The sequence below is a fragment of the Eucalyptus grandis genome, chromosome 10 (genome assembly GCF_016545825.1).
Source record: "Eucalyptus grandis isolate ANBG69807.140 chromosome 10, ASM1654582v1, whole genome shotgun sequence".
NCBI lineage: Eukaryota > Viridiplantae > Streptophyta > Magnoliopsida > Myrtales > Myrtaceae > Eucalyptus > Eucalyptus grandis.
Genome location: NC_052621.1, coordinates 26,557,028 through 26,691,391, shown reverse-complemented (window position 1 = coordinate 26,691,391; position 134,364 = coordinate 26,557,028). Strand labels below are relative to the sequence as shown.

Sequence of the window (134,364 nt, the reverse complement as noted above, 5' to 3'; positions counted from 1 at the left end):
ATGAATAAGGGTGTATTTGGCAACCGGTCAAATAGTAAAAATTTATTTTCTTTTATTCTCGAAAATAGATTTGGAACATAATCGAGAAGTAAAAAAAAAATTAATTATTTGTTTTCATGAACAATTCTATAATAAAACAAATCCATATTTTTTATTTTATTTTTTCTTCTTTTTTTATTGCCGCCACCAGTCGCTGGCAACCGATTAGGCGAGCTTGCCGGAGGTTTGCCCAACCATTAGCGAGGTCGAGCCTTGTTGGGGGCCCCCAGCTACTGATGAGGCTTGCCTAGCCACTAATGAGCCTCGCTTGGTCGGGCGAGACTCGACCTTGCTAGATTTGGGTGAGATTAAGCCTCGCCTAGCTGCCGATGAGGCTCAGTCAACGAGACACGACCTTGCCAAGGGTTGACGACCCTCTAGCGAGATCGCTAACCCTCGTCTGGCTGGTCATCGGTCATCCCAAGGCTAATAACCGGCAAAGGAAGAAGAGAAAGAAAAAAAAAATGGCTTTGAGTATAAATTTGGAGGAGGGTGCCAAACACAATTCTATTATGAGAATAAAAATTTTACATAAATACCAAACACTTTAAAATGCTTATAAATTATTTCCAGAAACAAAAAAAAAATCATTTATAATTAGAAATTGTGCTATAAGAGGACCACGCTTCAATGGAAGTTGGGGAAAACACTCTATCTCTGGAACTGAATCGGCAAAGCTTTGTTTTCTTGATAAAGATATAGAGCCCTTTGTCTTAGCCTCTCGTTCGCCTTCATGATGCTTCAGTACTCGTTCGACGCGGCTCAAGACGACAAAACCCAAAGAACAAGTGAATATGGAACTAGCCTTCGGGCTTGGAGAAGGAAGAGGAGGCCTTGCAATGAAGACGAGGCCATGAGTGGAGGATTGAAGGCAAGACTTCGCGTTAAAATCGCATCAAGAACAAGGTTTGAACAATTCCCAATTGTGAATCTCTCCTCTCTCTATGATTGATTTGAATATCTCCACCAACCCCCGAGTAAGTCGATTGTCTTGCCTGCGAGGAGTCATTGAACTATTTGAACTCTTTCTTGACTCACGATAGCAAATTATTGAACTTCGTCATGGCTCTCTTGACACGATCATAAGCTGTTTCTCTCATTCCCATTCTTCATTGCAAATTTGATAAGGTGATCTTGCTCCAATTTGAGGAATTGAGTTAATGTTTTTCCAGAACACCTTGAATTTGTCCCCAATTCCTTCAATTAGGGCAAACAGATCCCTAGGTCATTTAAAGGCTTACTTGCTGACTATATTTTATTGTGAGTCACGTTGCATATTATGTAATAAATTGACGAGACACCGGAATTTTCGGCGAGATAAATTGTTAATGGCACTTAAACGGTTGATTTTTAACAACCATGATGCTCGAGTTATCGTTCAAAAAGTTCTGATACTAAAGTGAGTACTGTACGAAAATTATGATACAATTGTCCTTATCTCAACTTATGTATGTTGCTTTGCTCTGAACATGACGAAGCGCATTAGGAAAATCAAACATAAAATTAATTTCGGATGTCGAGACATTTTCAATTGCTTTTCTATGGTTGGTAGCCAAGTTTGTGAATATTTTTGTAATTTATCAATTTATAGGATCGATTTATTTAGATGGAAATACAAATAGTCCTCAAGATTATGGAAGGTAGTATTATATCTGTCGAGATTTATTAATTTCATAAACAACATGCAGGCCATTTAGTGGACAGAATCTGAAAATTGCTATTTTCATTATTTGGGTCATCACCGCAAAAATCAAGAGAAGGTCAGGCAGGCCCATCCCAGCCAGGGGCATACGTGAGCCATGTCCGATATTCCTAGCTGCGTTTTTGGCCTTCTCCCGCTGCACGGATCGTCACACACAAGTATCATTAAATTTTTTCTTGAAGTATGTTCATCATTATTTTAGTTTACCGGTACACAAAAACTAAATTATCAAAACACAAAACAACTAGTCAGTATAAAATAGAGTTTCACAGACATAATATAAAACACTGCATGTCGTAGATATTACACTCTCTCTAAAATGCATGTAAACAATAGAAATTTTTCTCTATCGGCTAACGTGGCGAAAACTCTAAATTTAGGTCACTATGCTAAAATTGAAAATATATAAGTTTCTTCATTATCAATGAGTTACAATTAGTGCATATGTGATTTGCTACTTTTTTTTTGGGGGGGGAGGGGGAAGACACCAAAACTTTTTCTTGTGACAAGGATCTTATCGTAATATATGCATGTATATTTAATATGTCCATTGCTACTGTAAGGAATAAATTACACTTGAACTATTGGATAATTGACGTGTGAATGGAGTCGGCTTCATAACTATCGCTATGTACATCACTTGCTTATCCAATGATGAAAGTGTTTTTTTTTTTTTTTTATGTCGACAAACCGAGTACTAAATCCATCTTATGTGTAGAGTAGAAGGACATGCCTCACGAGACTCTTTTGCTGCGGATAAAAATATTATCAACAAATTAAAATGAGCTTTAAAGCTAGTGAAAAGGAACTTACAAATCCCTAAGTTTTTCAATTTTATTAAATCTGTCTTTTCATTTCTCACCAAACCATTGGATTAGTTAGGCCCTATTTAATAACACTCTTGGGAATAACTGATTCTGTTCTTTTATTCTTGAGAGAAAAAAAAGAATTTGGTAAAATTTTGGTTCTCAAAAACAAAAATTATTTTTGTTGTTATCGGGAATAGATTAGAACATAATCAAGAAGTAGAAGAAAGTTATTTCATATTCTCGATAACTTCTTGTTCACAGAAATAATTTATAGAATCAATTCCAATTTTTTCTCGTCTTCTATTTTCTCTTCTTCTCTTCCCTTTTATTCTTTTTTCCTTTTGGCTAGTTTTCGGCCTCGGCCATGGCCAGCGACAAGCCAGATGAGGGCCGGCGACCTCGTTGGAGCATCGCTGGCCCCCGGCAATGCTGAGCAATGGCGAGGCTCATCAACTCGAGCCTTGAGGCTCGGCCTTGCCGGGCCACCTCCAGGTTGTCGTTGCCTGGCGGTGGCATGGCGAGATTGAGCCTCGTCAATGGCTTGGCGAGCTCAGTCTCACTAGATTTGGGTGAGGTCGGCCTCACTAACTAAGGCGAGGCTCGACCTTGCTAGGCCAAAGTGAGGCTGACCTTGTGCCGCTTGGGTGAGGTCGAGCCTCGCCAATGGGCTAGCAAGGCCGAGGCTTACTAGACCTCGCCCACCAATCGCCAATCATGGTGGTGGCCGCGGCGGCTACAAAGAAAGGGGAAGAAAAAGAGAAAAAGAGAAAATATAATAAAAGTATTAAAAAATTAAGAATTCTACAAAACACATTTTTATATCGGGAATACAAATTTTGAACAGTTTCCATACGCGTTATTTTGCTCAAAAATTGTTTCGGAAATAGAATTAAAAAAAATAATTTCTAATAAAAAATTATTCTTGGGACATAATTCTTACCAAACATGCTCTTATATGCACGAGAATTCGGTTATGATAAACTCTAAACCAATTGTTCTTATTAAAAATATTAATTCTCGAGGACACTTAGTTTTTTTATAAATTATCATACGTACGAAAGGGAGAAAAGGGTTTGCTTGTTTTGAAGTCGAAACATAGCAAGCCCCAATTATCGATGCCGCGTTTAGCGCGATAGAATTAAATGGAACGAGGATGAAACCGAAAGAGATGGAATCAAATGGAATAAAGATCCCAATCTCATCGTTTTAACTAAACTAATGTAATATCTGATATATTAAACCAAAACAGACTTTTGGACATTTGATGTTTTTACTTTAATTAGATAACATATATTTTTTCCAAATAAAAAAAAATTCGTTGCAGTAAAAGAGACTTAGAACGTTTAAGGGAATTTGACCTTATTTTTTTCAAGAGATAAAAGTTCACAGTTTGGGCAAATGAAAGGAAAATCATTTTTTAAAATCTCAATCTAATTACAAACATTGCATTATACCATAAATTTTCACACAGTACAAAGTGATAATGACATAAATGGCCATTAAATATCAATCCAATATACAATATGATATTTAAACTTTTAATTTATTTGATGTGATCCATAAATTTCTAATTCGTTCAATGTATTCTCTGGACTTTTAGTATATGTGCAATTTAATCAGTAAATTATGTGAAAATATTTAATGTTGTCATTCTATTAATTCGACTTTAGAAGCAACATTGAATGTTTTCGTATAGTGGAGGGATTAAATTAGTTAATAGTAAATAAAGTAAAATTGTAAGGATCACATTACATATTGGATCACAACTGTTTTTTTTTTTTAATTTTTATTTGATGACCTAAGGAACTCATGCACCATACTGAAGATGGGATGCCTGACAGGCTCGAGGTAATGGGGGTAAACCCCGCAGGCGATCTTGCGAGGACCCACCACCCTGATGTCACATTTAAGATTCCATGCGATCAGCGGGATTTGAACTCTTCTCCTCTCATAAAGGATCATGGGAGCACTTATCTAACTGGGCCACTGCAAGCGATGGTAACACAACTGCCATTTTAATGGTTAATGAGAAGAGAAAATTACAAATTATAAATTTCAATCCTTGAGAAAATATTAAGTGTATCTTGTGTGGGAGCGTGGCAAACAAGAATGGGTGTGATAACGCGACGCGTGTCCAAGTGGGGCCTAAGTGGTTAACCATTCTAAACTCTCTCTCTCTTTCTCCGAGCTCTCGACCAATCAACGAACTATCGTGCCTGACTGATGAACTTCGCAACGGTGGAGGCAACCTTTCAAGGCAGAGGCGTCGGCTATGTAGTGGTTCAATGGACAAGGGCTCGGTCGTGACTCAAAGGGGGAGAGAGAGGGTATAGTCGGGACCTCTCCGAAGAACTCATTGTGCGATAGGTTTAGCATCCCATAGAGGCTCCCAAGCTCCGCGAGCGTTCCAAGGAGTAATTTATTCAGCAAGTTAGAGGATAAGTTCAAGTGGGTGAGGTTGCAGAGGTTCTTGATCAGGGTTGGGATCGGACTGAAGCGAGTTTCAGGAGAGGTTGAGAGAGATGAGTGAGGTCGCATTGAAGCGGCGAGAGAGAATGGGCTTTGAGAAGTCGTTGCCGGCAAGGTTAAGCCGTCTCTGAGTGAGAGCTGAGGAGGCCGAGCTCAAAGGGGATGTAGCCGGAGAGGTTCTTGCCAGCAAGGAATAGGGAGGCGACCCGGCCAAGAGCACAAGGGACACCTGAACCGGAGGAGTGACGTGGTGGTTCATCAGGGGTCTGTTTGTTTTCACTTCTTTTTTCTGTTTAAAAATAGTTTTTTTTTGTTTTTTTATTCCTGGGAACAAAAAAGGAACAGAAACGCGTTTGTTTGCGTTTTTGTTCCAAATCTATTTTTTTGTTCCCAAAAACATATATGAAACAGAAACAAAAAAAAATTATTTATTGTTTTTGGAACAAAATTTAGGAACATTTTTTTCTCTCTCTTCCATTTTCTTATCTCTTTCTTCTTATTCTTTTCTTTCTTTTTCTTTGGCCGGTGACCTCGCCGGCCCCTGGCAAGGTCGAGTTTGTGCCGGGCTGGGTGAGCTTGATCTTGACCCGATTCGGCGAGGCCGCCGCCCTCGTCGACCGCCGTCGACCATGGCTGAGGCCTGGCGACCGGCCAAAAGAAGAAAACAAAAAAAAAAAAAAGTAAAAATAAATAAGAAAATAAGAAAAATAAGAAAGAAAATAGAAAAAATAAAATTAAAAATTAAAAAATTAAAAGAAATAAAAAAAATTATACAAATTTACAAAATATGTTTCTATTCTTTTTATATTTCGAAACAGATTTACTAAACGCGTTTTTGTTCAAAAATTATTTTTTCAAGTAGAAATACTTTTTTTTTTTTTTTTATTTTCAAAATAATTTTTAAATAGAAATGTTACCAAATTCAATTTAGTTGGACAATGGCTGGATGGATGAGAATGAGGGTGTTTTTGGGTGAGAGAGGCGGTGTTTTTGGGGGGAGGGGGACAGAGAGCATCTCGGAGAGGGGAGAGAGAAGAAAGAGGACAGTTTAAAGTGACTTAACAATTTGAGCCCCACACGCAATACGTGTCGCATCGTCACATCCCTTTTTGTTTGTCATGATAGCACACAAGATATGCACAATATTTTCTCCCCACTCCCGTCTCCCAAAATGAAAAAGTAAAGCATCTCGGTATAACGTATTCCATTACTCTATTTCGGGGGCCATGCTCGCAGATTCGATTTTGATCCGCGATACCATGCACGTACCCCAAAAAATTGAGAAGACAAGTCACGTTCAGGATACGCACGTTGGAGTTAGAAAGGGAAAACGTAGGTGAACACCCTACGTGCACAATCAGCATTGCACGTGACAGTGCGTGCCAAATTGGAAATCTCGAGAGCAAGCAAGAAAGAAGACCAGCCTGCTGTCCCTGTCAGACAGCTTTCCTCAGACACAGATGACAGAGATTCTGCGCCCCCTAGTCGCGACAAACATTGCCTTGCCCACCGTACCACAACTCCTGGCATGCATAAAAAAGAGAGAAAGCGATCTTTATCTTCTTTTTACTTTCAAGCTTTTCTTCACTTTAAGATGGCGTGCAGCCCGTCATGGGTAATTCTGAAAGATGCACCTTTTTCATTACAGAAAACGAGTTCATGCCCATTTCAAACATGAAGAAAGGTTACATAGGGAATGCACATCGAAATCTTCACACATCATCTTCAAGCTCGACACACTCACAACGAAGCCAACACATTTCGAGCCTGTCTTTCCTGGCAAGTACAATGTCTGTTTATTTCGAGAAACCTAGGAACTAAAGCTACACTCCACTTCGCTGGACTGGACGTGGTGGTGGGGCTCTAGCGCGCGGCGCGGTCAGTGGCAGAAGATGACCTTGAGCTCGCGCGGGGAGGAGCACTCGTGCATCAGCGAGGGGCTGTCGTGGGCGTATGTGAACGTGGCGGGGCACGCGTGCTTGAAGAACTCCGAGTAGCTCGACGGCCGGCACGTGTCCTTGCTGTTGAAGTGGTTCCTGCAGCACAGCTCGTCGGTGCGGAAGGCCTCGCACCCGCTCTTGCACGCCACCACGGGGCCGTGCCCCGCAGGGGAACGCATCTGCAGGTGCGGCGGGCACGTGGCGAGCAGGTTCGCGCGGCAGCCCACGACGGGGCACACGCCCTTCCCCTCGTGCGGGGTCACCGTCATGGGGACGTTGAAGCCGTCCACGAGGCTGACGGCGTAGGAGGAGAAGTCGGCGTGGCCGTGGTGGAGGGAGAACTGGGCGAGGGTGGCGGGGGTGGCGCCGCCGAGGCCCTCGCACTCGAGGCGGCCGCCGCAGTCGCCGGTGGCGCAGGAGAAGTGGCCGCCGTGGCCGTGGGAGCAGGCGGTGCGGGCCCAGACGCGGCCGGACCAGGGGGCGTCGGGTGCGGGGAAGGAGCGGTGGGTGAGGGTGAGGAGGGGGAAGCCGCCGCGCTCGAGGACGGGGTGGCCGGCGTTGGGCTGGATGGCGGGCCACACCGTGAAGGGGCAGTTGTTGACCAGGGTCAGGGTGAGCGCCTGGGACGGCGACGGGGCGCGGAGGAGGAGGAGGAGGACGGCGGTGGGGAAGAGGAGCGAGGCGGCGGAGCGAGCCATTTTGACAGAGAGAGAGAGAGAGAGGCAACTGGCCCAGTGTGAGAGGGAATGGGTGGAGGGGAAGTGAGATTTTATAGGCGGGGAAGGAGTTCTTCGGTCCTGATGGAGTGTGGCGGAATGACTCGTTTGGCCCTCACCTCCGCTGCTCTCCTTTTGGAGAGGTGGAGCCTTTTTTTATGTCTAGTCGACGGACGCCACCTTGTCGTTATTGGCTCCATCCGGACAACGTTTATCTCGAGCTGTTCGAATAAAAGAAATAATTGATTAGCAGTTTTCAATAAATTATGAAAATAATAGTTTATTTCGAATCATAAAAAAGTAAATGATAAATAATTATAAATTATTGTGAAATTCATTTATTCAATAATTTATGATTCATAATAAATTGTTGCTATTATGCTAACAAAGCATTTCAAATAACACCAATAATGCCAAATATTTCGGATAGGATCAAAGTTTACATTCAGACTTGACTTGACTCCAACATAATTGCTGTATGTTTATTGCAAGCCGAACCACATAGAACTCATATCGAAAAAGAGATGACTCTAGTCAATACTATTTGGATTAGGTCAATGTTTTTCTTTTGTCTTTGCGTAGCTCGCTCTATGTAATATATCATTTTCTTACTCATTCCTTCTTCTTTATCCTCTACCGGCCATTGTCCCCCAATCCCAATGTCAGAAGCAACCCTATGGCCCACCTCTAAGCTCGACCGCAAAAACTAAGCCACCTAGATCCACCTGATTTTAGGGGTGAGCATTGGTCCAGGGTCAACCGTGGACTGATCTTGGACCGGCCCAACCCTACCAATCTTGGTTCGATTTCTAAGGAGATTGGGTCGGTACTTGGTCATAGAATTTATGGACCAACATTGTATGGGTCGATTATCCTGGTCTTTGAGATTCGATCGGTCCAACTCGGACCAATCTTGATTATATATATTATTTACAAATTTTTTATATAGAGATAACCTTAAAATAAATAGCGTCAACAACATTAAATAACTATTTAGTGAGGAATTCAAGTAATTTTACATTGTTATTTAATAACTTAGATTTTTTTATGTCTTTCACGGTGTCAGGTTATAATATAAGAAGAAGGAAAATGTTTTTGTGAGAAGTCCTTACAGCATCCAAAAAGGCATAAACAACTCCTTATGGCATCCTTATCTAGTATCTGTTCTCTTTTGTCTTATTTCTTTTCTTACTCTTCAATTTGCCAAAATCGAAAGAAATAACTTATTCACTCGCCATTCAACACTTGTCTCGCTCGCTTTGGGTTACTCATGCCACTCACCGCTCGATGCTCGGTTGGCTTGGTGCTCATCGCTTAACATTCGATACTTATTCTGTTCGACGCTCACCCCACTTAACCTTCATTGCTTGCCTTTTTTAGTTGACCTTGCTCATCATCGAACCTATTGGGTCGGTATAGTCCTTGGTTGTCATTTCAAGGAGTACAAAAAATGAAATAAAAAATTATTGGTTGGTCCTAGGTTGCCCTTGAAATCGGATTGAACTCATTAGGGTCAATTCGATCGTTAGTTGCTTTTTTAAGGAGTACAAAAAATAAAATAAACAATTATCAATTGGTATTGGATTGACCTTGAAACCGAACCGAACCCATTGGATCAGTCCAGTTCTCGATCTCAAGCTCAATAGGGTTGGTCTTCGGTCCAAAAAATTAAGGACTAACACTGTGCGAATTGGTCCTAGGATTGGGGGTGGACCAACCCAACTCGAACCATACTCACTCGTACCTGATATCGCCTCGCTCTCTATCTTCTTTGATGTAGGTGTGAGGTGGTGATTACGTTTTGAATGATAGGGAGATAAATTACAATCATCATCGAGGCATAAATGATGCACCACCAATTAAGGATAAAGATTGGGATTAACAAATTTAACTATCAAGATTTAGAAGATGAGCCACCTTCCAAGAATAAACGATTTTGTAATAGGAGAAGCTCATTACCAAGGCCTATAAAAATGCTATCGACCAAGGATAAAAGGCTCCTTCGTTCATCACCAAGAAAGAATTCACTTTTCGAGGATGAAGAACTGGTCTAATTATTAACTTACACGAGGGAAAATATCAAGTATTAAATATTCAAGCTTTCTTTACAAATGAGATTATACCTCTATTTATCGGGGACTAAGGCGTGGAAACTAGCCAAATATTAAAGACAAAAAAACTACCCAAATATCAAAGACATGGGAATTAGAGAACATATTAAAGTCCTAGGAACTAGAAAATGCATCGAAAACACATAGAAACTTGAACTTAAACTCTTGAAACCTACAACACACTTCATATTCATAAAATTATAGGGCTAAATACATTCGACAAGATGCAAAGTAACTAAAATTATACTCTATATTCGTTCACCAGCCCGAATAGACTAATAGATTAGACACCTTTGAAGATCGACTAATAAAGATGTAAATCGATCAAAATAGCCTCCAATTGCTGCGCGCATGATAACCATTTTACCCTAGACATCAATTTTTGGCTAGAAATTGATTTTTCTTTTTTTATTCCTTGGACAAGTTTTTGAGCAAAAATACAAATTTGATAGCCTTATAAAATTTATGTTCCTCAAATAGATGAAATTTCTCCATCTCAAGTGGTGGTGGAAGGCATTCGATGTCTAGTCACCGACGGGCGACTAGCGGTGGCTAATGGCTAGTGATTGGTAGCCAATGGCTGGTGTCTAAGGGCTAGTGGCTGGCATTTGATATCCGACGATTGCTAGCCGATGGCTGGCGTTCAGCATCTAGCATCCGGCGACTGATGACAGGCATCTGATGTCCCATAGGCAAGGGGTGGGCGACGGACAGTGACGAGATTGAACGATGAAAAAAGTTTTCATTTCTCATTTTTGTTCTAGAAATAAAAAAGCTAAAAAATTTAACTTTTGATTTCTAGTCTAAATTTATTTGTGGAGTAAAAATCTATTCTAGAAATAGAAAAATGAAATTGTGTTGTCAAACGGATTTTTATTCCAAACTTATTCCGAGGAATAGAAAACGAAGAAATTGATAAACAAAATAGTTATTATGTGTGTCCTAATGGCCAAAATTTGATTTTTGGAAGAGTAATAGATTTTTCTATTTTTATTATCGGATGAGTTTCTAAGTAAAAATACACATTTTATAATAATACAAAATTTCTATTTTTGGAATATAATTTTTTTTTATAACGACATAAAATTTCTTTCTTCTAGACCACAACGGGTGGACAACGGATGGTGGCGGAGGACTATGGGTGGTAGGTGATGGGCAACAGTCAACGGATTGGGATCCGATAGACGGTAGATGGTGGTTGGCGGTGGCGGCGAAATTGATAGCCGACCACTAGTAAGGACGAATAATAAAGAGAGTTTTTATTTTTTATTACTATTATAAATATAAACAAGTAAAAGAAATTACTTTTGATTTCTATTCAAAACCTATTTCTAGAGTAAAATCTATTTCATAAATAAAAAAAATGAAATAGTTTTACTAAATTGATTTCTGTTCAAAAATAAGTTTGGAATAGAAAAATTGTTTTGGAATAAAAATAAAATGATTATCATGCATGTTCTTAGTGGCCTTGGTGTCGATGGTAAACTTATAACTAAACATATAGAGAGTTGATCGACAATCATGAAATCGACAACTACTATTGCAAGTCCACAATTGGTATGTAGAATTGACATCTTCAAACTTGGATCCATCAAATGAGATTGTATTCAAAATTTTGCTTTGCTTTGAATAGTAAGAATTGAATTCTATTAATCAACGAGGTGTGAGTTGAGCTTGCTAGTTGATCGATAGAGCCCGATGCTTCTACGTCACTCTTTCCCTTTCGACCTAAGACCAGTGCTGATTCGAGCCCTTGACATAGGATGGACCCTAATTCGAAGCCTAGTCAAGCTTCATCAGAGGCATGCCCTATATCTTGGCATGTTGTTGTCGCCTTTTAACCTTGTTAACGAGGGAAGGCTTTGGTCACGTAGCATCTTGTGGGTGCAAGTAGACAAAGAGACGCATCCAAGGTCACTGCAGGTGGGGACGGGCGATGGAAGGCACAGAGGGCTGAGGACATTGTGCGAGGACTAGAGTAGCGGCAGCCAAACGAAGAGGGAGACCAAATTTTTGATCGAGTTGCAGACGAGGAAAGGAGTCGAGAGTCGTGTTCCTGTTGATCGAGGTGCAGATGATGACGGAGAATGAAACATTCTTGGAGGGATTCACGTGCTCTAGCAATAGAGTGTATTCTTTAATGTGTTTTGGTTCAAGTCAAGTACCTTACCCGATTCGATTCAAAACTATTACGCTTTTTTTTTTTTTGTTCTATTATTTGAACCGGAGAAAGACTCGATCCATAAAGATCCAGAATTTTGAAGTCAGTAATTTTTGGCACCCCCAGATAACGTCACCATGAAACAAGTTCAAATATGAAATACGCGCAAAACATGCCATAACATGACAAAGTTACCCCTTTGTCTTTTCCTACTATGTCTACAGGGACAATCTCTGCTACATTCAAGAATCCATGCAATCTCTTTTGGACAAGCATTGATGTTTGACGCCATTTTTCCTTCCAAATTGTGAATCTCGCTACTAAGTACCATCGATCGAGGTTAGCGATGCCCAGAGAAGAAAACAGATACAAAAACCAAAAACCAACACGTCGAGAGGCTCTTCCGCAATGCAATTAGCATTACCGAACTTCTGTCTCTAGAGGTCGAACCTTCGCCATTAATTGTCATGCAAATTTGTCATGTCATGAAACATATTATGCACCTAGGTATAACTGCTTGAATTTCCAGAACAAGGCGACCGCATACCCAATCTCTCTAGCAATTCAAATCTATAGAATAAACGATTATGTGTTCAATTCAAAGGTGTTCCAAACAAGGCGAATGTCGAACTTTGTTATCAACCTTTTCGATTTCACGAAACTAAAGTGGAGGCGGCGGTGGCTGACCTGATCTGCAAGTTCAGAAACGATTGGCATGGCGAAATGGAGGCCAGGCCAGCACATAGATAGATCCTCCGAATTCCAGCACTACGCACACTGGTCGCGATTCCCGCTGGAGAAGTGGCTTGAGAACGACGACGTCTTGAGATGCATGGAGAGCTGCTGCATGCATCGGTCCCGAGGTCGACAAACTCGTTGGCGCAAGCAGATAAAGACTCCAACCCCGCCACGAGGTCGTGTCGGCTTCCCCGCTTTTAGAAATGTTGGATTTTTGTCGAAAGCCGTGTACCGACAATTTGTCTAAAATCATACGAGAAGAGCTCGCGAGTTCAAATACCCTAATTTGTCTTATTTGGTGACAGGATAATATTTACTTCTATAGTTAATTGGTGTCTTATTAAATATGTTTAGTCACGATCAAAAGTGATTTGGAGGCACGATGTCTTATTCAAGGTATTAATCAAATAACCAAATAAAGAAAATACCACTTAGAATTGAAAGCTCTCACTTAGGGGGATTATCAAATTTCCCCTTAGTGAGGTTCCTTAAAAATGAAGAACGAAAAACAACGTGAGGAAATAGATAATTATTGAAAAAAGAAAAATTAGGGGAATTGCTGAATTGTTCGAAGGAAAATGAGAAGAGGATAGTCTCGTTAATCTAAAAAAGTGATGAACCCATTTTAATTGCAAAATTAATACTTGGAAACTAGATGACTTGCCTATCCGATTGCAAAGAAGATTGGGGGTTGTGAGGCTATGACCTTACATGAAACGAATATTAGTACTATAAAAAGAGATGAAAGATCAAAAATAAAAAAAACTAAATAATCATAAACGAAAAGCAATCAATTACATGTCAATGTAGTTTTAATAATCCTTTTTCTCCCTAAAAGGGGCTTGGGCAGGATTGAGACTTATCCCACCCACTGAAATCTTAATAATCTGTCAAACTAAAATACTGCTTCAATAGGTTTTTCTGGGTATTCATTTTTTTTTTGGTCATGAGGACTACATTACATATTTATCAACCTTAAGCTTTCGCAATCTTAATCGACAATATTTACTACTCAAATCGAACATACTCCTACTTTTTGAGAAACATGTTATTTCTCTAATGCTGTAAGTATGTCCATGAGGTTGAAAGAAATAGCCCACTTTTTGTTCTTCAAATAAATTCACCTTCGAAATTTCTAGCAAAGTACTTGAATTTATGTGAAGTACACGGAAGGGAAATTACTTAGAAATTTCATTGCAGCTGCTCTTTACGGAGAGTTTGAACTTTTCACATGTTTTTGTCTCATACTAGAAAGACCTCCAATAACTTTTGGACTTTGGTGACTGACATTTATATTCATAGTACGATGGTTATTTCTCGACCATTGTTCAAAAATTAGTCCTGGCTGTCAAATCTCAAATTTTGAATGGTCGCATGTGGAGTTTCCGTTATTCCTTGAAGACGACAGAGACGTTGGCTACCATCTCTCTACAGTGATATATCGACGGAGAAACTGAAAACGTTTACTTTTGACTTTTGATAATCTAGAAGAACAACCCTAATTTAAATCAACATTGAGTTAATCAATATAATATAAATTGAATATAAATTGCATCACCAAATTAAGGGAGACCCATAGCAAGCACTTCATAAGCCGTCAGTATATGTTTCCCATTCAAAACAAGCGGCGCAAATCCTGTGGACAGATCCTGTGTCCTGTGCATTGGTTCTATCTAGCTTCCGTCGTTGAATTAACATAAACAAGCTTCATAGAATATGAGTTTCGACTCCTCCATAAGTCCAACCGGTCGAAAGAAATATGCGGTCGAGGGGTGGTGTCCCATCGTCCAAAAAGATAACCGGAGACCGTTACTATAGCAATACACTCCTTCGTAAGCATGCGCACTACAAAAGATGTGATGCTGAGATCTGTATTGGAAAAACTTATTTGAACATGCTCCTAGCTTTATAGTGGTCGATTGTCGTTTCACTTCAGCTCGACCGTCTTTCCATCCGGCACCGTTGAATCAGCGGGCGTTTCAAAGAAGGTATGCTGATTGCCGTCGACATTTACCTTCAAAGATGATGAGTGCCTACTAGATACGCCGATCCCCGTCTTTTCACCGATCACCATTGCTTGAAGGTTTTGCTCAGTCCACTCCAATTGTCAACCCTTCAAAATTGTCCTATTGTAAACAGACATCGAGACCATGACACTCAATCTCAAACAAATTTTGAATGCTCGAGTCGGAGTTTCAAGCACTGAGCAAACACGAGCTCAATCAGACTCGAGAACGGTAATCGTATTGGATCGAGTCAACTTGAGCAGACTCCAACATGGTGCAACCGAGTGCCTCCGATTCCAGTTCAACCTGTTTATGAAATGGCTGTCTCGTCCATGGTCCTAGGCTCCTAGCCTAGCTCAACTTCGGACGCCGGCCCGACGGGTAATCTGGATCCGGGTCAAGGTTTCCGGCGACAATTGAAATCACGGGCTGGGAGTCTCGTGATGATCATGGATGCGTCGATTCTAGTGGGCCCGTTGTCCAGCTTTTCCGGAACCGAAGTGGGCCCCTCCTAATTGATCTCATCAACGGCCCTCAGTTTCCGGCCGAATGCCATAACTGATGATCTGGCCCACTGGGCCTCCATTAATAATGCAGTCGGGATATCCTTTTTTATTTTAATAATTGCACTGGACAGCAGAATTGATTGCTTCGGATCTAGGTAGGATTTTGAAATCCCTTTCGCATAAGTAATGTCGAAAACCGATTTGTCTTGCATTTATTATCGGATACAAGAGAAAGGAATTGCTAGATAAGTCAACCATGCACGATAAAGGCGCTAAAAATCTACAGGCTCGGCTAGAATGTTGCTAGCTGCTCCACGGAGAGAGCCGGCCGGAAGAAATTACACCTAATCAGATATTATACATAAAAGATTCCCCCCCTTGTTTATTCATGATCTCTCACGGTACTCTCATCAAGAAAAATCACAGGGAACTAACACATGGAACAGAGATTCTATGCATACAATAGGAGCGAACCCTGGTTGCAAATCTGCATCGACGTAGCGCATCCCTATTTATATGAAAAAAATCTTCATACGTGAGTTTAAAAATCGAGATAGAGTGTGTGATTAAATCTTGACATGTTTAGGATTGAGAAATACTTGGGCGATTCAGCTATTATGACTTTGTAACTCTTCAAATTAGTAATTAATTTATTTCTAATTGGCTCTCCTTATGAAGCAAGTACTGATTCTTTGATTGAATCACATAAATTTATGGATTCCTTGTCATTTTATGTTGATGTCTTTGGTAATTGCATTCTCTCCCATTTGTAATTGCGAGATTTGTGGATTTCCACGTTATTCCGCGACAATTGGTATTAGAACCAATGCTTGATTAACGACTCGCTCCCAAGATGCATTGGTGTTTGGTGAATATCTCAGACGTGACTCCCCAATCACGGTGCCAAATGGTGTCCTCCAACTTTCTACCAAGCTTAGTTGGGCCAAGGCAAAAGAGTTGAAGTCTAAAAGATAGATGTTTTCCCGACCAATATCTGCCAAACTTGACCGAGCCAAGGCAGAGATTTTCGAGTTAAGATTACGCTGGTGCAGATTGAGCCCAAAGCAATTGACTCACATATGAGAGAGCGATAACAACGCGGAATGGTTCAATGCACCCTAATTCGATCATAACTCGTTGGTTTGAATCTTCGAATGACGACAATGTCCAATCAGGAATATGCCGTAGGGGTCGGGAATCAGTCTCTCTCTTGGTGATGTATCGGGATAGAGATATCGGGCCTCCGTCTCCGTCCCTCGTCCCCACGCGGACGGAGCATAACTATTGCACGTTTGACTAGGGAAACACGAGCGACTTGCTTTTAAACTGTCGTGCACGACGACGTCGTCCGCAAAAGCGACAGTCGAACATGCAGGGGAAGGGGGGAAGAGTCGAAGCGGTTCGGTGCCGGTCGTGTCGCGTTCAAATGTGCGCGGATGACATACAGCTGGATCTCCGCATGCCGACCGTTGTTGCGACGTTCCTCCTCCTGCTGGCCCTTTTGGGTCGTGTTCCCAACGAGAAAGATCGAAGCTTTTTTGCCATCGCCCGCCGCCCGCCGCCCGATTCCCTGTTTCTTTTTAGGCGAAATCCCATTTCCATTCCATTCCATTCCGAGATTTTACTCAAGAAAAACTGTCTCTCTCTCTCTCTCTCTCTAGGGCTTTAATGGTGCACGAACTTTAGCGAAGGCATGTGAGTGCGAGGCCGATTTTTTTCCAACTGTATTTCCACGCTCTGCCCCACATCTTTTTACAGCCCACCTTCCACAAACGTTTCCCCCACACCCACCCCACCTTTATAAACAAAGCGATTCTCTCCTTCGCCCTGTTTCATTTTTATATTTTCCTAAGCGAATTTCCGGGTTCCGTGCATTCTCTCTTCCTTCGTCGTCTCCGTCTCGATCCGTCTCTTGCTTGAAGTGGTTGAGAATTTGGGCCGGTGGGCGAGTGTTTTTTTTTTTTGGGTGTTTTTTCTCTTCTCTGCAACGGCTCCGTTTTTGTTTTTCCACGGGAAGGGAGGTTCGCGGCTTGCGAGGTAACCCCGAAGTTTGGATCTTGCGAGTCGTGGGCGAGAAGTTCCGAAGATTTGGCAATTCCGGAGGTTGCTTCGTGGTTTGTGGCTTTCCAGGTTTAGATAGCGAGTGGGGTCTTTCCTGCTTTTTCCTGTGAGAAAGTCTCTGCTCCGTGGTTGAATTCTGCGGGCGAGTTTTGGAGGTTTGATTGTTGCTTCTGCTCTGTGATTTTGTTGAGAGTGAAGTTTCACGGTCTGGGTATTTTTCAGTACTCACTAGGAAGTCATAATCAGAGTAGACGGGTTTGAATTATATGAGCAAACTTTTCGGTTGCTTGGGAATGTGAAATTGGAGTGAGAAAGATGGCAGCTTCCTGTAGTCTGGGTCTTGTTCTGAGCATAGTCTTCGGTTGCCTCTTCTTGGCTTTCTTAGCGGAAGTGTCCTATGTGTTCTGGTGGAAGAGGAGAAGAGTAGCCTCGAGTAGTGTCGCAGACGTCCCGGAAGAAGAAGACTACACCAAATACGCAAAAGAATTTCTCCAACTCATCTGCTGGAAAAGGCCCTCTTCATTCCAACACCCCACCAACGCCAAAAACAGCGGCGCAAATTCAGCCAATGCGAAGGATTTAGGTGCCAACGGGCATGAAATGTCGGACCTTGAAGCTGGAAACGGCAAGGACTTGCAGTCGAAGAGCCTGGGAGATCAAGAGAGCGTGGAATCGGAGCTCATGAGGCTCCACAACCTCCATGGCCCACCGAGGTTCCTCTTCACGATCAAGGAAGAGACTAGGGAGGATCTGGAGTCTGAGGATGGGAGGTCGAGGGGCGATAGGAGCAGGAAAGGCTCAAGGACCAGGAGCTTGAGTGACATAATCTTGGCCCTCGACCAGACCCCGTTCCTCACGCCTCTGGCATCACCAACGGTCAAGTCATCATCATCCCTCAACCCCCTCGAGGGTTACGGCAAGAACGGGTTCAACAACCCCCTGTACGAGTCCTCGGCGGAGCACGAGTGGGCTCGGCCGTGGACGTCGCCGCCGCCGAAGTTCAAGTTCCTTAGAGATGCAGAGGAGAAACTGTGCAGGAGACTCAAGGAGGAGGCTGCCAAAAGAGCAGGTGGTCAAGAATGTGGCTTTGCAAAGCCCTGCGGCGGTGATGCGGACAACAAAGAAGGCCCTCTAGTGAGGACCATCATGGGCAAGAATGGGGAGAAAAGGGAGGTTATTCAGAACGTGATTCCGCATTTTCCTTCAAGCACTTCCCAGGTACTCCCGCTGGCATCATCCCCAACAGCTTTCACACCCCTGGACAAGAACTCCATCGTTCATTGATCTCCGTGAACTCTGCCTTAAATGGGTCCCTTGTTCATCCCTTGTTCATTCTTTCTTTTTAAATTTTTTTGGTTTGTTGGGATGTGATTGCTTACCATGTCAAATTGAATTTGAATCCAAAAGGGCACTCGATCCCTTCCGAGTCATAGCCGTTTCCGTTATGTGGGGGATTTGGGTAAAAGGCCTGTTAAGTAGTAGTGTTCAGTACAGTCTTGGTCGTCAGAGTCATGAAGGCACCAGAAGACGCATGAGAGTTTGCCTCGCGCAATTAATGCGAGCTCACCGAAATGCAAAATCGTGGCGAGGTCATGTCAAAGCTCAGGTGGGGACTCCCGAGCTGAATTCACCAGTATCTCAAATCATTCAAACGTCCAGGAAGGCTTCGGACAAGACAGGCGAAAATTGAACAGGGGAAAAAAAAAAAGAAAAAAGAAAAAACAGAGCAAGGAAGACAGGTGTATGCGGGCTGCCGCTGGAGCCTTCTCAGCACTTCCGAGATCGTATAGTTTTTCTTTAGTTTTTCCAAGCGAGGGTGTGTGAAAATGTTACAGTCGGAAAAAGAAAAAGATTCTCCTGTGGCTGGCTTCGAGCCGATACCAGAAGAACAAAACACTGTAAAATCCTTTCACTTTAAAGCGGTTCCGAATCACTTTTCTTCTAGTTGCCGATTCTCTCTCTCTTTCTCAAAATCTGATTCCTGGGCACATATGCTTAAAGAAAAAGGAACAAAAATGGTGTGGCAAACCACTTTACTCATCGTGCAGACAAGTCTTTATCTTCTTGTTTTTTCGTCCTATTTTTTTTTTTTTTTTTTTTCATGGACACAAGACAAGTCATTATCTTCGTGGAGGTGGGGCTGCACCAGGCAGACCCCAGAGAAAGGAAAAAACCAGAAAAGGGTCGGATCATCATCCTTATCCTCTGCAAATTTTTATGTTTTCGGTCAGTTCATATGCTTGTCGTAGGGAGCATATGAATAAGGTTAAAGATGTGATGCTTCCATAATACCTACTTTGTCTCAAATAAACCAAAAGGATGAGAAAAGAGATCTTCTCGAGTCACGCGTCGAAACGCATCATGGCGTCCAGCTAATTGATTGTCCTCCTACCAAAAGCTCGATCACCACCGTTTGGAAAAAAGGTGAAAAAGTTAGAATTTCCCAACTCCACGCCACCCCAAAGTCATCCTTGTGTTTTAAAGTCAATGAAAGGTTCGGACTTTTCTTGGCCAGTGGTGGTCTTTGCCCAATTCCATTAACCGAGCTCTTGCAATTGGGTATTCTCGAGTTAACGCGGCGATGCAACGACTCGAATTCACAGCCTCGGGCGAGGAAGGGATTAGTCCCCTCCCGGTCATCTCGTTCGAGCGACCCTTTTAATGACTCGAGTGATCGACTCGTTCAACACAAAATTACGGAGAAAAGTCGGGAAGAAATAAAGGGATCGTGAAAAAGAAGGCTAAAAGGAAAAAAATGTCCAGCACATGTTCATGAAATTTGAAAGCAGAGTTTGGGGGAGAGGTCGATTTCGAACGGGGGTTACCTGGAGAGCAAGTCTCGTTGGGAGAAAAAATAGGAAGATACTAGAGAAAACGGAGACCATTAGCTTTTACCAAAACAACAAGAAAACGTCACTGTCGTTCACGCGATCCGGCCGAAAGCTTTTGCCAATTGCCACCACACGCACCCTTCCCTCTCTCTCCCTCTCTCTCTCAAGCATCAAATTCCCTTTGCAATCCCCACCTTTTTTCGAAATAAAAAAGAGATTTTAAGATAGTGAACGAGAACCCACCAGGCACTGGCAGTGCCCATCAAGAAAGATGGCGCCTTTCCAAAGTACCAAAAAAGCCTCGAGATTGATTAATGAAAAATGCGAGCTGGGGGCCAAAAAAACACCTTTTTCCATTGATGAAAATGCTATAAGCTACGTGTGCTCTGTGAACCCCACCCCGAACGCCAAGCCCAGAATAGTTTTGTGCCCAGCCGTCGAATCTTCCATTCATATCCTTGCATTATCTATTGGTTTCGCCTGTCCATTAAAAGGAAAAAATAAGGGCAAAAACGAACCTAGTCGACTATATAAAAAGGACGCACGGCATGGCACGATAACATGATATCGATTATATTTTAAGAAAGGTTAAAAAAGCGATATTTCGGAATCAAACTCTTTGTTTTTTTTTGTGGGCATCATTTTAGTACGTGTTTAAGGTGGTGATAGTGGTGGGTTTGCATTGATAAATCCGTCGCGGAAACGTTGTTAAGTGTTAATAGTCAGAGACACGACAGCAGCTTGGGTGCAAAAGATGTTTCCATGTGAGAGCGGCCCCCATGGCATTTAAAACTCTGGAAAACGACCGGCCCTATCTTCCATTTATTTTCAGATCTGCCACCCCACCCTTCTCAATTCCGGGTCTCTCTCCCCCTTTGGAATTTCAAGAGCGACGCAAACATGTTTGCATAGACTCTGTCCTGTAAATGGCGTGGCAAAGTGCTTTTGAAATTTCAAACGATCGCCGGCCGGCGTGCAAAACTCCGTCCTCGCCGGGGAGGTCGTGCGCCTTCAGCCGCCACTCCTTTGGCCACGGATGGTGGCGGTTATGTTACGCCAAGAATCTTCTTCGAGAAGGCAAAAACCGGAAGCGTCACCCGCACTCCGATGGTAGCTTACAAGGAAGCTCGCCAAATTTGTGGTCTGTCGTTTCCTAATTGATCACTAGAGATGCTTTGCTAATCTTTGCAAAAGACAATGTCTTTGCCCACGTTAGAGAGAGAGAGAGAGAGAGAGAGAGATAGGAGGGGAGAGAGGGAGGGTTGAGCTGTATTGGGCGATTGCATGTGATGTTGGTGATAAGAACATACGGACCATTCCGCCGCTCGTGCGGTCCAGAAAGCCTTTCTCCCCCCTCTTCCCTTTTCTATTTTGTAACAATTAATGCAGCCAGTTCTAATTTTCAGATTATTAATTATCGTACAGTGAATTCACCCTCGCGAAGCTAGTGGTGGAGAGCGATTGGGATTCTGAGTTCAAATCTACTCAAAAGTGAGAGGTCACATTTAGGGGATAGAATAATATTTCTATTTGCATCTCACTAGAAAGAACTATAAAAGTATAGTAAAAATTGACATTGTATATTCGATCGACGATTTTGTCATCTCAAATTTTTTGTTAGCCACTCTTGCAATTCCAATTCACAACCATAATTGAACTGTTTTTTTTCTGTTAGAAGTTCACTATGACAGCCAATATCATGCATAGCACAAAAATAAATGCACTTTAGTAATCTGACTAGTTGAGTTCGGATGTTGGAACATTCACTAAATTCTCGTCCAATGAGTTTTTGAGTTTCGTAGACTTTTCTAAATACAACTTAATTTCATCCCACTGCTAAGAGGCGTGAAATCCACTCATGCGCTGACAAGATTCATTTAAAAAAGACTAATGAATTGGAGTCAAATTTTAAGATTTATTGACTAGTTAATTCCAGTCAAATTTTAAGATTTATTGATTGGTTATACCGGTTCGCACTTTGTAAAATATTAATATTTTCAGTTCATTCTTGTATTTCAACATAAGAAACTTGTCTAGCCAAATTGAAATTCTAAAATATAAGTTTTGCGATTAAGTTACTTTGCCCAAATGTCACCGAATTAGTTTAATAAACTAAAGAACCCAAAATGTAAAGGACAAATGAACCCAGATTATAAGCCCTTAAGTCAATAAAGTATCCTATACATTGGGTACGTGATTCAACGCACTCGTTTATCACATGAACTTGAGGTATATTCCCATTATATGCTAATCCCAACTGATTGAATGAGTTTCTCAATTCAAAATCAATAACAGATTTCTATTTGAAAAAGAAATAGAGAGAAATTGCTAAAATTCAGGCTTCATACTAGAGTTGTGCAACTAAATTGGCGCTACACAGGAGCTGGATCGAACCAAATTTGGAACTGGTTTTATAAAGTCTAAAAAGCCTACGTTTTCTAGTCTAAGAAAAGGAAAAAAAAAAAAAGGTTCTTGGGTAAATTCTACAATCGGGCTTCAAAATATAAGGTTTTAAAAACTAGGAAATGGTCGTAAGGATAGGTTCCAAAAATTATAGATATGATACTTATCCACTTTAAAACGGATTATCCCTACTTGATGCGACCTAAATTAATCTGGTACGGGCTTGTCATTCCGACCCAGAAGCCTCAGGCTCGGTCTGCTTTATTTGGGCCTAAATCCTGAAAAGCCCGGCCCGTGCGGTGCCTTCCGGTGGGTTCATTTCTCCTTTGTCTGTTCTCCCGCTAGGATCCGGTGGGCCAGGAGCCCCGAGTGGACTCGGGCTGGGCCTGAATGTTCGAGCGGCGGTCGGACCGGAAACGCTGCAGCTCGCCCGGTCCGTTCCGGTCGAGCCCGATCTCCCCATTCGCCGATTTTTCTCAGACAGACCTCTCGAAGCCTCGACCTCCTCGAAGCAGCAAGACCTCGAGACGGCGACTCTGCTACCTCGGCGCGAAGTCGGTTCTGGCGCAGGTGCGTTCCGTCGATTCGAGCTGCTAAAGTTCGTTCCTTTTCGTCGTGATTGAGCAGAGGTTCGAGCGCAAGGACGAACTCTGTGTCGAATCGAGTTCTGCTGCGAAGCGCGCTTCTTGTTTTTGCTTTCGAATCTGGAAGTTCCTCGGGGGGATATCGCGAAATTAGATGTCGCCGAAACGTTGTCTGCTATAGGATCACGCCTGCTCGATCTTTTACGGCGTTCTTGTTGAGTGGGAAAGTAAAGATTTTGCTGAATTTTTCCTGGGTTCCTTTCGAAAGATGTCCTGTTGGAATCAGGGTGGGGATGTTTGTTCGTTCTAGTGTTTTTAACCGAGTGAAATGCGGATTGGTTCAATAGCCTGATCTTTCTCAAGAATCGAATTTGCTTTGCTTTCTCTGTTGGATGATGCACCCTTGAATTTTATATGTTAGGATAGCTCACACAGTGCCACTGCTGAGCAATTTTCACTGGAGAACCCGATGAACCACTTGTCCAGCTGGGCTACTCTTTGTTTGAACAAAGGAAGTGTTGCGTGTTATATTTAATGTGGGATGTTTCTTGGGAGAAAAAACCTTTTAGGAGATTAGCATCTGGAAATTAAAGTGGAATGCATAAATATGCAAAGTCAAGTGCTTCAAGTACTATTGTGTTTGTACAGGTTAAGGTTCTTTCAATGCAGACCTCGATGATACCAGAAATTGTTAGGCGAGTCATAGATTGTGTGGATTTGTTTGATACTATGCTGCATGAGCAAACTGAATCGTGTAATACTTTTTTTGAACTGTTAATTCATCTGAACGAATTTTGCTGTTTGCCGCTTGTTAGGGTCTTGTACACAATACTAGTGTAGATCTGAGTGAGACCTTTAGCTTCTCTGAGCAGTTCCATTGGTGCTGACTTTAGTTAAGGTTTAAGGAGATTGATATTTAGGAAACGTTTGCATATGTTCTGCTTCACTTTGTACATCCCTGTGACTAGAAATTGATTTATCCTGATGTTTAAGTTTTTCTCTAGTTAAGTTATTTCATGTCAATGGCTCAGTTTGGAGTTGAAATATTGCTGAGTGTGGAAGTGAAGCGGAGATCATGTATAATGAAAGTCATTGCTCAGTGATGCGTTATGTTTTTTTTCTGGATTATCTGTCAACATGTTGTTTATGAAAGTATGAGCATCACATCAAACTGGCAGAGAATAGAATGTGGTACTGTTGGTAATAAAATGTTGGTGCAGATGTTCTCAGTGCTTTGATTTGGTTTTCCAATTGAATGGAGAGCTGGATGTTAGGGTCTTAGCTAGCTTTTTCTCATTTGCAGGATATTCGGATAGAACTTTCTTCCCCTTCAAAAGGAGTGAGATGGATTCTGTGAACATGTTCTTTTTGGGTTTGGGTTTGCTGTTTTGGTGGTTGGACTTTTCTAGATGACACCAATGTCCACTCAAATTGCTCTGTTCAATTTGGGGTATCTATATTCTCTTGGCAAAATTGTGGTCATTAGGTGTCATAATCATGTACTAGCTTCAGATTGTGGTCACCAGGTGTCATAATCATGTACTAGGCTTCAGAATACAATTTAGTTATAGAGCTGTGGCCAAGGCCCTTTTTGGTTGGTTCCTAAATCAATGCCATATGCCGGTTTTCCTCTCTCTCTCTCTCTTCGGTCTGCAGTGCTGTGATACTTGCTTCATACAAATAGTGTGGGTTGTTTGAATATATTAGGAAGGCTTAGGCAGTTGCAGTTGCTCATAGTGTATCTGCCTGAAAGTGTTCATTTAACTGTTGCAATGGAAGTTGCTACAGGAGATCTGGTTCACTGTTTCCTGCTGGTTAATCTTACTATATTCAAAGGTCTTTCATCTTTGATTTGTCTGATAATGACTGTTTGCATACATGCAGTGAGATATAAAGTACAATGGGCCGAAAAGCAGGCGCACTGTACATCAGCCCCAAAAAATTTGGTTCGCTTCAAAAGCCATGCATGAAGGAAATGATATCATTTCTCAACTGCTTGGCACTAGGCCAGAACAATGATGATAAATGCGTCCGGCAAAAGGAACTTTTGAGTGCTTGCATGGATGCTCAGGTTGGTTTTGCGTTTTCTTTGCCTATCCGTCAGTACCATCTTTCTCTTTCTCTCTCTCTCGTGTGTGCACGAGTGTGAGCCCAATATTCTTATGAACACATGTTTAAACAAAACCCCCTTCTGTTTTTGGTTCTTGTTTGATTCAGAGTGGGAAAAACAGAACGACTTGGGGAAGCATTAATTATCATCTGCAGAGGCTTAACAGGGGAAGGAAGTAGTTCAGCTGTGTAGAGCGGCTGGTTCAAATTGATAAGAGTTTCCAATTGAAGAGGCCTAGTAGAAGATGATTCCGTGCCGAGTCTGAACATTTCAGCGAGTCCTTGTCTGTTCCCTCATTTACAAATTTTTGGAACTTGGTTCTTTTCGCTTGGTTTAAGTTCCTTTTTTAGGAAACTCAATAGTTTAACAGGAGTAATTCATTATCAGCGTTGAAGTTCTATTCGAGTGGTTCGGGTTCTTTTGCTGTTTAGATTGCAAGTTATACTCACGTAGCAGTTCATCAGCCTGTGGCACAATTCTTTTTTAAATAATGACTGTAGGACGTTTCATCACAGCTGGAGTGTATATTCTTGAACTTGCTATTCATTTTTGTGGGGGATGTGATATCTACCACAACTCTAGTCCGACCATGTCATATAGAGACGGTTTTAAGTAGGGATGGCAAAATGGGTCAATTACCTATATTTTAACCCACATTTAATGAGTTGATTAGAAAATGGGTTAACTAAAGCTTTAATATGGATTTGAAATGGGTTCATTATAATAAAGCCCAATTGAAAAATGGGTCATAAATGGATCCATTTATGACTACTCAACTTAGACGCACTACTTTTCAATTTTCTTTTCTTTTTCTTCTTCATTTGCCGGCTATGGTGGCAGCCAGCAACTGGCCACAGGTGAGGCTCAAGCTCGCTTGATGTTGGTGAGCTATAGTCCTGCCCAAGCTTGCCAAATTGTTGTTGCGGGCAAGCTTGGCCTCACCAAATTCAACGAGCTAGGAAAAACTTGAGACTTGCCGGAGGTCATTAGATGTTGGCGAAGCTTTGGTGACCTCAAGTGAGGCTTGAGCGTCACCCAGGTCGTTGAATTGGGAGCCTTACTAGAGGTTGGTGAGGCTTGAATTTAGTGAGCTTGAGCTTTGTTGGCCTATGGCGGCAGCTGATGATCAGCCAATGAAGAAGAAAAGAAAAAGGAATAAAAAGAAAAATAATTTAAAAATATATAATTATAAAAGTTGTAAAAAATAAAATAATTAAAAATCAATTTTCAAAAATATAATAATGAAAAATTTATTGAAAATGGTGCATGAGTAAAAAAATTTCCTTACCATCAATGGAAAATATCTTCTAGTTTATTTTTATATTTTAGCTATATATTGACAAATATTGTTATTTTCTTAGAAAATGATTTTCCTAAAATATTAATATATTTTGATAATACGAGTTGAGTATGGGTTATTAAATTTAAATGGCATGAAAACAGGTTAAATGGGTTAGATTATTTTTAACTTGACTCAAATTCAATTCAATCCATCCATTTAACGGTCTTAGTTTTAAGTAGGTTGAGAAGTTAACCGAATTGCGATACATGGACGTTGGAAAACTGGTTGTAGCTTATATTAGGAAGTATGACATTTGGAACAGGACTATTGCTATTGACACGACATGGGATAGAACAAATATGATTCAAGTCATCCATTTAATGGTCTTAGTTTTAAGTAAGTTGAGAAGTTAACCAAATTGTGTTGGATGGACGTTGAAAAACTGGTTGTAGCTTATATTTAGGAAGTATGACATTTGGAACAGTACTTTTGCTGTCGACACGACATGGGACAGGACAAATTTGATTCAATCCATCCATTTAATGGTCTTAGTTTTAAGTAAGTTGAGAAGTTAACCGAATTGCGATGGATGGACATTGGAAAACTGGTTGTAGCTTATATGTAGGAAGTATGACATTTGGAATAGAACTTTTGCCGTCGATACGACATGGGACAGGACAAATTTGCGAGTCGAATGGATTGTTCTGTAAACAGACATCTCTTCCATTAAAAAACTTTGAAGACGACGATGGTACATTTTGCTCGTATACATTGTAAACTGATGTCAGAAATAACTTAGCCCTTCATTGATCTCCCTCCGCCCCACCTCCTTTCGCAGCGTTTCTTCCGACGAACCGTTAGAATGACGCAGTCCCTCCTTGCCACGGGCCAGCAAAAGAATTTAACTTACATGGCCAGGTGATTTTCCACCTGCGACAAACAATGAAAAACAGCTTCCCGAAACATTTCCCCAAGAAGAGAGAAGAACGAAAATTTGTATAAACAGTTAGCTATCTCTTTCGGAGAGCGGCAGCTCATGGTGGCGAATCTGATTATCGGCTTCAGTTTGCGCCTGAGCCTGCTTCTTCTGCTCGACATACCGGCTTATTCGCTCGAGTAATTGTGCCGCCTTTCTCTTCCCTCTATCTGTCCCGTTTTGCGCCAAATCCATGAGCGGACCCATCACTCCGAGTTCTTGTGCCTTTACTAGGTGCCTCTGATCCGCAGAGCAGAGATGCGCCAGAATCGCAGCTGCATTCTCTCTGTTTCGCGGAGAACCACGGCCGATGAACTCTACGAGAACAGGCACTGCCTCGGCAGCTCCGATGGCTGCCTTTCCTTCGGAGTGACTGGCGAGTATCGCTAATATGGCCAAGGCCTCGTCCACCATGGTAGCCTCAGGTTCGGTGAGCAGTCGCATTAGCGTGGGCACGATACTGGCCCTCACGGCCTTTCCTTTGTTGCCCTGGTATATACACAAATTGAAAAGTGCTGTTGCAGCATCTTTCTTCCCCCTTTGGGTACCTTCACTTAGAAGCGCTACTAGTGCTGGGATCGCGCCTGAAGCGCCAATGGTGACTTTGTATTCATCCACGACTGAAAGGCTGAAAAGGGTGGCTGCTGCATTTTCCCGCGCTTCCATACTTCCCTTCTTCAGAACATGAACTATTCCGGGAACTGCTCCCGAAGAGACGATGGTTCCCTTGTTGTTTTCGCATATGGATAAGTTTAAAAGAGCTGTTACGGCATGCTCCTGCGTGCGAGAGTCGGGTGTTAAGAGGAGACTTACTAGGAGAGGAATCGCGCCAGCTTCAGCAATGGCGACGCGATTATCTGCGTTGCGCTTCGCAAGAAGGCGGACCTCACCTGCAGCAGAGTGCTGCTCTTCGGGGATGCCAGAGATTAGTTTACGGAGAAGAACTTCAATCTTCGTACGATCTGCAGGTGAGAAGGCGGAAGTAACTTTATTAGGGTGAGAGCTCGCAGGACGTTTAGGCGGCTCGATGCCATTTGCTTCACACCACTGAGCTATGAGGCTGCGCAAGACATAGTTCGGGGTCAGGGTGGTGTTGGCGAGGGTTTGTTGTGTCTTTGGGCAAGTTCCATGCCCTTCTTCCAGCCATTTCTCAATGCAAGAGCGTTCATAGGTCTGCATTGGCAAAAAGAGGATCATTCTATGTATCTTACATATTTTGAATTAGAGAAAGAAAAGATGATGAATTCTGTTCTGGTATATCTCGAAATATATCAGGTTACTCTAAGCAACTGCAATGAAATGACATGAGCAAGCAAGAATTTCTGATATGCTCATCTAATGGCAGGACCTCAGGAAGAACGCAAAATGCGAATGTTATGAGCCAACTCGAATGCTTGTTATTTATGGTCTCACTTGAACAGGATGAAAGAGGGTTAGACCAGCAATTGAGATTCTAAATCATAAGTTTGTGCTCCACAATCATGCAAGTAAATTTTAGGGCATTATAGAGAGAAAGATCATGCATCCTTTTACCTGTCCTGTCGAAACAATGACTGGATCCTTCATCAACTCTAATGATATTGGACAGCGGAAATCATCTGGTATAACGGGGGCTTTGTGGTTTCCATCAGCGGATGCTTCTCCAGCTGAATGCGCCGGTGAACCTTCTACTTTTGCAGGAGGATCCATATCAGGGTTCTCTGTCTGAACAAAATCTTTAATTTTCTTCAACAGCATCGACATGTTCTCAATGCTCTTCCCTGGATCTTCACCGCTAGCAGAAACCATCTCATATAGAGCAAGAGATTCCTGTGTAAGGTCAGTTATTTCCATCAATTGCAACTTCTCAGTCAATCTCCTTAGGACAGTTGGATCTGCAGCTGCGTCATTGCTCTCATAAAGAGACAATAGATCTTGATATAGTTCCATGTCCGGTGGATCAGTCCGTCCTTTGGCTCTTCTGAACTGTGCAAGAACAAGCTCAACCTGGACAAAGATATCAAAATGAAAATTATCAAATTAAGAGACAACCTGAGCTCCACTGAAGCATTTCCTAGCTGAATATCAGCAGAAGATGATCGTTGGTTTGAATGGTTGGCCATATCTGATGAGCTCTATAAGGCGCATATTTGTGACATCGAGCGTCATAATAAGGCAAGACAGCGTAAAAAGAGAACTCAGGGAAAACTACCTGCTCCTGAACTTCATCCGATATATCAAGTTCTTCATAGGGAATCGCACTTAGAGCTCGTTCTATCTGCTCCGTCACCTCATCGAACTTGCTCATTAGTTGCTCCCTCTCTAGGACCTGTAAAATACGAAAGATCAAAGCTGAATAACAGCAACAACCCAATGAGCAGAGCTCAGTAGGGCCGTAATGAAAGACCGAGAGCTCACGATAATCATAGAACACTGTAAATAGGAATGATTATGCTATAACCGGACCGACAGATTCAAGAACAAGGTCGCAGCAATGAAATCATGATGTAGACTTTGTCAACAAAACAATATTAAATGGATCGAGGGTCAGGAGTACAAAATTCCAGCTCAAGCTTGGAGACCGAAGTTTATAGAGGCGGAGTGTGTTGATCAAAGCAGTTGGTTCAATTTCCAGTACGTAAATTTCCCCTTTCCTCTCTCAGAAACCTTTCCAACGTAAAATACTTGATGATAGATGATGATTCGAAGAAAGCAATCCAGTCTCCCTCAGTTTGAAAACGGTCAGCAAACCTTTAGTCCCCGATTTATATTACTTGAAATGAATGCTCAGAAATCGGAAATCAGAAAATCCATTCTGTACAGCTCCACAGCTCGCAAAAGAAGGAGGAGAGCCAGAAATTTGGATCAACTGCAACTATTTCCATCGGTTGCCTGCAGTCACGAGATTGCTTCGAAATCGGGAACACGAGCGACGCGATTCAGTTGCTCGCAGGCTCTCGACAAGTAAATCAGCAGATGCCTGAATCTAGCTGCAAGCACTAGCGCCAGCTACAGCATCGCCAGATTCAGCGCTCGCTTTGATTCCAAATCGAGTAAAAATCAACAGAAACGACTCCGAGAACTTACTAAGGAAAGCACGCGCAACGACAAAAGCACTCCCGCATTGATTGCCGCGCAGCATCGGAGCGGAAACAAGAAGAAGAAGAAGAAGAAGAAAAAAAAAAAGCCACGTACAAACCATGTAAATCTTGCTCCCCTCGCTCCCGAACCGGAGCAGATCCCTGGCAGCCTCCAGCGCCTCCTTAAGCGACGCCAGGGCCGCCGCCGCCCCCTCGCCGACCGGCCGCCTCGACTCCCGGACCTCCTCGAACATCGGGACCAGGAGCTTCAGCCGCCGGGCGAGGTTGCAGTACTGCCTCTTCACCGCGCACCGGTAGTCGCAGATGGAGGCGATCTCGCCGACCCTCGCGATGAGGCCCTCCGCGAGCGCCGCCGCCGCCGCCGCCCCGCCGTCCGCCTCCATGGCCGAGGCTTCTCCGTCGATCAGCAGCTGGCGGTCCGCGCGCTGATCCGCAGGGAGGAGGTCGCAATGGCGAGAGTGCACTCCATGTGAGAGAGAGAGAAAGAGAGAGAGAGAGACGAGTAAAGAGAGGGAGAGAGTGTATTTTATATCTGCTTTGCGCGAAACTGTGACGTGATGATTTCGCGTTATTTACGAAAAAGTGCAATCGGTTTGAAATATGAGGAGTTCCCTTAATTATATCTTACCGTTACGCGACGTATCGAGATTCACCGCGTAAGTCCAGTGACCGCGCAGGGAGAGCTTGAGCCACTTTACATAAATTTTCGAAGAAGTTGATTTTATAATTTATTAAAAACTCTCATTCAATTAATTTTTTATATTCGAGGATTTTTATATGTTCATAATATTAAATATACGCGTTTAGCCATGCTGTGAATTACAGTCGATATTTATAAAAAAAAAAAGAAGAGGAAGTGGATTATATATAATGATTTTGCTATATTTCTTCCCTTCTGCTGTCCTTTGTTTTCTTAGGAGAAGTGGTGAGGAGATGAGGCTGGGCATGGCTGCGGCGGCTTGGCTTGACTCGGCTTCGGCTTCGGCTTCGGCTTCGTTCTTTTTTTTTTTTTTTTGGACAATCTTCGGCTTCGTTCTTGCGCGCTCTGGCATGATGGACTTCTTTGTTAGTGGTTGAAGTCAAACGCACGCACGATTGAGACTCAGCTCAGCGTGGAACAAGTAGTAATTCGACATGAGATTTATGTCGACCGTAGTTGAGGTTCACCATTTTTAATTATTTAGGATGCCACTATTTCATTAAAAAATGAGTGATTTATAAAATATATCTATGAAAATAATCATTTATATAGTTTGAAATAATTAATTAATAGAAAATATTTTCGTTATCTATAATAATTTATGTTTACATTATTTTAAAGACGGCAAAAATACTTTATAAGTAATTATGTAATCATTTTAAAAAATATTTTTAAATTATTTATTTTATTCAAAATAAATAGAATTTAGATTCAAGTTTTTTTTACGTATATGACATTCTAGGCAATAATTTATCTTGATGTTAGTGGGGACTTGCATAGCATAAAGAGGCTATTGGATGATGCTTCCGTAAAAGCTACTCAATTAGACAATTAAGGAAACCTTTTTTTTTTTTGGATAATCCTTCTTTTCCTTTTCTTCCCATTTTTGGCCTTTTTTTTTCTTGCGTTTTCCTTCTTTTTATAACTTTTGGCATTACTTTTTCCATACCTTATGCCACATTAGCGCCATGAGTGCTCAAGACATATTTTAAAATGCCACTTGAAGCATTTTTCGTCACTCAAATTACATGAAACAATGATAATACTTGATTGAATCATTGCATAAATTTTTAGATTCAATTACACTCTCGTGAATTTTGAACTTTTATTATAATTTTGTTGCAAATTTTAAAACTTTTTGTATACTCATCTCATATAAAAATATATAATAAATTTATGGGTCCAGAACGCCTGACTCGGGCCCCAAATGAAATGGCCTACTATAAGCATTTGCCCATGCCAGCCCAAAGAGGGCTTTGAAACCTTCGTGACTCGAGTAAGGGCAAGGGTTGTCAAATCCATAATCAGATGTAGTGGCAATAGTACGAGATAGATTTCACTCAAGAATTGCTTCACCGAGTCATCTTCCATCCGCAAAAGATTTTAAGGTTTCGCGGTTTCCATCTTTTATACTCTGTCGATCATGCGCATCATCGTTCAAATCATCGGTTCGGCACTAGATGCAGCCATTCTCCGAACATTTCCCACCAAAACATCAGTCCTATTCGACCAGTCGGTCCACTCCCTAACAGTCCAATGCGAGAGGTGGCCAATTCCGACACGTCGTGATCAGCCCCATCCATGATTGTTTTGTCACTGGCTCTTGCAAAACCACTACTTACTCCAACGCTTTTTAAGACACGTGCAAATCAATCCTCAAATCCTTTCTTGGTTTAAACCCTTTACTTTAAACTCTGCGAGGCAATAATTAAATTTATTCCGCCGTAGACCCTAGGCACGCGCTAAATTAGTGGCTTAGCTCGATCCGTCTAGACGTGCATTATGCATAGGCCACGACCAGGTTGGCAGGATACAAGTTGGGACCAGATTAGTCTTTTGAGTACTCGATGCCGACGTTTGGACAGGAAGAGGGAATGAAACATCAACTTGGAAACGACGTTGATCCAACTGCCTCGACCAGTTGCAGCATTCATGCATGATGGATTCTCGTGGGCCACGCAAGAGATGAAGAGAATGGGGCAAAATCTATCTTGCCATGCTTTCAATCATCGGTAACGACAACCTAGTCAATTTCAATAGGTTGTGGATACAGTAGCGGCACGATTCTAGGTGGCCCTTGCTTTCTAGTTGTTTTCCGAAGGTGCCGTCCAGGGCATCAAACTTGGAAATTCAAAGTTCATCGAGCTCAAGTCAACTATTGAACTTTATTCTATCTAAAAACTGGCCTTATTCATGTATTTGAGCTTTTATGATATGTAGAGTCAAGATAACTTTGAATTTTTCACATTTGAATCATCCAGGCTTTTGTATAACAAATGATTTGTAAGTATATCGTTATAAAGTATAAATAAATAATTACGGAAGATTACATTATCTTGCGAGTATTATAAAAAAAAATTTATCATCAAAAGATCAGATTTTTTTAAAATCACTAATCACGTGAGTCTCACGTGAGATCGATTTTACAAATCAACATAATCAATGACTAAAATGAATCCGATTCGGTGGATCTGAATCCTAATCCTAAGAAGAGGATTTTACCCGTTCTTTGGACAAGATGTCCGGAGAGTTTGTCGATGAGGGCTACTGTGCTGGCGAAGCGGCACACAGGAAATGCCGACCTGTCCTAAGGTGCACGGGGACCAATAATCCGCATCTTCCAGGAATTGCAACTCCGGTCCAGATAAGGAGCTTGGCTTGACTTTGGACACGTCTTCATTTAATCCATGCCCTACGCGTGTCATCGGAGTTGACGATAGCCGTCCATCCCTGCTGGACCACAGGGAATAGGCCACGCCGGATCATACCCGGAGATACACGTGGCCCACCAGGCACGTGGGGCTGGTCTCGGCTGGCGTGCTCGCTGAAAGATAGACGACCGTCAATTTGTGCCGAGCCGATAGCGACTTCCATCTCCATCGGCTCAAGCCGACACCGACGTTGGCTCCAATCCGGGATCTGTCCCGGTTGCCTGGCTCCCAGCCGTCCGATTCCAGTAGCCAAGTGTCGAGGACTGTAAAGGGAGATAGAGGAGCGCGTGGGTCCACGGTTTTTTCTTATTGGTCCCCACCTCAATTCTCGATCAAAAAAGAAATAATATAACAAAAAAACTCCAGTACGACACATTTATAATAAATTTATCAAATCAAATTTTTTAATCATAAAAGGACAATTTTAGCCTTCAATAGGCTCTATTAATTTCGATGGTTAAATTGTTTAGTTAGGTGACTTATTATAGTTTGTGATTTTACCTTCTATTTATCATATGCATATAACTTTATGATTTTTCGTGGTATTAGTTCAATTTAAATTAATTTTATTTTTACTTTCTATTTATCGCTACGTATTAATTTGTAATTTTTCATGATATTAATTCAATTTAACAAAAAATAATAAATGATAAATTTGTTATAAATATATTAATTTGAGGTTTTTAATGATAGTTTGAAATAAATTTATCACGTGCGTTTTAATTTAAAATTTTTGATAATCGAAAAATGTGTTTGGAATAATTACCATTTTCGAATTTTTTATAATATTAATCTTTAATAAAAAGGGTTTTTGAGAAAATTTTCCATCCGTCCAAATTGCAGCAGATTCTATATATATTTTCATTATCTAACGTGTGTCCAAAGTACTCACCGACGGGGAAATGAAATATTTTGTATATCTTGAAATCGAAATGAAAAAAAATTGAACATGCTTATGTTTGGAGCGGAGGTCGAAGCCGACCTCCCGTGTCGATCGGAGCGCTGTTGCATTTCTTACTGGAAATGTGGAACATGCATTGCTTCACGCAATTTAAAAGAAAGAAGGAAAGAAAGAAAGGAGGTGGGTCCCCACGCCGTGGTTGTTTCACGCGATTTCCCGGACAAGCGAGAGATTCGACCAAAAAGCAGGAATTTATAATAATAAAAAAAAGGGGGACAGGCGAGTGAACCGCGGCGCGCGCACATGGCCGGACGTGCGAGGGCGATGATAGTTGTCGTATCCAGCGTGGCACGATCCGGTCTCGGAGTTGGCGGAGGAATCGCCACCGTCCATTCGGGGAGCCCAAGATGTTTTCGCCCAGGTTCCCGTCCCAAGCCGGAAATGGGAAGTTTAGAAGAAAAGACAAAAACCCCACCGTCGATGCAAACTCTCGTCCGGACTCTTTTCCTCGTTCCCACCGAAACCCTTCTCTAAACTCGAAGGTTACGTATAATCTCGAAAACATTTCCAGAAAACGTTTTTGCTAAAAAAAAGCACCTCCAATTAATTGAGAAATAAATACTTTACTATTGTTTCTTTTCTCGCATGGAAGGGATAGTTACTAAGGAATTAAATGGATGCCACAAAAAGTCACCACGTCGGCACGGACGCAATCGATGGTGGAGATCGGCTCAGATCCGTGACCGGTACGATTCCGGGCAGAGAGGCCGCCGCCGGGGGGGGCCCACGGGGGGATTTAGCTAGCGACGGTATTAGCATGTGATGCGCCCGCAAGAAGACAGCTCAGATGCTCGGTGCTCTAAAACTTAAAAGGAAAACGACTGGAAAGTTCGGCGCTCGGCTAGCTCGACGGCGATTACTTTAATCTGGCGGGGGGCAGGTAGTGCTAGCCAGGGAGATTATCGTCACCCGCCGGTGACCCGACCCGATCCCTTTTTTTTCCCGGCGAAGGGCCTCTCTCGTCTCAGAACTTGACGCTATCAATGGCGTCCAACCTGTCGTCTTGCATGGATCCCCCACCGCCACCGGCCATCGAGTCCATTTGCGCTCTAATCATGGAGTTTATCATCGTTGTCGGGGGGTGAAACCGAAAGAGAGAGATTCCAAAGGTTGGCCGCCCGCGGTTGCTGGTGAGGACGGACGACGCGGCGCTTGCGGGCCCGTTCGTCCCACGAGATTGGATTGCGTCGGATTGGGAGACAAAAATGAAATGCCATGTTGAAGTGAAGCCCCCCACTTGCGAAAACATTTTGACAAGATCAAGAGGCGTGGATCATTATATGTGTTATCGGAAGCAAGATTAGGTTTGTCATGGCAATAGGATTTCGAGTGTTAGCGACCGCTCAGTAATTGATGATGCGAGAGCATCCGATTCTATGGAATGATCCATAAGTTTCAACGCGATTCGATTGACGAGCTTCGCACAATCAATGATCATTCGAGCTAACTTACTTTGATAGGTTTAGAATGAAGTTGTCGATATAAAAACTATTGATCAAATTATAAATACGAAAGGATGATTGTTGGTTGACTACCAAGCCATCGAATAAGGAGTAGTTGATTTTTAACTTTGCCGATTATGTTCCGTTTCACTAAATTAGTCATCAAATTCAAAGCTAATTAACAACGTATTCATGAAAAGTTATTTTGAGCAATTTCCTTTGACATTTGTTAAACTTCTAAGATGGTTAATTGCCGGTCAAGATTGGTGGACGAATTTTGGAAATATATTGCAAGGCTGAAGAGTCAAAGTTATTCCCATGTCTCTTTAATATATGTCTCCATATCTTATGTTGTATTCCCTCTATAAATAAATGAGAGTCCTCAATTGTAAGGCAAACCATTTTCACGAATATATGAGAATTCCTTGTGTGAATGAATATTTAATCAATCGTTTATCCAAGGATGTTGGTGGTGAATCAGACAATTCCTTATCCTTGGCTGGTGGAGCAAATCCTTTATGCCTTGGTGGGGGTGAGCTGTCATCTATACCAGTTTTTTTATTTGAGGCTAATAGCTTGTGCCTTTATATTCTGGCGGTGAATCATCCACATCCTTTGTTTTCTTGCACATCATTCCCAGAAAATCCCTATCCCTTAATCGAAAAATCCCCGTTCCTGAAATCACTCACCTGCGCACGCATCAACTGGCCAAGGGGACGACGACGACGCGGGAGGGTGGAACGGCACCGATCGGATGATCAGAACTCCAAAGGAAAAAAGCACTTTGAATGTACAACTTTAAGCCAACACAAGAAGAAACTTGTTTGCTCAATAAAGCAGGCCCGTCGTCAGGTACTTTTGGGCCAAGCGAGTTTGGATCGGAAGTAAATTCCATGGAGGAAAGGAGTTCGGTTCGGCCTGGTAATGCTCCACAAATCCTGTCAAGATCAAGAAGTTCCCCTGCGATAAAATGGGGGGAAAAAGGAAGGCAAAAGAATTGTCGAGATCGATAATCCTGCTGCTTTTCACTCGCCGGGATCGTCTAGCAAAACAGGGATTTCTCCTTCATTTTTGGGATAGTAGCACAAACAATCCCTACACCGTGATCCAATAAGTAATATCGTACATATACTTTTAATTTATGTAATATGATCCGTGAATTTTGACTTTGCATAATGTTGTCTCTAAATTTTTAATTTATTTAATGTGGTCCATAAACTACTGATAAATATTCAATATAACATATAAACTATATGAAAATATTTAAAAATTCGAGAATCGCATTGAACATTGAACCAAATGAGACCACATATATGGACCATTTGTATCATTTTACTTCTATTTTTTTCTTGCAAACGAAGAGCTCAAAATGTCAATCATAGTCCAATGCTAAAACCATTCCAATTGACTCAGTTGTTTCACATGAAAAGTTCTAAAACTAAAGCGAGGAGAAGAGCATAGATGACAGTGAATCTAAAGTTAAGTACGAATCTCAAAATTATCATTAAGCAATGGACTGAGCATGACAACATAAGCATATTATGAAAGGTTGATAACATTAAAAATCTCAAATTGAAAACAACCCCCATGACCTGTTTACACCAAATTAACTTTTGTCTCAAATAAATCCCAAACCAGTACCCTTGACTCGTATCTAGCCTATCAAGTATTTGTTCAATATGCTGTTAAAATGCATACATGTTAACGCACGTGACAAATAATTTCAAGAAAATTCAGACATGGAGAGTAATAAATTCGAGGACAAAAATCCATGTGTATCAATGCGATATTGGAGATGGAGAGATTTGAATCAGGGATATTGGTTTATAAATTTTTGTTAGGAGAAAATTAATTTAAGGTAAAGGTCCATTTGTTTGAAGAAAATCTGCTTCAAGAAATTGTTTTCCTATTTTTCGATATTTAGATTATAGAAAATTAATCAATTACAAAAATGTTTTCATAAATTCAAAATAAGTTTATATCGGGAGAAAACGACTTTCCCTTTTAGTAAGAAGGAAATCACTTTCTTTAAATCATCAAATAGATGAAAACTAACTATTTTTTATGGAAATGATTTTAATGAGTAATATATTTCTTTATCATCAGATTTTCACCGGAAAAAATGCTTCCTAAATGTATCATGAATTGTATCGATCTCCCATTTCTAATGGTTTTAACCTTTTGTCTATAAGAGTATGATAGCTACCGCAAAGTCGAAGGCGAAGTCGTCGAAAGTTAGCGAAGAGCCAAATTCGTCGTATGCGCTCCAAAGTCATTGAAATTGACTTATCAATGTCGAACATAACTGTTCACATCTTCGACATGAACCACATTTTTTTGCCGAATGTCTCAATGAATAGCATAAGAAGAGGCCCCATCCCAATCAAATCAAAAGCAAAAGTTGCGTAACTTTCTCGCTATCGTCTAATCGACCGTTTTCACAATAAATAATTGGTACTTTGAAAAGCGAATTTCCCTTTTACTGAAAAATAAGAGAAATAGGAGACAGAGACGTTAAGGAGGCTCGATGATAATTTTCTTTCTTTGTTTCTTTTATTATTTTTCTACTCTCGGAAATAGGTTTGGAACATGAATTTTGTTCATTTCCCACGAAAGATGCATAAGAAAGCATTCTAAATATAAAGAGAGGTTCGACCAAAAAAAAGATATACAAAAAAGGAGAAAAAATGGAAAAGAATTTAAACTCCATTTATTTTGAGAAAAATAAATAATTTCAAAAAATGTTTTTAAATGATCATTATTTCGCTAGTAAAAACTAATGAACGAAAATAATTTATTATATATGAAAACATTTAGGTATAAATTATTGTCAATAATGCTACTATTTTTTTATTGATTGATTAGTTCAGGCGATACGAATAATCATTTTTATTTTTTTTTCAATTTATTTATGTTTCGCGAAACAAATTAAGCCTGTAAATTAATTGGAGATTCCGATGGGGTTGACTTCCGGCTTCTTTACCTCCTCCTTGAGGACTGAGCACATTGTTCTCCATGCTCGTCCTCACCTGATCCAACCTCACATTCTCCCGCAGTTGGAACTGACGGACAAACCTCTTGTTGCTATGCTCCGCCCGATGCGCCATTGCTCGCCCTTCTCCTCTTCCTCCTTGCTCCTCTCCCCATCGATTTGGATCACCAGCCCTTCATCTAGCTCCACCTTCACCTCCTCCGTCCTCAGCCCCGGCACGTTGGCCTTGAACATGTGCACTTCCGGTGTCTCCTTTTGGTCCACGCATGACGGCACTCGCAAATGGCTTAACTTGTGAGAGAGCTGTTTGGTTCGGTTTGAGATTTTGACAAAGGTGTATGAAAGAATGTATATATATATAGTGGGAGAGCGTTCAATTTGTGAACGAAAAGTATATGGAAATAGAAAGCAATGTCCACATTTGATAATTGTTGACCTTCTTGCTGTCTTTGTATCTTCCTCTTAACCTTTTATCAAATCTGGAGCATCCACATGTCTTGCGATGTTAATATATTCGGATGGTCATATGAATAGACACTTCAATTTACCCCCTACAATTAAGTCTTTTTACATAGATAACTCTTATTATTCTCTATCCTAGAAAAAAATTCGTGATGGAATCATTATAAACATGACAAGAAGTGGGGACTACCTATTTAAGAAATTGTGACTCATGATAAGAAGTTATTATTTTCATAACGATCCAAAAATGATTATATGCACTCAAATCGTACGAGTCCACATAATTTAATAATCGAGATGAATTGACTCTCGTTGCCATGCAAGATTTGCGGACTACCAATAATATTTCACCACTTGTCATATTGATACATGACCAATAATATTTCGCCACTTGTCATATTGATACACCACCTGCTCTCGCAACAAATTGAAGGACGCCCTTGAAAGCCCTTTCCCGACATAATCCCACCCAAAATAGGCCGGTTCGGACTTCCTGCAAAGCCGGCGGGGCCATTTACCTTCGAACGCATCATAAAATTTCCCCATTTTTTTTCTCACTCTACAAGGATCGAAACAAAGTGAATCTTCATAAGCTCTCACGAGCAATTCTGGTCTGTTTCTACTTTCGGTGCGTTGGTGGGGGAAAAAGAACAGTAAAAGTGAAAAGCAAGAGAAGTTAAAAAAAAACTATCAACAAGGCCTAGCGGCATAGAAAAAGATCCCCCCGGACAAATTCCATTCACCAAGGTCAAGAGACCCTTCAGCGAGAGCCGTTCCCGCACGCACAGCAAAGAATCAGGGACACTCCATACCCATCGCCCTCCTCCGCTCCCGGGCTTGCCGGTCTAGGCGGGGCGACGCGGCCGTCGACGAACAGCGAGTTCGACGCCCCGCTCTCGCGCTGCGCTATGACGATCTCGTCGGGCCCGTACATGATCGGGCTCTGGCCGCCGGTCCTCCTGCATTCGTCGGCGGCTTTCCTCTCCACCGCGAGGAAATGGCCGAGCGACTGAGCGGCGGCGGTGGCGGCATTGTCCATGTTCTCCACGTCGGTACTCACCCCCGAGCAGAGGGAGAAGAACCAGATTCTGGGCCTGGAGCTTTTCTTGTTCTTGACGGCCTCTGGTTTTCGGATCCTCGTCGATCTCCGAGAGAGCTCCAACATGGTCGAAGCGCCTATCAGGCTCCCGAGGGTGATGCTCCTATCGTGGAAGAACGATCCCGTGGACTGAATGACGAGACACGGTTCGGTTAGTGAAATCGACAGGGGTTCACTAGTCCAGTTTTGCATGAAATCGCGAAATTGCAAATCCTTCATTCACATGAATTTGACTAGAATTAGCCGATTTATCGAAGCCCGGATGAATTGATCGGCATTATGGATGTTTTCGAAGTCTTCTAATTTTGTCCCCACAAAATGCTTTTACAGAAACTAAATACTCTGTTCATTGCTGTTGGGATCTTTCAGTCCAACTAAGTCTGCATGACAGCCAATTTATAATCTCATCATTGCCTTTACCTTTCTACTTTACGTTACTTTTCAAAATGGCATCTTTGCTTCTACAAGGATTGCGCTCATAGCCATTTTCTGGCAATTTGCCCTGCAAATATTTCACTGACCTCGGTGTCTAAATCTGATGAAGAGTCTGTGGAAGAAGTGGGAGAGCCGGTGAGCAGAGTGTTGAAAGATATGGAACCGGTCGAGTTCTCCCTGCCGTTCCTCCCCAACCCGACCCTCACGTTCACCGGCTGCAACCCCAGGGGCCATCCCTCTCTCTGCAAAACAGGATAGATCAGGATCAGACCGTTCGCCAGAAACAGAACACGCTGTTTCGAAAGGACATTGCACGAACAGCGTAATGTACCATCTTTGGCGTGTCGAATTGGTAAAGCACATTCGTTGTCCCAAGAATCTAGACCCAGAACGAAAAGAAACGAAACAAAAAGAAAGGGAGAGAACGGGTACCTGCTGAGCCATGTCCTTAGGGCACTCTGTCTCGACTTCCTTCTTCTCACACCTTCAAGCCCTCGCCCGTGGCGAGACGCGAGACATTTCCTCCAACGTCGTTGCCTCTAGAAAAGAACAGGGCAAGGCTGATTGATCATTCAAGATGGTGGGCTATATACAGAGAGAGGAGGGAACAACTGGATCCGCCCCCACAGAGAGAGAGAGAGAGAGACAGACAGAGACGGGGGTCAAAAAGGAGGGAGAGAAGTCGAGTCGGAGGACTGATGATTTAGGTGCGCTCTTTTTCCTGTGCTCTTTACGATGGCCTTGTTGACCAGGAAAAAGAAAGGAGGAACAGAATCATTGTCCGCCTTTCGGAGTAGAAAAATCGCTGGAGAGAACAGGGAATTTAGGTTTCAGTCTTCGGAAGCAGGTGTCCTCCGCAATACGACAAACGTGTTCCGCCAACACCGAGCAGTGCTGTAACGGTCGGGGCTCGTGTTCTTAGATCAGTGCGGGAGAGGGATTCTGCATTTTCTTTTGCTCGCGCCTCGAAGACTGCAGAAAATAAGTTTATCCATACCCTGCAACTCCCCTCGTTTGTCCTGAAGCTGATTCTCCATAAACATTTGCCTCCGATGTCGCGACTCACGACACCATTTGGGTTTTATCCTCTCGTGAAACGATTAGGATATTATAATTTTAAAAAGCGTGGGATCCTCACTTTATTTCTTACTTAATGCTATCACTTCTGCTCAGATATTGAGAAGTAATTTCTCTACAAATCTTTCAACCTTAATTTGGTTCGGCTATATGTGACTGGACTGGTTGTGAACTGATTTGATACAGGAGATTTGATTCAAAATACCATTTGACTGTCACACCAAAAAGAATTTGCATGCTCAAACTCGAGACCCAGATCAAGGAGATAAGCTAGTTGGGGAAAAAAATTGAAAATGAGACATTCCAATAAAAGTAAGTGATGGAATAAGTATGTTATTTTCTAAGGAGCTTTCGTGTCTTTCTATAGTTATCTTAGAGTTGATTAACGTTGTGTGAGCCTTATAAAATTTCAAGAGACTAACTTTGCGGATAGCCAATCAACTTACCTAACAGTATTGAAATCTTGTGATGGTTTTCTTTTGCATGTACTGCATCTAAGTGATTTAGAATGTGACCCAAAACCAACCCGGCCCGACCCAACACTTGCTCCGGCGAGACTCTTCGGCCCTTTTTGAAGTCATGGGCCGGCTTGCAAATGGCCGGTTGGGCTTACTGGGCCCGTCCTGGCCCAATCGTCTGTGCTATTATTTCGTCAGCCCGAACTACGAACGGGCCTGATTACAAGTAAGCTCGTCCATGAAAACCACAATCGCACTTCCTCTTTTGGCAGTCCAATTCGCACTTTGACATGCATTTCTTCAGGACGATCACTTAGCAAAATCCAAACATTTATCATCAATTGAGCCATAAAACTTACAATTGCAAGTACCCTCTAGGCTTTTCATTAAGTTTGTCGGTTTTTAAGCAAACAAAAATTGTCACGCAGCTTTTCAAAATTATCTTTCAATCCTACCTCGCTGTTCATGGAAAAAGAAAGTCACGTAAATTTTCCGTTGACTAAATTCCTATGGAGCTAACAGAAGGATTAAAATGAACTACCGTGACAAGTTTAAAGACTTTAATGCATGAAATGAAAGTTTCATGGCTCAATAGTCCATATTTTTTCGACTAACCATTCTGTTTTTCATTTTTCTTTTTGACTTTTATGAAAAATCTCGCCTTAAATAATCTGTTCAATTGTCATCGAAACAATTGGATATGCTCTTGCAAAGATAACATAGATCAAGACACTGGCTTTTTTATTCGGCTAGCGAATATATTAATTGGCGCTAGTAGAAAAGTCAAAAAGTGCTACGAACTTTTAAATGCGTTGTTGGTTCTTGCATGGTCCGTAGCTAACCGGCCAAGCGCCAATGAATCTTTTTTACTTTAATTCCTCCGGGATATACCTACTGCACATGACTTTATATTCCCCAATTCATACTTTACAACATTATCATTTGACTTTCTGCAGGAAAAATATAAAGAGATAACGCCACACGAAATATGTGCATCGCCATCTCAATTTATCCGTCAGCAGGTCCCGTCGTTTGTTTGCGGTAACCCTTATACATTCCCGGTAAATCTTTTTCACATATTTACAGAGTATGAGTGATATTCATTAGGGGTGATCGGTTCCCACTCCGGTCTAGTCCTATCCCAGAATAGGGAATAAGATAAGAGTTCCCTGGCAGTCAAGTGGAACTGATTGTGAGGTGAAAGCGAAAGACCAAAAGAGGAGATGAGGCGGACATGAGACATTTAAAAAATAAAAATAAAATATCTGTCTAGGCCGTCTGGTTTAGTCCAATTGCCCCTTGGGATTGGGAAATGGATTGCCTGAACACCGGTTCCATTTCTAGAAACTGGTAGTCGGACTGAACCGACTAATTAGATTTAGTTTGAGTGATTCCCAGTTCAATCAGTTCGTCTTGTTCATCCCTAATTTTTTTCACGAACTAACGACTTGTAATGATGAAGAACGATCTCATTCTTTCATGGTGAAAATGTTGAATGAGGTTTGCCAATTTGGGTTTTACCACGTAAAAACAATACAGTTTACCATTGCTTATCACAGCCATAAATTTTTCCGGGTAAATGCAGGTTATTCTTGATGCATGTAATATGTACTTGGTAAATAGAAGTTGTTCGTGATACCTGCATGCTGTTTGTGGTAAAATAACTAATTTACCATGAGTGAATAAGGTTTACTAGTGGCAGTTCCTAATAAATACAATTTGTTTATCGTATATACAGACAAATATAAACATCTTATTTGATAGATACAAGTTATTCTTGATAAGTATAATCTACTCATGATGAATATGATTTGTTTACGGTAAAATTTATTCTGAACCGATAATTTTCATCGTCAAATAGACTCTATTTATATATGAGGTTACTAATAATAAGTTATAACTACACTTTACTACAGAATAAATACAAATTTTCTAATGGAGATTCGTGGATAACGAGGTCTTCTTTTACTTACAATGAAAACGGTATGCTAAGTTTGATATGCTAAACGAAGTAAATGATCTCGTCTCAAGTTGAGGTCATCTGACCAAAGAAGGCCCCTACCATAGAACTAAAGGCCAACTCATCGTTTCACATTATTTATACACAGAAAAGCAGTTGAGATATGATAGATCGGCCATCCCATTGGAGCAACCAAAAGCTTTCTTGCATAAACAAAAGAAAAAAAAATCAATCTGACGATGATATAAACAATGTATTCGGCAAAAAGGAAGGTCGAGTCGAGAGAAAGAAAGGAAAATAATATCGATGATATCGGATTCTAATACATGTATCGTCCCCATGATCGTTTCCATAAATAAATCCTTCTCCTTCCTCTTTACTTCTTTTCCAGATGTAGCAATAAAGAATGGCCAGTGCCGGCTAACTAGGGTTAAAACATTAAAGATTATCGAGACGAGATGAGACGAGAATCAGGGCTCGCAGCAAAAAAAGGAAACCTGGGAGGTGGCAACTGGTGCAGCATTTAAAGACCCCTCTGGCAATGGGCGGCGTGCCATCTTGAGGGAACACAGAGATCCCTTTCGTATCCATTAGGGTTCAAGAACAGAGAAAGATACAATGGAAAAAACAAATGGAGCATGTCTGCAATCTGCATCTCTCTCTCTCTCTCTCTCTCTTGCCAAAGTCAATGCTGAACAAGAAGAGAGAGAGAGAGAGAGAGAGAGAGAGAGAGAGAAAGAGAGAGAGAGAGAGAGGTTGCATGTGGTGCCGGGAATGAGGGGAATCCGATGCAGACATTGTGGATGACATGTTCTTGGGTCCGTGATATCCACTCACGTCATCCCAGGGTTCCCAGTATCCCATCTGAATCCGAGGTATTAATTGCCATTGCCATTTAATATGCCGTGCCTCCACGACCTTTCGTTCCTCTAACCACATCTTTGATGAGCGAGTTATGAGTTAAGGACATTGTCCATTTGTAAGGTTAACTCAAATTAAAAGTAAATGATGTCCATATTTGTAACCCATCAATCAGATGTTCGGTGAGAGGAAATTGAATATTGGGGAGAACATTACCTAAACGAAATTATGGACTTCCATAGCATGAGGAGTTGAGGATGTTATTGTACGCCTAAACCACACGCACATCAAACTTGTTAAGTTAGCGCATCAATGGAATTCGACCCGTTAGCCATTTAAGACCGTCTGAGATATTCTCGTTCAATAAAAGCCAAGCGCTTTTCTGCTGTTGTCTCGAGTCGAATCGGGAGATCATCCCCGTTTACTTGTAAGCAGTAGCAGATGATCAACTTACCAGTGAGCATGTGAAATAGACCTCAGTGTTGATTACACTTTCATACTTCAATTCGACATCTGTAATTCAGTTCGAGTTCGACTCAACTTCAATTTTCCTTTTTAGCTGCACAGGCGATTTTGATAACCTAACTTGAGCGTGAAAATTCAAGCTTGATCATGTCGGAGTCGAGCATCGGGGTTTCGACTTCAAAAAGGAAAGCGGTTCGTTCATGATGAACGCGAGGGAAATGCAGCGTTCAACCAAATAACGAGATTACTAAAGAGGGAAAAGAAAGGAAATGAAGTCCGAGGAGAAAGTTTCCATTCTCGTTGAGACAGAACAGCGCAACGACAACAGCTTACGAAGGATCTCTCGTTAAAAACATCAGCAGAATAATCAGTTCCACATCGAAAGACTAATTTTACAAAGTCAAATTTTCAACACAATGCCGTCGCGTTGCTTTCCAACTTCACTTTCTTGATCTTACTGTATAAGTGTCTCCGGATCGCCGGCGGGAACAGGGAATCGATCTCGTCCGTCAGGTCAAGCAAGGCAACTCCTGCACTGCGGTCTTTCCTCTTCGCTGACCGGACCGCTCGGGGCTTCCTCGGCGCCGGCGGGCACTGAGCTGCCGCCGGGACTTCTGCTTCCCGGCCTGACGAAGTTGTTGTCGGGGTCGGGGTCTTGAAACCATCATCGTCTTCTTCGACGCTGCTGAGTTCTCCTGGAGATGGAAATTCTACAACCCGCTCACTCCGTTCTTGGGCACCAACTTCTGAAATTCCGGCGAGGTCTTCCTGGACGAGAAGCTGTCGAGGTCTTCCATGGCGTCGAGATCTCTCTTCGGTATGAAGATAACTTCAGAACTTGCCGTGCCCATCGAAGATTAAGAGCTAAAACTAAGTCGGAACCAAGAACCGAGGGTTTGCAGGAACGGGAGTGCGTGGGGCAAATGCAGTTGAGCTTTGCTTGAAGCTAAGTGACAAGAAGGAGAAGGAGGGGAGGAAGTGGTTTGGTTCAGGCTAGAGACGGAGAAGTCTAGGACACAATGAAGGGAGGTGGTTATTAATATAATAGGCGGACTTCTCAATTTATACGTGCATGTTCGGTAAGAATCCCACGTTTAAACCTTAAAAGAGACCGGATGAATCTGAAATTAAACACTCGACTTGGGATGCCGTGGATTTCACCGTTAAATCACGGCATCTCGCACCTAGCCAATCACTATCATTCCGTGAGTAAAGTCTAATTTAACATATAATGCAACAACATCCGTGAAATTAGTCGAGTTGAAAAGTTTTAATGGTTGTATAGTCAAAATCGTACGCCGTATACACGGTAAAGTTGTAATATAGGAGTAGGCTGCATCTTAACCAAAAGAAACCATTTAATTTTTTTTTTCTGGGTCTTTAATTAGCGAATTCTTTTTGCAAGATTCTTTGGATTTTAGCTGTGAGGAAGCTTTGGATCATGAGAGAGAGAGAGAGAGAGGGAGAGAGAGAGAAGGTGGGGGTGGGGGAGGGATAGAATTTCTAATGTCTCAACCCACTTCGGCGAAGGATCCGATGCAACAAATATGTGGCGACATCCACGTTAAACAAGAACTGAGAAAAAGAAGAGAGAGTCGAATCAGGTCGGACACAAGAAGCTTAAAGAAAAAACTATAAAAGATCTCCTTAAAGAGGGAGGAGGGAGGGACTGCTTTTTCTATGTTTTACATGGCTTTCTGAGTAACTTTTTGATGCATGCTGCACGTGCTTCGCTACAGGAAAACCACCTGTTCTCATCGAGCTAATCCGCAGTTGTTAACATAATATAATGCGAAAAGACAAGTACGTTAATCAGCAATCTTAATGCCCCTTTTCCCGAGTATATTCGGTGTCGCTATAAATATCTTAAAAGTTTTATATTAACGCATGAGTATCGTGAATTCTAAATTTTATTCCATAAATAATTCTACTCGTCAAATTTAGGATTTCCATTTTATTACGTATAATGCATTTTCACGGTAGTTCTTTCATTCATACGTGTAGGATTTACACGGTTATGACAGGAGCGTTTAAGAATAAATGAGATTGCCGGCAAGTAATTTTTAAGTAAAATGTTATAGAAAGTTTGACCTCCAAAGTTTGCATGCATATTACTTTTGTCTCTTTCTCTCTCTTAGAAAACATATGGCGACACTTTCTAATTAAGGTCTTGGACGGCAATAGGGGATGGTCCATTATCCCAGAAATTTAAAAAAGAACCAAAATAAACTATGAGTCTATCATATCTAATCTACCGTACCATACTGTAGCCGGCCTAAAATGCCTGCGAAAAGGGCGATCGTTTAGCATATAGAGAGTGGCTCTTCGTATTATTTAAGCTAATAATTCGTCCATTTTAGCATTCATCGTCTTTCCTATTCTCGTCGCTATGTATGCCCACGTCAAGCTCTTTAGCTATCTATAATTCACCAAGGGAGGTGGGCACAAGAGATCGATCGACGTCAGTTTTTTCTTTTTCTTTTTAATATCTTGTTGGTTTAGACACAATAGCCATGGCCCCGATCGATGGCTCCGCCAGAACGTGTTGATTTTGTTACTAATGTGAATCGGATTTAATTTGGAAGTGTACTCACGATTCTCGTTGCATGCGAATGGGCGAGGCTTTGTGTACACGTGTAGCTCTAGAAAAAATACGCGTGTCCAAAAAAATCCCATAGTGGACGAAATCGAGAAAATCACCCGAAAATTCTTAAACTTATTTTATGGATACTAAGAGTGCGTTTGGTAACGATTCTATTTCCGGAAACAAATTTTGATAAAAAATGATTCTTTTTAATTCTATTATCGGGAACAATTTCTAAGCATTTTAAGCTGTTTGGTATCTGTAAAAAATTTCTGATTATGGAATAGAATTGCATTTGGTACCATGCTCATTGATTACGTTCCAAATCAAATTCTTTTAAGTTTTAAATAATTTTTTTTTTTCCTTTTTCCTTTTTTTTTCTTTCTCTCTCTTGTTCTTCTTCTTCGGTGACCAGAGCCGGACGAGGGGCGGCGACCTCACTAGAGCGTCGCCGGCAACCGGGTAGGGCTTGCCCCATTTAGCGAGGCCGAGCCTCGTCGATGGCCGTGCCGACCTCGCCGGGGTTGGGCGAGGCTCGCCTACTATCGGCGAGGCTCGCCTAGCCTCGGCAAGGCTTGGCCTCGTCGGACCTCACCACGGCCTAGCGAGTCTCCGGCGAGCTCGCCGGACCGGTTATTGGCAAACGGCGGTGGGTGGCGGCGGACGGCAACCGCAGGATGGCGGTAGATGAAGAAGAAGAAAAGAGAAAAGGGAAAAGAAGAGAAATTAAATTGAGGAAAAAGGAAAAAGAAAAGAACAAAAAAAAATAAATAGTTCACAAAGATTTAAAAAATTGTCCATATTAATGCCAGTCATGCCACGTAAGATAGCTGGCGCTCATATTAGTGATTGCCCGCAATAATTGCCGGAAAGACTACATTAATAATCGTCAAAAGATTTAGGACGAAATTGACAAAATCAAAAGTTTAGTATTGAAATAATTTCACACGATAGGTTTATGGTCATTTTCGTAATTTTTCCTGTAGAATGAGCATGTCGTACTTCTCTTTCTCTTTTTAATATTTTTGGCTCTAGAGGGCAAATTAGTGAGAAAAAGATAAAAATATTCAAAGATCCATAAGTGCTTAGTGGAAGAAATTGCTCCTGTGCGTAAGCAAGTGTTGGATTGATGGCAAACATGTATATTTTCAAACCCAAGATGATTAGTCAACACACACGTCAAAACCCATTTTGAGCACAACATAACAATTCCCCATCACTAGGTGTGTTGAACATAATCATATGCAGGCAAGGGTTTTCGGTTCATAAGGAGAATAGTCGTTCAGACAACGAATCATGAGTCTCCCCAATGCAAGAAGCTATTATTGAAGGCTGCTCGCGGTCAATCTTTGCATGATTGTGGTGCGAATAATGTCAAACATTTTCTTGATTGCTTTCCCGGGTTTTGCTTTGTTTTCTGCACTTTGCATGACGAGGCTTTGGTGGCGCCATTTGCCCTAGGATTCCCCGCTGAAAATGGATTGAGTCGAGGTTTGGTGAGGTTCTACTCGAGTTTGAATAATTATACTGGCTTTTGAATGATTATAGCTTCATCAATCGAAATGATGAAAAAGGGAATGTGGGATTGATCTATTATGCAGGAACTGAGGTCCACTGGGGAGGACCAAAGAGGGAGATGGCGAGGAGCATGGCATGCCATGGCTGACAAGCCGTGAGGTCCATCCATCCATGCTAGTCAACTTCGTCACAAAACTATATACACTTTCTTAATTTTTTTTTTATAGAACTAGGGTTAGCCTGCTATTAGTTGGGAGAGCCGACTCTCGCGTACATATGCCGTCGCGAATTTCTCTAATCTTGACATCGAACGTGGCCTCTCTCTCTCTCTCCACACGGATCTGAGCTAGATCAACTCTCTCGAGATGGAGCTCGTCGACTTCGGATCGACTCGATCAAAGGTCGAAAACCTCTAATCATCCTCTTACAGAGAGAGAGAGAGAGAGAGAGAGAGAGAGAGAGAGACAGAGGATTGCTTGGATTTCACCGCATCGTAGACATGATGAGGGGGTGTGTGTGTGTGTGTGGAGAGGACCACTTCGGCGGCTTTACACTTTTACATGCTAACGATTCCTGTTGATCAGTCCATACTCTACAAATCTACGCCACTCATCAGCCAGCAATTAGCAATTAGATCCGGATGGGGGTATAAGCTGCTTTTCCAATCATGTAGATCACTGCCACACTAGCATGAACACTCCACGTGCTGGCTCTTTTGCGTTGACAGGGAACGTACTTTTCTTTTTTGCTTTAAATAAGCGTTGGAGGCTGCTTCGTATCTAATCGCAGTGCTGCGAGAGGAATTCTTTTCTAGGGTCGGTACAAATCAGGGCGCACATTTCAAGTACTCTAGTAAATTTTTTATTCACGAAATACCTCCATAACTTCATGGACAACCTTATTAATCCGCCGAAACAAAAGCTTGGTTGATTTATATTAGATCCGTCAAAATGGATTATAAATTTATTTTTTTAACCCGTATTTGATGAGCTGGTGATTAAATGAGTTAATAATATTCAGTAAATAAGTTAATATTGATATTAAATTGGTTAATAGTTTATTTAGATGTAGTCCATCTTTATAACTCTCTCTCTCGACCTTACTCAATCTTGTAGTCATTTGCTCCATGTTTTCACATCAGTTTGGGTATAAGTCTTCTTATATTTGATTAAAAACATAAGTATTTTAGTAATATAAGTTGGGTTGGGTATGAAAATGAGTATTTTGAGTCAAACCATTTTTCACCCGACCCACCCGTTTGACGAGCCTAGTTCGGAGAAAACCATTTTGAGAAGCGAGGTATCACATAATTTTCTTCAAAATCTGAGCGAAAGATAATTTCTCCAATGCTAAAGGGATCAATCGAAGAGGAATTTAAAAACATTTAAGCTAATGGCCGAAACAGGATCTGCCTAACCCAGCATTCTCTGGGATCGCGCTTCGTACTGCATGTGTTCCGTTTTGTACATGCGCAAATTAATTGTTAAAGGGAAAGCCCTTTTTGCTTAATTAAAGTTGCAAAGCTGGGGCAGAGATCTGATATAATGTGGGTATGATGCTGAGAAATAAGGAGGGGAGGAGGGAAAAAGAAAGGCGAACACGCACTCTCATGGCGCATCATTGCATCTCATGCTCATGCTTCATGATGCTGCTCCCCCCGTTGCCGATCATGATGTCCCATCACCGGCAATCATGCCCCTGGTTTTTGCACCTGCTAATCCTTCCGTTAAACAAACTTATTTTGTTGCAGAGATGCTGCTCTTTTTGATCTCAGCCTTTGGTACCTCTCAATCATGGGAACGAGATGGAATCCGATAGGATTCGCGTGATGGGGATGTACGCGGCAAGAGTTGGCACGATTCCTCCCATCCTGGTCTTGAGCTGATTAGGGTTTGAAACAAGTTCTGCAGATGTCCTAAGAGAAAATATTACGTGCCAAAACGTAATTGATACCATAGGCACAATGTCGAGAATGGTCCTCGTGTTGTTGGCTGATATCTAATTCGATCTTTGAACTTTTAATGATATTTACTTCGGTCCTTATGGATAATTCGACTATATTGGTGTTCAATCTACTAGAATTTTTTGAAAGAGCTTAATGCTAGGTCTTGTAAAGCAAAATAACTTGTAGATAACGATGGTATGGATAAAAAGGGCTTTCAAAATCCGACTTTTAGATATAATTTCATCTTGTTCATTTGAGTTTTTTTTTAAAGGATGCGTAAATTTTTAGTTTTGCTAGCTCAATCATGATGATTGGGAATCGCTCTCGATGCCAGCAGCACGGAAAGTCAATATGGATAAAAGGGTCCTAACCGATCTGCTGGTTTGACTCGTCAATAACAGTCTACTACTTCAATGGCCCACTCGACGACGGGCTCGCTTTGCTGAGCTCAGGTTTTCCGGTGAGGCGTGTACTGGCGCTCGAACATGAAACTCATCGGGAGACATTCGCGACCCTCTTCGGTCGAGGCTCAAACAGGGCCCATCAAAGCACCCTAAATCGGTTTACCTGCAGACCCATCTAGAGAAGAAGCCAGAAAAGCCCATTGAAATCAGACACACGAAGGCCACATGGCTTCCCTTCAGTCAGTTCAAAGAAGTAAAGTCAAGCAAGCAGTCCAACGCCAACATGAGCCCAACGCCGAGTCTTATTATTCCTCTGCTGTCGTTTTCAAGTGTCGTGTCTTATGGCCGTGGAGTCGTATCAATGTTGCGAAAACGTGCGCAACCCTTTTGACTAGTCTCCTCCTTCTTCATTTGATCGCGTTTTCGTGGATTATGGATTTGTACGATCCGTCTGAACAACGTTTGACAAAGTCGTACCCGCGACGTCGTCCCCAGAAACCGAAGTCCTTTCCTCTCTTCTCGAAGGCCCCCTTCAATCCCCACCGATCACAAGTCCCACGTTGAAAACATCCGAGGTGAATTCCGGTCCAACACAGGCTTTGAAACTTTGAAACGTTCAATGTGAAAGCTTGTGTTTTACCCCTGACCTCCATCTTCCAAAGTCTGCGAAAGAGACCCCTCCACTTTGGAGTAGGAGAAGGGGGGTTGTGACGGATGCGTGAGCAGATGAACAGATCTTACGGCGACGATTAGGGACCGATGGATAGCTCGACGCAATTTTCTTTTGGTTGAATCAATAGCACGGCGTTGGAGATTTAGAGATGTGACATCATTCATGAAGATTTTCAAGATGGCCGAATTCTTGCAAGTACAGTACCATGCTCTTGTGATTTTTTGTTACCAAAATAGATACGGAATTGAGCCAAGACCTGAATAGTACCCTTGACCGCCATCAATCCAAATCTATCTTGTAACTGTATATGCACCCCTATGTAACTATCGATAGTTTTAGCCTCGAGTAATTAAGAAAGTCCGTAACCCCTTTCTTGTCAAACGTTTCTCGTTCTTAAGTTTCACGAAATGCCCTAAATAAAAAGCTTACTTGCACCCTCAATACAGAGGTCTACATCTCTCTCTCCATGATTGGCCATCTCCTTGTTTCTCCATCTCTCTCTCTCCCGTTCTTGACGCACGCATGTCTGCGCATTTTTCCATAAGTCCCCATACAAAGAATTGGGATTTAATCCGAAGGAGGGCAAGTTCACCAACTCCTCATGACCCACAGTGAGCAGGGGATTCATTCATTTCAACGTGATGATCCCGGGTTGGTCAGCTGAACTTTCTCCTTCCCCGAACCAACCCCATAGCTTTCTCCTCTCTTGCCTTTCTGGTTATCTTTCTTTTTGGTGGTAACGAGCAAGAAACGTCATGGAGCTTTACTTCGTTGACTTGATTTGGTTGACTTCGCGGTTGTTGCAATTTGGACCGGGCCAAAACAAGGTGGAGCGAGAGAGTGGACCAGTCTTGGGAGTTTTCTTACTACTTTAGCGTATCTAGCGCGCCATTTTTTGTGGGTGCTGGTCAGCCATTTTGCCTTCTTGGACAACTACCGCTAACGACTCCTCCCTCCTCCTCCTCCTCGTCTTTCCGATCGTAAAAATCAACCCTTTTTGCTGTTCCACACAAACTTTTTTTGGTTTTACGAGAGTTTGATTCTTGCAATTCCTGGTTGCCATCTGTTCAGACACCCTTTCTGATCTTTCTTAAGAGCAGTCCACGCTTAGTCAGACCGAGCCTTGCCCTGTCTCAACTCCATCAGAAGAAGCATCGAATCTTGAAGGGAGCAAACTCCGAGGTCTGTTGTCTTCAATTCTGCTGCTGATTCAAATGTCGAGAGCTTGTTTTGTATGCCCAGTTTCTTCTTCGTTTCGCTTCTGGGGGGTATGATCGTTTTTGCCGAGGGACGAGGCGAGGAGTTGAACAAACCCTTTCCGTCTCTTTTAATTTTGACTTCTGTCGCCTAATTTGCACCTCTGCGTTCACTTTGCTGCCTTAACTCTGCGTGCAACTGTGAACCTTGCCTTTCTGTATAGCAAACGGTAGTCACCCGAACGCCTATCTTTCGTTCCTTTTTAAAGTACAGAAAATCTGCAGTTGGACATGTTCAAAACACAATCTTTCGATCGGTAGTTAAAAGCGGGAAGTAGTTCACTGTCCATTGAAGTCTGTAGTCTGGTGCAGGATCGTCTGATTAGAAGGTTAAGAATGAATTGGGCATGCGATTCTAGAGCGTTTCATATCTTTGGGAAAGAGAGTCAAAAGTGGTTCTCGGGTTGCCGAGGGTTGTGCTCTGTCATTGGGTTCATTATAAAACTGAACTTATTTGGTTCTTGATGTTGATGATAACAAGGTCACAGGAATCTTTGGTGCTTTGAACTGTACTTGGGGATAGTACCCATCTCCGGGTATGGACTTGTTGGTGTACAACTCTGAAAAATGCGAACTTTCGCTCATGTAGTGCGTTCCTATGTTGATTCAGGTTCCAGCGATAAAGTCAGGTCTCGCGACATTACTTTCGGTAAATAGCTAAAGCACCATTCAAGACTTTAGGTGCGCTCTTGCGCTTCGAGCTCTCACGGATGGAAGGGGACGTCCAGTGGAGAGATCATGGCATCCAACTGCAGAACAGTCATCAGGGTCGCTGGTGGGGGTTACTTCACATCCTCGACTATCATTACAGGCGTCACGTCAGGAATGTCAGGAAAGCGCTTCACGGAAAAGAGCATCAAGGAAGAAAACACCGCATTCGTAAGCCATGTCAGTATTGCCTCATCCTCCCATGTCGCTAGTTTTATTGCCTTTTGCATTTATCCACTATAATAATGAAAAAGAGGGAAGTAAGAACCTTTTCAATATCAAATGGTCGCTCCTGCGTCCAAGAGACCGTTTCCTATGTTGATACGGGACTACTCTTTTGGCAATGACTAAGTACTCTTCCAGGTATCCTGTTTCCTGACACCGATGATCCGATTACCCAGCTTTCCTTATCCATGTTACCAATTTCGATAATAGAAAATGTCTAGCACCGTGAGGAATTTTTTCGCTTGAATTAATCAATGAATAGGATAACTTTATATTATGCAACCAACCGGAATATCAAAATTGCTTGGGTGGCTGTAGATATCACATTCCTTTTCTGAAATACCGCATTAACTGCAGGTATCAGTGCTTTGACATTTTATGGTATTGCATCAACTATGACAGCTTTGGATCTCGCATTCCTGTTCTATCTCTCGCAGTTCTTATCCGAGTTTATTTTCCTCTGGTTTCAGGTTGCGCTACACCAAAAACAATTTCCTTCAGCTGGGAGACTGGTCAAGGGCAAGATGAAGCAGAGCATCTACTGGTAAATTCGTGTTTTTAACTCTGAATTTCAGTGTACACCTCTCAATTTATACCATTGAATTGCTGGCTCTATTGGAAAATTCTCATTTCAATCACCACAATCCTTAATCAGAATGCTTTTGCTGGCACACGTGTAACGATGAATTTGGATATCTTTTGATTCTGAAACTTTCGGCAGGAACGGCCTAGCATAGAAGCTAGTTCTCTCGACGATGTTCCTGTGAGTAGCACCAGAGAAGTACTTGCAAAAGATGCGCCTGAGCAAAAGATCCATCAAGATTGGATTTTGAACTTTCTTTTACGTCGAAATCACCGCACCGATTCCATCCTTGATGAATTAAAAGCCGAATGGACAGATCCTCTTATAATCCTTCATGACGGAGCCGACCCTCCAATCCCCACATTGCAGGACCTTTATTCACTAAGGACAGGGGAGGAGGTTGGTGCTGGAAAAAGAGCCCACCTCTCCGATAGAGGTGGAGAAGTGAAGCAAAAGATGATGGACCATGGGCAGGGTGCGAAAAATTTGCAGCGACACGACAAAGATAAGACCGAGACAGTGAGAATCAACGTAAACAAGGATTCCCTACCCAATGTCGCCCAACAGCAAGATTCACATGCGGGTATTGTGAAACAATACCATGGCCAGCAGACATCCTTTAGAAAAGCAAGCTTCACAAAGTCTCGATCATTTCCCGTGGCCGATGCATCAGGCGCTAGATCTCATAGGCCAAGCACTCTTGAGCACAAGCAAAGTGAAATGTGGTCTTTCCCAAAGGGTGAAAAGCCAACAACAATCACTCCGGGGCTAAGCCTCACCTCATCCAACTCGCTACAAAATCACGACATACAATCAGTGCAGAGCGGTGCCATGAAGCGGGAAGATAGGGCTTCTTCCTCGGGCAAATCCCACCTGAATAACGTGCACAGATGGAATCAGACGGTCACGAATCAGATAAAACGCATCAAGCGTAGAATAAGGCGTGCATTTAAAGAAGAAAGAAAAGAAAAGGCGCCAGCTGATGCTGTCCTTGACAGAATTTCTCATGGATCTAGTTCTCCTGCCGACACGAAAGAGATTTCTGAAAATTCCCAGTACCAGGATGGCGAAAACTGGACCACCGTGAGTAAGCCAAACCACATGGAAAGAACTTCCTCTATACATGAGTCGCTGGATAGATATTCTCAGTTATTCGAGAACGCTTATGGGAGGGAGCCTAACCTGCATCATTCCAAGAGCCTAAAATTGACAGACGAAGACAGGAATTCCTCGGTTGGGCATTCGCGTAAATCTTTCAGAAGGAGACTCTCCCTTCCGGATCCTGAAAGCCTATCTTTCCTCCTTGGTGTGGTTTCTTTAGATGCTATTTGTTCAGACATGCGAGTGATGAAGGATGGTGATCTCCGTGGGATTACTGAGTGTGATTCGGGCAGCAGATTAAATTCTTCAGCTATTCCTTCAAATCCTGATGGAAGTGCTCCACTACAAGATAGTTCGGAGGTCAGGTTCCTTGAAGATATTCAAGAAAAAGAAGAAGATGAAGAAGAAGACGGTGATGGTGATGATGCAGAGACTAGTACTGAATTGCGCTCCAGTGCAGTTGTAGCTTTTGATCAGAAGACTGTTGAATATAGTGACAATGTTGTTGAATCGGCAAGGGAGGATAACAGTGCCCTGCATGAACGGGAGATGTCTATCACATGGGAAGCCGTCGGTCAAGTAGGTGAACTAAGTTCAGTTTGTTGTCCCAAACCCTTTCCAAAGGACGACAAAGCTACGGCGGGGGAGTTTTTGCCCTCAAATGGTATCAACTACATCTCAAAGCCAAGTTCCATTTTCGCATCATTCGCCTGGAATTACCTGGTTTTTACTGTCAAGAGTGCTACGGAAATGGCATTTTTTAAGCATGTTAAGATCAGTCGTGTCCTTGAATGCAGATCTTACAATTCATATCCTCTTTAAATTGTTATATGCGTTGTCTGATCCTAGTCAATCCAAGTTCATAATCAGACCTGCTATCGGAATGCATTTTACTATTCATCAGTCTGCTACTTTATGTCTCATGTGCAAGAGTTGGTTGTGACAAATTGATCCACTGTTGCTTCAGGTTGCATTCATCTGGAGGAGCCGGGTTCTCATGCAAACCTGCCCAGCAGCTCTGTCCTGGAAGCTTCGATGGTATCTTGCGAAGCTTTAAATGATACGGAGACTGGGATGAAAAACAACATTGTAGACCATTTCTTAAAGCCTTTGCACTTGGATAAAAGGGATGAGGCAGACTTTAACTACGTAAGTCACTTGCTCAACCTATCTGGTGTCTTTGAAAGTGAGCAATTCGAACGGTGGCAAACCACAGACCAACCGCTGAACCCCAAGTTATTAGATGATTTGGAGGATTGCGCAGCGGGCCACGAGCTAGGATGCTCGGATGAGGTTGCTGGTACGTACAGCAACCACCAGCTTCTGTTTGATCTAGTCAATGAAGCACTGCTCGAGATCTTCGAGCCATCATTGGCTTTCTTCCCCAAAGCCTTCTCCTTTGCTACCAATGGCAGACCGATCCCGAAGGGTCAGCACATGCTCGAGGAGGTCTGGAAAAGAGTGAACTGGCATCGCATCGGGCCGGAGCAGGACCAGACATTCGATGAAGTGATGGCTCGGGATCTGGCGAGGGGAGATGGTTGGTTGAACCTCCAGTGGGAAGGGGAGTGTGTGGCGCTCGAATTGGAGGATTGGATCCTTGACGATCTCTTAGACGAAGTCCTTGAGAGTGAGCAAGTTGGCAGGTAGAAGTAAGATGTCCGCATGACCCGTCTTCGCTTTCTTGCACGCCAAGTTTTGTTCATGATATGGTGGTTTTGTGCTGCATATCTTGAGACTGAGATGTCTTCTCAAGGGATCCTAAGCTCATTAGCTAGCAAGGGCTGGAAGGACTTCAGGATTTTAGAGTCGATTTTTATACGGCATGTCTGTTCTGCATCTTAATGGCAATCGGTTTGGTAACGAGGCAAGGCCGTTGAAGATTTTTCTTTTCTTTTCTTTTTTGTATATATGTTGATACGGGTCATGAGGGATCCGAAAGTTATTCATTGGATGTTGGTAGATTTGTTATGGTATTTTTGATCGGTTGGATTAGTGTGATGGAGAGAGTTCATTAACTTCACCATTCTCTGTAATTTATGTTTGACTAATTGAATGGAATTGAGATTGAAGTTTCTCCATTGCTAGAGCTTTTTTCTTAGTCTCCCCTTGCCACATGAGAGCTGAAAACATGTTTTAGGAGGTTTTGAAATCCTATTGGCTGTCGTTTAGGCGACGCGGATCGCGATCCCCGTCTCGCCAGCACACTCGTTCTCCGTCGTCGATTCTTCTGCACACCAACGGTCCAGATTCCTCGCGCCACCTCTTCCTCGGAAACTCCTCGAAATTTTCGAAAATCTCCCGCCTCTTCCCAAAAAAAAAAAAAAACAGCAATTTAAATACGACGCTCGCGACTTCTCCATTTCCCACCATCGCCATTCCTTTCCTTCCATACCTCCTTCGCGAAAACCAGAGCACGAAAGAACCCTAATTTCGTGACCGGAAATGGCTCGCACGAAGCAGACGGCCCGGAAGTCCACCGGCGGGAAGGCCCCGAGGAAGCAGCTGGCGACGAAGGCCGCCCGGAAGTCGGCCCCGGCGACCGGCGGCGTGAAGAAGCCGCACAGGTTCAGGCCCGGGACGGTGGCGCTGCGGGAGATCAGGAAGTACCAGAAGAGCACGGAGCTGCTGATCAGGAAGCTCCCGTTCCAGCGGCTGGTCCGGGAGATCGCCCAGGACTTCAAGACCGACCTCCGGTTCCAGAGCAGCGCCGTCGCGGCCCTCCAGGAGGCGGCGGAGGCGTACCTGGTCGGCCTCTTCGAGGACACGAACCTCTGCGCCATCCACGCGAAGAGGGTCACCATCATGCCCAAGGACATCCAGCTCGCTAGGAGGATCAGGGGCGAGAGGGCTTAGGACGTTTGTTTCGGTTTGTGTCTTAGGGTTTGTGGATCTGGATTTGTGGTTCTGGAGATGATGGGTCTGGTTCTTGCTCTAGGTGTGATGATAAGCCCAGTTGTAAATCTCTCAGTTAGATGTGATTCCAGCTTTTAGAAATGCCAATTACTGATTGGTCAATCGTTCACGGCTCTCTTCATTTTGCTTTTTCTTTTATGAGTAGAAGAATAGTATTGTTTTATAACTCTTGAAGTGGGTCATTTACAAAGCTAGATCAGAAGAGGAAAAAAAGATGCTTTCTTTCTTCCGTTTGAAAGTTGTCAAGGACTCATGGTTGTCAAGATCGAATCTTTGTGAGTGCAATGGGAATTTCCGGGTCATTGTACTGATTAAGGACTCTCTTTTCCGATTGACATTTATATATCTGGCTGGTTCCATCATTTACTTTGGTTTTTAATGTGTCGCCCCATTACGCTCGTCCCAAAATATCTCGAGCGCTTTGTGCGTTGTGGAATGGACGCAAATGGGCAGCAGACGGTTGATTGATGTACCATTCTAGCTCGACAGGTGTCGAGGTTCAGAAGTCATTGCTGTGGCCACTGAACAATCTCATGGAGTTCAAACCCCGCAGTATGTTTTGCTCACGTCAAGAAAAATGTCAACGAAGCTTTGTTTGTGCCGTGCCGGTTCTTCAGGGATGCCAAATGAATTGGACTTCCTGGGATTAAAACGATTGCAATTGGTTGTATCTTAAGCTTTTTCATCCCGATAAAATTTACTGTGGCCTGCAGAATTGAGATGGTTTTTCTTTAATGTGCAGAAACAAACCCTTTGTAATTATATCGAGACTCTCTTCGACTTACTGGCAGGCAGATGCTTTTCAGTGTTCTTCGAGACAACAGGAATCAATGCAAAAGATTTTGATGTTTGAATAGCATTCTCTGAGGACCACAAGCAAAAAGGCGAGGAGCCACGATTAAAGCGAACTCCACAATCAGGGGACGTGGGGAGTTGCTGACCCACCCACCATGTGAGAGCCCTTCTTTTGCTGTTTTTTTTTTTTGCCCTTTCTATATAGAAAGCGATTATGCGATTCCGATTCCATATCACGGGAGCCGTTCGCCACTCCAGGTTGCACCAGATAATGTGGAGTTTCTGTGCCACTCGACTTCAACCCCTCAAATGCGTATATGGAAAGCTTAATGCATTTTTTTCGTTTGTTTTTTCTGTTTTTAAACAACTTTTTTCTTTTTTTGTTCCCTGGGCAAAAAAATGCAATGCGTTTGTGTGCGTTTTGTTCCAAATTATTTTTCGTTTAAAAACATTCACAGCAATAAGAAAGCAAAAAAAAGTTGTTTCTTGTTTAAACAAAATTTAAAAACACTTTTCTGTTTTTATTTTCTTCTTCTTTTTCTTTTTTTTTTCTTTGGCTGGCAACCTGCGTCGGCCTCCCGGCCAGAGCCAAGCTCGCCCGCCCGGCCACCACCAAGTCGGCGTCGCCTTGCCGGTCGGTGAGGGCGAGCTCGGCCTCGTCAAATCTGGGCGAGCTCGGCCTCGTCGGATCCGGCGAGCTTGAGCTCGCCCGGCCAAGGCAAGAGGCTGTCGGCCCTCGTCGACCATGGGCGAGGTCGGCGATCGGCCAAAAAAGAAAAAAAAAAAGGAAAAAGAAAAAATAAAAAGAAAAAAAGAAAATAAATAAGAAAGAAAATAGAAAAAATAAAATAAAATAATTAAAAAAATAAAAGAAATAAAAAAATTATACAAATTTATCAAACTTTGTTTGTTTATTTTTTATTTCGAATAAGTTTACCAAACGTTACCCTTTTGCTGGTGTCGATCCAGTTATCTTCTCGCAATGCTCTGTTGCAGATGAATCACGGAACTTCTCGACATCATAGCAAAGAAAACAGAATGATTTAATTCAGTTGGGAGATGGAGCTCTGTTAATTCCTTCTGATAAAATCGAAGCACCAATGAATTGTGCAATGAAACTAGTAGCAAGCCCTGCATAGAAGGATGCATATAAGATAGATTCCCCACCTACCGCTTCTTTTGATTTTCTTTTGGGCGGTCCGTGCAGTCACCAGTCAACTTTTACACGTGAAGAACCGATGAATTTAGCCCTCGCAATGGTCTAATTATCCTTGCGAAGGCATGCTTCATGACTTCAGACCTGGCTGTATTTCACGACAAATTATGTGGGCGAGATTCCTTGCATCACAGTATAGTTTACTGTCGTTCTTGTGGGAAAGGGAGAACAAGCGGACAAGCTATGATTCCAGAGGCAATCAATCATGGAAGCACATTAATGATACGTTACTGCTAATTATTCGCCAACCATGGTAAACGATATTATTAATTATTGCCTGAACTAGTTGTGTTATACACAAAAGTCATCATTCAAAACAATTGTGCAAAAGCAAGAGAGAGAGAGAGAGAGAGAGAGAGAGAAGTTTCTCTTTGGTCAGGCTCTAGTTCCTCGGGATTTGTCCACGTGTATGGCGGATGTCCAACACCAGTCTGCTCGTCGACAATATAAATAGCGCTCTGGTTCATGAGCTGAAGACTCATCCTAGAACTCGATCCTGTAAGCTAGAACTCGATCCTGTTGTAAGCTCAGTAAGTTCCAGAGAAATCATCCAAGACACTTATAAACATGTCTTGCTGTGGCGGGAACTGCGGATGTGGCTCGGGATGCAAATGCGGCAAGGGCTGCGGCGGGTAAAACAATCTCCATTCATTTGCTCTCGCGAGTACAATTGTTTTCATGTGGATAATCTCCTCCGCCATTATTGGTTCAGTCGCGTGCTAGTCCTGAAAGTGTCCGACTAGGAGAGAAGAGACGATGGTCATTCTTTCTGTACTTCTAGGCACAGGGTTAAACACCCAGAAAAGCTTTTGACACATCCGAGTGCTGCTAATAGCCGATGATATCCTATTCCTAGTTCACCAACTGAGTTGACAAGTTTCCGTTATCATCTTTTTTTGTCAAATTTTGGGCAGATGCGGTATGTATCCTGATGTGGCCGAGAACAGCCGTGAGACCATCGTCAGCGGCGTTGTCCCCGTAAAGATGTACGTGATTTCAACACCAATTACCGATTATGCAGAGTGTCATTTAACTTTCTTCTCAACGTCATCGTCCTTGGTGGGTAACGTAAGAAGTTGCTGTCTTTCTCAGGTACCATGAAGTGTCCGAGATGAGCTCTTCCGGAGCAGAGAACGGTGGCTGCAAGTGCGGAAGCAACTGCTCATGTGATCCCTGCAAGTGCTAATGAGCAGCACGATGTCCCCCCACACAAAGCAGACCCCGTTACTTGTTATTAAGAAGCATCGACTCGCGGTTCGGTGACCTATCCATAGATCTATAATGAAGCATATGTAACCAGTAAATAAAGCAGCCATGGCGTCTACAGATCCTTTTTCCGGGGCTTTGAAGATGCTCTAAGGCTGTGTAATAGCTTGTAATTTCATTTGCTTTGCTGTGGGTATTATCGTTTGAGAAGGAGAAGACTGAATGCATAGTTATGAAGTTTACTACTAGTGCGTATCTATCTAATCCTATTGGCATTCAATCTGACATCCCTCATGGAATGGAATTGCTTGTAACTATTTTCAACAAGAGTTTTGTTAAGCTTGTGTTATAGTTAATCCGCATCAGCCATGAGACAAAAATATAAGGTTGACGATACCTTCATTGTAACCCATTAAGATACTAGAAATTAGAAAGTCTGTTCACATGAGGCATGCGCATCTCTAACACCACATTAGCCGTTTAAAGGTTTGTCCGCAAATCAAATTCGTTATACCAAGAATGACAAATAATCCCTTTACTACTAGGCCCACCATGTTGGTGGTACCCAGAGAACTATACTTGCTGCTTAATGCTAAAGGAATCACACAGAACCAGCTGCTGACCTACTGCTTCCCCAAAGGAACAATCTTCTTCTCTTATTGGACTCTGAATAAACCATCCATATCTCACCATCGATAGCTGTGGAGCCAATGAAAATTATCCAGTCACGGCGCTCTCCATTTAGGAGATAATTTCCATTGAAAAACTGTACCAGGACCTCCTCCTTTTTTAGTACTGACATGTCAAGATTGCATTTATTTTACACTACCTTATGAATGGATTTACAAGGATTTGTATTGAAGGTTTCAGCTAATTTATCCTGCATGGTCCTATCAAGAAAAAAGGGTAACTATAATCACTTGGACAAAAGGTTCACGTTAAAGTGCTCTGTAGAGAATTCGAGTGCAAGGAAGAGTTCCATCGTAAAAATAGCTCCATAAACCTCAATAAACTTATTAACGCTAGTTTACAAATGAGAAAATGATGCTTCGGTTCTTGACATCAAACTTTTGGTTGTTTTGCTTACAAGAGAGGGGCGATGGGCAGAATAAGCATGCTAGATGCTTTCTTCCTAAAAAGCAAGAAAGCATTGGGGACAGTGGTTCCATTATTCATGTCAGATAATTAAGGAAATCTGCAGCAGTAGCGATTGCACCTCCTGTGATGGCATCCATCACAACCCTGTCTCTGTTATTCTTGCTGGCTGCAGATATTGTAAGGCCGGTCAAAGCACCCCCTATCATAGCATTTTTCTGCAACATATTGAAAGAGAGTGAAGGTGTTTTGGTCAAATGCTCTGTCGATAAGAGAGATATTAGTGTGTTGGGTAAATCAGTAACTAGGGAGTTGAACTCAGGAAGCTTAGTAACAAAAATGTAGCATTTTTCCAGCTAGACTTGCATACAACAGTTAAAGAAGTCTTTCATGTCTGACCATCCATGTAAAAGTTTAGGTTGCATTTCTCGTGGTCAAGGAAGCACAAGACATTGCAACGATATCATCCTTCCCACTACCGAGACTTGTAGAAAAATTTTGAACATGGAAAGCACCCTTCTCGAAGAAAGCCAAATCCCATGAAGAAATGGAAATTTCGCATTAGAGCAAGCATTACCCAGTCTCTGGTGCCACGGATTCTCTCTACCCCATACTCCATTCCTGCATAGACTCCAGCAACCGTCCCTGTTTATACATAGGATAAATCCTTACATTATCGCTGCTCTTGTATAGAGAAGAAATTTTAGACACTCCCTGTGTAAATATGAGAAACTTTGCTTGTGCAGATAGTATCTTGATTAATACTTACCCCAGTATGCCCCTTCTTTGCACATCTTCTTCAACTGCAATTTCCAAGTAATCACATCAGCATGATAAAATGGCAATTATCTCTTATTACAACCTTGCACGATGCAAATGAAATCCCTCTTAGTAGATTCTATAGTCCAGCAACTCCAAGAAGCAAAATCTTTCAAGATAATTTCGGACTCGAGTAAACCAACGAAAGCATTTCATGAAGGATGGTTAGAACCTTCATACCAATTGATCATGCAAACTGTTCATTACATTGGTGAGAAAAGAGGATATATCTCACAGCATTACAGATAAAAATTGACCAGCATAGTCCAAGAACACTCACCGTGTCCTCAAATTTGTGACCGGAAAATTTCCCTGCAAAAAGCCACACCGCACATTAGTACCATTCCAGCCAACGGAACAACCTGTCAATCTGATAATTGAGATCCAAGAGCCCGCTAAAGAAAGTTTACAGGACGAGACAAGTCCTTCACGGCGCTGCAGCTAAAAATCGACCCACGAGAGATCAAACGACCCGCTGAACCATTTTCAGCAGAATTGCTAGGAACATACTCGACAGACGCATTTCTCCATTCACACTACCACCAAAAAGAAAAAAGGAAAAAAAAGATGGTAACTTTTGCAAATGTAGGAGCATAGAGCAGGCACACATACAAAGGTATAACCTTTATCGGATATTTTCTCGTCTGACGTCAAGTTCAAGAGAAGGTAAATCAGACTGAGAAAAGAGCAGCAGCGAAAGAACAAAGAAAAAAAAGAAAAAGAAAAGAAGAGAGACCTGACTTGACGATGAAATAGGCATCCTCTGCGGCTGCCCTGGTGGCTGCGACCTGCGAGATACTCAACGACCCAATGTCAATTCCGACCCGACAGATTCAGGGGAAAAAAGATGGGAGCAAGAAAACCAGGGGAAGATGGAGAGAAAGAAGAAGGTACGGTGCCGATCTTGAGGAAGCCATCGACGGTGACGTTGAGGAAGGGGTTGCCCAAGTCGATGGCGACGTCCACCATGGGGCCGGAGACCGACCCGCCGAACCTGCTCCTCGGCATCTTCTTCCCACTCCCCACTCAAGAAAGCTCGCTGCGAATGGTTTGAACGATGGGAAGGAGGACGAGGAAGATGAGGATGGTGATGAGGATGGTGTCTGTCGGGTGTCGTTGCTTTCTGCGCCACTCCCTCCCGCTCGCTGCGTTTTGTCGTTATAGATACTCTTCCTATAAAATATCTCCCCCGCCTGCCGACCTGAAGGAAGATGAAAAAAATCAAATTGCCTATACCATTTAAAATAATTAATTAATATATATTTTTAAGTTTTGATAGCTATTTCTTTTTAAATATTTTTATGGGTGAAGGAAATATTTTTCATGCATTCATTTTTATAAACAATGCAATCGATTATCTTTTGGAATGTTCTTCAATTTGTTCATTCTCTAACAAATAAATAGAGTAGTGGCATTGGTGCGTGGATAATCACCATATTGAGTGAGTGATTTCATTTACTTATATAGTGCGCTTTAACAATTATAATATTGGTCAAAGTACTTGAGTATGTGATAAGGTCAATGTGAAAGTATAGAAACCTCAAATCACATTTTTATTTAATGATTCAAAAATTTTCAAACCGTTACTGCAATTTCTCTAAATTTCACATGATATCATTGCACGATAAGAGCTCTTTTCACCAATTATGTCACTATAGTCATTCCACCAAACCTCGTCTTGCCCATATAAGGACAGGCACAAATAAAAGAGAGCATTATTGAACTCCACCCAATGCAAAAACGAAGGCATAAATATCCAATGAAAGAAGAAAAAGCAAAACAAAATGGGCTCTCAAAGCAGCATGAGCAGGAGACCAGATCCACAAAACAAGCACTCCAGAATGCAGAAAAGCAAGACCCCAAGAACAAAAAGGAAAAAGCTTTCTTTTGACCAAGGAAATTGCTTTCTCCACACGCCACAGATGCAGGGAAGCTTAAGCAAGCTTGCATTGATTAACTTGAACAGGATAAGTTTGATCTGGAAACACAGATCCCTCACTAAACAAACAGTATGTTCCCAGTTGGCATTATCTTATGCATCTCACAATCACAGTCTCGGAGGGTGCCAGATCTCCCCTTCCTTGTTAGGCAGTATCATCGATGTCATGATTGAAACCTTGTTGACATTTTGATTCGGCGACTCTGTCCAGATTGCCATGCATGTTCATCACCTTTACAACAAATGTAGCGATAGCAACCGCACAGGAATGAAACTTGATTCTGCATTTGAGATCCTTGAAGATGGAGCATGACGACCGTCAAACATGCAATCACCTAAGGAGCATCATTCTTGACTTCCACGAGGCAGGATCAGGAACATAATTAAGATCCTAGTTATTAGTTAACCCCATGTGCCAATCCAGTGGCTGTTCAGTCATCACCAAAGCCACTCTGCCTTCTTACTCATTACAATTATGATCAACTCCAATGTCATCGCCTTAATGTCAGCAAGCATGAGGAAGTCCGAGATCTCTAAAGCCATATGTAGCAATATATACAAAGAAGCTTTAAAGGTGAAGAGACAGGAAAAACAACTATCTTAAAGCACGGCAGGAGCTTGCTCATATTGGACCTGGTTCCCGTCCAACGTTGATACTAGTGCTATTGAGAAACAAAGCCTTCCTAGGCATCAAGCCAACAAGAAGTTGCACATGTGAAGGTCCCTGATGGAAAATGTACCTCCAAATGTCATTCACAATCACATGAGACATCTGTACTTGCATACTTCTGACAATTGTTCTTATTCTACACACTAGCAGTGCAGGTGTAAATACTCCTCAGAGAGTTTCAAGCACAAACTTGGATATATAATGAACCAAGCATACTTGGAAGTGAATCACTCTATTTGAGGATAACAGCACAACTAACCCCGCAGGAGTTCATTTCACAACATAATTCAAGATGCAGCTCAAGAAAGTGTGACACCAAAGATAGCAGAAAGGATATGCTACTGGTGCAATGGGCACATGCTGAACCTTCGGACTAGGCTGGTCTTATGTAGAGCCCGCTGCATCCAAGTGCTAGGACGTACTTGGTGAGCTCCATATCTTTTCTTATAGAAGACTAACACTGTTCAACCTTTAAATGATGCTTAGCTAATTGAGCAATTTAAACATCGAAGTATAAAACACAGAAATTCCTCCTGTTTTAGAAGCGATTCCACCGAGAATGAAACTCACAATACAAAAGTGATGTATATCCTGGTACTCCACAGAGATCATCTGTGCTGTTATCTGGTTCAAAGGAACTCCATGGGAAGAAAAGGTAAAGCAAAAGCAAAATCTTTTCAAGCCATCTCATAAGTCCTTGAATAATTGACTTCTGACAGCACAAGAAGTTGAAGTCCATGAGTCCCCCATCACAACATACAAACCAAATCACATTTACGAAGGCACTTTTCAATGTAAAACTAGGGCAGCAGTTCTTAGGATGCTAATTCATCCTTCGTAAAACCGATACTCAACAGTTGATAGCAGAGAGTTAAAAATTGTGTCTTAGTTTAAAGTACTTCAGAAGGCTTTTCCATTTTCAAGACGCCACGTTCTAGTTCTTGCTCCCCCAAAAAGTGACCTAAGTAAAATATTTAAAAAGCTGCAGATAGGGCCACTCAATCGTCATGCAGTTCATCAGCTTTAATGAATTACAGAAGACACCATGTCCCTTCTCTGGGAATCAGCAAGTTCAACAAATATCATCAGCATCAGAGACACGCATCACATATATGCAGGTATTCCCTCCACAAGCCATCTATCACAAAGCACGACTAGATTTTGGCCTCATGAACCAAACAAGTACCTTATTACCCCCCTTGACTGCACTCTTCAGATTAAGGAGTCTCTAAGGATATCTGAGCATCAACAGCTATCAACATATTATATCAACTGGCCACAATGAGTATCTTTACAACCTCACTCCATATTCAGAGTGCCATGATGAAATTTATTAAGGAGAAAAGAATCACCACGGTGGCTCCATAAATGAACCTAACAATGACCCTTTATAAAAATATAAAAAACACATACCAATCCCTCAATAGCGAGGGAAGAAAGCTACTCATTAGGCGACAATCTGCACCAACTGGCACTATCTTTTTATTCAAATATTGACATAGCTAATAGACAGATCTTCTAGTAAGCTTTCATTAACAGAATGAAAGGATGAAAAAGGTAGCTTTCTTGAAGCGAAGTAACCTCATCATTTCTCGTTCACAAAGAAACACATCTATCTATAGTTGGCACTTCAATTACATTCTAGTATAGAAAGACGTTCTACAACATAGAAGTCTTCCACTCGGCGTCAGGTGGGGCTGCACGGCACAGTCCCACTCTCGGTAATTTGACTAAATAGCTGAGTACAAGTCATTACCTATATCTTAGTTAGAGTCATCCTCTTCATGGCGGTGTCTTCTGCTACTCTTGGCAGATCGCTTCCTATCCCTTCCAACACGCGAGTCGTCCGAGCTACTTGCTTGGGAATCAGAAGTCGCAGCTACCTTCCAGCTCCTCTGCCTGCGCCTCCTGTCAGAATCACCTGATTCATCTGCATATCTATGACTCTTTCTCCCCCTTTCATCCTTCTTACTCTTCCTATGCCTTCGTTGATGCTCCTCCTCATCTGAGGACTCGTCCCTCTTCATCGTCCTCCCCTTCCTTCTCTTTCTTCTAACTTCATCACCCTCAGAGAGCCTACTTCGTCTCCTTCCACTCTTTCTCTTCTTCGACCTCCCTCTCTTCTTCCTCTCCCCCAGGTCACCATCCGAGACTTCATCTTCTGAACCATCCCTCCTCTTCTTCTTCTTTGATGAACTCTCTGTGCTACCCTTTGTGATTACCTTCCTTCCCTCACGCTTGGCAATTACCCTCTCAATCTCCAAGTCAACATCAGAATCCGAAGTTTCACTTTCGTCGTCTTCGTCTTTGCTATCCTCCTCGCTTTCTGCTTCAGTCTTACCATTCGCCTTGTTAGCACTCCCCTTCAGCAAATCCAACCCAGGAAAAGATGCGATCGCAGCCCGCACTGCCTCCGTGACGCTTTCCTTATTGTCATCCTTCATATTCAGGAAGTTTCTACACTGAAACGTCAGGTGGCCAACACGGCCACACCTCTTGCATGCGCCGCGGGCCTCGTCGGCATTGGATCCAGTAATGCGGGCGAGAGCGAGCAGATCTTGGAAGCTCGTATACGAATTCTCGGCCTCAACCTCTGACTTAGCCACCTTATCAGGAGCGGAGCTATTCGCATCATCCTTGTTGGGGGCATAGGGATCATACCCGATCGCACTCTGCCATATACCATGAGTCTGAAGGGCTGCACTGCTGTGAACCCTATTGTTCGCAGGCATGCGAACCCTACCCGCGGTGGCCGGCATCTTCAAAAGCAGACGGAGCCCTCTTACGGATATAACCGAAACAGACAAACTACAAACACCCGTTTCCGATTCCAACTCCTCGGCGACCGCAACGATGTCAAAGGAGAATCCGGAGACCAAACCGAGAAGTCGGCTTTCGGAGCTACCGAATTATACCCCAACTGAGATCTCGACCCCGAATTCAAGAACCCGATGCAGGAAAACCCCAACGTCCAGACAACGCGAAGCTAAACGAGTCGGTACATTGGCGTGCCGCCATCCAACACCCACCGACGTTAAGATCACACCGACGCGGACACCGAACGCCTCGTCAAGAATAGGAAGTAGGAACACGAACGCTTTCTATACATGCGCCGGATCCTATATTTAACCCGTCCCAGGAAAAAAAGGAAAGAAAGGGATCGGACGACAATCATGGCGACGCGTAGAAGCTCCGCTTTGCCAGCCGGTGCTTGGTCGCGACTCGATAAGTTGGAGACGGACGCGGCCGGTTTCGGTTGTGATGGAGAGGAATTACCGGACGGACTTCGCGGCAAAGCGGAGTTTCGAAATCTGACTGGCCAACGAGGGAAGAGGAGGAGCGGTTTAGGATTTTATGGGCCTCTCTCTGTTATGGGCTTGGGCCGCTCCTGTTCACTGGGCTCGGGCCCACCCGGCCCAATATCAAATCCGTTTTGTTCGGGTCGTTTCAGCTTCTCGGATTTTGCGCGTTTGGAGATATTCTCTGCGCACAAAAATAGATAAAGTATTAACAAATGCTCTTTGCGTGGCCTTGGAATTAAAATAAATATTTATACATATATATTTTTGGTCGAAATGAGTACATATTTATTAAAGAAGTTATCTGTGTGCAGTTTTGAGTAGTACACACATTTCAAGCACTGACGGTAAAGAGTCAAACGAAAATGGAGTCAATTCCGATGTCTAGCAGAAGGATATGCCATGCGAATAAACTTCTAGATTAAAAAATAAAATGAAAATGATAAAAAAAAATGGGGAGGGAGACCCTGATTTCCGTGTTTCATTTGACTGCCAACCATTTCGTGAGTATTTGATTTTTCCCTTGAACTTGCCAAACCCTTTGACTACCAATTATCAAAAGCAGAAAATAAACCCAAACAACTTATTTGGCTCATCGGAGCTCGCCTTTTGAACACGACGTCTCTCGGTATATCCGGCTCCCCTCGTCGTCGACTTGAGTCTAGGGAAAAATTCGAAAAAAAAAAAAGATTGTTGAGAAAAGGAAAGAAGAAAACGGAAGAGGATCTTTCTTTCCATAATTGGTCATGCCAATACCGCCAAGTGGATAATGTGACCAGTCGACCAGCCCGGATTCGGCAAAAAAAAGAAAAGACCAGATGGCCTTACCCGAGTAGTTATAACGAAAGACGATGATGCGGTCCGAGTCCGACCGGAGGGACACTCTCGGTACTTGAAACTGAAAATCGCTGCTGCTCCCCGCTTTAGTCAGGAATATCCGACGGCTGCCGTCTCCCTCGCCGTGCGCTCGCCTCACCTCCTCCGCCGAGATCTCCTCCGCCGCCCCGCCTCATGTCGACGGCGGCCCCCGAATCGCCCGGCCAGGTCCCGAACCCCGCCACGCCCCAGCACGATCGCCTCGCCGGAGCCGCGCCGCAGGACCCGCTCCTCCAGTCCGGCCGCTTCATCGATCCCGCCGCCCCCGCCGCCGCCTCCGATGGCGAAACCCTAGCCTCCGGAGGCCGGGCGGGCCGGAGCGGCCGGAGCGGCCGGAGCTCCAACGGCGCCGCCGCCGGGGAGGCGACCCCGATCTCGAGCCGCGCCCCGGCGAGGTCCGTTGACGGGGCCGCCACCCCGCAGAGGCCGAGCTCGAACGGAGCGGAGGCGGTGCCCCCGACACCGGAGAACGCCTCCTCCGCCGATGACCCTTCGAGCCGGCGGAAGACCCGGGTGGTGTTGGCGGAGACGCCGGATTGGCTGCCCGCCGGTTGGTACGTGGAGGATCGGGTCAGGACGTCTGGCGTGACGGCTGGAACGAGAGACAAGGTGAACTTCGCAGCCGTTGTTGTTCTAGCTATCTTCAGCTATTTCAATGGCCGGTGTATGATTTTAGCTGAACTAGAATGAAGTTGAACTAGCTCTTCGGTGTCCCGAAATCGACAAAAGTGAACAGAAGTTTGCCCGGTGACAAAAATTCGCGACTCGCCTGTGCTCAGCTGAATGTAGTAGCTTACCCGATTGCTTTTTGTCGAGGAACTGTCTTTTGCAATAACTAATAGATGTATCAAACCCGGATACTATGGAATAGACTCTCAATGCCTGTTAGCAGAGTGATGAGAGAAATTTTTTTGTTTAGCTTGATGATAGGTTGGTTTCTCTGACGTGATCCGTCTTGTAAAAAGAGGGAAGTGAGTAGTGAAACGAGGCGTTCGTGTTATATGCTGCGAGTTATGAGGCTAGATGTGTACATCATTTAGAGCAGATTATCTTGCTGTTGTGGACTGAGAACAGTAATTTTGGGTATATGGCTGCAAAACCAGAGGAGTTGATGTATCTGAGTAAATCACTTGCTGGGTTTACGTAGTTGCCAAAGCTAGTGATGTTACCTTTTCATGTAGATATAACCATTCAGTAGAAAGCTTGGCAACGGTGTTTAGGGAACTGCTCTAGGGCCATTGTATATGGTCGATGTTCTAGAGCCATCGTATATAGTCCATCTGAGAATAACACATCTGACTTAAACTCTCCCTCTCTTTACTTGGAATATTCTTTTGGAGCTAAATGCCCATGATTGGATACTTGCCAACGGTATTATTTAATTCATATTTGACTGTCAGGATTTGGAAGATTCATGTATTTACATTGTGATGCATTGTATCAGCCTTTACATGTGTTGAAAGTAGCTTAGCTGTTAACTTAATGCTCCTTTTGCCTTTATAAATTATTTTCATTCACTTGCAATCCTGAACCATATTTCCTAGCCAATCAGATGCTATTGCGTCGCAGGCTTACTTTTCCAAATTCTAGTGTATTTCAAACGAAACAAATTGTTCCGACAGTATTATATTTACTTGTCATCTCTGCACCCAATATGAGTGTATTTAAGCAGATATGAGAAGATTCTTGCCAATGGTAGTATTTAATTCATATTTGACTTTCAGGATTTGGAAGATTCATGTATTTACATTGCGATGCATTGTATCAGCCTTTGCATGTGTTGAACGCAGCTTAGCTGTGTGCCTATTCTAGTGTCTTTCAAACGAATCAAATCGCTCCGACAGTATTATATCTATTTGTCATCTCTGCACTCAATAAAAGCGCATTTAAACATTACTTAATGAGAAGAAAGACAGCTGGGCGTGATTTGAGTGACTGGCATATTCCAAAAGATCAGCTGATTAGATTTGCGACAGTAATTTATAGAATCGTACCCAGTGCTGAGGTTGGAGAGCATTGTGGAGCTCTCTGTAAGTATGGGTGAGTTGTGAGAGAATTAAGAACCTGTGTCTAGTGTAGATGGATTTGCTTTCTCTCCACTCGATGTGCAGGTGGGATACTGCTAAGAGAAGTCAATATTCTCACACATCACCTTAGGCGTGCTATCCTGAGTATCCATAAAGCTGTTCCCACTAAGTAGGAAGAAGGTTTTGTGGTGGTGGGTGTTTATTTCTGTATTTTCCAGAGCATCCATCTTAGTAGTCGGTTCAAGTTGGTCTCAGTTAGAGTTAACCAAGAAAATTCAAGGAAGGTTTTTGTGTTATTGATCTTATGTTGCTTCTTGAGATATCATTAAAAGCTCAGAGGTTGGTTGATGTTGGAAATCATGTTTTATAGTACATCTTTGAGCATTTTCAGGTAAAGTAAATTACATAGGTTTATGTCCCTGTTGTTTTATGCACTCATGTATGCCTCCACTGGCAGAATTCTTTACCTTGATACCTGTAGGATATGTATACTTCATCTATAGGATATTACTAAGAGAGATTTCCTTAAATTCTTTGACCAGAGCCTTCTCTTTTTTCTCCTCACATAGATACCGTGTTGGATTTTCTCTCTCAATGCTCACCCTCCTGATTGTCATGCTTCCAACGTCAGTTATTGAAGAACCTTGAAGTGCCTCAAATAGACCTTCTCACGTTTTACCTCACCTCAGCTCCATGACAGTTCTTTTCCCTCTCTCAATGCTCAGCTTCTCTATTGCCGTACTTCCATTATCTTTACTCTTCCCAATGTCCATAGCAGAATAGTCGAAAATCTCCTCGCTTTTTCTCTCAACGGTGTATCATGACTGCCTTCTCTTTGTCTGAATGCTTGCCTTCTCAACTGCCACAATTCTGTGTCATTCACTCTTCCAGGGTCAGTTACGTGCTTCATTTAAACCTCCTCACGTTTAAAGTCGCCTCCACACTCTAACAATTGTCTTTGCCTCCTTTAAATCTGGCCGACAAAGCTGTCACGTTTCCCTTGTCAATTTCTCTTCTGAATCAGTTAGTTTTCTTCCTCTTCCTCTCTATAAATCATCTCTCAATTATATTTCTCCAGTCTCCTAATATCACTTAACTGGGCTCTTGCTGTTTGCATTGGTGAGGTATTGTTTTTTTTTTTTTTGTTTTTGGTCGAAATGCGGTGTTGTTGAGGTCAGTACCTTTCGTCTAAACTTTCCTTGAGCTTACTCTCTCCTGTTTATCTACTTGAAGTGTTAGTTTAACCATTGATGGTTTTTTTGATCCAGAAATGCCAAAACATAGTTTTTCAGTGTGTACTCTTTGCATTTGTCGAGGAACCGGTAGTTTAGCATTCTTATCTTTTCAGGCTGCATCATTGGCTACTATTTCCTACCAGGATGCAAGTTATTTGTCTGGAAAGAGGCATTTTCCATTTTACTTGATTTGTTTCCCTCGTTCCATTTATCTGCACAGGTCCTTCATTTATTTTGGTCATTGAATATCTGATTCTCAATCTTTGTGAGTTCATCCCAAAGAAAGCAAACCCCTAGTATATATAACCTGCTTTCCTTGCTTCTTCTCCCTTAATTCAGCTGGAGCTGATGAATTCGATGTTTTTACCTGACTAAACAAAAGGGATAACATTGTGATGGATGCTTTCTCCCATTTACTGAATGTCATCTTTGAAGATGTTTTTTTTTCTCATTCACGCGGATTTCAAAAATAAAAGGTCGAGGTTTTCCATAACCCAGCCAAAGAAAAGTCTCATAGCATTGTCCATGCATGATTCTTTTTTCATAAATTTCATCATAGATATCCATTAGCACTTGGCTCCTAAAACCAGAATGCATCCGTGACATGTGAAAGAGAGGACGTTATAGAAGATTTGGAATTGGTTCATTTAATATGAATAGGGGGTCATGTTAAGGTGTAAACTTCTGACAAACAGTAATATAACATCACCAGATACAGGAACCTGGTCCGGTCCCAATGCCTTATGTAAAATTTTCAGAGGGTTAAACCATTTCAAAAATTGATGTCGACAACCCAGTTCAATGAGTCTATTAGGTGAACCAGTGGTGTTTTGTCCGAATTTTTTTCAAGAAAGCTAAATGTTGGGGTGTGCGAGGCAAGGCGATTGAACCCATGACCTGTTGGTTGCCATTCAAATAAGCACACACATGAGTTGCACCCTCTCTTTGCTAAATGTGGGGAATTCATTTTCAATCTGTATCCTGAAGCCCAATATAAGAAAAAAGGCTAGACTGCTGTCAAGTGGACTTGAAGGTGCGACCTTATGGATAATAATGGGTATCTTGACCATCCTGGCCATATTGAAAATCATTCTGGTGATTGCATTATATTGTGAAAATCTAACCAACTGGTCGCATACCACTACTCGTTCAGTTTGGTTTCTGATATGGTTTGAAAATGTTTTGTCTAGCAGTGCATTGATGGATAGCAAATACTGAGAAAATAGAAAGTTTTTGTCTGGTAGTCTCCACAACATTTCAGCATTAATGTCTAGTATCTGGTTTACTGATTAGTATCTAGTCATCAGTGTTAAGGATTGTTTCTAATATTAGGGTAGGGAAGGAGCATTTATAATTATTGGGTTTCGCGATCACCATCATGCGAGCCACCAGGCCCACTATCTAGAGCCAGACAAATGTGTTCTTGGTAATGGTCATTTATGTCTGTCGTTGCTGTCCTGGATCTTTTCCTGTTATCTCCATCCAAGCAGTGCCACTCTGATCTGTGATTTCCCCAGGTTACTTGGATTAATTCCATAGACTTTGCTCCTTCATCCATTGCATAATCATAATTAAATACATAAAAATATCTGATTTTCTCTCTTGTTTCTCAGTCTTACTGTAGGTGTGGGTAGATTAGCAGTTTTAGTGCATTGGAAGTTCTGCGTAACTTCTTTAGTCAGGGACTTTTCACTTGAAAAAGAATAGCACTAATAAAAATTTGCAAATCGTCTGGTCTATCCTGTCGAAGTTGCTGAAGTTTTGATCCTTCCTGACATTATCTGTGACAAAATCAGAAGAAAAGTCAATGCAAATTTGAAGAGTGATTTGAATAAATTATATGAATGGGAAGTTGTCTTGGTTCGCATTAGGACTGCATTGTTCTGCGTTAAGGGTTCATGAATCCATTGATTCGACAGAGTGTGACCATGTTTGGGTTGCCTTGGTTGATTGGGGAATATCCATGATTTTCTACTTGATTAAGCTAATATAACAGCATTGTTTACCGAGAGGATCCATCTTAAGCTTTGCTACTTGTAGATATGGTTTTTTCTTTTGTGTCTTTATTCATTGTGAGTGGTTGATGGACTTATTAGGACGCTCAAGGCTGTGATTGGATGATTCATTTTTTGAGTTTATTTTACGTAAGTAGGGAAAAACTAACTTGGGCTGAAAAGCTTGATGACTTATGTTGGTTATGTTATCAAGAACAATGAAGCTTAAGTTTAAATGTAATAAGCTGATTAAAGATTTGGCTTTTTGGAGTTTTACAAAAAGTTATTAGATTGTTGCATCTAAAGTTGACAGTGGTCTGTGTTTATTGGATTTGTATTTACACTACAAGAGTAGGGTTGTGGACTATGCTGGCTAACCTATCATTCTATTCTGCAGTATTACTGCGATCCAGTGTCACACCGAGTATTTCGCTCGAAGAAAGAGGTCCTATACTTTCTTGAAACAGGATTTTCCCGGAAGAAAAAAAAGATGGAGAATGCTGATGCAAATAATGATGCGGGGAACTCCAATGCTACTAAAGCGGTGAGCGGGAAACTTCTTTGCATTTCTCCCTTTTCTTTTGATCATTGCTGCAAGGGGAATCTCGTCGCATGTCTGATACTTAACTTTGTTTGTACTCATTTTTACACTCACATGGAAATAATTCGACAGCAAGCAGAGAGCTCTGGAGGCCAAAAACAGAAGAAAGCAGGCCGAGCGGCACCCCAGCCGCCGCCGAATTTTGACTGGGACAATTGCCCTGAGCAGGTAAAATGGGTCCTCAAAGACGCGTCGACCAATACATGGGTTCCCTACATCAACAACGAGGAGGTGCCCGAATCGATCCGCAAAGAATGGACTGCTGCATTGGAGTACCTTAAACACAAGTCCAAAGCGTGATGTTCGCTGATTTTAAGACTCGAAGTCGAGGTCTTTTTGTACTTAGGGGCTGAGAAACTCGGGTTTTAAGACCCATAGTTGTTCAACCGCTTCGTTTTTACCTCGTTGACAGTCTTGTATCTTTGTAGTGATTTTGTTCGTATTGTCAAAGGATAGAATATCAAAGTGTTCTGTTGATGTACTTCGTTTAATTCCGGAGTTCTGGTGAGCTGAACTTTGGGAAAGGCACATTAGAAAGTTTCAAATCTTTGTTTATAGCCTTCAGCTTAATGCCATAAAGTATCTTTGTTCTTAACTTTCAAATATCGTTCATATGAGTTACTCGGATCATTGGAAATGGTGACGTGGCATTAGTTTGATTTTAAAAAAAAAATCACTACTCCATGACTTTCTCTAACAATGTCGGGTCGGCTGTTTTTGGGGAATGAGTAGACAATAATGTCATTTAGATTAACGAAAATTGAAATTTAAGGAACTTAAATGAGTAATCGAAATATTAATACGCCGAACCAGGTGCAGTACAAAGGATTTGCAATTTATAATGTATCTTTCGTCGCTGAATTTATATGGATCTGCACATTAGCCCCAGACCTTGAATACTGTGCGGGGAAGAAAAATGCGTTACCATTCGATGACTAACCCGGATAAGTTACCGACTTTTTTTTTTTTTTTTTTGGAATTGTTGTTGTTATTCCTTTTAATATTATAACTATATTATTTACCAAACTAAAATTGAAGATGACAAATTTGGCCATGTTTCTTATCCGACCTCATCTTATCATATAATTATAGTTGCCGCGAACTTGGTGTCTTTATGCTCTGATACAATGCGAGATTTTACTACCATATGATATGTAAGATTTGGTGAGATTGTTTTTTTATAATAGTTGGTAGTGATTCAAAAAATCTTAGCTGACTTTTTAAACTTTATAAGAAATAATGATATAAATGATTCCTGAACTTTAGTCTATGTGCTATCTAGTCCATGCACTTTTAATTTGTTTATTGTAACATTTTCACTAAGTTGAACATGAATAAAAAATTTAGGGATCACATGAACAAATTAAAAGTTCATAAATCATATTGCACATTGAGTTCCATTTGTTTTGTAATTTAGAAAATATTTCTATAATATAATCGTTTGTATGAAATAATTAGTCAACGAAAAATATTTACATCATCAATAAAATAAATTATATCTAAGTATTTTGGGGGACGATTTGATTCATTTTTATCCCATTGATTTTACGGAAATATTTTTTCGAATGATTTATTTCTTGTGAAACGTCATTACGAAAATCAAGAACAATTTGCATAACTCTGGAGGACGTCATGTTTTTGGAAAGACCCATGTTCAAATCTCAGTCCCAGCTGTCACTGTAAGAAGTAGAAAAGGGGTTCGGCGACATCGCGTGGCATCACCATCGTCGTCTTCCTCCTCGCCTTCTTCTCTGCGTTCCTCGGAGAAATCGAAATCGAAATCGCAACCGCAACCGCAACCGCAAATGGCGAGAACATTCTTCGTCGGCGGCAACTGGAAATGCGTACGTCCGCCGCCGTTGTTGCCTTCTCCTTTCTGTACCGTTGTAAATCGCGATGCGTCGTTGACCCGTCGCGGCTCTGTCACCCGGACGCTTCGAATTCGCCGCGAGAACTGATGTTGCGCTGCCTAGCGTCTTCCGTGAGTTCGATCGGACGGGATCCCGACCGCGCGATCGATCGATTCGTCTGTCTACCCGCGTCGCGTCCTCGTTCGGTCTAGGTCGATTCTAGAACTGCGGACGGCTGATTACGTCGCTGGGCTTTTTCGCTTTGCTGCTGCAGAATGGGACGAGCGACGACGTGAAGAAGATCGTCGGCGTGTTGAACGGAGCCGAAGTTCCTCCCGAAGACGTCGTGGGTGAGACCATTCTCCGCATTCTGCCTGCCTTAACGTTTTCATGTCATGTATCTGCGTGGGATTGCGAACGTGTTGTCCTTTTGAGTCGTTGTAGTGTACGTGAGTTACTTGTCGTGAAGCAGCGTCGTGATTTTTTTTGTATCTGCAGAGGTGGTGGTGAGCCCTCCGTACGTGTTCCTTCCTCTGGTCAAGAGCCTGCTGAGATCTGATTTCGGCGTCGCGGCGCAGAACTGTTGGGTCCGCAAAGGCGGCGCCTTCACCGGCGAGATCAGGTAATCCGGTTCTTTCTGGGCTCTTTGAGCTACTGATGTGCTTTGTGCTTGGTGAATTCTGACTGATTACTTAGAGTTTGCTTAGACCTTTCAAAATAGCTATGCATTTTCCTATGATGTCTCGTTCTGAATACAGTGACCTTGATCAACTAGAGACGATAAAAGTTATTCCTCTCTCGAATTGTGAACTGTTTCATGGCTTAAGTCCTTTCCGCTTTTCTCATATTTCAGACTTTAGACAATTAGTTCAGTTACCACTCACCACCAGTTCCTTATATACCATAGACCAAACTCATCAGTTCAATTATTCCTCTCTCAAATTCTTCAATTTTATTCTTTGACATAATCTGTTTCATGCTCAAAGTCTTTCATTTTTTCTTGCTGCTTGATGACTTCTTTTTGAACACCCCCTCTCTCTGGCTTTAATCAGTTAATTCAGTTATTGGAAATTCTTTATAAGCTAGACCGAACTTGCTGGTTCCATCGGTTGGATCGGGAACCAATCTATAGTCTGGTTAGACTGCTGAAATAGACAGTTTAAATGGCTGACTTGTTTGGACTTCAAAATTTGGTTATTTGGCTGGTTCTATGTCCTCCTGAGTTTTCAAAGTAGTGCTTGTCAGAAATTTGGTTAAAGGTGTAAAAAATTGAGAAGGTGTATATATATGTTCATATGCACTTCCAAATTGGATCACATTAATCAAATTAAAGAATGCAAAATTTAGAATACCGCAAAAAGAGCTTTTCTTCTAGCAATATTGGCAATTCGATTAAAGAGCTTTTCTTAGAGCAGTAATAGCAGTTCAAGAATAAATGGAGTAATGGTTTGCCATTCTAACAGAAAGATGCAACTGTCCTTCTGAATGACAGATTACTCTTTTGTAACAAAAAATAGTGCACATGTCAAAAACTTGCAGTTTTCTTTTTTTAATTTGGGTGTAGCTGTAAAGTAGCTCCACATGTCAAAGTTTATTGTAGGTATTCTTGTATGCATAATCTTTCTTCTTATGAAATAGAATGCGAGCTGTGCCAAGCAGTAAGCTCCACATGTATTGAAAGGTGCCAAATTACTCAAGGTTTCTAAGTGCCCTTCAGCTGCAGTTTACCGTGTTGGAGTTGGATAATTTGTCACAATTGTCCAGATTGTTAGTGCATTTAATCCAGGACTTGTATGACTTCTTTTAAATATAGCAAAAGGCTAGTCATGGAGTCCCATAGTATGGTTATTACCTCCGAGTTATGATCAAATTGGTGATATTGACTGTGTTTGCTATGTTTCCGGGCTCTCGCTGTCGACTGCTTCCAGAGAATTGACATCATTGGATATGTCGATCTCAATCTCAATGGCAATTGCATTTTGCTGACAGTTTGTCTACTCTATTTTTGCTTACCAATCAATAAATTAATAGTTGCTAGCCCACTTCCTGTTTTCAACTTTGATACTTATGTGATGCTAAGTTTATGTTATGCAGTGTTGAAATGCTTGTCAACTTGAACATTCCTTGGGTCATCCTCGGTCATTCTGAAAGGAGACTTCTTTTGAATGAGTCAAATGAGGTAGTCAACTTGACAATGTCACAGACTCCCTTCTAATTATCAATAATTTAAGCATCTCCATTCATTTCATTGCCTCTTCTCTTCATCTGTCATTTGAGAACTCGTAAGTGTTACATTTGGAATATCCAATTGCTATGTTTTTCTCTGCAGTTTGTTGGTGACAAAGTTGCATACGCGCTATCTCAAGGCCTGAAAGTGATTGCCTGTGTTGGGGAGACTCTTGAGCAGCGTGAATCAGGGTCTACAATGGCTGTTGTTGCTGCGCAGACTAAAGCAATTGCAGGTCCTTCTGTCTGATCTAGCCATGTCCTTACTACAGGAATATAAAATTTGAACTGATCTTTCTGTGTTTCTTGAATTCTGTGACCACCAATGTATGTGTGTAAGGTGTTGTAGGTGCCAGGCCTCCTTTCTTGTTTTTCCTTTTGGCAAAGTCTATACAATTCTTACCCTTACAAAAAAAAAAAAAAAAAAATGTATGTTTGTAAGGTTCTCCTAGTCAGGATAGATTTCTTTTGTTTAAGCTTAATTTAAAAAATGCATGACCTGTTTTGGTGGATTTGCAGAGAGAGTTTTGAACTGGGATAACATTGTTTTAGCCTATGAACCTGTTTGGGCCATTGGGACTGGAAAGGTCGCAACTCCGGCTCAGGCTCAGGAGGTAAATTCAGTGCTCATTTTTTTTTTTTTTTTTTTTTTTTTGGTGAAAATTCAGTGCTTATTTTGTATGCCTTAACTTGAAAAACTTCCATGGATCTATCTATGCTCATAAAGTTGGCTCCTCTAAATTACTCACCTGTGAAGTGTGCATAATTTATGGTTGAATAATACAGACACATGTATTTCTGATAAGGTTGACTTTTCTTTCCAGAACACCGCACTGCATTATGATGTAAAGTACTTCTAGACTTCTTAATAGAAAAGAAATACTGTATTTACAAAATCCACTACATGTACATAGGTGGAATAGGCTTGAAACATGAAGGGAATTTATCTTTCATCAATTGATTGGCAGAAGAATTCTTGTAGCTTGCCTGCCATCCTGTTGCTGTGATTTATCGTGTGAATGGATATTTATGCTATGCATTGATTTTTTAGATATGTCACAGTTTTTACAATTTTACTGCTCTAAATCTACACATAATTTTATGCTTTGTGATCCCCGTTATCCTGTGTATCCGTTTCATCTCATGTGCTTGCACAACTTGCCGACACTTGGTTTTTGAATGATCTAATATATGTTATAGTAGCTGAATAACATCTAATGTGTCAGGTCCATACAGAATTGAGAAAATGGCTACATGAAAATACTGGTCCCGAAGTTGCTGCATCTGTCAGAATTATATATGGAGGTATTTTCAGATTAGTTGACTCAGTTCATAAGCTGGAATTTCTATTGTTCATTACTGGTTCTTCAGGATGTACTCGTCTTATCTTATACTATGTCGATAATGCCTTCTTTTCTCTCCTCCTCTAATTTCCTTTGAAAAGAAACTTCTCAAAATTCCTGTTGTCAGATCAGCAAAAGGAGGACAATATGGAGGAACCTTCTTCCTAGAATTACAATAAATTTTAGTAGTTTTGTTTTACCTAAATGCACATATATTCTAGGTTCTGTAAATGGAAAAAACTGCAAAGAATTGGCGGCCCAGCCAGATGTGGACGGATTTCTGGTTGGCGGAGCTTCCTTGAAGGTGATCCTGTCTTTTAGCACATTTTATCGCCATTCGTTGTTGTTCTGTTCATATGGGTGCCTCATACGTTCTTTCTTTATGTGATCAGCCGGAGTTCATCGACATCATTGCATCTTCGACAGTGAAGAAGAACAACTAGAGATCGAATCAGTAGCCTGTTCAGCCTTACCATTTGATGCATGCTTTCAGGAGATCGTCCTCGTAGCTTTTTACGCTGTATCTGGAACTGCGCGGGGCTCCTACTTTCCCGAGCTTTTTAACTGTGCGGATGACTAAACTTTCAGATCGAATAAGGGATTAAATGAGATGACTGAACTGGTTTTTGGCACCCGATTCTCAAAATTCTTGCTGCGCAATCGACTGTTGAATGCTCTTCCATGGCAACATCATGTATCTGCAATGGGAATGCGATTATGCAAGTGATGGTTTCTAGCTGTACATGTTTGCGCCTTGCGCAATGGATTTTGCCTTGTGGATGCCGAGGCTCTGACGTGCCTCAGTAGTGTATTCTGTTCATGGAAAAAGTAATTTTGGAATGGCAATCGACCCCCTATTTCCTTAATCAACTTCAGAATCGGTTGTTTCCGCTTCCGGAAGCCTTTCATCCGATTAACTTGGGTGAGAACTATTGCCGAAAAAGACGAGTCATGGTTCATATAAATAAACCTAAAGAAAGTTTTCACTATGGTTGAGCTTAACCCTTTTTGATAAGTTGCATTTTAGCTTCTCGACACTAATTTAGCTTCTGGTGACCGGCATATGCTATGCGCGTGCATGAAATTGAGTGATTTTTTTTATCATAAGAAGATAGGTAATTCGGACATACTAAATATTTCTTTCTTTTTGTCCTTTTATTATTTAATAGAGAGATAATGTGGGAGTAAATTCACTTTCTTTCATGCATTGTAGGGTATAAAAATTGCCCAGCTTATAAATTTAAACCTAACAATTTCGATAATTAACTTAAAAGCAAGTCTTGAAAACACAAAAACCAAAATGCAAAAGAGCAAATGGAACACCCACTTCTTCATGGTTCTCAAGTGTCGTCTATATAGATTATATCGTATTATGAGGAAAGCTTCAACATAAAGCTCTCGTAGCTCAGTTGGTTAGAGCACCCGTTTAGTAAGCGGGAGGTCTTGAGTTCGACTCTCAACGAGAGCATCCTCTATCTTTTTTGTCCTTTATTTTATTATTTTTGCCCGACGTGCGCGATTCGCTTTCACCTATGTTTCCATCATGTGACCTCGGTCTTCCCATTTTCCAAGAGAAAGTCGAGGTATCCGGAATGCATGGCCACATCACGGTTTGCCGTTCACGCATCTCTCTCTCTCTCTCTCTCTCTCTCTCTATCTGCATGTGCATGTGCATGTGCATGTGTTGGACAAAGAAAATAGCCGACGAACCGTCCAAGAAAATGCACAGAAACTTCGTTGGCAGAATTCGACGGGGCACGACCGTGCTGCGCTCCTGGATGTCCAAATCCTAGACCTAACGAAAGAGATCTTTCACCTAATCCAGTCCCCTCTCCAGATTCTGCGGTTGAGCCCCGAAAAATTGTGCTTTTGGGAAAAAGGCTGCTTCAAGGCCGACAGATAAGGGGCGAAGTTTCTTCCTCCTTCGGCCTAACCCCCTGACTTTCGACGTGTACGGCTCCCCACTCAGCGGGCTCTCTCGTCCCCCCCTTCTGTTCACGTAGGACTCTGTTTAGATAGCTGAATTTGAAGCTTCCTTTTCTCATGTTTTTTAGTGATTTTCTTTTCTCTCGAGTGAATATAAAAAAGAGGAAGCTTCATTTTCCATTTTCCTCCAATACCCAAGTTGAGCATCCGCGCTTGGGAGTGGAACCACCGCACATAGTCGCAAAAATTACTTTCATTTCTAAATTTTTAAATTTAACTAATTTAATCGTAAGCTTTTTGGCTGACGTTGATCATTCTATTAAACAAATTTTGTAAAATTTTTATAAAATTTTCTCGATTTTTCTTCTTTATTTCTTCTTATGTCAATTGTCAAGGCCTTGGTGATGGCCAACGGAGGTCGTTGGCCACGAGTGAGGTTGTTGGCCATAAGCGAGGAGTAACCCTCGCTAGATTTGATGAGGGCGACCTTTGCCCGTGGCCAACAACTTGTCTCGGCCATCGACAAGACCTAATGATCGACAAAGAAAAATAGGGAAAAAAATATAAAAAAAAAATGAAGAAAAGAGAGAAAAATTTAAGAAAAAAATCAAAATTTGTCAACCTTTGATTTTCGACCAAAATTAACTGAAATGACTATATTGATAAATCATCAAAAAATTATAGTTAAATTGACCAAATTAATAAAGTTTAGGATTAATTTGACATACTATGAATTTATGATTTTTTTTTTCTTTAGTAATTATCTCGCATAGACATAGTGCACTTTGCAAACACATGATGGACATCCTCCAATTTTCAGTCAACTAAAATACAATTTTTAAGCTAGTCCAACCTTCAATCTTAAGCAAGATAAACACCATTCCAAATTCCAAATGTAGACCACCAAAACACAAATTTTCTCAAATCATATGATTATAATAGGGTCATTGAGACGTACACACCCATATCGAAAGTATAAATATATCACACCCTATATCACTATCATAAGCTGCGGGCTACAATGCGTTCGTGCAGCCGCTTCAGCTACATTTCTATACCTCACTCGCCTTACAATAATCAGTAAACCATCAGTCTCGGACCATGATGTTGTATCCCTTAAATAAAAATCTTGATAAAATGAGCCCCCGGTCAACGCCGGAGTCAAACCCTGAAGTTCTTGCCGGTGAAGGTCTGGCCGAACTGCCAGCCGGCGGGGACGATGTTCCAGGAGGTGGAGGTGCGGCGGTCGCTGCCCGTGACCCGGAACGATAGCGACTGGCCGACGAGGACGGAGTTGGACTGCCAGTTCTGGCCCCAGTTGCGGCTCATGCTCATCCATCCCGTGCGCGAGCCCTTGACGCTCACCCTCACGATGTCCCCCGCGCCCGCCACGTTGGAGATCAGCACCAGGTTGAAGTACCGGAAGCCGTTGATCGTGAACCTGATGCCGCCCCGCTTCCGGCAGGGCACCCTGAAAACGGCAGGGCGAGAAAGTTGAAAATTTTCAGATGGGCTCAAGCTCGAGTCGGGAAAATGAGCAGGCGAAAGCGACCTCATCGGAGAGTATCGAAACGACGACGCAGGAGGGACGACGGTTAGGATCGACCGTTAATGTGGAAATATAGAGATTCCTCCCGATGGTCTGACAAGGAAAGGGAATACGAGGAAGGCCCACATAATGGAATCTAACCCAATCGCTCTGTTTTAGCAGCTTAGACTATTCAATGCTCGATTTCTGTCTCGACAGTTAAACCGTTTTTTGTGCGCATAATCTCTGTCACTATTCCCAAGACCATCTACAGCGATAAAATGGAAAAGAGGGTATGCATCTTCCGACATTCGAGCCGTCAAATTGTAGCTAGCTATATTCGAAAGAGTCGTGGAGAAGGGGGGGAATCGTGTTCAAAAATGGGACCTTTACCTGCGGTACGCGACGGGGACGATCCCGGCACGGTACTCGGCGATCTTGAGGAACATGGGCATGGCGAGGTCGAAGTGGGGGCGGGGAGGGTTGCACCACCCGCCGTTGTCGCTGGGCTGTGCGTAGTTCGGGGGGCAGAAGTTGGTGGCTGTGACGAATATGGAGGAGCTGCCCGAGTGGCACCACTGCGGGTCGTTGGCGCACTTGATCTCGAAGCACGCGCCGCAGCTGAACCCGTTGTTGAACAGGGCGGTGCTCAGCGCGGCGGTGTTCACGCCGTAGCCCTGGCTGTAGAGGTTGCCGTAGCCGCAGGCTCCACCTATGAATTGGTAAAGGAGAAGGTCAGTACAAGTATCAGATTCCGTTTGAAGTATGTGACTCTGCAGTTTGTGACGTGTTTGTGGATATCATGTACATTGGTGAGGAGATTCGATGGTAAATGAAAAGATTCGAACGCGAACTTGGATTTGGACGAGGGTCATCATACTATGTCACGAAAGATACAAGCAGGCGGCCACTAGTTAAAGTTCCTGGAATCTGTACTGTTAGCAAGTTCCTTGGTCAATACTTTTCTTCATGAAAGCGACAGTAAGTTAATTAGCTACAGCCATTTAACATTTCCTCGACGAGATTGGCTAATTCTTTTGTGAAGGTTGGAATTGTGGGAAGCGGGCTCTGCTTGTTGTGTGAGAGGTAAGCATGGGCAGTGGGCACTAGTGGGTGAAAACAGGGGAATGAGACCAAACTAGGTGCATGTTTCGTAGGCACAAGAGTAGAAGAAGTGTTGAAAGAGCAGAAAATGAAGGAAGTACCCATAGTGCCGGAGGCGTCAGCGCCACCGTAGAAGGTGGCGTGAGCACTCTGCCACGGCCCTCCAGTGTAGATGCCCGGTATTCTTGCTTCAGCCATCCGTGTTGCGGACAGGGCGACACCGAGAAATGCAAGAGCCAGAGCCATCACTCTTGCTGCAGCCATTGTCTCTGCTCTAAGCTGCTAGTGAAGCTGGACTTGGAGAGAGAGAGAGAGAGAGAGAGGGAGAGGGAGAGAGAGAGAGGGGTGTGTGTTTGGCGATGGGGAGACTTCCCCTAGCCATGCTTATAAAGAGGAAAGAACAGGGGCAGAGCAGAGGAATTTCCTCCAAGATTTTTGGCCCACCCCTGTTGTCTCATCGTACCTTGTGTGCTGCACATGAACATTCCGTGACTGTGTCAATTCTTGTGAACGGAATACGATGCAATTTTTGGGACCTTCCAGTCAGTACAAAGCGTTAGCCACTTTTCCTCTATCTTCTTTTGAGGTTGCTACGCAGGCAATTGCGGATAAGAAAGCTAGCGCTTTTGAGCAGCTTTTGCTCCCCGCACCCCGGTTTTGTTATGAGCTCCTAGCTAATTACGTATTAGGTTTTATCTACTACAAAATCTTTTCTTCAAAGTGCCATGTAGGGGGCAAGGGCCAAATGGTCTTCACTGCAGCATAATGAGTAGATTAAGTAGATTAAAGTATGTGGGGGTAGAGGTAGGTTATGAAAAATTAAAGGGTGTGTTATGGAAAATAATTTTTAAAAAAAAAAAGAAACTGAATGTTGCATAATAGTAGATACATAGTTGGAGGTACAATTATTCGATTTATGAAAGACGAACGACTGCAAAAGCATTTGCCAAGAATATTCTCATTAATCAAGAACGAAAGTTAGGGGCTTGAAAACGATTAGATACCGTTATAGTTTTAATTTATAAATGATGCTGACTAGGAATTGGCGAATATTACTTTTAAGACTCCACCGGCACCTTTACGATAGTCTTAAAACTACAATTGAGATGTTGTGTGCTCTTTGATGGTAAGCCTCGCAGCCCTTTGAGCTTACTTAGGCCACCTCAAGCTAGACCAGTCCAAAGACAATTTGGGTTGGCTAGCGTAAGGTTGGTTAACGAGGGTCGGGCTCGGCAATGTATTAGTAGACCCGGCGGCTCTTTGTGGTTACTCAACTCATCCCAAATTCGACGAGTCCAAAGGCAATGCGAGTCGATTTGGGCGAGGGTGGTTAACGAGAGCGGAGCTAGGGCAACATATTAGTACACCTGACCTCCGAGCGCACCCTATGCCTCGTCTAATCACAACCAAAAATATTTCAAGCAAAAAGCATTTCTACCTAAAAGGGAACAAAAGTAAAAAGGAGAGACAAGGTGATGATTATAAATGCAAGTACAGAGTTGGCTTTTGCTTCAATCCGAAGTCGAGGCGTGAACCGTGCTTTGATGCGGTTTTAGTGACATTTTGGGTCCATTTGGGATTTTGCTGTGCATATGTGGTTGGTCCAATCTATCATCATATGGTCATATGTTGGTTTATGAGTTAGAGTCTACTATCTTGGATTAAGTAATTAATTAGGTTGCTAATTGGGTTATTGCCCACCACCACAATTTTTTTGTCGAACAATGATTTGAGGTATTGATTTGCCTTGAAATCATGAGATTTATGATATCAAAAGAGATAAGTTTTCAACAATTAGAATGCAAATAAGCCTTGAAATCAGCTGGTAGATGGGGGTGGCTAAATTAGAGTTGTGAGTGATATTCGAAGAATTGCAAGTTAGAATCAATTTTGGACTGAGATACTTTAGCTAATCGTTTGATGCAAAATGCCAAAAGTAAGTTGGGACTGACTTGAAGAGGGATTCCCTTAATTTGTCGTCAACAAAAAAAACATTTTAACTTTAACAAAGTTGGCAAAAAAGGCAGCACGACCAAACTGAATTTTGAATCTTTGAATTAGAATAACGGATTAAGACCTGTTGGATGGCTTATTGGGAATAGGGTCAAACTTCGCTTGAAGCTAGGAAAAAAGATCCCCCAAAAAAATTTGTTGGGATTTGAACGTAATTTGTCAAAAACCGGGGCGACAAAAGTGAAGTCGATAAGGATTTATGGAATGGAGAGCAAAGAAATTCTACGAACGAAAAGGGAGATTAGACAGGAAAAATACATCCCCTTAGTCCTCTATTCCAATTTTAAATTAGGTGAAGAATTTTTTTAGATTTTAGGGGCTGCTAGTAAAGTTTCGGCTCCTTTAGCTCGGCAGATGCACTTTTCCCGTTCGTTCGATTAGTCAAAAGTAATCGAAACCTTTAAGATTAGGATAGATAACTAGGAAAAATAGAAAAAAAGGTATACCAAAAGAGTCGTGTTGGAAAACACGATAGAAATCCGATAAGATTGCCATCGAAGAGCTTAAATTCAAACTTAGGAATAACATTTGGTTTATTTCATTTTCATTCAAAAACTTAAATGAATAAATTATGGGGTCAATTAGAATATATTAATTGCTTCACTTTCACATAGCTTTTATGATATAAGACTCATTTTCTTGACATTTTTGAACTCACGCATTGATGCTTGCTTGCATGAACTTTTCGCCTAGAGTTTTTAGTCAACAATCAATTCCTAACATAATCACTCATCCCCGTTCATGAAATTTGTAAGGTTTGCTGACCATCCAAAGGAACATTATCATGCCTGTCCCTGGTCATGGGAAGAACATCATCCACTTCCTACATCATTATGCAACTTACGAAGCGCAATTAAATTCAATCAAACCTGTGTGTTCTTCAACTCTTTCAGGCTCACCATCATTCTTAGGTCAAATTCCTGTGAATTTCATGCCCAGTAAGAATTTTTGAGGAAATCATCAAGAAACTTCTAAACCTATTATATTTGTACCAATTTATCCCAAGTCTTTCAATTTAATAAATTGAATCATATACTTTTTGACGATTTATCAATGTAGTCCACTAGGTCAATTTTAGTCGAAAATCACTAACGTCGACAATTTTATAAATTTTTAATAATTTCTTTCTTTTTCTCGTTCTTTGTTTTTCCTTTTTCTTTTCACCAATCTCGCTTGAGTGAGGGTGAGGGTCAAGGTGAGGGCAAGGGCTACCCTCGCAAGATTGACTAGGTTGACTTGCCCATGCGACACTCGGCGAGGTCACCCTGGCTTGGGCGAGGCCAACGGCAATTGGCAAAAAGAAATTGGAAAAAAAATCAGAAAATTTTGAAAAAATATGTTCATGTTAGTGCTAGTAATACCATGTAAAATGACTAACAGTTACATTAGCAATTTTTGGCTAAAATTAGTTAGATGGATTATATTGGCAAATCGTTAAAAATGCCAAATTGAAAAGTTTAAGTCTAGATTGGCATGAATGGGATAAGCTAAGGACTTTCTTGACTCCCAAGAGTTTTTCAATCATCCAATGCATGCATTTTCTCGATGATATGATGCTACTGGTTTCTCAGAGGGTAGTTGAATTTGGTTTAGCTCTTGTCTGTTGGCTCCAAATGGCGAACGTGAAGGTGTGGGAATAGAACAACTTTGTAGAATAGGGTTTGCGATATGATTAGGATTTTGAGTACTGAAAATGACAGATCATGTGACCTTCCATCATTCTGCAATTTCCCTCCACAATTCAAGGAGAGTCTGCCCCTTCTGGAGTTTCAACCCCCACCATGAAAAATGCATTGATAATCCTTTGTCAACCCATATAGCCAAAAAAAAAAAAAATTATTATTTGATGCCACGATACTTCACAATTAGAGTTTACTTTAAAGGGGCATTCAATTCGTAAATGCGTTGTAAGACTGGGATGATTGTTCTAATTCACCCCGTTTTCATTTGTGTTTTTGTTTTTTCAGTTTGGAATCGAAGTTTTATGAATACATTAAGTTAGCGTCTGAAACTGATAATAAATAGGAGAAATGGTAAACTCAAATGTTAAGTAGTGCCCTTCGATTTGAAGATCTCAAAATCTAAACATGTCCGGAGAACTTGATGTCGCTCACCCAGAAATGCAGCGGACTCGTATTGGAACATCGGGCTGCGGTGGAAATGGCGGTCGGGATTTTACGTCACATGACGTCGCCGGAATTTTTAAGACCAAAACATTAAAGAAACTAAATGGGTCGCCCTGGATTCCTCCGTCGTGTGGGCCTTACTTGGCCCAGCGGCATAACCAACGGACGGTTTTGTTAGTTAACCTGGGCCATGCTTGTTAACATTCAACTCGATTGAGAATGATGCACACTGCTTTTTTTTTTTTTTTTAACTTCCGATTAAACGATCCAACTGAAATCAATCGACATTGCAATTAGGAAGGACTAAGCATCATTATGAGAGCAATTATCATGTCTCTCACCGCCCTAGCACATCGGATGCTAACCGATTACTCGTGGATAACACAACAATCAAATCGGCATTCATCATCACTTATCATATTTTTATATTCGAGTGCAGCAACCTCGGGTTTCACCCAGATGGCGATGGTAAAACTTATCTCTCGCATTGCTTGTGCATGGAGTTCATACGGATTCTCCAGACATAAAGTTTCAGCATGATTTGGAGTTGGTAATCTGGAGCACTAGAGAGTGACCTGTCTTTACGACGAAGGTTGTTTTTTGAAGTAGGGACCAGAATCAGATTTGTCCCAAAACGTGCCAAAAAAATGCAGTGATGAAGCACTTTGCAGTTTGCATGCCTGCAAAACATTGTCCCTCCTCTCCCCATCCTTACGCAATCCCATCTTACAGGATCTGCCTGGTTTCTCAAGCAAAGCAAAGCAAAATGGAATGGTACCATTTTGACTTTCTTTTCCTTCCCCATCATTGACACTCAAAAGGGTACCTACCCCAGCAAATCTTGCCTTCCAAATTGGGACCTCTGGGAAAAAAAAACGAAGAAAGATACATCGTCAGTGTAAAGAAAATTTTAGGAGAACGGCTTTAATGACCTTTTATTCGAAATCATAACTCTTCATTCTATCAAAAGCAGCTGTTAAATCTCGCATCTAATATTGGATGTTGCTCATCCTTTGGAGAGCTCATAATAACATTCGTCGTTCCAGTGCGAATATCAGGCACAGCGACGCGATTTAGATAATCAGCTTTGCACTACAAGCTCTGGTTGGCTTGGGATCATATGCTTCCTGGACAAGCTTCACTTCCTGAACCCAAAAGTAAATACAAGCTGTTGAAGGAATAATTGGGAATCTGTTCTACATGGACTTTATTGTCTTGCCGATAGCTTCGTGTTTACTAGATGATGTGACACTCCATGACCGATTATTTAAACTAGTGGACCCATTTTGGCACCCGACAAAAGTCTATCGTATCACTTACTAACCGAATATAATGGAAACACTATTCTTTGCCTACAAAAGTCTAGGATGCAAAGAATTATTAGCACTATAAAGACATCTTCAATATCTAAGAGGCAAATCACTCTGTTCTATCTTCACTTTCTGGTCAAGAAAAGAGTGACTGGAGCATTACAGCCCCCCTCGTTAGCTAAAAACTGCTTCTTCGCAGGCAACCGCGCTACTGCATTTTACCTTATGCAGAGCCTGGTGTTTGTCGATGGAAACAGGCACATTCATGAGCAAGGGATGCATAGATATGTTCTGGATTCTCAACAGCATCCGATACTATAATATATCACTGGGATTCCTAAGAATCCACTTGTGTCATTCCACTTTTCACTCTTCCTTGTTGTACATCGAAGCAAGAATGTGATTCATTCATGCAGTTCACCTGAGAAGACTGAGGGTCGAGTAATAACCTGCTCATGCATTGAGCTAACAAAATGGCTCCGAGCTAAGTCAAAATCGGTTATAGTGAATTGACTATTTTCGTCTTTTTCCTAATTCTTTTCACAGGATGCAAGACAATGTTCTCTGCTGATGCAGAATCCAATTTTGTACAGAAAGAAATATTGCTTACGCAAAGCTCCTATACCTGTTCATGTGAGTCAATATTAACTGCATAGCTGGTTACATAAATTCTGGATCACGGAAGGATTGTCGTTTGACAATATGTAATCATTGCTCTTCCCATTGCTTAGGCATGTCAAGTCGAGCACATTCCCAGTTTGGTTCATCTGCAAAAGTCACATTCATAAGTTAAGAAGACCAGCATTTACACCAAAAAAAATGGGGAATTCCACAGCTCTTATCATTCAAAAAATTCCTATGATTGCAGAACTCTCCCTCTAAGCTCTACGGTCACACCTTGCAGCTAAATAAACAATCTTAGGCCACACTGATTAGTCAGTTTCTCACAGAAGGCCCTTATGACTGTCATGAAACTAGTGATCTTTTTTAGTAAGGTCCGACTACCATGGACTTCTAAAGAAGTACCTTCCATGGAACCAAAATATACACTCTTATACCATCGCTTTGAGGCTGATTATACAGGCACGTTTTCCTTGTCAAAGCTTCACTTTAATTTTCCCATAGCAAGCAGGCCAGCTCCAAATTTTATTTTTCCTTTCTAGTTTTGAACTTTCAAATGAGGAAATCACTTCCGCTGCCATTGATAATACTATAATGTAGATGGGGGCAATCGGACCAGTTGATATTAAGTGCACAATAGCAACATCAATTACCATGCAGGATACTTGTTGCGACTTGCAGCTCCATTTTGAGCCGGGGAAGCAGCTCATATAATGACACCACGAGCAGTATTCATTTGCATTAACTCCATGGAAGAGCATCACCAGGCCAACTGTCAACCTGTAAAGACAACATGCCCCTAATGGTCGTATTCCTCAGATCTGTAGAAGGAGATTGTCAAATGTACCAGAAGCTTAGAATGATCGAGATGTGATGAACTTACCCTGAGATTAGTAGAATCACAGAAATCACCCATAGCACATACTGATACATCGTGTGCTTTGGTTTAAGTGAAGGGGTTGCTCTTCCAGGAAGAGCATTTCTTTGGCTAACCCACCCGAACTGCGGCCGAATTAGGAACACAAAGCCAAGAAGAAAACCAGAAAGAAATCCGCCAATATGAGCAAAGTTGTCCACGTGAGGCAGAATACCCATCGCGAGATTTATTATAACGATGACGATGAGAGTTAACAATGCCGCTAACTGCACGTACAGACAAAATGATCTATATGGTCAAGAGGCACGGTCAGAGAATTTCAAAAGGCTGAAGGTTCTAACAAAGGCCACGTTCGGTTCTTTTAGTGTACCTTGTTCGCATATATTGTCCAATTTGTAATGAGTTCGGAGAGCATGCTCCCTAGCAAACCAAAAGGGCACCCGATGCACCAACCGAGATGCTAGATTGAATGAATAGGGCTGATAATAAACTTCCACCAAAGCCAGATATAACATACAGTAGCCCAATTCGAACTGAAAAATTGGAAGAGAAACTACGAGTTAATTTTTGCAAAGCTACAATACTTCATAATAACAAGAGCTTAATATTTCCACGGAAGTATCAGTGGGAACATATCCGATTGGGTTTGTGTCAGAATCTCAAATAGGTAGAGCCTTTCAAGGTAAAGGCGATGATGCATTATGAAGTTGCAATAAAATCTTTTGCTACAGTAAAGACCATTTATGCATACCAAAACCAAATTCCTGTTCAAGTCGGATCCCTATGAAAACTAGACTCAACATATTTGCCAGCATGTGGAAAACCCCAGCGTGCAACCATATGCAGGTAAATAGGCGCCAAGCCTGGTGCCTCTGAACCACGTCAGCAACTGCTAAAGCGCCCATCTTGTATAACCTGAACAGGAGAATGGCAAATTACATAATTTCGTTGGATGAAAAATTTCCCAAAACCATAACTCCGCTATATGGCATGCCAAATTGCATGTTAAGATGAGCTGGACACATAATGTAAATCTCCACCAATAAGAGTTAAGAGTTCTATTTTAGAGATTAACATTAAATCACGATTTAATACATGTGAAACAGCTGAGAAATAACTCTCAATAGAGTTAATCATCCAGAATCAAAATGACATCTTCTCTTGTTTAGATGTGTATTGGTAAGGCCTGCAAGAAATGCTATGCCCAGCACTATCATGTTAAGAAACATTTGTAAGTCTCATCCTTTCTCTATCTTGCTGCTCTCTTTTCCCCTTTTTTGGGGTTCAAGTTTGTCCAATGGCTTTTATTCAGATCATCCATGAACAAGATGGTGAAATCAAACTCAGCTTCTCAGTTCCAATTCAAATCAGGAGATTTCCGGTAACTACACAATTTCTATTACACAACCGCATTTTGCTACTTGGGTTTCACATTACTGTCCACCTTCTGCCTTCGGAACCACTATCTAATTCGAAACAAGTACATGGAATTGCATATTGAACATTAACTATAGTACGAGCCTTACTTTAACAGAAAAGTTAATGCATCTCTGGCTCCTCTCTCCACCAAAGATTGATCTCACGAGCGCTTTCGCATTAACCATTATGCCTCTCGAATCGCAATGCCTTTGAACTCTGGACTCTCTCTTTTCGCAGCTTAGATTCCCATACCCATAGGATCAAGTAAACTAAACAACAATGGAGCACAAACTCACAAAAGTCATCCACTACAAGGACCATTCTAAAAAAACCAATAAAGCATCCATAAGCCCATGTCCTATTCAACTGCAGACCCATCTAGACATTGCATTCCACCCACCATGGCATGCATCAATCCCATGTACGCGCTAGAAATGATACAGAAACAGAGAAAGTAACAGAGAGACAGAAGGAAGACTCACGTATCCGATGAAGGCCCGAGCAGGGGATTCTCCTTGAGCGTTTGAAAAGAGAACCTCCCCAGAAACCTGACGATGCAAAAACCGGATTTCTTGGGACAATCGTTCACGTACATGGTCACCAAGAACATCACCACGTTGGCCACCACGAACGACGGGACCAGCCACGTGACCCACCGTCTGTACCTGACCTGCCGGAACACATGGTCCTCCGCCCCCGCCGCCACCCCGCCGTCCCCGCCCCGCCCCTGCACCGTGATCTGCACCTCCGGCGAAGGATCCTTGCCCTTCATCGCAACTCCCCGCTCTTCTTATCGAAAATGCGTTAGCTTGTCGTCGCCATTGGGATTCGGGGACGAAAATTCAATCTCGAACCCATGTGGGTCGGAGATGAATCATCAAAAGGCGAGATTTTTGGCCCCCGTTCGGATTGGGTCGGAGATGAATTATCAAAAGGCGAGATTTTCGTCCCTTTTTGGGATTGGGTTGGAGGGAAACTCCTCTTTTTTCCCGTTCCTTCGGCAGCTAAAAGAACGCGATACGGATGCGATCGATGTTAAAGCGAACGAGAATAGAGAAAAAAAAAAAAAAAAAAAGAAATCTTGCGAAACCGTGACGTGGGTTGATGGGTTTTGTGCTATCTTTGGGGTGATCCGTTGTCGCTTCCGTTTGACAGTTTATATTCCATGTCCGATCTCGCACGAATCCTTTCCCGAAGACACAGAGATTTTCATTTTTCCTTCCTTTTTTTCCCCCTTTTTTTTCTTCTGTTCTTCGCTCCGTCTGTTGTTGACGACGCTGTCCGAGAGCGGCGTCGCAACGGTATTGTATTTGTATGTCGTTCGCCGCGGGAGTAGAAGAATACGCGGCGACCTTTTTTCCGCTTTTGCCCCCGTGGATCTGCGCATCTTTTGCAATCAAGCCCTTTCGATTTGTCTGATCAAAGCATTCGATCTTCCTAGCGTTTTCAATCAATGCGTTTTGGCTTCAAGATCCGAATAGTCGAAACTGCATGTTTGTCGAATTTGACAAGCATCTAGTATGGGAAATCACAACAATGAAGACCACGACCGGACCTTGAGCAATGAGATTTCAAAATTGTAAGCGTTGTGGATCAAGCTTTCCTCGTCTAACTCTTGTCGATTCCAACAAACACGTCTCGATTAATTAATCAAATTTGGAGTTAGAAGAACTTTGATTAGAAAAGCTATGCAAATTCGTTAGATTGAATTGAGAATTCAAGGACTTGATTAGAAAAAAATGTTCAAAGTCAAGGACTGAAAGTAGAATTTCACCGGAAAGGAAAGGACTTCTTAGCATAAAAAGTTAACTATACCAGAGTTTTGTTTATTTTGTTTCTAAAGGATCTTCAACAGGAACCGGGGCAAGTTTGGAATTTGCGTGCCGTATTACTCAAAACCTAATCTAATGAGCTATTCGCAAAACCGCCCCAACAATTCCTTTAAGATATTCAAAGGTTACTTACGCAATTTGTAAATCCTAAAACACAAAAGTAATCATATATAATTATACTTTTCTTTTTCAAAATCCACCATTTTTTAGCCTAAAATCTCAAATGGTTTCGAATTTCATGTCCCAATCTGAGACGAGGTTTTGGGAAACTTATTAAAAATCATGGGCATGAATTCAAGATCTAATTGCAATGACCGAGTGCTACCTACTTTGAAAATATTATTAATCAAAGATATCATAACCAAACTTGTGTGCGCCTAATTAACAATAAACCCCATCCACTAAGCCCTCGTTTGCAAATACTACCGTCAAAGTCTGTTTTGAAAATAGCAAAACATTCATTAGTAAATGAATCCATGACGAATTATTTTTCATTGCGATCATCCTCCAAAATAGCTTATGTTATTTTTAGGACTACTTAAAGCTTAGAAAGCGAAATGCGAATATTAGAATCCTGTTCATTGACAAACATTCCATGATCTTCATTGGGCGGATGTCTTTGCAAAACTTGCTATGTACAGAAAAAAGACAGACAGTAATAAATTAGAAGGAATAGGAGGGACAATCGACATGATTGCTTCTCCACATTAGCGTATGGACAAATATACATAAATATCTATATGCATGAAAAATCTTTGTTTGGAAAGGTAACGAAACGGCGACACTTGTCAAAGTATTAAGGTTCATTGAAGTCGTAATCAAAGGAGTCACATGCTGATTAATGCATCAGAGGCTGCACAAGTGGTGTTCAGCAGAATAGGACAACATAGTGACGACCATCCTCATTTAGAGAGGGAAAGTAGAAAAAAAACTTATTACATCTAATTTAGTCCTAATCTTTTACATTCATAACAATTATGTCTATTTGGCCAATTTTAGCTAGAGATCACTAATTTAGACATATGATAAATGCAGCGCTAATGTGGGTAAGTTCTATAAATTTTTTTTTTTTTTTAATTTTGATATTTTGATATTTTTTTCATTGTGGTTGGCGAGGAGAAACTAAAAAAAATAAATATAAAAATTTGTAAAATTTATTTACATCAATGTTGATTGTGCCACATAATATGGCTAATGTTCATGTGAACAATTTTCAATAAAAAAAAACAATTAGATTGATTCAATTGGGACAGATACAATTGGCTTAGAACTAAATTGTTTGGATTAAAAGATTTATAATTGAATGAGTATCAATACAATATGTTTAGAATCTTTTTGATACTTTTCTCTTGTTTAGAGTCTCCTCCATCCCCGGTTCCAAAGGAAATCTTCAATTTTTTGCTTTCTTCATTTATTTTTCCCCTTATAATAAATCATTGCTAAATGGTTCAACCTCAAATGTTTCCATTTATTATATTATATTTCTTTTCTCTTTTCCAAGAATAAGTGAAAAGGAGTAACCAAAAGAAAAGGATATATATAGAGATATTATATTGAGTGCTAAGACAAAGCACAAAGTTTGTGTATAGTCCCTCTATGCCTAGGACATTAGAATATTGAAGGGAACTTCTCACCAAAGAAGGCAGTAAGAATGAAGGAGTGCTGGCCACACTTGCTCCAATACTCTCTCCTAAATACTCAAGACTTTTCATTTCCATCTTCATGATTTCACTCAGCACTCTTTAGCACTGCATCTGTGCACATTCTTGAGCTTGCTTTGATAAATACGGATAATGTTCAATTCTAGCAATTACTTGTCCAGGAGTGGAATAAGTGGATTCCAACACCCGATAAATACATTATCACATAAACACAGCACTCCATTGTTAACCCACAGAAGAAAATTCCCTCAAACTCCAAAGCAAAATCTACTCCCTAATTCCACTCGATTTGGGACTTTTTTTTTTTAACTATGTCCTAACTCTTGGGGTAAATTTCATTCATCGACGTGGATCGAACAAAAATAATGACAAAACCGCAGGTCGGTCTTAAAGAGTCTCTAGAATAGAAAAAAAATTATTAAAATTGGTTTTATACGTTCACATATCAATAGCTAGCGTTTGTAGTCCAACGGTTAGGATAATTGCCTTCCAAGCAATAGACCCGGGTTCGACTCCCGGCAAACGCAGCTTCCTCTTCTTTTACCTTTTTTTTTTTTTTTAAATTACTTTTTGCGTTGCCCCATGTGGCTTTGTAATTTTCCCTGTCCTCTTCCCCCTTGGAACAAAACAATTAGATAACCATAATAATGCCTCATGTGTTGAATCAAGATACAGAATATATGAAGTTCAACATGACCCACGACCCTGGACATTGTAAGCTCAGTCTTTCTACCGTAACTCCACAGATTTAAGCTTTGTGTCTGTTGAGCAGCTTGAGATCGACTATACATATATAGTCCCTCCTCAATAGAACATGCTCAGAGGATCACCTATAAAGCAGAGGCTTTATTTATTTATTTATTTATATATTTTCATTTTTCCAATGTTCTGGTTCTTGGTCTTCGGGGAAAAATACGTCAACCGGATTTGGCCATTTAACTACAATGGAAGAAAAATAGGAGGACTGAGACACTTCCTGCTGTCCATTTTGTTCGCAACCATGGCAACAGAGGAAACAGTAATTGTTGGAGATTACAAGAGAGCCACCACAGGGGAAACCAACAAAACAAATTGCCAACTTTTGTTTCCGTATGACTTTATTTCGGTGACAAGAATAACGTCATCCATATCGTCTGAGAGGGCATTGCCTACTGCTACATTTCCTGAGATGTTTGTCGAAAACCCAAACAAAAAGGAAAAATAAAAAGAAAAAGAAAGGAGAAGTCGTTGAAAGCATCCAGTGATTATGAGCCCAAATCCGGCATACTGATGCTCTGCCGGATCTAACTTTTGCACGCTCAAAAAATAGAAGGAAATAATCGCAGCTAAGAAGCTTCTCACTGTCGCCATTGGTAATGTTGCACCGGTCTTCAACCCCTGAAATCCGTCGGCATCAAAACCATCTAACTCGTTCGCATAAAGACAGGCAATCCCGCAATACTATCTGATCAGAAATGAGCCAAGCTATAGACTAGAATCCATGCAAGCTGAAAGAGAAAACAGACAAGAGTTGTAAGCATGGGAGGAAAGAGAGGCAACGCAGAAAAGCACAAGGAACCGCACTGCAACTCTCTGCTATAATAGGTAATGCAATTTCAAGGTTTCTCTTTCCTTCATAGAAAAGGGGCACTAATGAGCATGCGATATTAATCAATACGAGACGAGAGAAGAAGCTTTGAAATCAAAAGTCTAGGCATCTCCCCACAAGCAAAAAGAAAATAACATCTTCCATTCTGCACAAAAAAGACATTACCAGAAAGAGAGTCACGGAGGCAAATAGTCCCTCCTGAAGAAGAGCTCCATGACCGCCATATTCCTCTTCATCTATCTTTAGTATCATTGCATAATAGCCATAAACTATGCCAGATGATATTGCCAGGAACCTGCAGAAGGATGTACTCTTAGTATCGTACCAAAATGTCGAATTTGAGACACAGAATACATTTATATTGCATGATCATGGCATATTCCATATGGTAGCAGATTAAGATAGGGTCATCAAGTTCATAGTTATGCATGGTGTTAAATGCTCTCCTTTCTCATGTAACTTTCACTCATGTTATTAGCTTTATTATAGTCTCACACTGTAATTGTCACAACAGATGTCAAAGAACCACAAAGGGCCAGGAATCTGGCTTATAAAACTTCTGCGGGAGGTTTCAATCAAACTCAATAATGCTAGCAGTTTGAATAAGCCAGGTATCATCAAGCATCCATCCCAAACCAAAGCAACCAAAAATTCAAGTCTCCTGCAAGCGCAGTCTACACAATCAAGAATTCTATACATTACCATTTCCAGATAGAAACAAGAGAATATCAACAAAGTGCCCAGATTGTGCTCCAAAACCGATCATCAGACTTAACCTATTGAACTAGTCCACCCTGAGAACTAAAGACAACAATCATCTACAGCAAAGGAGGTCCACTTATAACTGCCGTCCCATTCCTCACTTGGAATGATTGGCTCAACAAACTTCATATTTTAAGCAATTATGCTGTGTAAGGTCGTTAAATAGAGATCCTACTTCATATCAAAGGGTGTCTTAAGGATCAGATCATTACATCCTACAAATGTCAGAAACAATGCATAAAATACATGAGATCAATCATACACAATGTGTTAGCATCTGAACTACAAAAAGGATAGTGAGTTATGTGAAATTTCATCATTTTCAATCTAATGGTTTCATAACACATTTTGAACTACATGGGCTTCCACTCTCAAATCCAAGTTCATCCCAATGGAAATAAAGATTGTCTGCATCCATTAACTTTGTCCATTAACTTTGTATCCAAATATTTGAAATTCTCAGATAGGTAAATTTGATGATATTTTTACCTATAGAATTCACAAAATAATTCGTTTCCACACTGATGGAATCCAAGTTTGTCTTGTTAAAAGGTGGAGTCTATTCTTAGCTATTATCAACTTCATTTTCAAACTTCATGAAACTTTTTAAGACTTGAAATCTTCAACAGCTTGGTCAAATTTGACAGTTTTTTTTTTTTTGAAGCATCCTACATCTGATATCTACAGGATTTATATGCTTTTTATACCTCCACCTATAAGTTTAAGATTTTGGGTTAGACTTTTTAACACGGTAATGAGCTAGGTTCCACTACAGTTTATTTCGCTTATACAGCCCCTCGTTTGTCAAGTCCATGTGTTTTTCCTGTTCAATTTGCACGTGAGAGGGAATGCTAAAGTATTCTCCTACATTGATTGCCTATAGTGTTTTAATGGGCCTTATATTCATGAAGTCTTCTCCAGTTATAAGCTTAAACTTTTGGGTTGAACATTCTGACAAATTTCTATCTATTGGTTTTTCAAATTCCTCATTTCCTACTACAGGGTTTTTTGTTCTTATAGAATTACAGTTTGCCTCAAGGAAGACAGTGCATCAAGTTGTTCACAAGGCCTACTTGATCTTTGTCCCTAAAGATCACAGACGAGAGAACCCCAGAAGAAATTCAATTGAAGTTATCAACTGCTGACACTAAATTGCTAAAAGTTTTAAGGATTGTAAATACCTTATGACTTTATTAATTAGGATGGGAATCCCTAAAGAGGCTAACAACTTAAGATCATAGCACTGAAAGATGCTATGACCAGATTTCAACAACCATAATCTCAATGTAGAACATGCTACCTGACTTTGTCCCCCTGCAAACAACTGTCCTTTGTTGATGACTACTGCTCAGACAAACATCTGAACTCCTTTACTCATATACAATACAGAATATTCAGTGGTGATAGGCAAATTGATGGCTCGACAATTTACCCTGATCATCTAGATATCTTTCTTAAATCGAGACTTAGTTTTGCAACTTTAGTCCTATATCAAGATGCTTTCAATTAGATACTCAAGAGTTAAAAATACTTTATACGTGATTGCCTTGCCATTACAAATGGAAAGGTCAAAGAGATGCAGCCTCTAACCAATCGCATCTTAGGAAAGCAACTTTCATGGAATAGTGCATGGGCAGCCCCTAAGCCAGGCCTATGTTGGCTAGTGAATGAGTGGCCCATGCAGGATGCCTCTTCAAACTTTAACTTCTTCAAGTAGAAACTTGAGCTCAACCATCTCATGATCTTGAAGAGTATGAAACGACTTTTTGACATAAAACATTGGGTCCATTTGGGTTTGGAAAAAATTTCCAGTTTTTGTTTTCATTTTTTTTGTTTTTTTTGTTTTTGTTTCTAGAGAGCATGTTTGGTTCATGAAAGCACAATTCTCAAGAAATAAGAAAATAATGCAAATATGTTGTGCTATTATCAATAGATTTTTTTTTTATGCTAACAATTCCGGCAGAAGTTCACAAGTCAATAATCCACTTCAATATATTGACTTTAAAAAAAAAAAAAAAATTAATATATAAACTCAAATTAACATCACCACTCAAATTACAAAATATTACTCGCCATAAATTTTTCAAATGTAATCCATGTGAGTAATTTGTTCTATTTCCTTCCTATATTCTATTTCTTCTTTGTTCTCTCATTCTCCGTTTCTTTTTTTCATACGCTAGAGTCTATTCTTAGCCACTCCCATTGTTCAGAACGCAATCACCCATCTTCAATCCATCCCTGAAAAGAGCTTCAAGGAACAGAGGACACCCCCACGATGCTCCACTGAGAGAAGACAAAACTTGACTGCTATAATTGGGTGGCCTTCGTGTTTTAAAATGGAAAGAAAGCACTGGAAGCATCTTTCAGCTGTTTCCAAAAACCTAGCGCCTTCAAGAGAAACTGGACTACTGTATTTTCATATTAATTTTTTCAAACAACCCACCAAACATGTTTACCTTGAATTGTCATTCTCAAACAAAAATGAAAACAAGAATTTTGAAAGTTTTCTGAAACTAAACACAACCTTGGTTGGTCGGGACTCGGCAGGTAAGCCCATCCCAGAAATTTCACAACAAAATGAATTATCATCTGCTCAATAAGAGAAAAACTTACTGAATCCTAATGCATGCATATTTTGGGTGCTTACACTAAAACTGGACATAATCATCACTACTAAAGTTCTGCCATTTTGTTTTATTTTGAATAATCTTTTTTCAAAAGTTCAACCAGAGTGCAATGGCTAGAGAAGATCAATGCACTCATCCCACTTTGTTGGAAAAAGGCTCCGCATTTGCTGATGTACCAAACAAAACTACAGATGTCTAAACCATGATGGGGGTTTTCCCTCTCAAAGTTTGCAATATTTGCTGCCCATAACCTTCAAAGCATTTGGCAAAGATATGGAGGAAGCCTCCATAGCCATGTATTATGTATCCAATACCCACATTGATCCGAAGGGAGAAAAATTAGTATTGTAGAAGGTCAACATTTGCCATTACAATTGCTACATTATAAGATAAAATAGAACCAATGGCCTCTCTGCAGTTTTAGCTCAGGAAACTCTTAAGGTACCATCTTTGGCAATTAAGGCACTCAATTTTATTCGAGAGATCTGGATCCAGATTCTATATATGTTGCTTTTTTTATCCTGGAGGATGCCTAGTCCTCTACCAGAACTTCAAACTTTTGTAGCACAGAAACAATGGAAGGCCGAAAAGGTGCACGAACGCAAAAAGCAATCAACTCACAGGACAATCCATATGCCTCCAACCAAAGGTATCGCACCCCACAGCAATCCGCACACGAGCGCCACCACCTGTCGAATCCAATGCAGCACATCTCCCAACTGATCCTGCAACATCCACGGACGCACATGATCATTAATGACTCAATTATCCCAATGAAAAGCTCACTTCGGGACCCAATCGAATCGTTCAAAATCAAATCAATTCCACTTAAATTGCACTTCGGCGGATGAATCTATAGCGCTTTAGTATCCATCTTCAGCAGAAACTAAAGCCGCATTAACTAAATCTCCCACGCTCCTCCGAGCACAAGACGCGGACAGCTCCGAAACGTAACGCCCAAAACCAAAACCCAAAATTGCCGACAATAAATGAGCTCCCGAACGCGCGGGGCCCTCGGATTACCTTGTCCCACGAGGCCTCCGGATCCAACAATTTCGCGAGCTTGAACGGGGACAAGTGATCCTTCTGGTGCTGCTGCAGCAGCTGCTGCTGCTGCTGATTCTGCTTACCCGATTTGCTTTCTTTCATACTTAAAACCGGGATTCTCCTCCAAATCTCGAGCGAGCGAGCGAGCGAAAGAAATCGATCGTCGAGGTGCGGAAGATCGCGAAGCGCGGATCGAAGGAAGAAGAGGCTCGCCTTCGACGCAGGGCTACGGAAGCCTGGAGCTCCGCTAGGGTTTCGCAGGGAAGAGCTCGCCGGTTGACGAAGGCAGCAGCAGCAGCAGAGCAGCGGCAGCAACGGTATGCTAATAATTACCAACTTTTAAATGATTAATTCGCTAGAGAATTTAATATAAAGAAATAAAACGAAATTATCGACCCGAAAAAGCTTCGCTGCAGCTTCAGATCTCTGCAGCGATTGGTCCCCGAACGAAAGAGATTAAATAAAAAATCATTATAAAAAAAAAAAAAAATCGTGCTGCTGTGGCCCGCACGTGATCCCCGCCGGCGATCCCATCGGACGGCCGCCGGCTGCCGGCTCGCCCCGGGGATGCTGAATATGGGCCGGGCTGGGAAGTCGACCTTTGACAAGCCCAAGGCCCAAATCAAACGGCCCAGTCCAGCCTTTTGGGCAAGATAGATTCGGACATTTCGGGAAAAACCCAGAAGACAAATTGGGCCTTGATCCATCGGAACGAGAAGGTCCTACGCACGGTCGGTCCAGGCCTGTGAGTCAGCTTTGCGTAGATACAACAATTCCACGGGTCCCAAAAGGGCCAAAGCACACAAAAGGAACGAGAAAAACGAAAAAAAAAGAAAAAAAAATTTAGCCTGGACTTTATCGTGACGCCAACGTTAATCCATGCGGAACAAAAGATCCCAAAATTTCCCTAGTCCTCAAAAAAGGTGCCGCCTTTTGCTACTTTCCACTCGAGAAAAAAACGCGACACGAAAAGCCAAACCCCTTTAAAAAAGAGAAGCCCAATCGGAAAATGACTAATGATGTCTAATCTCACTATTAAATCGTCAAGCGTCGTGCGAACCATGTTAATAACGACAATAACAAGAATTGTATCATGTTGAGCACTAAAAGTTAATAAACTAAGAAGTGATGTTATATGTGTTGGTTGACCTCTAGTATGTCGAGCAGGACGACATACAGTAACTTAATCATCCGATGAAACTCTTCAGGTCGAGAGCCGGTTTCTTAACAATGACTTCCCATTCCCAATAGCTGAAATCAGCGGCCAACCGCTATGGAACGAAGATTTGGAATTTCTCTTCCTCCTCCTTCTAGCCTCTACGAAGGAAAGGAACTAAAAGTAAATGGCATGAATGGCGGAGGAGGAGAAGTCAAAACGTTAAACTGGGCTCCAAGGGTCAATCCACGGTTTCACATGTTTTGACTCCTCTGATTGCTGCAAAACGATTGATTTACCCGTCCCATCAAAATTAAAAAGTCACGGTAGCTTTTCATGCCGTAGGGTTCGATTCGTACTAGGATGAATTGCCCAGCACGTTACTGCCTAATGCGATGGCTTGGGAGAGGGCATGAAAATGGGTACTTGTCATCGACATGAATAGGAGCAAGTGCATTGCATCGTGCAACAACTCCGACGACTTGTACGCACGACAATTTGACCCGGGGTCGACCCGTACCCCATTTGCTGGGGCATGGAGGTAATATTTTGCACATGATGAGCGAGCTTGATATTGATTATTGAGGGAGTATTTAGGAAGATGAATTCTTCTTGTACATGATCTAATAATATTATTTGATAGAAAGAATTTCGAGAAGAGTCGATAACTATGTTATTATTTAATCAATCAATTCGAGTCAAAGATAAGGGGGAGAGATTAAGTGGAAATGATGATGTTCTAGTTTACCAATTGGCAACGCGACCGGCTCCTCACTCATATTTTTGTTTTTTTTTTTTTTTTCAAGCGCACGAGAGATGCATTCAAAAAGAGAGTTTGGTGGTGGTGGTGGGAGGAGGTCGGTCTTTAGTGCGAGTCCTAGTCATTGAGAATTGCAAGCAAAAGATGAGCGTACGGCGGGCTTGGTGGAGGTCAAATCCAGGACCCACCGACGAACCCACCAGGAAGACGCCCTCTTCTACGTGGCCGAATATTCCACGGAGTTTGGCAATTTCAACTAGTCTACTTTTAATTATTAAAAAAGAAGAAGAGGGATCACGATTGATTAATTTTAGTTACTGATTTTACGTTTCAAATCAAGTGTGTTGAATTTCATGGGTATATTCCAAATACCAAACGGTTTATCGAGTACTTCGAGCGAGTTGTGATAATTTTAACTTAACTTTGAAGTTAAAGATTCTTGCATCAAATCAATAAAATACACTTTTTTTTTGTGGGAAAATTATTACCTATATCTATTGTATTGTGAAAGATTTAAGTCCATGCAACCATGCTCTTTTTATACATAGAGCAATTACTATACTGATGAAACATGTTTGTTGCGAGTAAAGTTAATATCGTGCTCATATTTTGCATTGTATCTTATCATGTCACGTCAATTTCTAAAGAGAATTATCAAATTGTTTGTTTATAATAATAGCATATGAGTTTTCTTCCATCATGAATGAGAAAATTCATCATAAATCTTTAGTGGTAATCTTGAAATTTATTAAGTATACGCAGAATTATGACATTACAGATCATGGTTTATTAATTTCTCCAATTAAAGTAAATGCTACGTCATGTAAATTGTAAAGTATGCATCGAGAACATGAACTAAAGACATATTATAACTATGTTTAAAGTACAAGACACGAAATAAATGACAAACCACCCACCCACCACCCTCCCCCACGAAGGATAAAAAAGGAAAACGGGAGTTAGTGGAGAAGAGTTCACCACGGGAGGACACGTGTCCCCGAACAGATCTTTCCAGATGACTCTGCAAGGTCAAATTCATTGATGAAAAATTGAAAATGCATCGATTGGTGTACAAAGTCTAATACCTAAAGCTGCTAATACATTTTAAAAAAAAAAGAAAAAAAAGGAAACCTCGCATTTACTAAGGCGGCCGGTTTGAAATTATCATGTCACCATCATTTCCATCATAATTTATTAATCATAACTTATATTTAAATATATAAAAAATATAAAATATTAACAAAATAAAAATCTTAATCATAAAATGATTAATCATCAAATGCTATGGAATACATAAACTAAAAAACACAAAAACTTATTCAAAGTTCTAAGTTATCGAACCAACTTAAAACTTGAAATTCACCATTCGAAATAAACTTCTTAATTTTTGAAATCTAGAAGCTATCAAATATACTTTGGACTAGAATCGAACCGATTTTCTAAGTTCTATTTTGGAGCCATTTCATTTCTATGCATGGCTTGCAAAAAGAACTATTTTAGAAATATCTAATCTCCACGCATGACTTAAAAAAGAAAAAGAAAAAAAGTACCTATTTTGGAAATATCCGTTCGCCCCCCGCCCGGGGGATGAGTTAATAGAAACCGTCGATTGGTATTAATAAATATTAATAAGAATGATTATTCCTTGGTAAGCATTAGGGCCGCAGCCTTGACCGGGAAAACCGGCAGCCTAGACCGGGAAAACCGGCAGCCTCGGACATAGGTAGAAAACGCCCCCCACGCGCAAAAGCGTAGGTGGGGGGGCGGCGGCCTCTCCGACCCTCGAGGACGACAAAACCGCGTGGAAGGAAACACCTCGGTCCACGAGATCGCCGTGGAGCGCTCGACCGCCACGTATGCGCATCGGACCGACGCACGCATTTGACTGGATCAACCCCAACGAGAAAATACATCCTCGTCTTTTCGTACTCCTAACTGGCGACGTGCGTTTGCGTGTCGTAAAGTCTCCGCGATTTATAACTGGCGTCGAACGTATTTGTAACACCGCCGCCCCCCGCCCCCGGGTATGCTCATCGGACCGACGCACGCATTGACTGGATAAAAACCCTTTTCTCTTTTTCTTTTTAAGTACTCCTACCTGGCGACGTGCGTTTGCGCGTCCTAGTCTCCGCGATTTATAAATGGTGTCGAACGGTTAACACCGCCGCCCCTCCCCCCCCCCTAAAAAAAATGAACCACTACCTCGTATCCAGTGCCACGACATTAATGGGCCCAAATTTCTTTAGGATTAATATTATGAAAATTATAAACCGACACTTCTACAACAAGTTATACCCCACGATAAATTTATCTTTCATTAGTTTTGATTAGATTTTACCGTCATGTTCTTTGAAATGGATAACACGTGATAGTTGACGAGTATATCGATTTTGATTTTTTGTGATATTAATTCAATTTAACTAAAAATAATTATGAGTAAAATTATCGCAAATGTATTAATCTAAGATTTTTTGGATAAATTTATCATATGCATACCAATTTATAGTTCTTTTTTTGTGTAAAAATTATTCTAAAGTAAATGTGTCACATACATATTGATTTGATTTTTTTGTGGTATCATCCTTTTTTTATAGAGTCATATACAAAAATGTGCAATCCAACATTGATATCTCAAATATCTTTTTTGGTATGACAGAAAATCCCTAACTATTTTTGGTATAAATTTAGGGCATTTGTGACAAGAAAAGGAAAAAAAGAGACTCGGGTGTCGGTGCCGCACTGGGCAAAAATTTAGCTCTCTTCTACGATGGACGGAGAGTGTTTTCATCACAAACTGATACGAATTTCTACGTCTCAATAACACGAAAAAATCTACATACGGACGTCACTACCGGTTCTCTCGCTTTTGCTGACCATACAAGTGGGTAATTTGCCATTACAATAATTTATCTTCTCATCCTCGCACTGGAGATGATTTCTACCCGGATAGGAAAGAACATTGCCCTATCCATCTTATTGGCTGGGTCCACTGAATTGCGTTTGGCTGCGGTGAATTATTGTACTCGAATTCTCCCCAGGACATCTCGAGTAAAAAAAGGCAGCCGCGGGTTGTCCTCACTCCGGAGCAAGCAGAGGAAGGACAAAAACCCGTTTAAAAGAAAATTAATCAATTAATTAAATCAAGTTAATCACGTAGATTTATTTACATACGTACAATGGGATTTCTTTTTTTTAATATATCTACCTGTGGCCCCTTAAAAAGCAAAAAAGGAGGAAATTAATTAGAAGAGAAAAGTTCCGCGAAACGTCAAAAGGATGAGGAATTCAGGGGCGGCTCACGAGCAAGCTGTTCCCGAGTGCTGCTGAAGTCTCTCGTCTGTCGGAGGAGACCGAATTCCAACTCTCCCTCTCTTTCCGACCTCCGGAAATCGGCTCGGCAGTCCTTTTTGTCTTTCGGCGCCGAGGTTAGACTTCTCCCATCTTCCATTTCCACCGCAAGATCTCCAAGATTTTTGTCCCCTTGTTCTTTCCGTTTTTTCGTTAGGAATTTAGGCAGGGCTCGGTACTGGGTTTCTTGGTTTCTGATGATCTGATTTAGTGCCCCTTTTTGCGCTTTCTTTACGTTCTTTTTTATCCGCCGAGGGACTTGGGATCGCGGGCTGTCAATATGGTCCGAAGATTTTGCGTTTTAGTAAGCTGATTTTGATGTGGTTTGAGCTCGCTTCAGCTGAGCTCGGCCACCCGTGGGTTCTTCTGACATCCGCCTTTTTCTCTGTTGCTTTCGTGAATCTTGGTTTCAACAGGGGGTTAGGACTGGGCAGTTTTTCTTGACGATTTCTGAGTAGGAAAAAGCAGTGTGGGTACCGGCAGATGATTATGGAGCCGCGCGTGACCAGATTCTCCGGCTCCCTGAGCGCCTTCAAGTTGGACGACGAGACCCTCTTGCCATTTTCGGATCAGCGCGCGAACTTCGCGAATGGGTTCGATCGCGCCGGCCCGTCTCCGGATCTTGGCTTCGCGCACAAACCCTTCTTTCCTTCCGACCCCAGGTACTGTGATTCCGCTCCGTCTTCGCTCGTGAGCGCGGAGGCGGACTTACCGTCCGACGATAGCGACTTCTCCGAGACCGTGTTCAGGTACATAAATCATATGCTTTTGGAGGAGGACATGGAGGAGAATCCCTCTACGTTTCATGACCCTTTGGCTCTCCAGGCGGCTGAGAAGTCGCTCTATGAAGCTCTCAGCGAGCCGTACCCGTCTGAAGCGAACTCCTCCCCTCCATTCATGGACAGTCCGGACAATAATTATTCGGGAAACAGTAGTGACTATGGTAAGAGCAGCCCTTCTAGCAATACCAGCGGCAGCAACTTTGCTGATCATCAATGGCTCGGTGATTTAGGGGACGGCAGAAATAATCTGCCGCGATCTTCTGTCACAGGAGACTTCATTTTTCAGTCCACCGTGAATGCTCATGTACAACCATCCTTTTCCTCACGAAACAGCTTCCTGAGTAATGGTAATAGGACGAAAGCATCATTAGGGAGTGGCCCTTTGTTCCTCAACTTCTCGACCGAGAGCCAATCAGTATTGCAGTTCCAGAGAGGTGTGGAGGAAGCTAGCAAATTTCTTCCCCAGGGTACTCAGTTATTTATTGATCTGGAGAAGAGCAGCGTGAACTCATGGTTTAAAGAAAGGAAATCACTGAATGTGGTTAAGGTGGAGAAGGATGAAAGTGACCTTTTGCCTCTCAATGGGATTAGCGGAAAGAAGAACCACCAGAGGGAGGATTCAGAATTTGAAGATGAGAGGAGTAACAAGCAGACAGCAGTGTATGTTGATGACACCGAGCTATCCGAGATGATGGATAAATTGTTGGTCTGTCATATTAAAGGCAAGAGTCAAGATTCAAATGCTGATGAATCCTCTAAAAAAGAAGTAAGTAAATCTTTACAGCAGAATAGACAGACACACACTGCTGATGGTGGGAAGTTTCATAATAAGAAACCAACCCCAACCAGCAATATGACAGAGATGGTGGATCTCAGAACTTTGTTGATCCTTTGTGCACAAGCTGTCTCTTCTGACGATCGAAGGACTGCTAATGACTATCTAAGGCAGATTCGGCAGCATGCTTCCCCCTCTGGTGACGGATCTCAGAGGTTGGCACATTACTTCGCCAATGGCCTCGAGGCACGCTTAGAAGGCACTGGTTCTCAGGTCTATGCTGCTCTAGGTTCTAAAAAAACATCAGCGGTTGATTTATTGAAAGCATACCATGTTTATCGTACGGCCTTCCCGTTTCAGAGAGTGGCAAATATGTTTGTGGGCGATATGATCATGCATTTAGCTGAGAAAGCAACAACGCTTCATATTATCGACTTTGGAATCTCAAACGGTTTCCAATGGCCAGCTTTCATCTCTCGTCTCTCCAGGAGGACAGGCGGGCCACCCAAACTGCGTATTACAGGGATAGAGTTGCCCCAACGAGGTTTTCGACCGGCAGAAAAAGTTCAGGAGACAGGACGCCACTTGGCACAGTTCTGCAAGCGATTCAATGTTCCATTTGAGTACAATGCAATTGCTCAGAAATGGGATACTATCAAAATCGGGGATATCAAAATAAGGAACGGCGAGACCATTGTTGTGAATACCATGTTTCGGTTTAAAAATCTCCTTGATGAGACGGTTGTCTTGAATAATCCCAGGGATTCTGTTCTGAATTTAATCAGAAAAATAAGGCCGCATCTCTTTGTGCAGGCCATTGTCAATGGATCTTTTGGTGCCCCCTTCTTCGTTACACGGTTCCGTGAGGCTCTCTTTCACTACTCTGCGTTGTTCGATGCATTTGATACTAATTTAGGGAGGGATAACCAGATGAGACTGCTGTATGAGAAAGAGTTCTTTGGCCGAGAAGCTATAAATGTCATTGCATGTGAGGGGACAGAGAGGGTTGAGAGGCCGGAGACATATAAGCAATGGCAGATTCGCAATATGAGGGCTGGGTTCAAGCAATTGCCACTGGGACCAGCAGTTATGAAGAGATTGCGATCTAAGTTGGAGCAGTTCCATGATGATTTCGTGGTTGATGAAGATGGCCAGTGGATGCTGCAGGGGTGGAAGGGCCGAATTCTTTTTGCTTCATCTTGGTGGGTACCCATCTAGGACTTTGATGAGCTTGTTTCCATGAGCCATCCACCAGATGGACCCGACTCAGTACTCAACGAAGGCATCCTTATTTCCAGAAAAGAGCGTGAATTTGTGGAGCTGCTGCTTGTGATCTTTCTTCTGACAATACTAGAGCAGAAAACATTTACGGGGCTTTCTTGGAGGTGAGGTATTGATTGTGGCGGTCCTTGTTGAGCCACAATCATTGCTTCGGTAGGATATAACCAGCTGTACTTTTATAGCTGCTTGCTTTTCTAACAGTTAGTGGCAGAATCTGAGTTCACACAATTACATTAGGGAGATGTACTTCTTTTATAGACAGTATTCAGCAGATTATGAGATTTGATGCTTCTTTGTGTATAATATATCTTTATAGTTGAATTTCTTCATGCATGCCTGGCGATAAACGGTGCAGCTTGGTCGATTAGTTACAAAGGATCAACTTAATGTTGTTCTTGACCGGAACAAGTAGGCAAAGAGATGAAATATCACTTCAATTCTAAACCTTTTACTTACATCAATTTAGTTTTGAATCTTTTGCATTTATAATAATTATGTCTATTCGGCCAGTTTTAGCCGGAGATTACTAATATAAATATTAGCCGTCGTATATGACAAATCCGATGTTAATGTGGATATATTTTACAATCTTTTAATTTTTTTCTATTTTTTATTTTTCATTGTGGTAGGCAAGAAGAAATTTAAAAGAAAAATAAAATTTAAAAATTAAAAAATATAAAATTTGTTCATGTCAATACTAGTTGTGTCACGTAGGACGGTCGATGTCCATGTCAATGATTTCCATTTGAAAGTAGTTAGATTGACTCAATTGAGACAAATGTAATTGATTTAGAACTAAATTGGTTAAGTTAAAAAAATTATATGTAAATCGGTATCAATGCAATATATTTTTGATATTTTTGATACTTTTCTCTCATTTAGAGTCTCCTCAATCCCCCACCTTAAAAGAAATCTCCAATTTTTTTGGTTTGTTCATTTCTTTTCCCCCTTATAATAAAAAATCATTGCTAAATGGTCCAACCCTCTAATGTTTCCATCTATTATATTATCTTTGTTAAAAGGAGTAGCTAAAACGAAAGGATATGTGCAGAGAGAGAGAACGACGATTTATTATATCAAATTTTGTTGATAAAGATTTTCCAAGTAGAAGAGCTGGACTGCATGAAGATTTACATAAAGAATTGCAGGTCTTTTTTTTTCTCCTTTTCTCCGATGGCCGAAACTTACGAAACAGAAAAGGAAAGCCGCGTGAAGCCTCTGCACGTGAAGGTTGGTTAATTGGTGGCGCACAAGTCAAACCTTTGACCTTGCGCGCACACCCACGCATACACACACGAATTTCCTTTTTCAGGCGTGCGTGAAGCGGTTTAACAAAAGGAACCCTACGTCCGCCGAACCAGAAGCCGCACGTCCAACCTTTCAGAAGCCGCAAGTCATGAGAAGCTTTGAAGAAATACGCAAAGCTGTACGTCCTGATTTTGGTATACGTAAAGCGTTTTGTTTTGAATTTGAACGTGCGATAATTTTGTGTCGTAAGTTAATACCAAGTGAGTTATTTATTTATAAACACTTTTGGATTTTGGGTTAAATTTAGGTGTGGAAAACACTTGAGCGTGTGAGTGATTGTTATCCTTATCTTTCTCATTTATTTCTTTGGTGATTTCCAAACTTAAGATTTCTTACCTTTATAAAAAAAAAAAAAGATTTCCACACTTGAGCGTGTGAGTGATTATAAACTCTGATTCTTCGATTATAGTTGATTATTTGTTATAGAACTCCCCATAGACGTAAGTACCGATACTCGGCTCGAATCATGTAAATTTCCGGTGTCCTTATTTTTCTCGTTTATTTTTCTGATAATTTCGCATTGACGTAAATTACAAGATCTTATTTTTTCCGCATATTATATCCCAACATCCATCTTCATAATTTCACTTAGCAGTCTTTGGTACTCCATCTCTACACATTCTTGAGTTGCTCGACAAGCACGGATAATGTTCAATTCTAGCAAATATCCGTCCAGGTGTGGAACAAGTGGATTTTAATATCTGATAAATACATTTTCGCAAGTACACGGCACTCCACTGTTAATTCACAAAAGAAAATTCCCTCAAACGCCAAAATAGTGACAAAACCACAGGTTGGTCCTACATAGAGTCTCTAGAATGGGACAAATATATTTAAAATTTAATTTTATACGTCCAAGGAACCACAGCAACCGTTTCTAGTCCGCCTTCCAAGCAATAGACCCGGGCTCGACTCCTGGCAAAGGCGGCCTCTCGTTTTTCCTCTTCTTCTTCTTCTTCTTCAATTTTTTTTTTTCAAATTAATTTTTGTGTTGCCCTATTTGAATTTGTAACTTCCTCTGACCTCTTGCCCAATGGAACAAAACAAGTAGATAACCATAATAATGCCTCATGCCTCGATAAGGCTCGAATGTGGAGATTTAATCAGATATGTCGAATATATGAAGTTTAACATAACCCACAAAATTGGACATTGGAAACTCAGTCTTTCTTGAAATGGCATTTGTATTGTAATTCCATGAATTTAAGCTTTGTTTCTGTTGAGCAGCTTGGGATTGGTCACATATATAGTCCCTCCAGAATAGAACGTGCTCAGGAGATAACCTGTAAAGCAGGGGCTTTTCTTATCTTATATTATCATTTATTCCAATTTTCGGTTCTTGGTCTTCAGGGAAAAGTACGCCCACTAGATTTGGCCATTTTAACTACAGTAGAAGAAACATAGGACTGAGACACTTCCTGCTGTCCCCTTCTATTTTCCATCTCAGATTAAAAGGATCTGAATTGCAGTCCACACCACATGTCAATAGCTAGTTCTGCAGTCAGCTGTCATCAGCTCCGAGGAACGAAGCTGAGAGATGAAGCTAAACATTCAGTCAGCAAGCGAAGCAGCATTTTGTTCGCAACCATGGCAGCAGAGGAAACAGTAATTGTTGGGGATTACATGAGAGCCCCACACACAAAACCAAAGAAAACAGGTTGCCAACTTTTGTTTCCGTATGACTTTATTTTGTTGACAAGAATAACATCACGGATATCATCCGACACGGCATCACGTACTGGCACATTTCCTGAGATGTTTGTTGAAAATTTAGAACAGAAAAAAAGAAGAAAAAGAAAGGAGAAGTCGTCGAAAGCATCTAGTGATTATGAGCCAAATTCCGGCGAATTGATGCTCTGCTAGATCTAACTGTTGCACGCTCAAAAAATGGAAGGAAATAATCGCAGCTAAGAAGCTTCTCACTGTCGCCATTGGTAACGCTGCACTGGTCTTCAACTCCCTGAAATTTGTCTGCACCAAAACCATCTAACTCGCCCATAAAGACAGGCAATCCCGCAATACTATCTAATCAGAAATGAGCCAAGCTATAGACTAGAATCCATGCAAGCTGAAAGAGAAAAGAGACAGAGTCGTAAGCATGGGAGGAAAGAGAGGCAACGGGCAACGTAGAAAAGAACAAGGAATCACGCTGCAACTCTCTGGTTTAATAGTTAATGCAATCTGAAGGTCTCTCTTTCCTTCATCGAAAAGGGTCACTAATGAGCATGCGATATTAATCTATACGAGACAAGGGGCAAAAAGAGAAGGAGTTTTGAAATCAAAAGTCTTGGCATCTCCCCACAAGCAAAAAGAAAAAGATGAAAAAGAAAATGACATCTTCCATTTTGCACAGAAAAGACTTATACCAGAAAGAGTCACGGAGGCAAATAGTCCCTCCTGAAGAAGAGCTCCGTGACCGCCATATTCTTCTTCATCTATCTTTAGTTTCATTGCATAATAGCCATACACTATGCCAGTGATATTGCCAGGAACCTGCAGAAGGGTATACTCTTAGTATAGTACCAAAATGTCAAATTTGAGACACACAGAATACATTTATATAGCATGATCCGGCATAATCCATATGGTAGCGGACTAAGATGGCGTCATCAAGTTCATAGTTATGCACGGTCTGAAATGCTCTCCTTTCTCATGTAACTTCCACTCATGTTATTAGCTTTATTACATCTCACACTGTGACTGTCACAACCGATGTCAAAGAACCACAAAGGGCCAGGAATACGGCTTAAAAAACTTCTGCGGGAGATTTCAATCAAACCCGATAATGCTAACAGTTTGAATAAGCCGGGTATCGTCAAAGCATCCATCCCAAACCAAAGCAACCAAAGATTCAAGTCTCCCGCAAGCGCAGTCTACACATTCAAGAATTCGCTACGTTACTATTTCCAGATAGAAACAAGAGAATATCAACAAAATGCCCAGAGTGTGCTTTAAAACCAATCATCAGACTTAACCTATCGAATTAGTCCACCCAGAGAACTAAAGAGAACAATCTTATACAGCAAAGGAGGTCCACTTTTAACTGCTGCCCCACTCTTCACTTGGAATGATTGGCTCAACAAACTCCATATTTTAATCAACTTTGCCATGTAAGGTCGTTAAATCGACACTCTACTTCATATCAAGGGTGTCTTAAGGGTCAGATCATTAAATCCTACAAATGTCAGAAAGAATGCATAAAATACAAACCAATTTGCGACATCGATCATACACAATTTGTTAGAATCTGAACTACAAAGAGGTTCGCGAGTTATGTGAGATTTGGTAATTTCCAATCTAATGGTTTCATAACAAATTTCGAACTACATGAGCTTCTACTCTCAAATCCAAGTTCATCCCAGTGGCAATGAAGATTCTCTGTATCTATTAACTTCGTCTCCAAATTTTGAAAAACTTACAAATTTTTCAAATTTTCAGATAGTTAGGTAACTTCAATGAAATTGCAAAATAACTTGTTTCCACAACAATGGAGTCCAAGTTCGTTATGATAAAAGTGGAGTCTATTCTTAGCCGTTATCAACTTCATTTTCAAACTTCGTGTAACTTTTTAAGGATTGAAATCCTCAATAGCTTGGTCAAATTTGACGGTTTTCATTTAAGCGTCCTACATTAGCTATATACTGGATTTATGTGCTCTTTAAACCTCCACTTATAAGTTTAAACTTTTGGATTGAATTTTCTAAAATGGTAGCAGAGTTGGGTTCCACCTCAATTTATTTTGCACATACAGCTCCCATTCATCAATTCCATTTGTTTTTCCTAATGCATTTTGCACATGAGAGGGAGTGCTAGGGTGCAAATGGTAATATTTCTGTTGCGAAAAACAATTTCTTTTCAGAAATAGTTCTTTTTTATTTCTACTCTTTAGAACAATTAATGAGTAAAATAGCGTGTTTGGTAACTATACAAAATTTTTATTTTCGAGTAGAAAAAGAATAGGAATGTGTTAGGTATAATCCATAAATTTTTGTATTTACTTGTTTTTCTTCTTGCTCATTGATTGCCAAACATTGATCATCGACCGTTGATCATCGACCACCATCCATCGCCGCCGCAAGTGGCTGGGCAACGGTTTGCTGGCGAGCGGCGGTAGATCAAAGGACAATGGTCGCCGCAAGGAAGAAGAACAAAAGGAAAATTGAAAAGCAAAAAATGACTTATTTCTAAAATTTGTACCTCAAAACAAGAAGTAGTTTTTTTTTTTTACTTATTATTTATGTTCCAAATTTATTCCATGACCACTTTTCTATTACGAGAAATAGAAAAATTAACTAATGTTACCAAACGGATTTTTGTTCTTTTTTTATTCCGGAAAGCAAAAGAACATAAAAATCAAGGGACAAAAACGTCCCATGCAGCCCCTTAAAGTATCCTCCTATATTGATTGAAAGTATCCTCCTATATTGATTGTCTATAGTGTTTTAATGGGCCTTATATTCATGAAGTCTCCCTCCAGTTATAGGCTTAAACAATTGGGATGCACAAAATTATAAAAAATATCATCGGGTTTGTTTGGTAACTATTTTGTTCTTAGGAACAATTTTTGTTAAAAAATATTTTTTTTTCTAATTTTGTTTCCTAGACGAGTTTTTGAGTATTCGAATATATTTGATAATTATACAAAATTTCTATTTCTGGAATAGAAAAAAAATAGAAATGTGTTTGATATGACCTTCAAATTCTTTTGTGACATATAATTTCTTATAAGTAGATTAGTATCGCATTGCTTCATTAAGTAGGAAAAGTCAATCCCAATGTTGAATTTGGTTGGACAATATGCCGACTTTCTTGAAATATGAGGGTTATACTTTTCTCCTAGATTTTTCGGACAAGTTTTGGTAGGTGAAAACTACCTAAATCTAAGCATTGGTCAATATGCCCTGCACTATTCTGAGATGCATTTTGGCGAAATTGAGCCTAAGATGCTCTCCCTTGCTGCCAACACTTTGGCTTTGGCCTCGTGTTTGCATCGTGGGTTGTCGTCGCGCGCACATGAGCCCCACCATATGTTCCTACCCCCCTCCTCCTCTTTTGTAGCTGTCCAAATAAGTGATCTAAAATACGTTTATTTTTTTTCTCAAATAAAAGCCTAAAATATAATGTAAAAAAATCGAGATTTGAATTTTTGAAAGCGACGAAGCCGGTTTCTAGACCAAAAAGTGTCGGTTTTATTTTCTTTCTCGTTGATGCTCAGTGGCTCTTTTTCCTTGTCAATTTTCCATGTTCATGTGCTGCTTGTAAGCTTTTCAGCATCTTCATTTCCTCTGCCTCGTTTCTTCTTGAACGCATTGCTAACGATATGATTCACATACAAAAAGCTGGGGAGACAATCTGATAGCTGATACAGAAGCTTAAATGATGGTCCTGTCGTTGTTCTGCCCTATAAAACCTATTGCGGAAATATCCTGACAAATATAGCCTCAGTGACTCACGGAGATCATGACAGAACTATGGCAAAGCTCCAAGAAAGACTTGCTGAACTGACTGAACTAGAAAGAGAAAGCATATCTGAATATTAAATCACGCGCTTATATAATGGAAAACCTTCCTGGGAACACAAGGATGAAGAACCACCACTTTCTGTTCACATGCTTGTCTGATTATCTAACTTGCATTAACACCCTTTTGCATAAAGAATGACATGGCAGGCATAATCACTGTTAAGAGCAAGGAAAGAGCAATGTTGCAGCTGCGTAGTGGAATTAGTGAAAGGAGTGATGAAACTGTTGATCGGCTGTCGATATGCTGTGGTTGGTCAAGAATGCTTTGGAATTTGGCTTTGTCAGTTGTGGGCAGTAAGTAGGTCAGTGCGAAGACTGCAAGAAGAGGTGAGAGCTTTGCGGAATATATGCAAGAAAAGAGAGAAGATTCAGTTGATCCCCAGCCGCCCGTCCAGGAGGTCCGTAGCTATTTAGATCTGCTCATCGGAGGTCCGTTCATGCTCTGGCAACAATCATTTCGTCCGATCGCGTCAAAAATCGAGGAAATCACGCATAGGTTAGCCTCTAAAGCTTGAATATGATGAAGCGAGGTTGTAGTATCCGGGTAAGCATATCTTTGACTTTGTCATCCACATGTTGAACCTAAAAAAAGGTTTTCCATTTCATTTGTTAAACAAAAGAAACAGAGAATACTAAATGGGCACATTTAACACTTAGAGCCAAGAACAAACAGGTTTCCTTCTTTTTTTCCCTTAAAAATAAACTCAACCAATAATAAATGTGACGTCTCTTCAAAAAGATTGTACTTTTGAGTCTGTCTTGCATAGACCTTAACCAAACGGGTAAGTAATGTGCAGTTTTTCACGAATAAATTCAAACGTACCTTTCTTCAAAGGTTTGATGAAAATATCTACTAATTGATTCTTTGAATCAATAAATTGAATATTAATTTCACCATTTTGCACATGATTTTTTACGAAATTATCATTCAATCCTTCCTCATATGCGAATTTTATGCCACTCATGAATTGTTTAAGTGATTTTATAAATCATAAATGCATACTATGTTCTGACTTGTTAATGGCTAATACGCCCATTTTTACAATTGCTGATTTTTGAGCATTGAATTGACCTCGATTGAAGTTGGACCCTTCTAGAAAGTTGTCGGACTCGTTTAAACCTTTCAAAGAGACGTGTTCTTCTGTTGGAATTTGATGAAAGGTCAATTTGCTCCAATTACTCTTATTCACACCGGATGAAGACATCATATACCTGCAAGATAACGATGTTATTTTTGTGATTAAAGCATGTGATTACTTCAATAAATGAATAATACTCAAAACTCCTGAATAACATAATTTTTTTTTTTGGTCGGTCATACTCTACTTTTATTCTAACTTTCACTTTTGCCCTGTCTCCTTACAGGGGGTGGGAATCGAAAACTACTCCTAAAACTAATTCGTCCCCACCCCAACCTCCCTGAAAAAGTGGAGATTCGAACCTCCCAACTCCTCATTCCATATTGGAAGGGTGACCATTAGGGTAAACCCTAATGGTTGAATAACAAAAATTAAAGTAGCTTGTTATGATGTTTTAATATGTGATAATCTGATTTGGCAGGCAGTAGCGGACAAACTTATACAAAGCAAAGGGTAGGCAGTCCGGCATGGCTCAATGGGCTTTGTTAGCTTTCACAGAATCTCTCTCTCTCCCTCCCTCTCTTATTGGGTGCCTTTTTCTTGCTAATTTTTTAAATGGGTATTACTTATTTATTTATTTTAATTTTTGGTTGGGGGAACCCTACCTAACATGATTGATCTGAGTCATTTTTCGCATGAATTCAATGCAACCTTCCATAGATCAAAATAGTTTTGGCCATCAAAGAGCGCTGCTTCGAACTTGATAAATGTCATCTCGAACAAAAAAAACTGAAATTCCTTCGCTCTAATGCAAATTTGTTGCGGAAAAACGCTAACCAAATATGCATCAATCTAAGGATGAATAGTAAAGGATGAAAAAAAATCGAAATCACATGTTTTGTGTTGTATCAATTTGAGATGTTGCAGAAAAACGCCAACCAAAGATGCACCAATCTAAGAATGAATAACAAAGGATGAAAGAAAATCGAAATCACATGTTTTGTGTTGTATCTAATTGAGATGACATCCTCGGTCTTCATCTTTGTCTCTATATCATGTTTCATTCGTTTAATCTATATATGTATATATGGAAGCCAGCGACCAGATCGGCTCCGATCTGAAGGAGCTCTCACAAGGATACGAAATCTCCGTATCCCTTGGGTTCCTCGATCAGTATCTTGATCGAAATCGAAAGCCTCTTGCTCACGCAATGGCCACGTTTGTGAAAGAGAGAGAAAGTAGAGCTTCATAGCAAAGACGAGAGAGGAAAGTAGAGAGAGATCAATGGAGTTGTTGATGGAATTTAAAATAGAAATCTCACTAAAGGGTGGGGGTGAGCATATTGGACTGCCTGGATTCGACTGGACCGAATTGGTTGGTTTGATCCGGTTTCTGAGCATGTCGGTCCAGTTTCTTCTATAGAGGGTACTGATGCAAATGCTGAGTGACGACGATTGTCTTACTTCAGAATTCGATGCCATGGAGATCGAGCGGAGAAACAATAATGAGCTGCTCGGTAGCATATAGTCGAAAGAACGGCGGATCAAACTCCAAAGACAGATTTTGACAAAAGGAACGACCCAGGTAGCAAAATAAATTTGTGCAGATAGAGACGTCAATCTCCTAGGATTCATTCACATTTATGTATATTTGTCCTTTTTTGATAGAATTTCCACTTTTGGATGGATTGCTTTAACATCAAATTCGAGCCCAATTAAACAAGTTTTCAATATGGCTGAGCTCAAATTCATCAATTAATAAATTATACTCGAAACTTGAATTAAATTTGAATCGTGAACTGGCATTGAAACTTGAAATATGAAAATAAAATCTAGCAATTTTTTTTTTCATCTTATGTGTGCGTATGATTAAGTACGTAAAATATGACTGTCTAATAATGTACACGAGAAGTTCAAGTCAAAGAATTTTTAACCACGAGCTCAACTCTATTAATTACTCGAGTCGAAAAGAATCTTATTAAAATCAAGTAAATTACTAGACAAACTATATCGCTAGCGACAACTACCAACCCACTCACATTCCTATTCATAAGTAAACCCCTGTGATCTCGGTAGTCAAATCATATGGGACCAAGCCTCTAATCCCGTCCCAGTTTAGTTCGGTCCAAATAAACATGCCCAGATATAAGTCGTCAATTACTAAAGTCGAACGCCAACGAGTACCTTAATGAGGAAAGCTACTCCCATCTCTCTAAAATGTAAAAGGTGCGGCTTTAGAAATGGGGAGATTATAGGCTTTCATTCACCAGGGAAGCGACCGAGAGTTGATAGCCTCGGAGGATCTCGTAGACAAGTACTCGAGCGTGCCGCAGTTTGCTGTTTGTGTGTTCGCTGTTTGTGTGAACACCAAGAGATAAGATTTCAGGCAAGAAAAACACAATATCCTGTGATGGCTAGATCTATCACCTAGAGGGGGGCGAATAGGTGATTGCGTGGAAATGAAAGAATTTAAACCAATATTGTAGTGAGACAATGGTTCGGCTTTTGCAAGTCTACATTCACTCTCTCGCGCTACAGCCAATTGGCTGAAATCCACTGATGAAAACTGATAAGAGGTTATAAGATCTGAGCTCTGAATACTCAAGCTCATGTATATAACTCCTCACACACTTTTAACCTCTAAATGGTTATATAATGATGCTCACATAGACAAATGTATAATCAAGACACTCTTCAAACTTTGGAATTAAAAGCTTCAATTCTCATGAGTTAATTTTAATCCATTTAGCTTCGAGATCTTCTCTTATACACCTCCTAGTCCAAGCTGACTGTTGGACATATCTCTAGAGGACTTATCCAGCCAATCTACCTATTGGCCTAGATCTGGTTGAGAAGATTTGATGGCTTTAGGATTGCCGAGGTTGATACTTCTCATAATTTCTGCCGCCCATACAGCAGTTTGGGTTTCCATAAATCAAGTGCTTACGAATGGAAAAAAAATGTTTCGCCTCAAATAAGTCGTTCAAGGAAATCCAAATCTTCGAGAGACACTTTCCTTTGGAACTCCTTATATATAAGCCAAGAAATCCAACCAATTGCTACTAGCCGTTGCACGAGGATATTATCTTCTTCCTAACCGTTTGACAAACACATAAGAAAGGAAATAATTAAATCACAACTTTGGTTTTGATTGATAATGTTTGATCACATCCAATCAGACTTTCAACCGTTGTCCTTGATTATCATAACATAACACAATCTTAATCATAGGCAACTAGAACGTCTTGATAAGTCTTTGAGTCTGGTTCTCTAAGTCTGATGAGTAATGTCTGATGATCCATATCAAAGTTTCCATCAAAACTTCTTGATCAATCAAATTGCTCCAAGAATATCACCTATAAATTCTTTCATAAGAATCATTGAATACTTATGGAAATGTTTTGTCAATCTTCAAAATCAATTTGGGAAATTTCCTCAACATATCCTCCAACAAAGTGACGGTCATCACGATCACTAGCTGAGCGAGCATCAGAAAATGCAGGAAGAGCCAGTGAAGAAGCGTGAGTGAAGATAAGTCCACAATGAGGAGTATTCGCCAAATATTGAAGGTTGCGTTTCACAGCCTGCCAATGCACAGTGGTAGTAGGTCAATCTTTTCAATTCTAGGCCTATCAACTAGATCTTTTGTCATTTCTTTTCAATATGTTTACGACGCCTTACCACACAGTTCGGTCTATATTGTTCAGGTTGGGTAATTTTCACTAGCATTAATTCGCCCTAAAGAGCAAAATCAGTCATCCCTCGCTCCTCTACCTTTAGTGACGGCACCCCGACCAGCCACTATGCCTACGTCACCCATTGTTCATATTTGACACAAAATTATTAACTTCTTAGAACTTAAAACTGATAAATTTGAAAAACAAAGTTCTTAATCGAATTTTGTGAAATTTTCAACACAAAAGTCAAGTTGATACTAAAACAAATTATTTTGAAGATTTTTTTATTTTTTTATTTTTTTGGTCAAAGGTTTGACTAAAAATCAACTCATAAAAAAATTGAATCTTAACTAGTTCGGTTCATAGTTTTCTCCATGAGTACACATCGCCACTCACATAGCTTGGTAAAATTACCAAAACAATTCTTACCCTACTGCAATTGTGTCAATTTAGCCATAAACTAATTTTTTTTTGTCAAGTCATTCCTAAACTTTTTGCATTTGTGTCAATTTAGTCCATTCGGTCACTTTTGACTGGCAGGGGCTGATGGTTTCTTCACTCTTCTTTATTGCTACTTCATTCCTCTAATTTTCTTCTGTTAATGACACATAATCTGTAGCATTTGAGATTTTAATGGGGTTTTTCCGTTTTCTTTGGCATTGGCCATCTATTTGTTTATGTGTTTCATAAATCAGTAATCTTTACCCTCATATTTGCCATGATAGCTGTTAATTTTTTTGTTTTTTAGCCTCAATTTGTAGTAATGGGCAATGTTAGTGGTAAAAGTGATGGAGAAGGAACTTTTGAGGATATGAAATGAACACTATGTGGAGAGTCCATATGGTGGAAGTTGTGTTTGTGATGGGCAATCTGATTTGATATGTGCATTAAAGATCTTCTATATACTGACCTATTCGGTTTCCAATTTAATCAATCCCCTGCTAGATCAACTCCGGTGTCTATTTTTCTTCCATCAACTGTATAACAATTTAACTATTCAACTAAATAAAGATATGTGCATTGCATAAATGATACTAAGACTTAATAATGCATTTTTCTATCTACACATTTAACCATATGGAACAAGTCCCTATCATCATGGGGGAAATTTTTAGCCGTTGATGACCAAAACACGCTGTCCATTTTAGACCAAGGCATGACATATTCGGCTTTGGGTTCGGTCTGCCCGACCAAGACCCGGTCATGGCAAATGATTGAGGCCAACCATGAATTTCATTTTTAAGACATCTAATGGACTAATTCTAATTGGAAATGGTCACGAACAAGTTCAAGAGGGGTTTCGACTTAGTCATACTCATTTGGTTAAAGTTTAGTGAATTTTGGCACGAATCTTGGTTCTCATAGAATCGTCGATTGTATACAAATATGAACGACTTCTCCAATGAGGCGACACCCTATGTTAGTCTTAGGATGTGTTGAATGTGCTGCTGTAAAGAAAAACAACTATGCAAAAGTTGTGCCTTTTATCGTACAAATATTAAAGGAGTTAAAATAATAGAAGAAATGGGGTAAATTTGCAAAATCGTGAAAATGTAAGGGCACAAGGGTAAAATTGACGAGCAGGGGAGCCTGGAACTAGTCACCAGAGGTCTAGAAGTGACCAGCAAAAGGTCGAACTAGCCTACCCTATTGGCGATCGATTAAACCGGTGTAAACCTAGGACTCAATTGTACCAATTTGAGAAGTTTTAGAACTTGATTGCACTTTTTGCAAGTTTTAAGACTCAATTGTACTTTTAAAACAAGTTTTAGGATTCATAGTACATATATTCCTTACGTTTTTGCTGTTGTGAGAGCTTTTATCTTAATATACGTGAGGTTTTCTAGTACCCTCTTTTCACGGGTTCTCTTTCAGGGTTGCTGCTGAGTGTCGTTCTAAATCCATCGCTACATTCAAAAAGTGCGATGGTAGACATTTATAGTGATGGAGGTAAAATCGTTTATTAATACTACAATAAGATAAGATGAAGGATTGTTGATTAATTTGCAGCTTTTTTTTTTTTTGGTTGATTAATTAGCGTTGACCTGAAAAGAAATTATAATTGAAAATGACACAGTGCCTTCATTTTTGAGATATGGCAAGTATTGTGGGCTTCTGTAATTTAGGAATTAAGCAATAAATGAGTCTAGATGGGTTCCTGTTGAAAAACAAGAGAGATACAATGTAAACGAGGCACAGTGTTTTTTGGTGAAATTTGTTTCTATTGCTGGCAAAGAAGCAGAGAATTGCTAAAATGCTGGGAATAGTTAGTCGACCAGTGCTCACCCCTAAGACTCCACCCGCATACCACGGCTGGCCCTTGCGCATCAACTATGGCATGGCCACTAGGAGCTACCAAGACAGAGATAACTTGCTTCTCAAACCAAGATGTAAGTAATAAATATCAAGGAACATGTTTGATGGCTTGGGAATCTCGAGGTGTGCCTTATTAATGGAGTCAACAACCTACTCCGCCTTGTGGGGTAAATGAAGACTGTTTCTAGCTAAGCTTAGTGTGGATATCATGGCCGATACGATCGATTGAACTCAGAAAGAGGAACCTGTACAGCAAAAGGATTGAAAGGAGGATCTTCACATTAAAATCGCTTTGCGTTTGTGTACTTGGTATTTATGTTGCTCTAGAACCAATGCATCATATGGGACTATTATATGAGATTGATATTTGTGGGGCCGATTGAATTCTGTGAAATGAGTGGCCGCTAAGCCTCAAGCCTTGCCAAATTGAGCAAATTCGTGGCCTCCGGTGGCGAGCCTTGAGTCTCGAATTATCCAATTCTTGGTCGTGTGTGATTTTCATACCGTTCATGCACTGCATAAGTGTCAACAGTGGGGGGACGAGTACTGGTGCCTCGTCGCACTACAACTTGCTTCAGATTACGCTGGATCTCTTTAGTATCTCACTCCGATCACCTTGATAGTTTTCATTCTTGGTATTGTTTATGTCCTAAGCATTTCCCCTACTAATGCTACTATTATAGTAGCTGTTACAAGTAGCTCATTGTCAACTTATATTATCCTAAATGATTAGCCGAAGCCCTTGCTGTACTTAAAACTTAAGGGTCTGTTCAAAGAAGACAAGATAGAAGACGGCTTTCTTTATGACCGGCACCCTCCCTGCACTCGAAGGCCCTTGTCCATGACCCTCGCCGGCCACAATGAAAAAGAAAAGAAAAGAACAAAATAAAAGAATTCATCTCTTGGTTTTTTTTTTTTTTTTTTGGTCGGTCCTACTTTACTCCTATTCTAACTCTCACTCTCTGACTTTTGCCCTATCTTCTTGCAGAGCGTGGGAGTTGAAACTCACATTTGAAACTAATTAGTTTCCACCACAACCCCTCTGAGAAGGTGGAGATTCGAACCTCCCACCCCACTTCCATGCTGGAAGGGTGGCCACTGGAGAATTCATCTCTCGGTTGGGTTCGTAGAAGTGGATTTGAATTGTGCTTGAGATTGAGATATTTGTGGAATACTTTGAATTACTTTCTTGCCTTTGTTCAGGTGCTAATTCAGTTAGAAATTTTTCAATTTTGTTAATTTGATCTTAAACTTTTGTGCAAAATTTCAATGTAGCATATCTCTATCGAGGCCCCGAATAACCCGGTTCTCATCCTCTAGCCAAAATGCTATCAAATTTAATATCACTGTCCTGGGGTATTTGGTAAGTTTTTTGAAGGGGTTTTTGGCTAAATGCTAGTTTTGGGAAAACTGAAAGCCCAATGCTAGTAGTCTTAGAATCAGATTGATTGGTCCAGGCTGATTTCTAGGTGGATCTTTACACGGTTTGGTTACTGTCCATCCACATAATTCAAATTATAAATCATACTAAATGCGATCCGAAAGCCATGACTATCCCACCTGTCGACTTTGTGTCATCTCATCTAACAGCAGCGTATCATGCTGGGGGGCGAATATTCCCTAGCTACAAATTTATTCCAACGTGGGAATACATGAAGACATTTTTCCAAGCGGATGGGATGATGATGAGGAAGATTCTTTTCCACCCCCGACGAAGAATGAAGAAGTTTCCTCCAATGACGAATGCAAGACTTCCCATTGGGATCGCGAATTCTTACATCCATTCAATTCTTTTTAAAGAAAATATTTTCACGCTAAAAAATGAACCCAATTTCTTTAAGTAGTAGTGATATAACCTAACTTGGAAAAAAAAACATGGAAAGTGGGATTTTTTTTTTGTTGGCCTTACTCTACTCCTACTCTAATTCTTACTCTCAGACTTTTGCCATACCTCCTTGCAGGGCGTGTGAGTTGAAACACATACTTAAAACTAAATCGTCCCCACCCCAACTCTCCCTAAGAAGGTGGGGATTCGAACTCCCCACCTCCCCCTTCCATGTTGGAAGGATGGACGACAAGCTAATTGCATAAAACTAGCAGCATTTGAAAGGTAGCCTTACAACTTCCTAGAAGGGTTCAAGTTCAATCGAGATCAATTCGGTGCTCAAAAATCAACATTGGTAAAAGTGCACGTATGTCTGTTCCATAAACACCATTATACAACCATTTCTCTAAGTTGGCCACTTCGAGATTTATTTGAGACAATATCAACTTTGGACTCTTTTGAAAAAAACAGCTTCATTCAAATCTTTATTTGAAATTTTTCCTGATATTAATAAACAAACAAAAAAAATCATATGGAAATTATTTCTAAATCTACATCTATACATATCCACGTTTTTATCTAACAGTTTAAGTTTTGCAATCGTGCACTTTGGGTTCTTGTGGATAGCTTCTTGGTGTCTTGGTGCAATTGATGATTTGTATGAAATTGATGATGTGATGCAATGCCACATGCATTAGATTCTCTCGTGTTAAGCATGATCTATAGCATTATACAAAGTGGGAAAAAAATTTCATCTATTAAAGGGTTTTAAATACCTTAATATATGTATTTCGCAAAGTATTGGATTTGTGAGCAATTGTGCAATAGCATGATCTTTTTATTATTTGGTCTACTCCCTGTTTTTGGGAATCTGGATCAACTTGAGTCGGCAGGCCTGTCAAGAAATTACGGCCGATCAAGAAGGAAAAAAGAAAAAGAAAAAGAATTAAAATTTTAGGTGTCAACTCTACGTAATCAATCATGGAATTAACCAAGATTGGATGGAGGAGGTCTTCATCCAGAGCATTCTCACGGCAGTCCTACATGTCAATTCAGCATCTACTCCCTCCGAGCCGTGACTTGTCAAGATCACTCCTCTTGAAGTTTGTTTGGTTGCCTTATGCGCCAAATCATGCACCGTTCAAACCGGTCCAAGTCAGATCGGTCTCCTTCGATCACATCAAACCGGCGGTTCGGCCATGTCGATCCAATCCCTAGGCGATCCGATCGTGATCCTCAGAGATTCGTTTCTTGCATGAGATCTGATTTGGTGCCTTCTTGCGATTTCTTTACGTTCTTTTGATCTGCCCGCGAACCTAGGATCGCGGGTCGTCAATATGGTCCGAAGATTCCGCGTTTTAGTAGCTGATTTAGATGTGGTTTGAGCTCGCTTCAGCTGAGCTCGGCCGCCCGTGTGTTCTTCTGACATCCGCTTTTTTTTCTGTTTCTTTCGTGAATCTTGGTTTCAACAGGGGGTTAGGAATGGGCAGTTTTTCTTGACGATTTCTGAGTAGGAAAAAGCAGTGTTGGGGCTGGTGGCAGTTGATCCGGGGGGAAGGCAAATTGCGCCGGCAGATGATTATGGAGCCGCGCGTCAACGGATTCTCCGGCTCCCCGAGCGCCTTAATGTTCGACAACGAGACCCTCTTGCCATTTCCGGATCAGCGCGCGAACTTGGCGAATGGGTTCGGTCGCGACGGCCAGTCTCGGGATGTTGGCTTCGTGGACAAACCCTTCTTTCCTTCCGACCCTAGGTATTGCGATTCTGCTCCGTCTTCGCTCGTGAGTGTGGAGGCGGATTTCCCGTCCGAGGATAGCGACTTCTCGGAGACTGTTTTCAGGTACATAAATCAAATGCTTTTGGAGGAGGACATGGAGGAGAAGTCCTCTATGTCTCATAACCCTTTGGCTCTCCAGGCGGTTGAGAAGTCGCTCCATGAAGCTCTTGGCGAGACGTGCCGGTCTGAAGCGACCCCGTCCCCTCCATTCATGGAGAGTCCAGACAATAATTATTTGGGAAACAGTAATGACTATGGTAAGAGCAGCCCTTCTAGGAATACCGGCGGCAGCAACTTTGCTGATCATCAATGGCTCGGTGATTTTGGGGATGGAAGAAATTATATGCGGCGATCTTCTGACATAGGAGACTTCATTTTTCAGTCCACTGTGAATGCTCATGTTCAACCATCCTCTTCCTTACCAAACAGCTTCCTGAGTAATGGTAACAGGACGAGTGCATCATTAGGGAGTGGCCCTTTGTTCTCAAACTTCTTGACCGGGAGCCAATCAGTATTGCAGTTCCAGAGAGGTGTGGAGGAAGCTAGCAAATTTCTTCCCAAAGTTACACAGTTATTTATTGATCTGGAGAAAAGCAGCGTAAACTCATGGTCTAAGGAAAAGAAATCACTGAATGTGGTTAACTTGGAGGAGGATGAAAGTGACCTTTTGCCTCTCAGTGGAATTAGGGGAAAGAAGAACCACCAGAGGGAGGATTCAGAATTTGAAAATGAGAGGAGTAACAAGCAGACAGCAGTGTATGTTGATGACACCGACACTGAGCTATCCGAGATGATTGATAAATTGCTACTCTTTAAAATTAAAAACAGGAGTCTAGATTTTAATGCTGATGAATCCTCTGAAAAAGAAGTAAATGAATCTTTACAGCAGAGTAGACAGACACGCACTGCTGATGGTTGCAAGTTTCATAATGAGAAACCAACCCCAACCAACAATGTGACAGAGATGGTGGATCTCAGAACTTTGTTGATCCTTTGTGCACAAGCTGTCTCTTCTGACGATCGAAGGACTGCTGATGACTATCTAAAGCAGATTCGGCAGCATGCTTCCCCTTTTGGTGATGGATCTCAGAGGTTGGCACATTACTTCGTCGATGGCCTTGAGGCACGCTTAGGAGGCACTGGTTCTCAGGTCTATTTAGGTTCTAAAAAAACATCAGCGGTTGATATTTTGAAAGCACACCAGGTTTGTCATATGGCCTGCCCATTTCAGAAAATGGCAAATGTCTTTGCGAGCTATATGATCACGGATTTAGCTGAGAAAGCAACAACGCTTCATATTATCGACTTTGGAATCTTATACGGTTTCCAATGGCCAGTTTTCATCTTTATTCTCTCCAGGAGGACAGGCGGGCCACCCAAACTGCGTATTACAGGGATAGAGTTTCCCCAACGTGGTTTTCGACCAGCAGAAAGAGTTCAGGAGACAGGACGCCACTTGGCAAAGTTGTGCAAGCAATTCAATGTTCCATTTGAGTACAATGCAATTGCTCAGGAATGGGATACTATCAAAATCGGGGATCTCAAAATAAGGAATGGCGAGACCATTGCTGTGAATACCATGTTTCGGTTTAAAAATCTCCTTGATGAGACGGTTGTCTTGAATAATCCCAAGGATTCTGTTCTTAATTTAATCAGAAAAATAAGGCCGCATCTCTTTGTGCAGGCCATTGTCAATGGATCTTTTAGTGTCCCCTTCTTTGTAACACGGTTCCGTGAGGCTCTCTTTCACTACTCTTCATTGTTTGATGCATTTGATACTAATTTAGAGAGGGATAACCAGATGAGACTGACGTATGAGAAAGAGTTCTTTGGCCGAGAAGCTATAAATGTCATTGCATGTGAGGGGACGGAGAGGGTTGAGAGGCCGGAGACATATAAGCGATGGCAGATTCGCAATATGAGGGCCGGGTTCAAGCAATTGCCACTGGACCCAGCACTTATGAAGAAATTGCGATATAAGTTGGGGGAGTTCCATGATGATTTCGTGGTTGATGAAGATGGCCACTGGATGCTGCAGGGGTGGAAGGGCCGAATCCTGCATGCTTCATCTTGTTGGGTACCCACCTAGGACTTTGATGAGCTTGTTTCTATGAATCATCTACCTGATGGACCCGACTCAGTACTCATCCAAGGCATCCTTATTGATTGGGTGGTCCTTGTTGAGCCACAGTCATTGCTTCGGTAGGATATAAACAGTTGTACTTTTATAGCTGCTTGCTTTTCTAACAGTTAGTGGCAGAATCTGGGTTCACACCATTACATTAGGGAGATGTACTTCTTTTATAGACAGTATTCAGCAGATTTTGAGATTTGATGCATCTTTGTGTATGATATATCTTTATAGTTGAATTTCTTCATGCATGCCTGGCGATAAACGGTGCAGCTTGGTCAATTAGTTACAAAGGATCAATTTAATGTTGTTCTTGACCAAAACAAGAGGCAGAGAAATAAATATCAATTCAATTATAAACATTTTACTTGCATCAATTTAGTTTTGAATCTTTTGCATTTATAATAATTATGTCTATCCGGCCAGGTTTAGCTCGAGATTACTAATATAAATATTAGCCGTCGTATATGACAAATCTGATGCTAATGTGGACATATTTTACACATTTTTAATTTTTTTATATTTTTTATTTTTCATTGTGGTCGGCGAGAAGCAATCAAAAAGAAAAATAAAAATTTAAAAATTTAAAAATATAAAATTTGTCCATGTCAATCTTTGGTTGTGTCATGTAAGACGGTCGACGTCCATGTCAACAATTTCTAGTTAAAAATAGTTAGATTGACTCAATTGAGAGAAATGTAATTGATTTAGAACTAAATTGGCTAAGTTAAAAAATTTATAACTAAATCAGTATCAATGCAATATATTTATGACATTTTTGATACTTTTCTCTCATTTCCTCAAATCCGCCATCGTAAAAGAAAACTCCAATTTTTTGGTTTCTTCATTTCTTTTATGTACGTCTATTATATTATCTTTCTCCTCTCTTATCCAAGGATAAGTGAAAAGGAGTAGCTAAAAGGAAAGGATATGTG

The 134,364-nt window shown here is 41.3% G+C and overlaps 18 protein-coding genes and 2 non-coding genes across 22 annotated transcripts; 11 read left to right on the top strand and 9 right to left on the bottom strand.

The window, feature by feature from the left end:
* Positions 1 to 6,635: 6,635 nt before the first annotated feature.
* LOC104422504 (osmotin-like protein) lies at positions 6,636 to 7,711 on the bottom strand. The gene has a single exon (XM_010034840.3). The coding sequence runs from the start codon at positions 7,655 to 7,657 to the stop codon at positions 6,899 to 6,901; it is 759 nt and encodes a 252-aa protein (XP_010033142.2). The 5' UTR covers positions 7,658 to 7,711; the 3' UTR covers positions 6,636 to 6,898.
* A 9,124-nt stretch (positions 7,712 to 16,835) lies between these two features.
* LOC104422503 lies at positions 16,836 to 19,202 on the top strand. Its single transcript, XM_010034838.3, has one exon. It carries the CDS (start codon positions 17,574 to 17,576, stop codon positions 18,540 to 18,542), a length of 969 nt encoding a protein of 322 aa, XP_010033140.2. The 5' UTR covers positions 16,836 to 17,573; the 3' UTR covers positions 18,543 to 19,202.
* Positions 19,203 to 22,961: 3,759 nt separating this feature from the next.
* LOC104422502 lies at positions 22,962 to 25,700 on the top strand. 2 transcript variants are annotated; one of them, XM_039303248.1, is made up of 4 exons: positions 22,991 to 23,062; positions 24,380 to 24,415; positions 24,961 to 25,147; positions 25,294 to 25,700. In XM_039303248.1, the coding sequence occupies exons 3-4, from the start codon at positions 24,977 to 24,979 to the stop codon at positions 25,363 to 25,365; spliced, it is 243 nt and encodes an 80-aa protein (XP_039159182.1). In that variant the 5' UTR covers positions 22,991 to 23,062; positions 24,380 to 24,415; positions 24,961 to 24,976; the 3' UTR covers positions 25,366 to 25,700. The 2 variants fall into 2 exon arrangements, with proteins under 2 accessions (XP_039159181.1, XP_039159182.1); XM_039303247.1 differs by lacking the exon at positions 24,380 to 24,415 and having other exon boundaries at positions 22,962 to 23,062.
* Positions 25,701 to 27,165: 1,465 nt separating this feature from the next.
* Positions 27,166 to 31,019, bottom strand: LOC104422500 (U-box domain-containing protein 13). Of its 2 annotated transcripts, none has more exons than XM_010034832.3 (4): positions 30,623 to 31,019; positions 29,636 to 29,752; positions 28,978 to 29,430; positions 27,166 to 28,617 (listed from the first exon to the last, which is right to left on the bottom strand). In XM_010034832.3, the coding sequence occupies exons 1-4, from the start codon at positions 30,905 to 30,907 to the stop codon at positions 27,475 to 27,477; spliced, it is 1,998 nt and encodes a 665-aa protein (XP_010033134.2). In that variant the 5' UTR covers positions 30,908 to 31,019; the 3' UTR covers positions 27,166 to 27,474. The 2 variants fall into 2 exon arrangements, with proteins under 2 accessions (XP_010033134.2, XP_010033135.2); XM_010034833.3 differs by having other exon boundaries at positions 30,619 to 31,018.
* Positions 31,020 to 40,286: 9,267 nt separating this feature from the next.
* LOC104422499 (uncharacterized protein At3g17950) lies at positions 40,287 to 42,108 on the bottom strand. Its single transcript, XM_010034831.3, has 3 exons — positions 41,759 to 42,108; positions 41,413 to 41,568; positions 40,287 to 41,020 (listed from the first exon to the last, which is right to left on the bottom strand). Exons 1-3 carry the CDS (start codon positions 41,768 to 41,770, stop codon positions 40,553 to 40,555), a joined length of 636 nt encoding a protein of 211 aa, XP_010033133.2. The 5' UTR covers positions 41,771 to 42,108; the 3' UTR covers positions 40,287 to 40,552.
* Positions 42,109 to 46,413: 4,305 nt separating this feature from the next.
* LOC108955470 (cyclin-dependent protein kinase inhibitor SMR10) lies at positions 46,414 to 46,978 on the bottom strand (the record flags this gene model as incomplete). The annotated part of the gene is made up of 1 exon (XM_018863319.2): positions 46,414 to 46,978. A coding segment is annotated over one exon (423 nt), but the record flags the coding sequence as incomplete, so codon positions are not given.
* Positions 46,979 to 54,176: 7,198 nt separating this feature from the next.
* Positions 54,177 to 59,225, top strand: LOC104422498. The gene is made up of 5 exons (XM_010034829.3): positions 54,177 to 54,453; positions 55,138 to 55,415; positions 55,931 to 56,004; positions 56,182 to 57,808; positions 58,112 to 59,225. The coding sequence occupies exons 2-5, from the start codon at positions 55,238 to 55,240 to the stop codon at positions 58,792 to 58,794; spliced, it is 2,562 nt and encodes an 853-aa protein (XP_010033131.2). The 5' UTR covers positions 54,177 to 54,453; positions 55,138 to 55,237; the 3' UTR covers positions 58,795 to 59,225.
* A 280-nt stretch (positions 59,226 to 59,505) lies between these two features.
* On the top strand, positions 59,506 to 60,372 carry LOC104422497 (histone H3.2). The gene has a single exon (XM_010034828.3). It carries the CDS (start codon positions 59,590 to 59,592, stop codon positions 59,998 to 60,000), a length of 411 nt encoding a protein of 136 aa, XP_010033130.1. The 5' UTR covers positions 59,506 to 59,589; the 3' UTR covers positions 60,001 to 60,372.
* A 2,156-nt stretch (positions 60,373 to 62,528) lies between these two features.
* LOC104422496 (metallothionein-like protein type 2) lies at positions 62,529 to 63,562 on the top strand. Its single transcript, XM_010034827.3, has 3 exons — positions 62,529 to 62,703; positions 62,986 to 63,057; positions 63,164 to 63,562. Exons 1-3 carry the CDS (start codon positions 62,639 to 62,641, stop codon positions 63,255 to 63,257), a joined length of 231 nt encoding a protein of 76 aa, XP_010033129.1. The 5' UTR covers positions 62,529 to 62,638; the 3' UTR covers positions 63,258 to 63,562.
* Positions 63,563 to 64,253: 691 nt separating this feature from the next.
* Positions 64,254 to 66,347, bottom strand: LOC104422495 (outer envelope pore protein 16, chloroplastic). Its single transcript, XM_010034825.3, has 6 exons — positions 66,086 to 66,347; positions 65,928 to 65,979; positions 65,472 to 65,503; positions 65,142 to 65,175; positions 64,950 to 65,017; positions 64,254 to 64,590 (listed from the first exon to the last, which is right to left on the bottom strand). The coding sequence occupies exons 1-6, from the start codon at positions 66,197 to 66,199 to the stop codon at positions 64,450 to 64,452; spliced, it is 441 nt and encodes a 146-aa protein (XP_010033127.2). The 5' UTR covers positions 66,200 to 66,347; the 3' UTR covers positions 64,254 to 64,449.
* Positions 66,348 to 69,260: 2,913 nt separating this feature from the next.
* On the bottom strand, positions 69,261 to 71,079 carry LOC104422494 (CAX-interacting protein 4). Its single transcript, XM_010034824.3, has one exon. The coding sequence runs from the start codon at positions 70,557 to 70,559 to the stop codon at positions 69,564 to 69,566; it is 996 nt and encodes a 331-aa protein (XP_010033126.2). The 5' UTR covers positions 70,560 to 71,079; the 3' UTR covers positions 69,261 to 69,563.
* An 824-nt stretch (positions 71,080 to 71,903) lies between these two features.
* On the top strand, positions 71,904 to 78,427 carry LOC104422493 (methyl-CpG-binding domain-containing protein 5). The gene is made up of 3 exons (XM_010034823.3): positions 71,904 to 72,584; positions 77,629 to 77,775; positions 77,905 to 78,427. Exons 1-3 carry the CDS (start codon positions 72,111 to 72,113, stop codon positions 78,130 to 78,132), a joined length of 849 nt encoding a protein of 282 aa, XP_010033125.2. The 5' UTR covers positions 71,904 to 72,110; the 3' UTR covers positions 78,133 to 78,427.
* A 1,051-nt stretch (positions 78,428 to 79,478) lies between these two features.
* LOC104422491 (triosephosphate isomerase, cytosolic) lies at positions 79,479 to 83,974 on the top strand. The gene is made up of 9 exons (XM_010034822.2): positions 79,479 to 79,676; positions 79,957 to 80,032; positions 80,181 to 80,304; positions 81,777 to 81,861; positions 82,012 to 82,144; positions 82,428 to 82,522; positions 83,135 to 83,213; positions 83,473 to 83,555; positions 83,644 to 83,974. The coding sequence occupies exons 1-9, from the start codon at positions 79,638 to 79,640 to the stop codon at positions 83,692 to 83,694; spliced, it is 765 nt and encodes a 254-aa protein (XP_010033124.2). The 5' UTR covers positions 79,479 to 79,637; the 3' UTR covers positions 83,695 to 83,974.
* A 671-nt stretch (positions 83,975 to 84,645) lies between these two features.
* TRNAT-AGU lies at positions 84,646 to 84,719 on the top strand. Its single transcript has one exon. It is a non-coding gene; the product is annotated as a tRNA-Thr (tRNA).
* A 1,319-nt stretch (positions 84,720 to 86,038) lies between these two features.
* Positions 86,039 to 88,165, bottom strand: LOC104422490 (expansin-A4). The gene is made up of 3 exons (XM_010034821.3): positions 87,911 to 88,165; positions 87,099 to 87,417; positions 86,039 to 86,648 (listed from the first exon to the last, which is right to left on the bottom strand). The coding sequence occupies exons 1-3, from the start codon at positions 88,071 to 88,073 to the stop codon at positions 86,339 to 86,341; spliced, it is 792 nt and encodes a 263-aa protein (XP_010033123.1). The 5' UTR covers positions 88,074 to 88,165; the 3' UTR covers positions 86,039 to 86,338.
* A 5,578-nt stretch (positions 88,166 to 93,743) lies between these two features.
* LOC104422489 (RHOMBOID-like protein 1) lies at positions 93,744 to 97,426 on the bottom strand. Its single transcript, XM_010034818.3, is given in 7 exon segments — positions 93,744 to 94,025; positions 94,533 to 94,659; positions 94,763 to 95,022; positions 95,127 to 95,188; positions 95,191 to 95,289; positions 95,508 to 95,671; positions 96,658 to 97,426. Coding segments are annotated over 7 exon segments (1,125 nt in total). The 5' UTR covers positions 96,948 to 97,426; the 3' UTR covers positions 93,744 to 93,902.
* Positions 97,427 to 100,123: 2,697 nt separating this feature from the next.
* Positions 100,124 to 100,195, top strand: TRNAG-UCC. The gene has a single exon. It is a non-coding gene; the product is annotated as a tRNA-Gly (tRNA).
* A 435-nt stretch (positions 100,196 to 100,630) lies between these two features.
* Positions 100,631 to 106,062, bottom strand: LOC104422488 (respirasome Complex Assembly Factor 1). Its single transcript, XM_010034817.3, has 4 exons — positions 105,669 to 106,062; positions 105,267 to 105,370; positions 101,422 to 101,551; positions 100,631 to 101,155 (listed from the first exon to the last, which is right to left on the bottom strand). Exons 1-4 carry the CDS (start codon positions 105,792 to 105,794, stop codon positions 101,117 to 101,119), a joined length of 399 nt encoding a protein of 132 aa, XP_010033119.1. The 5' UTR covers positions 105,795 to 106,062; the 3' UTR covers positions 100,631 to 101,116.
* Positions 106,063 to 110,859: 4,797 nt separating this feature from the next.
* LOC104422487 (scarecrow-like protein 14) lies at positions 110,860 to 114,119 on the top strand. The gene is made up of 2 exons (XM_010034816.3): positions 110,860 to 111,033; positions 111,373 to 114,119. Exon 2 carries the CDS (start codon positions 111,440 to 111,442, stop codon positions 113,729 to 113,731), a length of 2,292 nt encoding a protein of 763 aa, XP_010033118.1. The 5' UTR covers positions 110,860 to 111,033; positions 111,373 to 111,439; the 3' UTR covers positions 113,732 to 114,119.
* A 16,877-nt stretch (positions 114,120 to 130,996) lies between these two features.
* LOC120285890 (scarecrow-like protein 33) lies at positions 130,997 to 133,647 on the top strand. The gene has a single exon (XM_039303485.1). The coding sequence runs from the start codon at positions 131,096 to 131,098 to the stop codon at positions 133,385 to 133,387; it is 2,292 nt and encodes a 763-aa protein (XP_039159419.1). The 5' UTR covers positions 130,997 to 131,095; the 3' UTR covers positions 133,388 to 133,647.
* The last annotated feature ends 717 nt before the right edge of the window (positions 133,648 to 134,364 follow it).

Coding starts and splice junctions, on each gene's coding strand:
- LOC104422504 (XM_010034840.3), bottom strand. CDS start 7,657: ATGGCTCGCTCCGCCGCCTCGCTCCTCTTCCCCACCGCCGTCCTCCTC.
- LOC104422503 (XM_010034838.3), top strand. CDS start 17,574: ATGGCAGCTTCCTGTAGTCTGGGTCTTGTTCTGAGCATAGTCTTCGGT.
- LOC104422502 (XM_039303247.1), top strand. CDS start 24,977: ATGGGCCGAAAAGCAGGCGCACTGTACATCAGCCCCAAAAAATTTGGT. Junction 25,148..25,293: donor GTGCTTGCATGGATGCTCAG/GTTGGTTTTGCG, acceptor TGTTTGATTCAG/AGTGGGAAAAACAGAACGAC.
- LOC104422500 (XM_010034832.3), bottom strand. CDS start 30,907: ATGGAGGCGGACGGCGGGGCGGCGGCGGCGGCGGCGCTCGCGGAGGGC. Junction 29,431..29,635: donor CGGATGAAGTTCAGGAGCAG/GTAGTTTTCCCT, acceptor ATCTTTGTCCAG/GTTGAGCTTGTTCTTGCACA. Junction 28,618..28,977: donor TCATTGTTTCGACAGGACAG/GTAAAAGGATGC, acceptor TTGCCAATGCAG/ACCTATGAACGCTCTTGCAT.
- LOC104422499 (XM_010034831.3), bottom strand. Junction 41,021..41,412: donor CATCAGATTTAGACACCGAG/GTCAGTGAAATA, acceptor CTCGTCATTCAG/TCCACGGGATCGTTCTTCCA.
- LOC104422498 (XM_010034829.3), top strand. CDS start 55,238: ATGGAAGGGGACGTCCAGTGGAGAGATCATGGCATCCAACTGCAGAAC. Junction 55,416..55,930: donor ACACCGCATTCGTAAGCCAT/GTCAGTATTGCC, acceptor CTCTGGTTTCAG/GTTGCGCTACACCAAAAACA. Junction 57,809..58,111: donor GGAGTTTTTGCCCTCAAATG/GTATCAACTACA, acceptor CTGTTGCTTCAG/GTTGCATTCATCTGGAGGAG.
- LOC104422497 (XM_010034828.3), top strand. CDS start 59,590: ATGGCTCGCACGAAGCAGACGGCCCGGAAGTCCACCGGCGGGAAGGCC.
- LOC104422496 (XM_010034827.3), top strand. CDS start 62,639: ATGTCTTGCTGTGGCGGGAACTGCGGATGTGGCTCGGGATGCAAATGC. Junction 62,704..62,985: donor TGCGGCAAGGGCTGCGGCGG/GTAAAACAATCT, acceptor AATTTTGGGCAG/ATGCGGTATGTATCCTGATG. Junction 63,058..63,163: donor GGCGTTGTCCCCGTAAAGAT/GTACGTGATTTC, acceptor TGTCTTTCTCAG/GTACCATGAAGTGTCCGAGA.
- LOC104422495 (XM_010034825.3), bottom strand. CDS start 66,199: ATGCCGAGGAGCAGGTTCGGCGGGTCGGTCTCCGGCCCCATGGTGGAC. Junction 65,176..65,471: donor GTCACAAATTTGAGGACACG/GTGAGTGTTCTT, acceptor TGGAAATTGCAG/TTGAAGAAGATGTGCAAAGA. Junction 64,591..64,949: donor TCCGTGGCACCAGAGACTGG/GTAATGCTTGCT, acceptor AATATGTTGCAG/AAAAATGCTATGATAGGGGG.
- LOC104422494 (XM_010034824.3), bottom strand. CDS start 70,559: ATGCCGGCCACCGCGGGTAGGGTTCGCATGCCTGCGAACAATAGGGTT.
- LOC104422493 (XM_010034823.3), top strand. CDS start 72,111: ATGTCGACGGCGGCCCCCGAATCGCCCGGCCAGGTCCCGAACCCCGCC. Junction 72,585..77,628: donor CGGCTGGAACGAGAGACAAG/GTGAACTTCGCA, acceptor TCTATTCTGCAG/TATTACTGCGATCCAGTGTC. Junction 77,776..77,904: donor ACTCCAATGCTACTAAAGCG/GTGAGCGGGAAA, acceptor ATAATTCGACAG/CAAGCAGAGAGCTCTGGAGG.
- LOC104422491 (XM_010034822.2), top strand. CDS start 79,638: ATGGCGAGAACATTCTTCGTCGGCGGCAACTGGAAATGC. Junction 80,305..81,776: donor GCCTTCACCGGCGAGATCAG/GTAATCCGGTTC, acceptor TATGTTATGCAG/TGTTGAAATGCTTGTCAACT. Junction 81,862..82,011: donor TTTTGAATGAGTCAAATGAG/GTAGTCAACTTG, acceptor TTTTCTCTGCAG/TTTGTTGGTGACAAAGTTGC.
- LOC104422490 (XM_010034821.3), bottom strand. CDS start 88,073: ATGGCTGCAGCAAGAGTGATGGCTCTGGCTCTTGCATTTCTCGGTGTC. Junction 87,418..87,910: donor TGACGCCTCCGGCACTATGG/GTACTTCCTTCA, acceptor ACCAATTCATAG/GTGGAGCCTGCGGCTACGGC. Junction 86,649..87,098: donor GTCCCCGTCGCGTACCGCAG/GTAAAGGTCCCA, acceptor TGCCGTTTTCAG/GGTGCCCTGCCGGAAGCGGG.
- LOC104422488 (XM_010034817.3), bottom strand. CDS start 105,794: ATGAAAGAAAGCAAATCGGGTAAGCAGAATCAGCAGCAGCAGCAGCTG. Junction 105,371..105,668: donor CGGAGGCCTCGTGGGACAAG/GTAATCCGAGGG, acceptor TGGATGTTGCAG/GATCAGTTGGGAGATGTGCT. Junction 101,156..101,421: donor CCTCCGTGACTCTCTTTCTG/GTAATGTCTTTT, acceptor TTTCTCTTTCAG/CTTGCATGGATTCTAGTCTA.
- LOC104422487 (XM_010034816.3), top strand. CDS start 111,440: ATGATTATGGAGCCGCGCGTGACCAGATTCTCCGGCTCCCTGAGCGCC.
- LOC120285890 (XM_039303485.1), top strand. CDS start 131,096: ATGATTATGGAGCCGCGCGTCAACGGATTCTCCGGCTCCCCGAGCGCC.